Source organism: Cyprinus carpio, chromosome A4, assembly GCF_018340385.1.
Source record: "Cyprinus carpio isolate SPL01 chromosome A4, ASM1834038v1, whole genome shotgun sequence".
Lineage (NCBI taxonomy): Eukaryota > Metazoa > Chordata > Actinopteri > Cypriniformes > Cyprinidae > Cyprinus > Cyprinus carpio.
This window is the reverse complement of record NC_056575.1, coordinates 7,885,545-8,029,723: the sequence shown is the minus strand read 5'-3', so window position 1 is coordinate 8,029,723 and position 144,179 is coordinate 7,885,545. Positions and strand designations below refer to the sequence as shown.

Sequence of the window (144,179 nt, the reverse complement as noted above, 5' to 3'; positions counted from 1 at the left end):
TATCTGTCCTTCGACCACTAAACAATAAGTACACCAGATGCTTTTTTAGTTGCATAGAATAACATAGGCCTACACAGAACCTGCGGATTTTGGTAGTTTGGCACAGGTTAAAGGTTGACTCGACCCTTAACGCTGGATGTTTGAGTGAATATCAGTAAGTGCATGACCTGTAAAATGGCTGGGTTATTTTTTTTGTAAAGTTTGCATCCACACATCATAAGTTTAAAGGCATAAAAAACAACAAGGCATAAAAAACAATAAGAAACAACATCCATATAATACTAATGGCATTTGATTTAAGTGTCTGCATTGCGAAGTGACCACACTTTTCTGAATGTATGAGATTGTGCACTCAGCATTTAACTGTCCTTTTAGACATGTAAACCAAGAAGAAAATTACTGTTAGCCAAAATGATCTGTTAAATTAAAAATGAACACATTGTGATGTCATCACCCTGATCCTCATTGTTATCGCCTTTAAGCTGAACCTGCTTAGATCAAAGATCAGCCAATATTTTTTAAGCAAGGCCTTTTCATCGAAACCTGAGTGTTTAGGAATTTTTTCTTTTTTTTTTAATAAAACATAATATCAACGTTATATCAGCAATATGATGCGGACAGACACTACACTGACCCATTCAAACTCTAATCCTTGAGTATTTAAGAGAAACAGATGCGTATGAGTATATGTGGGGGATTGACAGTGTTTGCCTCTTTTAAATGGCAGGATGTTTTTGTTGTTTTGAGGAAAACTCAGGAAAAGCTACCAACCTACATTCGTAAAATGCTCGACACAAAGTGCAAATTATATAACAGTGCTGGATTCGACATTTTCAACTGATGCTGCTGCAAACTGGAGATTTCAACTGTCACATTCATCAAATGAGAAAGCAAACCATAACAATCAGCGAAAACTTTCTATTGGATTTCCCATTCATTTCTGTGTGAGTCATATAAGACCGGCAGTTTTCTTAAACGTTTAAATTCTTTGTAATTATCTGCTTCTTGATTCCTGGAGCTTTGAACCTGTATCTCTGACTTTGATGAATTCAGTTTCACACAGCGAAAGATGAAAGTAGTATTTCTGTGAGTGGAAATAACCATACTGACACAACGAGTCATCACAACACCCAATAAATCATATTTCATTCATTTAAATCTGTCTATAATACACCATAAAATACTCTTCTAATCCAATGATAATATGCTTTAAATATCAGGTCTTTCAACACATAATAACATCTGAGAGGGAATGTAAAATAACGATAAATATCTAAAACTGAATTTGTCTCTATCATACAAAAATAATGTATATGATATCCGTCTCTATCTGTAAATAATAGTTCTCGTATGAATAATGCACAAACGGGAAAAATTACTTGAATAAATAAATATACTTTCACTCTATCATCTAACTGTCGGTTGTGGCCCAATGTACACATATTATTATACATACATCTGTATAAATATGTGTGGATAAGTGTGAGTGACTGTGAAAGTGCATGTACACATATAGGTATATGAACACATTTTGTGAATCTCCAGATTTTTTGAGCCTATCCCAACGTAAAGATCTGTATCGTGTCACTAAGTGTCAGATCCTTTCTGTAAACACCATTATACACCTGTTTCTCCATGGCTTGGATTAACACAATCACACATGCCAGTGTAGTCGGGAAGCTCCCTGTGTCGGCCTCCAAATTCAGCTCAGTTTAGTCTCAAAGAATGCGGCAGAGATGTGCGACTCCACTGCCTGGTCTGTCCTTGTGTCTCATCCGACCGCTGTCTTTAAGAGTGGATCTGAGCTGTGCTGGCCAGCAGCTTGTGCCAGCTCACCACCCGTTTTCGTAGGTCTACCTTATCCAGCCACACGTAAGCTTCGCCAATTAGGGTCTTCTTTACGAACTTGCCTCCATTTGAAACAAGAAAGAGCTGCAAGGGTTGGAATAAATATGAATCACTACTTCAAGTCGGGTCAAATTTTAGCACCCAAATGCATCGGTTTCTGGCGTACCTGAATGGAATGACCTGTAGGGTTCATGCAGAAGCGAAAAGTTTCATTGAAAGACGGTTCACGATCATGACGACACACTCTGGTTTTCTTCTTGATGATTCTTTTCTGAGTGGCCACATTCACCACATAGAGCTTCACATACAGGTCTGTAAAACAACATCAACAATAAGTATTAAGCTTTCCTATCTCAAGTCCTGTTTAAACAGGAAATATGTCAAAGCATTTCTGTAAGAACATTTGGGAAGTTTATATCAATAAGACAATGTGTAAATCAACCATATATCAAATAGATGCATAGTATAATTAGAATGAGAGAACATGTTTGCAGTCGTGTGTCTTGTTACCAGGGAGGTGGTCTGGAGACTTGAATTTGTAGGTTATGTTTCTGCACTGTAGGATCTCAAGCACCAGGTGTTCTCCCTCTGTCTTCATCTCTTTCTTCAGGGCAATCTTTATCTCCCCCATCACTTGAGTCTTACCTAAACCGGCACAGACACAGACACATCGATATGGCAGTTCTTCTTCCTATCCGTTATCTCTGTATCTCTTCCTTCCACATTCCGTGTATCTCTGACCACGAGGAGCATACAGACAGTAATAAATAGCATCGCAGAGGAAATAGATGAATCCAGAGGGAGCTATTATTCCACTGTTTTTCATAGATAAAAGTGTGATAATATAATATCGTTCAAAAGTTTGGGGCCACCAAGACTTTGTTGTCAGAAGCACTTGATAGTTTTAATCAGCAAGGATGCATTAAATTGATCAAAACTGATTTCTGTTTAACAACAAATCCTTGAAAAAAGCATCATGATTTTGACTAAATATTAAGCAGCTGTTTTCAACATTGATAATCAGAAATACTTTTTGAGCACCAAATCAGCACAGTAGAGAGATTTCTGAAGGATAATATGACACTGCAGATTACACTTTAAAGTATATAAAGTATAAAACAGTTATTTTAAATTGAAATAACATTTCACAATATTTCTTACTGTATTTCGATCAAATAAATGCATCTTTGGAGAGTATAAAAGGCTTCTTTGAAAAATATTAAGAAATTTTACAAACCACATACTTTTGAACTGTAGATAAAAGTATGATCTAATGAAATTCATAAAATTTTAATTTTATATATATATATATATATATATATATATATATATATATATATATATATACACACACATTATTATAGTAGTAGTAGTAAAAACAGTAGTTGTAATAATTATATATATATATATATATATATATATATATATATATATATATATATATATATACTGTATGTGTGTGTGTGTATATATATATATATATATATATATATATATATATATATCTATATATATAAAATAGAAAAGAAATTAAACTTCTTAGCTGTCACATTGTACTCCCAAATAACCTGCTTTTGACAAACATGCACAAAAAAATCACGAAACCACACAACATCCCATGCAAACATTACCCTCCGTATCTCCATGAGCGGATTTAACAGCTTCTGTGCCGTTTGGAATCTTTCCCCTGAATAATAAACAACATCAGGTCAGAGAACCCGTGGAGTGCCAAGAAAATAGAGGAATTTGAATAAATACAACACAAAAAAAGCAGTCTAGATTCTACCAAATAAAACCATGAAACTGTAGATTATTTCAAACAAAATGTGACTAATTAGCAAATATTATGGGAGTCATATGGAAAGCACTCACAATCTGGGGACCTGGAAGATAGCACTATCTACTGCATTGGTCCCGCCCTCTTCATCCAATAGGCTAAAGGCACTGCCACTCAGACCACTGTCCAATGAGGCTGCAGTAACAGGAGCATCACCAGATCTATGGCTGCGGGACGCTGTTTTTTGAAGTGGACTATGTGAGTTGCATGAGTCACATACACTACTACTAGTTTGCAACTGGTAACTATCAATTATGGGGTAGATATTCACATATCCACTCCCAACAAACCCACACACACACACACATACACACAAATACTGTAGATACTGCTGGCAACATTTAAAGAAAGCATGACAGCACTCCATAAATGAAAGGAAATAGCACAGACAGAAATATGCTAAGCAGACTTTAGATGAAAGAAGCAAAAGCACAGACACAACAAATTAAACTGTTCATTAGTAATATGTGTATTTGAGTTTTGTACATTAAGTAATTTCATTATGCTAATTCTTTTAGAATTACGCTAAGTTTATGTTAATTGTGGTTAAGTACGATTAATCGTATTTTAATAGTTTTTTTTTATGTTGATGCAGTGTTTGCCTGAAAGTAATGTTGATGGTGTGACGTGGGATGCATGATTTTGGCACGTAATTCATGCACATAGTCTTTTTTCAAACAGATTCAGCAACAGTAATACTAAAAACAGGCGGTTTATGAGAATCTCTTGGGATGGTCAGGGAGTTGGCACTCCCTCCTAGTGTTTGTCATCATAGTTGAGCGCTACTGTTCTGTCCCCTGGTTTTAAGGAAGCCCGTTGCTGGACTGTTGAAGCAGACTGAGACTCGCTGCATGAATTTCCTGTGAAGTGGCAGAAAGCAGATTCCAGTCGAAAGTGAGCATCACTAGGTCCCAATCACTTGAAAAACTGAGGACTTCGAAGGTTGCATGGCATTTGCACGTATTTGCACGACAAGCATCACTGCTACTCTATTGTGAATCTGCAAATTTCAGGCCTGTTCATACCAACACGATTGCTGACACGAAAAATCAGCCTATATGTAATTTGAATGTTCAGACCAACCTGAAAAAAAAACTGCAAATGGCCTGAATGAAAATGCAATTTCACTCTCAGGCAGTAGGTGGCAGAAAAGCTTTTATATTAATATTCTAATGTTTGTTGCAGTATTTGATTAGAATAACTTATATTTGTCATAATTGCCTTTGGGTTCATTGTTTAAAATGTTGCAATAAAAACACACAAAATCTGCACAACTTTACATTCCTGACACTCGCTTATCATGGAGAAAAAATAAAATCAGCATTTAAATGTTTTCGAACAGCTGTTCTGATTTTTAATTGTTAATTTTGGCAAGTTCATCAAACACTAAATCATTAGTGTGATGGAAAAATGATTAGAATAACTCTCCGTTAAAAAAATAGTAAAATTGTCTGTTTTGGTCTGAACGGACACATTAACTGTCATTCATTCAAATTAAAATATTAATAATTGCACCAAACCTTTGTCTCGGTGAGAAAAAGCCTTTTACTTGATAGCAAAATTCATGCTAATGCTAAAAATCTCAATTACTGACCCTTTGTGTATTTAATGAAAATGTATTTCGTGCTGTTGAACTTCTACTTATGTAAATATGTAAAGAAATATTTAGTCCTGGGATGTTTAACAGCACCTAAACAAATCGTAATGATGCAGCACCCAGGTTCACGTTATCATAACTTCAAATTTACTTCCTTTATCATCTTCTGTAACAGTTTTGTGTAAAAGGATCCAGTTGCTCACTTTCATTTGGACCCTTCGGATAGCGTCCCCTTCCCGCAGTGCCCTTCGTGGGCACAAAGCACCCTTTGCAATTCAAACAGTGTCCTCAGCTAGTTCCGCTAGTTAAGATGTGCGTTAGTAACTCAACATCCTCTCGCTCTTTCTCTCTTGCTGTCATCGGCAATCATACGAGACGCAATCAACTCTCACCTCCATCCGGCTGTGGCCTCTCTTCAGACATGGCTTTCCTGAGAGTCAGGTGACGGCCGTCAGGGATCTCATTGGCCGGCGACTCGGATGGGGCTCTCTGAATGGTGAGCACACCAACTACGCTGTGCCTGTGGTGCTTTGGGTTGAGGCGGACATTTTGGGCTGGGGCCATATATCAGTCACGGGGTGGGGGCGAGAAGGAGGGGAGGTTTGGAGAGGGGAGAAGGGAGGCGAGATGGAGACTCAGAGTATGAACTTGTCACAAAATGGACACCACCAGCTTTTACTGTAGGTCATAGTCACATGCAGCCACAGTACGCTTACAGCGTCGACTGAGGTGCAGTGTAGGCCAGCGAGAGCCGCAGAGAGTGGGGGCAGGGTGGGATGTGCTTTAAGGAGCAGGCGGCCACATGCACGGCCATCTTGGTAAAGTGGGGAAGCTGCTGAAAAGCCGGCCGTCTGGGACAGAAAACAACTCAATGGGATAAATAAAAGAAAGGTTGTCAGGGCTGTGGTGAAGGGTTCAAGGGGGCAAAACATGTCGCTATGTATGTGTGTGCTGATCAGAGATGGTCATTTGCTGTCTAACTTTAATAAAATAGTAAATTGAGCAGGTTTTACCTAAAATAGCCTTAGTGGCATGGTTTCAACATGTCACTGTGGGGTAAAAGCACAAGTCTGCCAACTAGGTGCCTGACATTTGCAGTCAGATCTCCTCGCAGTGATTGACAGGTCTTAGTAATCTTAGTTAGCATCCAGTGGAAGGCAGCAAAGTGCCTGACTAGGTCAGAAACTGTATTTAGGCTGTACTGAGACTCACAATCCTAAAAGATTTCACCATTATTTTATGCATATGCTTATTGTGTGTTCCCTGGGAATCAAACACATTACCTTGGCTTATGCCATGCTAGCTGCGCTACAGGAACAGAAAATTTAAAAGATGTGATTTAAGGGTGCAGTGAAACTATATTTCATTAATTCAAAGTTTAGTTTTAAATTGTTATGATTATTAAAAGTGTTAAAAATTGTTGGAAAAAGAATAATACTCTTCCTGTATGTGTGCAAATGTGATGCATTCCCAACACACCGGTGAGAACACACAGGCGAAGTGGAAGTGAAGTGACAGACTGTGACCACAGTGGGACCAGAGGAAGTACAATGGGAGAAACCAGAAAACAACAACAGGGAAAGGGGGAAAAAACAAAAGAGGGCAGTGAAAAAGAACAGAAGGAGGAACAGATGAGTGCGAAGGCAGCCATGCTGTGGAGGTTTTATTTGCGTCGTTTACTTGGTTGGAGACGCGGCTGCTGGCCGGCAGCTTCCGCGATTGTCGCGGCATCGTCAAGGTGTGCCCGGGCAGTACCACTTTTGCCATGAGCACGTGGGCCTCCGTGGGGGCGAGCTTGGCCCTCGGAGAGAGACGGCTTCGATGTGCTGGGGCTACTGTGAGATTTTTCAATAGCAAGGACCTGCGTGTCTAAAACACCCAGAACCAAATTACCACAAGGGCATTTCGTTCCCTACTTTTGCCTATTTATTAATTTTAATTCTTCAAAAAATCATACTTATTTTTATTCTACAATTATTATGTTGTTAGGTTATTTGAAATTGAGTCTCCATTGAGTCTGACACAAATGAATGTGATACTTAAGGTCTAACTATTGTGCCCTAGTTAGCATCTAAGCAGGCTGCTTCCTGTCAGAGCGGCCCTGTCACACCCTGTGTGAGGTGGCTGGAGTGAAGCGCTGGTGAGCTCAGCGCTGCTGTGAACTGAACACACATATATGGAGAGCGGGAAGCCAAAGCTAGGAAGCTTGAGAAATACAGGATGGAGAGATCAAGTGAAAGCAAGAACAATAAAGAGAGAGGAAGAGAGGACAGAATGCTTAGGAATGACAGCAATAGAAGGATGGAAAAGAGGAAGACATCACGACTGGAAATGTGAAAGGAGAAGTGGCTGAAGTTCCATGCGACTTGTGGTCCTACCCTTGGCAGGGTCAGGGAAGATTCCGTGACTACGGCTCTTGATGACCGAGGATTTGGGCGAGTCCTCCTTGCTGTGGCCAGAGGTTTTTGGGGAATGCTGGCTCCCGTGTCCTCCGTGGGGTTTGGGTGAGTGCTGGCGGCCCTGTCCCGAGTGAGAACGCCGGTGATGCTCGCCCTCACTCTGCTCCTTTAGAGGCAGCCAGCGTGGGACGTTGTCCAGTTGGGCCGTGTTGGACAGGTCAATTAGTACCTGCAAAGCCCATCAATATTATTATTCACTGATAGCAGTGTGTGTTTTTTATCTAAATTCTTATATATATATATATATATATATAATATAGATATATATATATATATATATATATATACACACACACACACACACACACACACACATAATTCACACCTGAATCATTTTTTAAAGTTCAGATACTGAATATATATATATATATATAATATATATATATATATATATATATATATATATATATACAAACACACACTTCTGTATCGTTTAGCACACATTGGACCTGGTGTTTAATCTTTCAAAGTGTGTTTAAAGCTTATAGGTTATCACCTCTCCCAAGAAGTCATTGGCAGAGCTCTTGTCGTAGTCCCACACGCTGACCTCCAGTGTCTTCTTTCTTAGCTAAACACACACCACACAAACACAGAGTATTCAATGCCAAGATGATTTAATTAGTGACTCTATTACCATACATTATTTTAATGTTGTCATTCTAAGTAACTTGAACTGAACTATTCCTTGAGAAGCTATATTCCAAAACATACACTACCATTTAAAATGTCAAAAGAAACCTCAAAAAATACAAATAAATGAATAAAACAATACTTTTATTCAAAAGTGACAGTAAAGATTTATAATGTTACAAAAAACTATATTTCAAATCAATTCTGTATTTTTATACTTTCTATACATCGATCAAAGTAATAATTTATCATGGTTTCCACAAAAATATTAAGCAGCACAATTGTTTTCAACCTTGATAATAAAAATAAATATTTTCTTGAGCACCAAATCAGCCCATTAAAATGATTTCTGAAGGATTATGTGACACTGGAGTGATGATGCTGAAAATTCAGCTTTGAAACACATGAATAAATTACATTTTAAAATATCTTAAAATAGAAAACAGTTATTTTAAATTGTAATAATATTTCACAAAATTACTGTTTTGACTGTATTTTTAATCAAATAAATACAGCCATGGTGAGTATAATAGACTTTCTAAAACATTCTGAATCTCTGAACTTTGCTTCTGAAGTAAAATTATTTTATTATTAGAACATTTTTATGCTTTTACTGGAAAGCAAGTAAAAAATACTGATTAAGAAAATATCTATTTTCTGTTAAACCAGCAAACATCTCCAACACGATATGCAACATTAAGCATTAAATCCAGATGGTTTTCAATACAAGCCTCACCTACCTGCATTTTGTCTTTCTCTTTCAATTACAAACCACTCGCCTTGCTTCAATAGTCCAGTAAAAACATATCAATCACATCTGTCTGCAGCTGCCCCAGAGAGCTCAACAGACTTAGGAAGCTCTTTGGTCTTAATTAGACTAAAGCACTTCTGGGAGACAACAGACTTTTCCCTCTTTGCACCAAAAGCCTGAGATTCTCTCTGAAGAGCTTTCAGATAATTGAAATCTCAAAACTGACATGAGATGTTCAAACTAAAAAAAAAGCATATTCCATCAAAGTGAAGTCAGATTTCTCTTTTGGTTTTCTAGATATCTGCAACCTAGACGTGTGCAAATGATTGCGAGGTTGTAGTTTACCTGTTCCAGGTGGATATTTTTGTAGATGACAGTTTGGTTCCACTCTGGGTTCAGGCTCTTCTGAACATGTTTGGACCTTCTTTTGTTTTCAGCACTGCAATAGATAACAAACCACAAGAGGTCACCTAGAGTTGCCAGCAGAAAATCAGTTTGGCATGAACCTAACCATGAAACACCTCACACTGGTGGCAAATGGTTTGCACAATGAAGGACGTCTAGTATAGGCCCACTTGTGTTGCTGCAGCGACCATATACTACTTTGAGAAAATGATCAAATGTGTAACGATGATATAAGGAGCAAAACACTATATCATTGAGCCATTCATGTCCAAGCTTGGCCAAGTCTTGTATAATGTGCTGGTACCGTAGGAAAGAATCACATACCTGGCATTCTGCACAACCATGACCTGACTGTGAAGATCCAGCATGCAGCAAAAACAGACAACAATCAGTGATGAGTGGGAGAATGCAAAGATGTGTGTGTGTGTGTGTGTGTGTGTGTGTGCCTGTGTGTGTGTGTGTGTTTGTAGTAGCCCATGCATTCATGCCCATATGTGACCCTGGACCACAAACCATTCTTAAGTCGCTGGGGTATATTTGTAGCAATAGCCAAAAAAAACCAATGTTTGGGTTTATTTTGTTGATTTTTATTTTTTTTCAAAATTATTAGGACATTAAGTAAAGATCATGTTCCATGAAGATATTTTGTAAATGTCCTACTGTAAATATATCAAAACTTAGTTTTTGATTAGTAATATGCATTGCTTCATATTTCATTCATGATTCGTAATTCATAAGAACTTCATTTGGACAACTTTAAAGGCTTTTTTCTTACAGTTGTATCTCAGCCAAATATTGTCCTATACTAACAAAACAAACATCAATGGAAAGATTATTTATTCAGCTTTTATGATGTATAATGCTTAATTTTGAAAAATGTACCCTTATGGCTTGTCCAGGGTCACATATGGAGTTGAGAAATGGAGAGCTTCTGTTTCTGTAGGTTCAATCCACAAGTACTGCATGATCAGATGAGAGCCAGAAATGATCCCAAGCACACATACACAAACATACACACCAACCTACAAATATCAGTCAGCACTATCATTTTACACACAAACTGAACTGGCATTGGTTTTCCTCTTTTGCTGACTCACTCACTGCACAAAATGTATGGAGACGCACACACACACACACACACACACACACACACACACACACACACACACACGATCATATACAGCCAAAAACTAAGTCTTACACAATATGCATAATCCTTTCCAGGTCTTTCCCACAGACCTGGTGCTAATTACAGCTGGATAAGTGATTTTCTGTTTCGTTAACTCAGAGAAAGTAGCAGCTAGGACTGAATAACAGCTGTGGGAGACTTAATTTCCAGTGCCAAGGGTGAAACAGGTGGATTTATATTTTTAAAGTCAAGAATCCAGATTTTAAATTATACTGGCATCTTATTTTCACACTCTCTGTAGTCTTACATAGCTGTTTTATTAGGTAGCTTGAAAAGGAAGAGGCTGAACATGTAAAGTGACCAGCTACAGTTGGTTGTTCACACTGAGGCTGAAACCTTGAGACACAATTCAGTTCCAATCACTTGAGTTTTACTCAATGTACTTACCCTCTACCTGGCAGCAAGTAAACTTTAACGAACGGATCCGAATAGCCGTTATTGTCCCGGGGTGCCAGATTTCGTGCTTGAAGAACATGGACGATGAGATTTCCCAGCTGTTTGTCGTAATTTATTTGAAGCTGAAAATCGAAGAAAGAAAGTAAGAAATGTTTTTTCCACTTTCCACTACTAAAAAGATAAATTAATAGGACATAAATACATTCTGTTCATTAATAAGTAGGGTTCTGACCAATTAATTCACTTTACACAATAGGGAATGCACTCATAATGAGCAATTTCTAGCTGAAGAAATATTTTAGAGCTGAGCATAACTAGAAGAGTTATATCAACTACAGAAATTTCCACTTATGCAGGTCTGTAAAACACAATTTTTAATTTCCCTGACATTTCCAGGTTTTCCATGGCCTGAATAAGCTACTCTTATAGCTGCGTTAATGAGAGCCAAAATCTACCTGGATCTCTCCTGACACTGGGTAGGACTGAGTTTTTGCAGCCTCAGAGGTCTAAGAAACAAAACATCAGCAGTAAGAAAAGACACAGTTACGCATTTACCTCATTGTACACAAAAAGGCATCAAATAATTGCGTGTGCATGGCATATGCATACCTTGCTGTGACGTTTCTTGCTGACAGAGGGTGAACCAGGCTGGCCAGGGCTAGGAACTGCACTGGAGCCAGTGGACGCTGAGGCTTTATCCAGTGCTGATGCAGAGGAGGACGGCATCTGCTGCTGGGACACTTTCTGTAGCTCGGCAGCCAGCTGCTTAGGGTCCACACCTGGTGACCGCGGAGGTCTTTCTCCTGTATATTTATAAATGCAAGTCAGAAGTTAGTGATAAAGTGCCATTGAGGTTAATTAGGACATTATCATTTGATTGCCTTCTCCACTGACTGGAGGTTCTCACCTTTGGTCTGGTCTTGAAGGTCTAGGTGGGAGCTTTCAGAATCAGACAGCATATTTAGGTCACTGGAAATGACAAAAAGAAAAATCATGGTCAAAAGACAGAAAGTTAGGTGAATGGACCCTATTTGCTCTCTTAAATGTACACTCCTGGTTTTAATGTACTTTTTTGTAAAAATGTTACTTTTTTTGGCACTCAAATGGCTTTACTTTTTGGTTGAAGTCACAAATCCTTTTTTACTTTTTCAGACACTTTGCCTCTAACCATTTTTTAAATAAAAATACATAAGGCCAATTTTTCATGATTTATTCCCGCCCTACATTTCTTCTTATTAAATATCATGTTTTATTAAGAAATACATCAGAATGCAGAATAAAAAATGGGTTAGGAACAGTGTTTCAGTTTTACTTCTATGACAATAACTAAGCACTAATTTTTCCAAACAAGTACTAATCATTTCTTAAGCTGTACAACTTTCTTATCAGATAGAAAGTAAAAGTAAAAATGACTTAAAGCACATTTAAATGATAAGTTGCTATGCAAATCTGGCACTCACAGTCTGACACATATCTCCGCCTCTCCAACCTGGTGACCAACCAGACCCTGCACCTCCTCGTACGTCTTACTAGTCAAGGAAATGCTGTTCCACTCCAGAACTTGCATTCCTATGCAAACACACACACACATAAAATCAGCCACTGGATACATTTTAGTCTTCACAATCTGGAAGATCAAACACGCTGTGAAAAGCACTGCAACATTATACATGATGTCTTTCAATTAAACGATGCATGCTGTAGAAACCCTGTGAGAAAGTAGAGGGAAACACGTGCAGTAGAGTTCTCTCCAAGTCACAGCAAACTGAAACCATTTTGTTGGTGCACTTACACAGATGAAAACGTGTCTTCAGGTAGGCCAGGTAGGCCCGCTTTCGATGTTTCGAAGCTCCCACATTACAGTGGATGCTTGGGGTCCCTGGAGGTGAATGTGTACGCATGTCATGTACTGTAACTGTACACACTCACAGATTCTAATAGTTCAATGTGAGAGACTGAACAGCCGGCTCACATTACTCCACTGTTTAACACAAGCCTGTTCTTTTGAGCTTGAGAATATACATGAGTCACATGGCTGTTGTAACCATGCCGACTGCATGCATAATCACACTTACAGCAAGCAGAAACATTTGACATTTTACCCTTAAGAAGCCTCAGCTGCTGCTGGGACAATATGTGGGAGAGAGACGATACGATGTGAGATGAGACAAGAAGAGAGAAGAGGATACTAGAAGAGATTAACTAAGATGAGATGAGACAAGAGTAGATATGAAAAGAGAGCAGATCAAAAGAAAAGAGAGGGGGCAAGAGATGAGATGAGACAAAAGTAGATATGAGAAAAGATCAAAATAGAAGAGAAGGAACGAGATGTGATGAGAAAAGATGATGAGAAAGGTTGAGAGACAAGACAAGAAAAGGGTAATGAAGAGACCAGATAAGATTAAATGAAAGTAGATACAAGAAAAGAGTCAAGACAAGATGAGAGAGACAGGGCGAGAAGAGACAAGACAAGAGGAGAAAGACAAGGCAATAAGAAACGAGACAAGATGAGAAAAGATGGGAAAATGAGAAGCAAACTGACAAGAAGAGTAGACATGAGAATAAGATTAGATGAGAAGTCCCAACATGAGAAGAGTTGAAATAGTTGACACGAGAAGAGACGGAAAGAGTAGGCAAAAGCAGATGTGAAGAGAAAAGATGAGACTATATAAGATGAAATGAGACAAGATGAGAATAGAAGAGACCAGACAGTAAGTTACAAGATGAGACGAGACAGGATAAACAAGATGAATGAGACAAAAGAAGAGAAGATATGAGAAGAGAAGAGACAAGATGAGATTAGAAGAGACAAGACAAGACGAGAAGAGATGAGATGAGAAGAGGATACAGCTGAGGAATCAGATGTCTAAATACAAAGTGATATTTGATAAAGAGTGTGAGAGGAGTAGGAGGAGGAGCAAGACAGACGTGCAGCGTCAGTCCCAGTTAAAGCCAAGAATCTTCTCTCACAATGCCCAGCTGTTGTATATAGCCTCATAAATAAGTCTGTGCACAGACAGATCCACTCCCTCCAGCTTCACTTTTCCTCTCGCCACCTATGCCGGCCCCTCATTAATTATAACCGGGAGAAAGCAGCACAAAAGTTGGAGCCCAAGGAGACCTAATTTACTACACTTTGTGCTCACCCTCACCCCTGGAGAAAGAGAGAGTGTTAACGTCTCTGTCACAACTAGGATCAATAGAGCTTGTAAAATTCAGCTCCATCATAATGGCTGAAATAGTCCATCAAGACAGTCCAAAGCAGTCCTGAAATTCAGATTTCACTCTGGGTTTTATTCCAAAAGTCTGTTAAGATTCTTCCAAGTCAATGAGAGACTCTAGCCGTCAGCCACCATTGGATGAATCTGTCACAATGAGGTCAATGTTAATTTTGTAAAGCGCACATTTACATAACAGCATTGCAACACAGTGTTATAAAGCAGTAAAACCTCAAACTCTTTTCAGCTGAACTCACCAGAAACATTTCAGTCAAAGTTTTGATATAAATTTAACACTCAACTGTCATTTGATCTGCGCAACACCTACACCTGTGCAACACCTAACGCAGAGGAAACACAGTCATCAACCTGAAACTTCAACTTCATTTTCTGCTTCTCTATCTTTATCTCTCACATCAAGAATGAGTCACTCCTGGAGCCTGGAGGTGAAGAATCACGCGGATTAGCATCATTTGTTTTTCCTGTCTCCTGCTCTGAAATATCACATCAATTTGTGCCCCTTAACGTCAACAGATGTGCTTCTCTCCCTGCTCTAAGAGACAGTGAACATCGAAACACCTCTTCAGCTTAAACAAAACAGTGAACTCACTCAGTGACTGGTTTAAAAGTGTAACCACCCTTCATTGAGGTGCCTACCTTCCACAATCTTTCCCGTCTGTTCCGCAGCTCCTCCAGGTAATACTTTGGCAACATATGCACCAATGTCCCCGTTGCTGCCCGGAACATCTTTTCCTCCAACCACACGGATGCCCAGTCCGTTTCCTGTGAGAAAAAGAGTATTGCTTACACATAAGGTGGTCTAAAACCTGCACCAGACAGTAACATGTAGCTTGAATGCATCCGTGGTTATGGATTTTGATAGTTATTTATATGGTTGTGGGTTCGAGTCTCGGCCCGGCAATCCCACGACTTAGGTGCCCTTGCGCAAGGCACCGAACCCCCAACTACTCCCCGGGCGCCGCAGCATAAATGGCTGCCCACTGCTCCGGGTGTGTGTTCACTGCTGTGTGTGTGCATTTTTGGATGGTATTAAATGCAGAAGCCATGAATTCTGAGTATGGGTCACCATACTTGGCTGTATGTCACGTCACTTAACAAGCCTAGAAGACTGCCTTTTTTTTTATCAGTGAATTTCTCAATTTTACTCTTATTGGTTTTGCATATTGGTTTCAAGTACCCACCATATTCTGAAAACTATTTAATTTTGCACTCTTATAAAGAAGATTTAAAAGGGTATTTTCTCAGAGAATGCCAAGACAATCATTTTTTACATAGCCCAAAGACCTTTCAGTGAAAAAGTCTTAGTAAAAGAACATTTGTACATATATGAAGAAACCAATTTTCCACTGAAGCTAACATTTTTTGCACTGAATGTTAAAGAATCGTTATGGATATTTTGATATCAATACAGATACATAACTGAACTGTTGCTAGACCTTGGATATTTTTTTGTATTAATTTTGTTGTTATTTTTTTTTTTGTTTTTTTGTTTGGGTTTTGCTGACAAAACTGAACTGTTGCTAGACCTTGGATATTATGCTCACTTTTTTGTAGTCAAGATTGTTAAGGTGACACAGAAGCTGATAAATTGTACAATTTAAGAAAATTTTTAAATGTTGATAGAATTTTTAAATGTTGATAGAATAATGAAATTAAGATAGATTTTTTACTGATTTGTTGATTGATCTTGTGTATTTTTGTTTTTTTTAAAAGGGCAAAATGTGAATAATTTTTAAGGGATAGTTCACTTAAAAATGAAAAATAAGAATCATTTTTTAAGTAAACCTTTCCTTTGAATAGCTTTTCCAGACCTACACTCCCAATTTTTAATTTAATTAAGGTTCATGGTACACAGACCCTTCCGTTACCTTAAATAAAGTCCAACAAATCCACCAGTCACAGCACAGGACATTCACTATAGCCTTATTCAGTTAAGGCACTGGTTTATTAATCAGTTTCTAATTATGAGGATAATCCAATTTGTGAATTACACACCATTTTGAGCTTTGATGACTGATGAAACTGGAGGAATGCCAATCTGCCACATTGCTGAGTAATGTCTGTCCCGTTCTAATGCTTAAAGGAACACTGACACAGGAGATCGAGGGGAATCAACCACACCTACAGTACGTGACATACCAAAACATGAGGAGGGGCTAGACAGCTGATGTGCTTTGGCCCAGCGGTTTCATGTCTGTTGACATTTTGTGTGCAATGATGTGGCAAATGGAGGGCCACAAGGGGATGCTAAAGGGAAACTGGAGAAGAGCTAATGTGTTGTTTAGTAGTAGGTATAAAATAAAACTGTGCCAATGCAATCTCAGCATGGTGAAACTAATGTTTGCATAGACAGCCTCGGGCATCTCTCTATGATGGCCTGGTAAGCGAACAGATCCTCTTTTATCAGGGGCAGCTATCCTAAACGTCTGTCTACATTGTTGGAGCATGTCAGGAAGCCATGCAGCACAGCACCGAGTATTAGACAGGTTTCACTTACCTGATACACTACGATCTTTGGGATCCCTCTGTAGTTTTATTCTGGCATGTGGAAACGGGTAGTGTGCTGACTTTCCCTAAAGGGACAACGAATTAGCAGAATCAGACTTCATTTTCTTAACACTCTAACACAAAATATGTTTCTGAAAAACTGATATGAATTCTTACAGTGAATCTAAATTCTAGAAATGTCTCATTTTTTTTTAGGTTTCTTGCAGTGCTCCTCCCTAATTGTGATGAAATGCTAATGCAAAAACCATCTGTATCACCTGTCTTCTATCCCCTTGTCCGTTCTCTGTGCGTCCATCTCGTGGTTTATCAAACCAGTCAGTTTCCTCCCGTCGCAGATGGTATGCTCAGAAAAACAGATGGAACTTAAAACATTAAAGTCTTGCTTGCCGGTCTGTTAAAACAAACATCTAAAGACCCCCTGGTAATATCAGGTACTAGAGACAGCAAAGTTACATATGCAGTCTCAAATTCAAACAATATAGAGCCATCTGGGACAGAAAAGGAAATGGTTATATAAAGTAGAGCAGTTATTTTTGCATGCAAACCTAAAACTAAAACAAACCCTGAGGATACAAGTCGTAAGATTGGATTTCGTTTTTCTATATATAATTCTCCATAAGAATTCTTTAGAAGACGATTTGGGGCAAGTCTGTTTGCTACTGTACCTTCCCCTAAAATTCACAGGTTTTCATAAAACAGGGGCTAATGACAGACAGAGGTATAGGAAATATTTTGGCATATTATCTTGTATTGGTGTTAGCATGGGTCTTTCAGCTACAATGTGCAAAAGGAGAGATTTATATGGTTTTATATTCAAAGGCAATGTTAGATGTTAAGATTTTGTCATGGACAAGTGAATAATTGACCGCAGGTCATCAACATTTAACAGAAGACAATTTTAGTGTTTACAGATGTAAAAGGATATGATAGATGTAGATCCTGTTACATGCTCAAACACTCACTAACATGGAGCACTATTATTGTGTATAGCTTTATAAGCGTGACCAATTTTTATCAGGAAGTCATTACTTTAAATAGATTTGATATGCAAAACTATTACTAGTATTATATGAATGATTTTTTTTAGCCAAACTGGTGAAATTTGCAGTAGCTTAAACTGCAAAAATGAACGTTATTTTTAGAGAGAAAGGAGTGTGAAATTACAATTTAATCACAGATGCAATAGCACAGCATTACATTAGTGTGCAAATTCATCATACTTCCTGCAATATGTTATGGAGATGAATTTGGGTCATACTTCCTGCAATATGTTATGGAGATGAATTTGGGTGATTGGCAGGTGGGTGGTCATGGTAGCAGGGGTGTTGGGGAGACGGGAGACGTGCAGGAGTCTAAGGTGGTTATACTCTACCGTTTGTGACATTCTCATGTGAATTTCCTGGATCGTCTCTGCTCAAACCCACCAGGGATTCACTTAGTGCTGTAACCAAGGCAAATGCATTTACTTCCAGATGGCACATATGATGAACACATCATATGCTGTTAAATGTATGGGTCAGTTACTTTTCAGATAAATGAAAAAAATTGGTATTTTGGGTTTGAGCTTAGCATTCTAAGTTGTGTGATTCTTTAACTCTATACTGTGTAACAATTACAATATTCATGTTTTTGTATTTTACAATGAAGTTAATGTAATTTCATGCATTTCATAGATAATGAAGGAAAGAGGCATGCAATGCATATCAACTAGTGTTCTGATCTCATCAATCTTAAGACTATAGTTTAAATGGCTTAATTAAAGGTAGAAATCAAAAGACAAACACACAGCTGAGAAAAAGCATAGTCCTTTCTATTTGAAGGCATTTATTAGTTCCCAAGTGAAAAAAAGCAGATAAACATGCAAGAAAGTGAAAGAGTTTATTTAAAACCAAACAGGAAGAAACATGCACATCACTTGTCCTATTTATAAAAGGAACATCAAACATGCAAACACAAACTGGCATGGTAATATTTACTCTGGTACATGCTAGCAACATGCATGAAGAGTATCATCTATCACTGAAAGAAGTTTGCATGGGCTGTATGAAAGGAAACTAAAACTTCTTTTAACAAAATGTTAAAATTAATACCCAACCTTTATATTGAACAAAATATCTCATTAATACAGTTTGTTGTGGTTAAGGTTTTACATATAATTCAACATATCTATAAAGCAATACAAAATAACTAAATGAAGATATAATCTGTGTAGTTATACTATGAATTTTGTTATAAGGCACTTTATAGATAAATAAATAACTAAAAGATTACACATGTGCAGCTCTATTGTTTACAAGAAGCTTAACTAAAAATGGGTTATAAGGGTATTCTTATGTTAATGACAGGAGATATGTATAGTATGTCCTTTGATTTTTAGTGTAAGTTTTTTTCAGCACAAGTAAATATTAACTAAAAATACAAAGACTGAAAGCATGCACTACTACAAGAGTTTACACAGAAACAAAAAATTCTGTCTATGAAGAAATCACATGCAAAAATGTTTAAATCCAACTGTAACTATACCACAGAAATGTTACTATAGAAAGACAACTGGGACAGTGTGATTCTTTCATTATTTAAGCATAGGACAAGAAAGCTCAAACAAGACAGAAAAGCAGTTATCAGCAGAGAACTGATGCCTTCATATAGACAGGAATGAACACTTAAAAGTTGAGACATAGACAAATAAAAATCTGGAACAGTGTATGAAGAGCCACTCCATGAGGACAGTCTGGACAAACAAATTACCTTCACTATCAGACATGGTGCCCTGCAGATCATCCATTAGCACATAGCCATGCCCTCTTGAAGGATCTTCTCTGAGATGTTGCTGTTGAGGGTCTTGGAGGGACAGACATGACCCAAACTGATCACGGGAGTCAGCAGATATGGGTGGGAGCGGACCTGCCGATGCCCGTGCCATACCCATTGGCTCACCCACTGGACTCAGTGGGCTCTCTTCCTCTGAATTCTGTGCTACAATAGGAATACGTCCCCGCCCACCTTGTACAATGGGCAGGCTTGTAGGTTTTGACCTGCCTGATGGAGCTTGGAAAGCTGTGGTGTCTGAGGAGGGGTCACCTTCTGCTTTGAGCCTTAGGGATGAACTTGAGGTATCCCTTTTAATGGACAGGTCAAGGCCATACACAGAGGTGGGTCTAGAAGAAGGCCGTGACCTACTTCCACTAGGGTAAGCAGAGTCTTCTGCCAAAGAGGACCTCATGCCTGGGCCCAGATTTAAGCTTTGGCCCAGATTGAGTGAACCTGCCAGATTGGCCCCAAGAGTGGAGCCCAGGTATTTCTGCTGTTCGGCAATGTTCTTGCGTAACCCAAAGGTAATTTCATCCTGTAGAAGTCTGCTTGATCTGGGAGAAGCACTACTGGACCCCAAGTAACTACTATAGTCTGTTTCTAGAGCCCTGCTATCCTGGATGGAGGAGTACTTGCCAATGTTGCTGGTGTTTTTGTGTTTCTGGTAGAGCATAGATGTTGGAAGTTGCTTGGCAGCCTGTTTCTCTAAGGTCAGTCTACTGATGCTGTACTTTTCAGTTTTGGGGAAGGCCCTGTAGCCTCCACTAGACACTCCAGTGCTGAGGGTATAGTGATGTGAGAGTCCAGCAAGTTGCTCTAAGCTTTCAGTGCCCCCTGTGCTTCTCCGGAACTCCTGTTTCAGTTGTTGTTTTAAAAGCTTTAGTTCAAATGGCTCTTCCATTGAGTCCTCTTCATCTTGAGCCTTACCATAGGAGTGAAGTCTGGAGGAGCTGCCCAGGTAGTCTGTACCAACATCTGCTGCAGTGCGTCTCAGAAGACGCTCTGCTTTGGCTAACTCCCTCTCAGCAATGCCATAGCTGGCAGATGAAAGGCTACCAGTGCTTTTTGCCAGTTCTTCTGCATCTTCTAAAATCATATAGCTCCTTGGTGTTTGATGTTGCTCTAAATCCGCATAGAAGGAGTCAGCAGATACATTTGACATAGGACTGACTGCCATGCTTCCAGCACGCTCTTCTAGGCTATGCAAGTCAAGGTGGTTACCATATTTTCCTCCCAAGTAAGATGACGTGTCATAGTCGGTGGCAATTTTGGTAGAATCTAACTCAGAGAGGAGAGCAGCTTGTTGTCTGGCTTTCTGCTGAAGCAAGAGCATTTGGTGGTAGCTCTGTTGTTGTGAGGCAGTCAGAGAAGGAACAGAAGAGTAGATGGACTGGGATTGGTATGGCGACTGAGGCTGGTACAGTGACTGCTGGTACTGTGGGTATTGGTAGTGGGAATGGGAATATTTTCCATACTGGTCATGCTTGGTCTGTGGAGGAACAAATTCATCAAGTTCTGACTGTGGTGCAGTACGTGGTCTCTCAAGCCCATGTCCACTGACCTCCTCTCCAACTCTTGTTTCACGAATGTTACTCACCTCACTGTCAGACATGTAGTCACGGTCCTCTGCAACACTCTGCAGATAGGCCCTTTCCCTCTTCTCCCTTTCTTTGAGCAATGCCTCCTTTCTTCTGTTAATGCCCATCTCCAGGTAACGCAGCTTGGCATCAATCTCCTTTTCTTCCTCATCCAGTTCAGCTTGTTTTTTACGCAATTTTGAGGACTCCCTCTCAACCAGGTCTAGTTCACGGTCAATGTCCTGCAGGATTTTTGCCCGTGCCATGTTAGTACTCCGGCAGAGACGGCGACGAGCTGAGCCAGTGCTGTAGGCTGTTTGACCAGCATTAACAGCTTCTTCCTCTGAAGGTGGGTTAGGAAGGGTTCTCTTAACTTTCTTTTGGGTGCCAGATGGAGTTCCACTTGGAGATCCCTTTCCCTTTGAATGACAAATAAAAAGAGCAATATGAGTGTTAATGAGAAAACAGTTTTTAAGTAAAAACTTATATTCAAGCTTAAATATTCATAGGAACAACCACAGTGCACAGTGTTTCATAGAAGAACTCTATTAGATTAGAACTCTAACTAGATTCGACTAAGTCTGTAAGGTTTTTTAAATTAAATGTTCATTAGTCATTCAAAGATTTGTTTAATTTATATAAATGCGTTTTTGCTGAATGCTGACTCTAAACAAGAAAGTATTATAATGTTTGCCTTTCTATTACTAATAATATAAAAGGAATTGTTATAATACTTTTTGTATACATTTTAATTCCTTTGTTTAACAGTTCTGATTATTAGACAGTCTTCAGTCTGTATTGGACAGAACTGTTAAACGACGACAGCAAAGAAGAGGGAGTAAGTGAGCACTGTGTGCTTAGGCACTGCCATTCTCAATGCCGTCAAATTAAAGTTCCGCCTCAAATGCATCGGCCAAATAGAAAAACTTATTGGCCGATGCCGAAATTTGAAAAAATGCCAAATATCGGCTGATATATCGGCCTTGGCGATATATCGGTCGATCACTAGCCAGGACAATTTTTAATATAACTCAGATTGGATTCATCTGAAAGAAGAAAGTCACATTCGGTCGATCACTAGCCAGGACAATTACAAAAGAGAAAAAGCAATTATGAAAAAAAAACAATTACACAAAATTTTATAAGCTGAGACTTTTGAATCTTCTTACAAAAAATTATGAAAAAACCCACTTATTTTACAAGCTTAAAATAAAAAAAAAACATGTATACTCACAGAGTAACCCTCAGAATACTGGAAATTTGCTGCTGCCCTTTCTTCTGCAGTTGGGCTCATGGGTTTGGGGTCAGACATTGACCTTTGAATGACCTTGGGAGCCCTAGGACTTGGTGGACCTTTGGATAAATCTGTGGCAGAGTGTATTCTCTGTGGGCTTGTGTCTCCAAGGGATTTCTCATAGGACAAACACTCAAGGGATTTGCTAGGGGATACACAAGGGGAAATTGGAGAGTACAGTACTTTTGGGGATTTGGGAGGACCTGGGACAGCCTGAAGTGTAGAGGCATCTGCTTTGAGGTGAGTAGACTGACCTATATCAAGTGGAGTGGGACGTCTCTTTGGAGAGGACGTTCTATCAGAGTCAGGATAATCTACTCTAGTATCTACCTGCACAGAGTGCCCCCTAAGTGTCCCTGAGGAGTCTGTTTGTACAGAGATTTCAGTTAGGGCCTGAACTGAAACAGCTCCTCTTTCACCCATGCCATTTTTACCACCACGTGGTCTACTGCGCCTGCCTCGAGCAGGAACTTCCCATTCATCTTGGTCTTCGTCATCTGTCTGTACACAGCTATCAACAATTTTCTTTGTACTTTTCTTTTTCCTTCCTACAGTGTAGGCCTTTTCAGTATTATCCTCCTCATCAGTCTGGCAGCCACTGTCCATTTTTCGTTCTCCCGCCACAACAAGAGCCTCTGGCAGGACTTCACCTGGATACATCTGCCTGAACTTCTGCTCCTCCAGCTGCTGTCTGAGCTGTTCTTGGAGTCTCTGGATCTGCTCTAACTGCTCCTGTTGCTGAGCATAAGTTTCCTTTTGCATCAAAAGGTGGGCCTGTCTCTCATCTTCTTGCTGGCATAGTATTTGCTGTTTCATGGCCTGAAGTTCTTCCAGCTCCTTCTGCACATAATGCTGTTCTTGTTCACGGAACCGCTGTATCTCCTGTCTCTCCCACTCAAGTTCTTCAGCCAAGCGTTGCTGCTTCATCTTCTCTAGCTCAAGAAGTTCACGCTCAATCTGGTACTGTCCATCTCCTGGAACCAAGGGTGAAGATAGAGCTTCTAAAGAGGCTGCAATTGCTTCAAGTGAAGCATTTGTGTAGGTATCCATTGCTGCCACTGTGGTGACTGTAGCAACTACATCTGAGAGAGCTGTGGAAAGGCCAGTCTTTGAAATAACAGTCTCCAGATTTAATGGTAAGTCCCTTTGTTCTTCTGCATTGGTTACAGAAATTGCTGAAAGAAAGCTGTGCGATCTAGTGAGAGGTTGATTCTGTAGAGTTGACAGTGATGGCATAGTATCACTTGTGTGCATGCCTGATATAGTATTGTAGGATGTGCTGAAGATAGAGCCAGGCTGGGTGGTTATGGCATACGTAGAAGGAACTGGTGCTGCTACAGAAGAATAAACAATACCATTGGAAGATCTTAGGACACTAGAAACACCATAATGGGTTCCAACTGCTGAAGTAATCCTGCCTTGAGTGTACTGTGGAACTGTCATTCCAGTGCACACTCCTGTAGACTTGTTTGAATAGTCTACAGCTTCACCTGTTAAAAGTTCATTTTGTTAGAGTTCAGCACATACAAAGAGCGCAATTGTAACAGCATTGAGATAACCATGCACCATGCAACGGATGAAAAATTAAAACAGCAAAAAGTATACTGAATAGCATGCAGCGACATGCAAAAAACAAAAAAACAAACAAACAAAAAATCACAATAAAATAAAAATAAAAAATTGAGAGCATGCAAAATGACCCCCCCCCCCCCCCAAAAAAAAGGAATACATACAGGCATCCAAAAAAATCAGCTGGGAATAAGGAGAGGTAACTCAAAATGATATTGAGAAGAAAGATCTTCAATCTCATACTGACCTGCCACCAAAATTTTTCCAGATGTCAGGTCTACAGCACCTTCAGTGGCCTCCTTATAATCATAACTATGCTTACTTTTATATAGGAAGAGACCAGCCTCTGCCAAGTTTGTGTCCGACATTGAGGGTTTAATGCCACCAAGACCTCTCATACCATAAGGAGTACGATCGTATTGATAATGGTCATCTCTGTAGCCAAAGCGATCCTCTGGTAATGGAGCTGAGGGCTGCTGAGTTGTACAGCTGCTTGCAAAAGGAAGCTTGTAGACTACATCACAGCAGACTGCTCTTCTTCCGGCAGTAAGATCTACTGGTTTTCCATCATCCTCTGTAATTACAGCAGTAACCACCTGTGGAGTGGACCCATTCATTGCAACCACAGTCTGTGCAGGTTTTACTGTGGTGAGGTCAACTGCACCGGATAAGCCCGTTTCTAGACGAGGGGGTATAGTTGCACCAATGCCACTGCTTGCAATCATAGGAGCCATTGTTACAGGAACAGTTTTACCCATTGTTGTAGAGAGATTTATGGGTTTCTCTGGTTGAGAATGCATAGGCCTGTAAATAATTTGAGACACAGGCTCAAAGGATTTAGCTGTTGTAAGTTGTAGAGGCATTGATGTAGACAGAGATGCATCACTTCCATAAGCTACAGTGGCTGTGCATGTGAGGATGGTGATGTTGCCAGTAACCACTGATACTGAGGAAGTATCAGTGCTTAGGTTTACTACAGATGACTGCACAGAACTTTGCTGATGTCCACCACTATCAATAGCAAGGGACTGTCGTCTTGACTCAGAGGAAGACAGATCCACACTTTTCATAGATGTCTCTGCATCTATCTTTGGAGTTCGGAGATCCACCACCTCACCAGGATGGTAGGCATGACCGTTCTGCACTCTCTCAACAGAGATGCCATTGGCTCTTGGAATGGGTTGTGGAGGAGGTGTTCTTTCATGCACAACAGACACTGTGGTTCTTTGGACTTCAGTGGTAACTACCTGAACACCAACATTTGGAATAATTGACTGAGGCGGAGTTGAGGCTGAAATAGCCTCATAGACATGACTCATGCTAGAAACTACCTTCTCTGGACCACATATTTCTTGACTTTCAATAGATTCAGTAATTTGCGTGAATGGCAACGGTACTCTAGTTGTTTGTGAATGTGGAGGTGGTTGAGGTGGTGAAGGAGGCTGTTTCTGAAGTGATTCTTGGCTAGGACTTATTAAGGCTTGGGTTGTAATACCTTCTGTAGGTGAACCGGGCTGAGATGGCAAAGTTATAACAACATATGTGTCACGTAAAACCTTGCCAAACCTGGGTGATGTAGGGGACTTGAGAGGAGATGTGGTCTTACTTTCGGCAGAAGGACTTAGATTAAGGACATTATCTGCACTACTCAGTAAAGAAGGTCTTGCAGGTGTGTGGGCAGAAAAGGGTGGCTGAGCACCGGCTGTGGGTTTGGGAGCAATGGGTGGTTTAACAGTCTCCCCAGGTTTGTGACTGAATGTTAGGCCTGCAGGGATAGAGGATGGCTTAGGTGGTACAGGAGGAGGAACATGGGGCTTATAGCCTGGAGTGAGAGGCTGTCTTACTGGTACACTGTCCCCTGTGGTTGACATGCCAACTGGAGTAGTTCTTGGGGGCACCTGTGGTGGAGTCTTTTTGGGATACATAGAGGGTTTGGGTAGTGTTGGAGGGGGTAAGGGTGGAGGAACTGGAATGTCTTTTTCCAGAGATGCAGCTCTGCGTAGTACTACTGGTTTGGGAGGGACTGGTGGAGCAGTTGATACAACACTTGGTATAGTGGATACTATATATTGCGGTACTGTGGGCAAAGGGGATACATTTACAACTACTGTGGCTGACGGCCTTGAAATTACACTAGGAACTGGTGCTGTAAAGGAGTCAATTTGACTAGAGGCTAATGACTTGGACAAGTCAACAACACCTGTCTGCTCAATTCCTACATCTTTCTCTGTGGCATCCTGTGAATAACTTGATATTGCAGACAATGTTACTTCTTTTTGCAGTGACAAATCACCTATGACTGGCTCGAAGACTGATGTTGTCTGGAAAATCTCATTCACAAGTGGTTCTGGTTCAGTCTTTGTAACTGAAACTGTAGCTTTCTCAGAGTCCTGTGGTTGATCAGCAATGCTCTCTTCACCAGATTCCTCTTCACCCGATGAGCAATGTGTCACTCTCAGATCAGGTATAGGCAGTATTCTTCGTAGGGGAGCTGGCTCGTTTTTTTCAACCTGGGCAATTGTTGGCCCTTGTGCTATGCCACTTAGATCAGGGCCTGCTTGAGTTGGACTGGTTCCTGGAGTTAGTACTGCTCTTTGCTTCTTCATAAGTTCTTCATAGGCTGTTTCTGCATCTAATAATGGTTTTCCATTCTTTCTGGACTGACCTGTGATGCTTGATGACATAGTGCTTTGCTCTTTGCTTAAGTCAGTATCAGGCAACACAGTTTCTGCTTTAGAAACATCTTCTGCTGGCTTACTGTGTGTTATCTCTTGATCCTTAAGCATCATCTCTTTCTTTCTTTGCATTATGTCCTCATAAACCTCATCAGGTGATCTCAGGGTTTTTTTGGGTTTCTCTGACACAATAAGTTTATCTGGTTCCTGCTCATGGGATGCATCATCAACAAGAGACTCATATGCATAATTTTCTATCAGCATGCCCCCATAAAGTGATTCTTTACCAGGGGGATGTTCCTTTCCATCATTTGTTGGAGATTTGACCTTGAGCATAATCTCTTCATATGCCTCATCTGCACTTCTTAACGCATTTTTTCTCTTTTCTTTGGACTGACTATCAGCGTGTTGCTCATCCGTTGGAGAGTACAATGAGACTGATGTTGGTAACTGATACACTTTTTGGACAGCAAAAATCTTCTCTGGTAGAATCTCAAAGCTCTCTGGTTCTGACTCCATGCTTGGGGAGAGGTCTGAGCAGGAAGACCTGCGGAATTCTTCCATCTCTGCTTCCTGTCGTAGCTCTTCCGTGGGAGATGCATCCTCAATTGGTGAGAGGTTGCTTGGCGGAGTTTTGGGCCTTTCTCTCCTTCTCTGTGCCCGTATCTCTTCTTTGTCTTTCTTTGACTTTTTTCCTGTGCCCTTCTGCTTCTCCTGTTCTTTCAGAAGCTCCTCCTCTTCTCGCAGCTCCTCTTCCTCTGATGAATCCTCAATCGTAGGAAGCATCTGACCTGGCTGCCGGTGCTTTGCTTTCCTCTGCTGCTTGCCCTCGCCACTAGACCGAACATGACTTGGGCTGCTGCTGTCACTGTCTTCATCAAGAGAAGACAAAGATGTTGGAGATGTTCCTGGGGTAAAACTGGATGCATGTAAACTGGAAGAGCCTTCACCTCTTGACCTGTCATCAGGAGAGTCTGTAAGGCTCTCTAGCTCACCGTCATCTGATGTCTGACGTACATTTGCTGTACTGTTGAGTTCAATTGTTTTGAAATGTCGTATGCCAGTTCCACTGTCTACTGAAGGCTGTTCTCCTTTAGCTAGTTCTTCAATTTTAGTTACAGAGATAATACTCTTCCGCTCAGGCTCATCCTCTGGACTGATACTACTCTTTTTGAGAAGGTGTCTCCCTTTGTACGACTCACTTTTGTTCTTTTCGTCTTTCTTTGCATTTTGTTTCATTTGCGTTTTCTCTTGATCTTTAATTTTCCGTCTGGCAAGGTTTTCTTCATCAGATGGTGATGCGTCTTCTTCATCTGCACTCATCTCTATGATCTGCTTCCGGATGAAATCCTCCTCATCCATAGGACTCACCTTATCTCCAACAGTCTTTTTCCTTTGCAGTTTAGGTGAAGGTTCTCCCTCACTACTATCCTCAAAAGAATCTCCTTTGATATCAGTTGGAACCAGAAGTTTTTTCCGCTCTTTTTTTGGTGCATCAATTTTTTGCTCTTGAATTTCTAAATGTTGGTCATCTTCTGAGCTGGGTTCTGGAGACATTGGCAACACCTCCAGTCGACGCTTGACCTTTGGAGTTTCAGTTTGTGATTCCTCTTTAGATGTTGTCTGAGCCTCTAGTATTGGAAGGACGGTGCTTTCCAACTTGGCCAAGTCTGTAGGACTCGTGGGACTGCTTTCTTTATCTTTCTCACTAGGTTCCCTCAGTAGCTCACTCTCTTTCACTGGGACAACAGCCACTTCTTTGTTCTACAAAACAGAAAAAAAAAAAATTTCAACCATAATAAAAACATGCATTATATTTAAAAAGAGAAATGAGAACTACATAAGATAAATGTTGGGATACTGTAGGTGTTGTCTAGACAGTTAACCTAGATTTTCTACAATTTATCTATACCTCTACCTAAGATCAACTGCTGGATACTGTAAATGTCTACACAATGAACCCAGTTTATCTACAAGATATCTATACCTCTACAGCTACATGTACAGTTACCTCTTCAGATTCATCAATTTTATTAGGCTTTATCAATGGCTGTAGCACATCATCCCATTTTTCTTGTGGTTCAGAGGTCAACTTCCCCTCCTCTGATTTGTTTCTTTCCTGTTGGCTAAATGTAAATGGTGGGGAGACTAGTTCTACATCATGGTCTAGGCTATGGGGCACACATTTTGCTGTAGATTCAAGTTTAGTTTTTTTGGTGAATTCCAGGTCAGTTAAAACCAGTGCTTTTTCCATCAGCTCCTCACTGGCTAATTTATCTTTCTCACTAGATATAGTAGATGTTACAGCAGGGGTTTGGACTTGTGTAGACTGCTGCTCTTCAGGTTTAATCTGAATTATTGTTTTTTTGTCTTCATTCTTACTAACCATTGGGGATGATTGAACTTCTATTTCCTGGTCAGTAAGACCGTTTGGCATGGCAGATTGCTCTAGATCCTTTTCTGTCACAGAGCCTGGAATCTGCCTAATATCCGTATGTTCTGGCAATATTTCTTCTACCAACCCATTCACAGCAGGAGTCTGGGATTGTTGTGTAGAGTGCATCTCTTCAGGCTTAATCTCAATTATTGTTTTTATGTCTTCATTCTGGCTAACCAGAGGGGATGAGGGGACTCCTATTTTCTGGTCAGTAAAACCACTTGCCATGACAGAGTGCTCTAGAGCTTTTTCTGTCAGAGTGTTTGGAATTTGCCTAATTTTCTCTTCTACTGGAAATAATTGTTCTACCAACACTGAAACATTATGCTTATTAAAAGATGATAGTCCATCTCTAATGAATTTATATTCGTTATCATTCTCTGTAATGACAGCATCTGACTCTGTGTTTTGCTCACAAACTTTCATTGTTACTGACAATTTTTTTTCTGGTTTGGGAGCAGCTTCTTGAAGGGCTGGAGGGTATGTTTTTATCTGGACTAATCTCTTGTTCAAAGAAAGTGCTTTCAGAACTAAATTCTAATTTTATGTTAGACACAGTCTTGAGAGTGACTTTCTGCTCTGTGTTCTCAAAGATTTCTAAATCTCCACCTGTTTGATATGGCATACATTTTTCCAGCTCTGTTTTATCTGTGTTCATCTGTTCCTTTTCCAGTGGCTTGTCCTCTTTTTTAACACAGAGTTCTTTAGTGCAGTGCTTCTTTGGGTTATATTTCCTAACATTTTCAGCTCTATTTGCCAATATTTTTTCTGTGAAGTTGAGTTCAATAACTGGAGATGGTGAGGGCTCATCTAATTGTGTCTGTGATGTGTCCTCTACCTCTATCTTATCTGTAAGACTTTTTTCAGAATTTTCATCGTTATTATCTACAGAAATATCATTTGCCATAAGACTAGAATCTTTGCTAGTGACTTCTGACTTTTCAAATGGGTCTTTCATCTCTGGCATTTGTACAATAAGCTCTTTTTTTGTCACATACATTTAAATTAATGGTTAACTGTGTTGTTTCTGTAACCTGCTCTTCTTTAAATTCGTTATCTAAAAAGGCCTCCACTATGACCCCATTTTTAAGATGATCTGCTTTATTTTCTGGCTCTGCAGATTCTTCCTGATCAGTAATATTATAGGATGGCCGATCATCACTGGACTCAATCCTTGGTGCCCAAATTTGCACAGAAGCTTCAGGTTTCCTCTCTGGCACATTCCCTATGCTACTTTTATCAGGATCAGTAGTTGCTGTCTCGATTGAGCGTTCATTTATAGGCATGTTATCTACCGTATCTACATTTGAGGGTTGTGCGAGCTCTTCAGATTGTTTCTCTGTGGTCTGACTATGTGGTTTTGTTGTTTGTGCTATTTATTTTGTTTGTTTCTTGATTTTGATCTTTGTTGCGGGATGTTATGTATCGTTTGTTTGTTTGTGTGTTTTGTTTTCTGTTATGGTTTTTTTTTTGTTGTCCAGAAGGGTCTGAATAATATTATCAATTATAGGTGCTTCCTGGCTGCTTTCAGGCTCCATTTCAAAAGTATTATCATACTCTGTCTTTTGGACCTGGTGCTGTTCTGGCTCACTTTTCTCTGTATTCTGTACCTCTGTAGGGTCCTCAGTTTGTTCTACAGTTTCGGCATGTTCTACACCTGCCCATTTAACATTTGGCATCTCTTCTAAAACATGAGGTAAAGGAGGTGCATTTTCCTTAACTATAATTATTAAGCCCTCTGTGTTTTCATTCAGGGTGCCAGTTGCTTGTTCTTTGATCTCTTCTGGTACTACCTGTGTATTCTTCGGTACTGGCTCTGCTGTAACACCTTGTTCTGCATCTGTATTTCTGACATCTTTAGCATCAACTTTGGGTGAGACTGGCTCAGACTTGTCAGCTGGGGCCTGAGATATGCTGGGCATCCGTGTTAGCCCTTTGGCAGGGGTAGCAGTGGCAGTAGGTGCAGGAGAGGAAGGGGTGGAGGATGCAGCACGGGCTGGGGAGGATGGAGGGGTGGGTTCGTGTTTGGCTGGTAACTTGGATGGAGAAGGTGGAGGTAGCATATCCCCAAGTTGCCCAGACAGAGCCCTTTGGGTCTGGCAGTTTAGGCACAGCCATTCTTTCTGTAAAAAATTAATAATAGCATTTAGAGCCAAATAAAAATTACTAGCAAACACAATGGAAAATGCAATAAAGGAAATGTGGTCTATAGTTGTTCACAGAAACTAGCATCTTTTCAGCATAATTTACTTGAGAGACCACATGGGAAAAAAAATCCATCCCCCACTTAAGCTGTGATTGAGATTTGAACACAGCTCAGTTAAAACTAACAACTGTTTATAATGGCTGTTTCCCTGATATTCCAGCCCACAGGAACTTATTTAGACAGATTTCAAAGATTTATTTTCTAAAGAAAAACACTGAAGCTGCTGAAAGCTACAAAAAGAGTAACACCTGAAATGTACTGAACCATGTGGCATCAAGCAGATCACTCCATGACACTGAATGCACCACAAATGTTGGTATCATAGATGGTGTTTTTAATTTTTATGTGGGGTATATATGTGGCAATATTCTTATGATGAGTAATTGTGCCACTGTGTGTTGTGAATTTTAAGCGATCTATGTTAGACTTCAGTGCTGAGACATGCTTTGCTACATTTTGGTTCTCTAATGGCTTGGCTGCAGGAATTAGCCTAAATCTAGAGGAGGTCAAAGATCCCTTTTACCATGCGAGGACAGAGACAAATGGATATTTCAAACCACACACTAGTTGTACGGCAAGACCCAATACTGTATGTGTGCATGGAGTTCAAGGACAAAGACACAATCCCAAAAAACACTATAAGATGGAAGAGTGATGTGATTGTAAACATATGAAAGGTACTTGTATTTCAATATGCTCAAAGGTACATCAGAAGGGAAGGAAATAAGCAATCTATCTAAGAAAACAATGAACAACAATTACAAGCCTAGGAAACTAGGAAAATAAAAATGTAAAGACTTTCAAACAGTCAGGTATAAGTAATGTTAGCTGGATCACATTATTGCCAGTCATTATAATGATGAGCAAAAACAGATGTCTGCTCTCACTTCTACTGCAGCTTGAACCTGAAACATGGACTTGAAAATGAAAGTTGCGCTCAACTACTTTTCATGTAAATCATCAGCAACAAAGCAATCTGCCCATGTGCCAAATTACAAATTACAAAATTAGATAGAGGCAATGTAGACTTGGAACTTGATGAAAACCAATCTATTTGACTTACAGGTCACAGACTTCAATTACAATATGAAGCATAAATTGAGTCATTCAACACATGAATAATTCAACATTTATTTATTCAACACAACACATTTATTCAACAAATTGTGTACATGATCTGGCTAGGAAACTCATGTATTTCAAAATTCACTTATTAGCCTCACAAACAGAGGCACTAGGCACTAAATCCAGCAGCCTCAGAGGTGAAGAGACTGTAAATGATACAATATAACAAGAGTTCAGGCAGTCACATGATTTGTGGCTTGGACTGAAAACATTGCTTGTCTTCTGTACAGTGCTGAGGGTACTTCATGGAGAGGTTTGAGAACCCCTGCTTTAGAGTGTCTTAGGCTGCTAATAAGGGATTGTATCTGAGATTTATTACAGTTTAGGGAAATTTGCCATGTAGGGTGTACAGTAGAGAAAAAAATAGTATAGAAAAAAATGCATGTTTACGCAATGATGCATTTAAATTTTTGTAGCTTTTTCAGTGAAAGTATATCCCATGAAGTTTGAATTTAAAAAAGATCACAGCATAGAGTAATGTGATAATACAATAGAGAATTTGTGAAAATGAAAATTCCAAAAAGCACAGCAAGAAAAAACATCCCAACCATCCTTAAGAAATCCAACTCTCATTTTTATTGTGATACCATTTCAAGAGGGATTTTATCTGCTTGATTACATAAGGTGTAACAAAAAGTTTTTCTTACGTACATTTATGCTCTTCCTTCTATGGCACAATAAACCTGACCTTAATTTTCCTTCCTTCTCTGTCAATCAGAAAAACTGTGCTTTAAAATCCTTATCCAATGAGCACAGATGGGTGTGCTTACTCTCAAAGCCAGAATGTGTTAATAAAGGTGTGAAACGGAAAATCTCAAAGACTGTGACAGTCTTACTTTACCAATGAAATGCATTCGCTTACAAAACCTACCCTGTCAGTTGAAGTTTCCAGCAAAATTATTTCTTTACGGTTATTTCTTTACAAATGTAAAATAATCATAAAAAATTTATTCCATCAGATGTTTTCCATATCTTTGTCATTTTAATTTTTGATGTCAAAATTACCACAGGTTTACTGTAGTGACACAATTACTGCAATTTGGTGAAATCAGTGGTTACCAAAGTAAATGTTTAAAATGCTAGTAATGTAGCAAAATGCTAAACATCAGTACACAAAACATAGATACTCCAGTTATACTGTGAATTTATCTAGACTTAGATACACAGAATAAGCCTTTTTATTTAATTTAAAGATTCAAATGTGGCCAAATTTAGTATTCATGTCCAATAGTTTTCCTACTTCTGTCATAAACACACAATAAGCAAACAAACAGAAAGTCATATTTTCTCAATAATCTTTCCACACACTTCCTCCTCCAAATTCTAATATAATTCACCGCCTCCTCTCTCACTCTCAATGCCCTTTCTGTCTCTCCTCCTCTCACATCCGCCACCCCTCTTCCTCTCCTTATTAGCTAGCTAAAATACGTCTGTGTGAGGTTCAAACTTCCTGTAAGACTCTGTGTTGGCACCACACTGATTTGCTGGTACTGCCTGCACAGTTAATATGTGCCAGTTTTCATTACAATAAGTGTCTGATGCTAACAACACACAAAACCAATAACAAAAGGAAAACAAAAAAACTCCAGATAACTCAATCTATCTATGGTCCACAAGGTGATTTTTAGATCTGTTAGTTTTTAAGTAAAAGTTAAAACATATTAAAATTTTGAGTCAGCATAACACGCGTATTTCTCAGTGGCGAATCTGCTGTCATTGTACACTGAGTGCTTGGTTTAATGGACAGGGGGCCTAGTGGCTGTCTTTCAGTCATACTCACACAAAACACCTTCACATCTAAAAATATGACTGCTTTCAAAACATCAGGGAGAGGATGGCACGTGGTGGACACTACAAGAATGTGTCTAGCCTAAAAGAGAGGCTTTCGAGCTCAAAGGAAAGTGCACACAGTCACATACACAGCATTAAAAGATTGCTGCCACAAAGAGGAACATCTCCCATAATGTCCTGTAGTCCTTCTTGGCTCTGCCTCTACCACTCTTTTGCCACTCTGGCTGTTTTTGCCTCAATGTACTGGAGAGTACAGAAGCACAGCTTTGACTGCGAGCCAGACAGACATTTAGAATAAAATACAGACAGACGGGACTGTGGAAGCATACATTTTAAGTCACACTGTATGATTAAACCAAGAATAAACAATGAATATTTATAACTCAAGATAAAACAAATATTTGGTGCCTCAGCGTGACAGGCCATTACTTGGACATTCACATGGACACATCGTCCTGTAGATTAAGAGACCAAGCTGTGTTTTTCAGAAATGCATGCTAGAAATCAGAAGATTGCTAAAGATAAACAAAGCAAACATCATAATCAAACAGACAGGCGGACAGATCTCCATGGTGATGGAAGGCACACAGACACACACGTCTGTACACATTATATAAAGTGATCAAATAGACAGATTGGGAGACAGCACTTGTAGCTATGGGAACAGCACAAGCAGACAGTTATTCAAGTTGAAGTATTAGGAAGAATTAGGAAGGAGTTTAACTTCTCATTTCTAGGCAAAAATGTAAACAGACTTGCAAAATTTGGGAGGAACTTGTTTATCCAGCTGATCCTGTCAATACATGTTGCATAATATCCTTTTTTAACTTTTCAAATGTGTAGATATAAAGATAGATCTAGATTTTTTTATTGGTTTACCCTTGTTCCAGAATTTTTAAAACTATCATAATACAATCAAAGAGTCAAAAAACAAACCATTTTGGTGACATCTTTTTACACAAACATTGTTCCCCAGTTTTGTGCCATTTTCACCACAACCAGCAATTACGTAAATAATAAAGTATAAAAATATTAAATATTTTGTGAAAATACTGTTAAAAATAAAACTGTATTTATTTAAAAATACTGCTTTATAATTAGCCTTAGCAAGACAGAGGAGTATTCTTTTTTTATTCCGGAAATTTTAATAATGTACTTTTAACCATAGAATGCTATTCAACACAATCCGTAAATGGAAATGAAGTGAAAATGTTAATGGCATTTTTTAATTTTAGAAAAATGAAATATGTTTTAGAGGCAGGACAAGCTATCACATTTTGATGAAGAGAATGAAAGAAATATTTTTTCTTTGGAATAATGTGCAATGATGAATCATGCACATTGAGACTAGGAATACGTATTTAGAAAGTAAGTTATGATTTCATGTTAACTTTAAGAATTATATAAACAAGTAAACTGGTGAAATGCATATTGACAATAATATTCTCTGTTAAAATGTACTCTTTTGTCAAGCCTGAGTCAAATCAGGTCAAAGACAGAATGCTTTACAGCTATAGAGAGACAGAACAATAGCATGAAGCAGGGAGGTGGTGGATTATGTAAAACTGTGGAGTTCTGCTCTGAGGGGGGCCATACAGTGCTGTATCTGACCCCAGGCTGGAAATACTGAGGAAGGGGAGTCTGCTAAATCTATTAGGCTGGTGGAGTGGGAGGTGGATGGGTCACAGTGGGTGTGAATGTGTGGGCAGAACCTTGGAGAACTGAGACATGGCAGAAGACAAACAACATGCAATTGATTTCATGTTACACTGGGCTGTCTGTGACTATGCATGGAATGAATGGGTCATCTTTGAGGTGGGGGCGCACTGTGGGGAGGGATGACACATAAAGTGGCTGGCAAGTGACTCAAAGCCTAAGGCAGATGGCCAACCAAAAAAAAAAAAAAAAAAAACAAGAGTGTGAAATCTGATCTCTGGTCCAGTTTTCTGTCAACACTGTGGCACATGGAAAAAGTGTCACACCTGATTTGCCCAACATTGCCTCTCATTAGCCATAAAAGGACATGTTACATTGCTTGTTAGCTAACAGGACATGCACAACTATGCACAGAATTCCCAATTACAAGTTTGGGCCACTAAAAACATTTAAAATACTTACAATAAAGAATCGGAATACTTAAAGTCTGTTGATGCACCTTAAAAATGCCAAAAATAAGAATGAAGAAAAAATATAGACAAAATATAGGAGTTTCTAATTCAAGTCATATAAATCCACGGAGGTGGATGGAGTGAGGCAGAGATCAGTGCCACAAGGAATTCCAGTCACTTGAATAAGTGAAAAAAAAACAAAACAAACGATCGAGAAGGTGTGTTGCCATTAAACATCAACTAAGGGATTTTCTATAATGACTTTCAGGAGGATAATATTTGATATTTGAAGTGTGTATTGTGTATTATTTGTTAGCCAAAGTGTGTCTTATACATTTTGAGAGCCAGGCGGACTCAAACAGATTACTATACAATACTCTCACATGCGCACGCAGCCCCACATTGTCACAGCGGCTCACAAGAAGTCAAACAAATCTTAAATAGGAAGAGGGAGAGAGAGATAGAGACTAAATCTAATCTCAATTGAGGATGTTCTTCAAATGGAAGCACTTCAGCACTGATCCTGATAACACAAGCGAAACGGCCCTGAGCCTTTTAAGAATGAACAATCTGATGACTAAACAACACACTGCAAAGACATGTAGTCTCATGCATTAAGTCTACTATAATAAGGTCTGGATACAGTTAAAAATGATCAGGACCACTCTGAATTCAGTCACTGGTCTAGTGAAAAGAAATGGGGATCAGTGTTGTCAGCCATCTTGGTAGGGTACTCCTGACAGTATAATAAGTGAAGTCAATGGCTGTACTCTGTGAGTTGAAAGCCAGAAGTGCTCAGGCTAATCTGCTTGGAAAACCTGAAATAGACTCACGGGATTACATAGAGTTATGAGCAACCAGGTGTAAAAAACAAACCATCAAACACAGGGGGTGATATACAATGTGAGAGCCATCAAAGGTTAACTCTCACATGCACACTCACCCCACATTGTCACAGTAGCACAAGAATAATCTCAATTGAGGATGTTCTTCAAATGGAAGCACTTCAGCACTGATCCTGATAACACAATTTTGTACGGCCCTGAGCCTTTTTGATCAGAACAATCTGATGACTAAACAACACACTGCAAAGACATGTAGTCTCATGCATTAACGTCTACTATAATAAGGTCTGTCTACAGTTAAAAATGACAGGACTGTCTCTGCTTTCAGTTCTGGTCTTAGTGAAATGGGGATCAGTGTTGTCAGCCATCTTGGTAGGGTACTCCTGACAGTATAATAAGTGAAGTCAATGGCTGTACTCTGTGAGTTGAAACCAGACGCACATGCTCAGGCTAATCTGCTTGGAAAACCTGAAATAGACTCACGGGATTACATAGAGAATGAGCAACCAGGTGTAAAAACCAACCATCAAACACAGGGGGTGATTTAAATGTGAGAGCCATCAAAGGTTGTGGCGTGCAGGTCAAAGCATATCAGCTTAACATAACCTGTTCATACGGACAGAAGAACACGTGAGGTTCCCTTGAGGAATGTTATAATTTGTTTAAAGATGTGCTTGGCATAACAATTCATGATGTATTTTATTACAAAAAACCATCACCACCAGATTTTTTATTTGTATAAATTTTTGATTTGTTTTATTACAATAAATCTGGTTACCAGAGTAAGTGGCTTCTTTCCATATAAAAAACATTGCTAGTTTGAATGTCAGAGAACAATCCTTGAAAGAATACATTTAAATGACCATAGTCAAGTTAATGTAGGTGTGCAATACACTTACCAAAAAAAACAAAAAACAAACAAACAAAAAAAACACACATTATGAGATTTGATATGACTTCAGGGAGACAACTGTGTCCCAGCGGAGACAATTATTTGCTCTGAGTCACACAGGCAGTTACCCTCACTGAACAGACTGATGTTGACACACCAGTCTGCATGCAAGTGTAACTCTACACAACCAAATCACAAAGAGCAAAGGCATTTTTGTACCAATACAAAATAAAAAATAAAATAAATAAATAATATTTAAAAACCTGATATTTTGATTTCATAGAGGTGAAACTCTTTTTTACCAAAATAAATGTTCTTCCTGGGGAGTAGTGGGATTTACCTTTGTACTATAATTCTCTGCCATTTGTTTTTTTTTTTTTTTTTTTTGTTTTTTTTTTGGTATTTTATGGTTCTTTACAAGTGCTTCAGGTGTTTCTCCAGGTATTTACATGTGTAAATATATAGGGCTTGTGTTTATTGTTGTATCATGGTTTGCACTTTTGATTGTGGTGTCCAGCTGTTTCTCTCTCTTATTTTTTTTATTTTTATTTTTTTTATTTTTTTATTTATTTATTTTTAATTTATTTATTTATTTTTATTTATTAACATTGCCAATGTCTAACTGTGGCATAATTTTATTATCTTAATTTATTTCATTATTGTATCATTATTATCATTATTTTCATCATCTTTTGAACTATTACTACTAATGAATATCATGTAAGGCAGATTGTTCTGGGTTGGTTGGGGAGGGATTGAAAATGTAAAAAAAATACAATCTGTATAAGCAATAGCATTTGTCCTTGAAATAAAAAAAAAATATATATAAAAAAACCTGATATTTTCCAGGCATTCTATGACTAACTGAACCCCGTAATTAGCTACAGTAATTATCTACTACATAATAATTTAATTATAGAATATAGTAACTAATTATAGAACCTATTAATCAACAAAAGTCCTCGAGGTCTAGATCCTTCGTCTAGGCAACTCATATTAATATGAAACATAAAATTACAGAAAAACTTATGCATAATATTAAAACACATTAAAGTTGTCAAATTATAGACATAGTCCACCTGAAAAATTAAAATTCATTCAACATGAGGGTGAATAAATGATGACAGAATTTTCATTTTTAGATTAACTACCCTTTTAAATATTCCTTTTCTTATTAAAAAAAAAAACATTAAAAACATACCTTCCTACCTTCTCTGTTCACTAAAAAGCACATGATAATTTCCAACAGGAAGAGAGTTGGTGAGTCATCTGAGATGGGATCAGACCATGACTCTCTCTGTCTTTAGTGCACACACATTCTCTCAAATAGGCTCAAAGTGCATTGTATTACACAGTGAAGTGTCAAGCTTTTTAAGTAAACAGGGACAGGAATGATGAGTCTTATGTATAATGCAAAAGAAAAATCAAAACTTCAGAGAGCAATAGCAAAAGGCTATTCTCCAGAGAAACGCTTGAGCTGTAGATCATCCAAACCCATTTTAAATCACACCTCTGATCACTAGAGGTTATCTAACAATGGGTTAACTGTTAGTTTTGATGCAGTCTATATGCTAGTTTACTTGTAAGCTGACAAAAAAGTAGCACATATACACAAAGAGTTTCTCTTCCTTGAAAATGGACCAAAAATAAAACAAACAAACAAACAGATGACTCATCTTGTTCATAGGAGCATATACAAATTCTTGTCCAAATAAAATGCCCTCTAGAATAAGAATGGCCCATCCTCCTAAATTATAAATACCACCTGCCTATGACAAGCAAACATAAGTAGCATAAATAGTCTTTTAGTGTTGCTGGCCATGATGAAAAACTAAAAGCTACAGGCAGCTAAAAACAGAACAAGCCCTTTGAGGTGTTCCGGACCAATTTCCTGTTTCAATAGGAAATACACCAATAAACTTAGGACTTTTTTTTTCTTTTTCAAAAAACACTTTAACAAGGAGCTGCAGCAAAACTCTTACCTCTGAGAGATGTGGAGTGGGGTTGAATCCACACAGGTTGCACACAGTCTTCTGGCACTCAGTACAGGTGCTATAGTTGGGTGACTCTCCTGAACCCAAGTTCAGCTTCACTTTACAGAGTGGACAGCAGGACTGGGCCTCAGAGCCTGAAACTTGAGGCCCCTCTATTTCTGTCGATTTAGGAGGGGGCATGTCCGCTGATGATTTTCCTTCAGCAGCTGTAGGTTTGGGTGATGCTGTGTCTTTGGAATAACCAGGTGGTGTATCGGGAGGTGACTCTGAGCCTGAGTCAGGGAGGGATCCAGGAAAGGAGTCTGCTTCAGACCCAACAGGGGAATCAGGGGGCGATCCTGGAGGAGATTCTGCGGGAGACTTTGATTCCTCCCCAGAAATGAGATTGGTGGCAGAGCTCAGGATGGAAGAGCCAAAACCAAACATCTTTCCAGACACACTCTCGGCAGCCTGAGAACTTGCTGCTGTAGGTTTAGCCGACTCTGTGAGCCCACCGAAGCCACTGAAGAGTTTTCCTGTGACTGATTCACTGGCCTGAGCAGCAGAGCTGGCCTGAGGTTTGGACGACCCACCAAAACCACTAAAGAGTTTCCCTGTGACTGACTCGGTAGCCTGGGCACCTGCAGAGGGTTTTGACACCTCTGTCAATCCACCCAGACCAAATCCCCCAAAAAAGCCCCCTCCATCCTGTTTCGGAGTAGTTTTTGCAGGAGAAGGCTGAGGACTACCTTTTGGGCTCTGTGATGGTTTTTGAAGAGGTGGAGGCTGCCCACGCTTGACCCCTAGTTGCGCAGGCTGAGGTCCCTGTTGTGGTCCAGATTTTGGTGTAGTTGGAGGAGTACTTCCTTTCCCCGTATCAGCAATACTCTGTTGTTTGGTCAGCATTGGGGGCTTCTTCCCTGTCTCACCCTTAGAGGGAGACCCAGACGGTGGCTCTTTCCTTTGTGGGGAAGGAGGTGCAGAACCCTGCTTGGGGGGCTGTTTCATCATTGAAGGCCCAGGAGGCTCCATGCCCCCCACTGCCCGCTGCATCTGACAGTTCAGACACAACCATTCCTTAACCTGTAGAAACATGCAGAGTAAGACAAGGCACATGAGTACAGATGCAGCAAATACAATTTCTGTCAGAATATTGATTAGCATTTGCATTACCTCAAGCTCATTATACAGAAAATAGCAATCAAAATATTTTCATTTATAGCCAGCCACTCGACAGAAACACACCATATGCAACATATTAATTTGTGGAGAACTTGCTGTTATCTTTTATTATACATAATCCTTTATTCTCATTGGATTGATTAGTAAGCTCTGAAAGCCATGACTTTATGATTTAATTACATGAAATACATTTCATTTACTTTCATTGTTGGTTTGGTCGAGTCATTTATTGTAATGCACACTTTAATCCTTTAAAAAAGATTAATAACACTGTATAATTGTTACTGTGTGAGTAATATTGTTACTCCCTCTAACATAGACCGGGAATAATGCTAACTGTCTGTATAATCACTGCCTATGTAACTCATGAATGTAGTTTCTAAACACAGTGAAAAAAAAACTTCCTCCACGTCCTGTCTGGGTGATGTAAGTGACCTTGATAATCTTCCACCACCTGTGCCAATATTTTTCTTCCAAACTCAGGGACAAGAGGAATTAGTGCAAGCTGCATTTTAAGCAGAACCAAATTAGGGTTATTAAAACAAAACCCTGTACAGCTTTAATTACCAAATATGAACTGATTTTGCTAATGTCTTCAAAGAAAGACTAAAATAAATAGAGCCATATAAACTGTGTATGAAAAAACGACAACATATGCCACTCTTATCTATATCTGGATAAAACGTGAGACCAGTGTGAGATCTATATGACTGATGTAGTGAAGGTAGCAGATATGTCTCTTACCGCTGAGTCTGGTGGACTGAAGCCGCACAGGCTGCACACCTGCTGTTTGCACTGAGTGCAGGTGTTGTAGTTAGGTGGCTGGTCTTTGTCCTTCACATTCAGCTCTGTAGAATTACAAAGAGGACACAATGCTTTCCTTTGAGCAGGCCCTGCTTTACCAGGCCCTTCTAACTGAGCCCCCGGCCCAGGTTTACCCTGCTGTTGAGGTCCACTGGGTTTTCCTGCAACCCCTGGACCAGGTTTCCCAGGCCGTTGTTGCTGGGGGCCTGGTCCTCCAGGTTTGGGTCCTTGCTGTTGAGGTCCCGGTCCTCCAGGTTTAGGTCCCTGCTGTTGTGGTCCTGGTCCACTAGGCTTGGGCCCCTGTTGTTGGGGACATGGACCTCCAGGCTTACCTTCAGGCCCCTGTCCTTTAGGTGGACCTTGTTGAGGTGGCTTACCCCCTTGCTGCGGAGGACCCTTCCCTGCTCCACTCTGTGGTCCAGGAGGCTTTCCTTTTTGCTTTGCAGACTCTTCTACCTCATCATCACCAAACAAACTAAACTTTGGGATGCTGGCAGAGGAGACAGCAGAAGAAACTGCACTCAGGGGGTTGGCCCCACTCAAGAAGCCAGATGAGAACATGCCGGTTCGTGGTTGTTCTGGATCTTTGGGCTCCTTTTGGAAACGTGACTCAAGAAGGCTTAGGGAGGAGGGGCTCCGTCCAGGTTTTGGCTTGGGAGGTGGCCCCTCTCCAAATGCATCTACAGTCCGACTTTTACTGAGACCCGCTGGGACTCTGGTACCACCAGCTTGAGCCTCTGGTGGCCTGTGGAGTGAACAGACATAAGATGAACTTCTCATTCATTAGCCTCAAGTCAACACAGATTTTGAAAAATTGTTGAATTAAAAAAAAAATAAATAAATAAATAAATAAATAACAGATGAACTGATATGCACTTTATTTAATTAATTGCTATTCTGGAACCCCTTCAAAACACTTGAAAGGGCATTTCAAATTATTCAGACAATCAATCAAAAGCAAAATTCATGCAGCAGAGAAATGTAAATCTAAAATGGACTCCGTGGTCACAACATTAGCTAAACAAGAATGAGACATATCCACAATGCATATGCATTTTACTACTGTTGTCAGTAAATAATATTTAACTAGTTTATTCATTTTAAGAGACTGAGGCAACAAATCACAGAATAAGCCAAAACAAAGTTTTTTTTGTTGTTGTTGTTGTTGTTTTTCATGTGGCAGAAAATTAATACAACTACTAACTAAGGATGTGTCACAATTTCAGGCCACAAAAAAGGCCAACATCTTAAATTATACACCAATAGTTACCTTACATATAATATATAATAACCTTCATATTGTGGTCAAAATTTTAACAAACATATCTGAGTTTTCCAGTTAGTTCCCATGCCGAGAAGGCTGCTCTCTTTTTTATTAGTGCTTTAATGAATAGGGTTTTCCTGTGTTTGGGCTATGAGACTAATTAGCACATTTCATAAAAAATAAAAATAATAAAAAATAAATAAATTAGAAAAAAAAATTGTTTTTGGCCCATTGTCACCATAATTTAATTTCAGTGCATCACTACTGTTAGCTCAATGGCTGCTCAGCACAGCATCCTTAACTGTTGGTGGTTTTCATGGGCGTTATTTTACATATATTAAAGTGTTCTGTCATTCAGCCACCCATAAAAGATCATCACGCCACGTCCAAGATTCGTATTGTTTCTGATGGAGTGGCGCTCTTCACTTCGGCATCACTGAGAGCGTTTCAGCACCACGGACAGCGAACAACATACAATAATCCTTTAAACTGTGACACGGTCCTTGTTTTCAGGTGTAATACTACACGCTGGCTCCCCAAAAATAATTAAAGCGATCAATGAGCATGATGGCATTGGTGCTTGCGGTGCTATATTTAGTCATATTAATATTTATACCCCCTCCCCCCATTTGCGCTTGGGTAAAAATAACACATTTACGGTTAAGCAACTTTGAAGACACAATTCAGTTAGCTTACGAATGAGATCATGTCAAAGGGAATGTCGATCGCGTCCTTTCAAGTGATCGAATTTTCATAGACTTGTGTTATTCTCAGGCAGTGTTTTCCAAAGCAGTTCATGACATCACCTACACAGCCCATAGAAGGAAGATGGAGTGTGCATGGAGAACGCAAATGCTATCTGGATACACAGAGGAAGGTTATTTGTTAGTATGGATTCATATTTTTCAAGGAAATGCTTATATTTAATTCAATCTATAACCCTGGTGTTTTGCATGGACTGAATAAGGCGTTTATAGAAAGCTATTCATTGAAACGCTATGCACATCCACTGTGCACATACAGTGACCCACCATATTAACGATAATGACACTAATTAAACAAATGCGTTTCGTGCAAATCAGCGGTAATTTTACCTATATGTATAGATATAAAACAGAAGTGCACTAAGGAGGTTCTGATTTGCAATCACATGCATTGCTGAAAATTGGGCTGGATTAAATATCTCGCTAAAAAACGGCCGTAAACATGCAGCAAGAGCGTAAATGGGTGTGATCATGTTTTGCATCGTTGCTGCTGTCGTGATGTGCCAACCTGCAGTGCCCCGATGATCAAAACACAAGCACATCGCATCCAACACGAGTGTTTCAGCACTGGAGGGATGGACATCATCATCAGGGCATACATTTATAGACACTTGAACTTGCCTGGACTGCGCTTTGGCCATAGCGGCCACAAGCTGTTTTCTTTCCACCTCAGACAGATTACTGAGGTCTGCCTCCACCCCTGCGGGCATCTGGATGAAGCCACCCTTTCCGTCAGGTGCGAGTCCCGCTGGTAAACCAGCGAGGTCCCCTTCGCCGCCTTCCAGGCTCGCTTCGTTCCCCATGATCGACCCCCTTTGCTTTTAATCCTCCTCCCTCCAGCTAATTACGTGGCGATACGGCTCTTAATGTCCGGAATAAGGCGACAGGGTCGGTATCCGCGGTTGTTTTGAATCCATGGCGTTTTATTTCTCCATTTCAGTCGAGGGTCTCTGTGGCGATAACGCGCATCCCGAGAGCAGAGCCTCTCCGCGCGGGTGTAGATCTGGAGTTGTGCGCCTCCCTCCTCCTTCCATCAAACGCGCATGTCCCGCCCCTCACAGGTGATCATAAGACGTTGACGTTGGGAAAAAAAACGAAATTAAAGGGACAAAACGCCTTAGAATTAACAAATCTTCTTATAATTACTGTTTATCTTGCTTTGAAGCCGAGCCAATAATTCCTTAATTAGCGAACTGATTTGTGGAGAGCATCTGGTTTTGTAGTATCAAGACGTGAAACACTTTGCATTACAGAAAGTATGTTACACATACGCCTGTAAATATATTTATTTGGGTAGTCGACAGATTACATATCTATTAATTAATTGAAAAAAATATATGTTTTCTTTTACAGTGGCTCCAAACTAAAATGTTTAAGCAGTTTCATGAGTTGTTTCGAAGAGAAAAAATCTACAAGAAATTAAAACTACAGCCTTTGCAGCTGAACACAGTGTAACCAATCAGATCAGAACACCAGGAGGTAACATTTTATGGTCTAAAATTGATTAGTCCTTACTTTAGGCTACACTCAGTTCCACATAATAAGCACTGTTTTTGATTTTGTAGCATTATTATAAGTGTTCCCTCAGCTCTTAGTACTTGAATTTATTCTTAGCTCTCTTCTCTGTTACTTTGGTGACATTTGCATGTTTTTCAAGCTGCTTTGAGGAAGATATAATGGTTAAAGTGTAAAATAAAACTGAAATAGGTACTGTACCTTTCATTAGTTGTCTGTTTTGGTGCATAAGAGTGAATTACCTGATATAAGATGCAGTCATCCAACCACTGCATAGATCACACATTCACAAACACATCCATTCACAGACTCAGTCATCCTGCTCACAAACCTCCTGCTAAATAGGAATCATGAGCCACTGCATCAATATATCCGTAATTCATCAATATGTCCTTGGGACTCAGTCATCCTGCTCACAAACCTCCTGCTAAATAGGAATCATGAGCCACTGCATAATGACTTCAGTGAGTCAGAGGGAGAATTTGCAGGGACACACTGCCTGCTTTACAGGATGTATGTCCTGACAGAGCCATTTGTCCTCAAAATCAAACATCAGAGGACATAAACCTGTTGGTTTCACAGAGAAACAACATTGCAGACAGTAGGTCTGAAGGCTGTATGATTTTCATTTTGCACCAGCAACAGCATGTTTTATGAATTGAAACCCAGAATGCCCCAGACATGCAACTTAATATAACCATGTCTGAGTAGCCTTGAGGAGTGACGGAAGAAAATCCTGTCTCCATTAGCGACCTTTATTGATTCCCACTATTTCTGCAGAGATGAAGCTGACTGCAGGATCACTCTCACCAGACTAACCGGATGAACACATCACTGAACCAGCCCTGAACAAAACGTGTGATAAAATGTTAGGGTGTTATCTAGGGATGCATACATTTCCTTAATATATCCGTAATTCATCAATATGTCCTTGGTTATTACTCACAGCTGCCAAATTAATGCTAGAATATTTTCTGAAACTAAAACCAGAGGTGCTTTTTCTAAAAAAAATAATAATAATAATAAAATAAATAATTTTAAAGACAAAATGCATCTGACAAATTGAGCCGTGGTGATTTTCTGATCCTGTTGCCCCCTCTTCTCCCAATCATTTTAAGTGCTTTATATAGTGTTTCATCAATGAAAATGGATGGAAAGTGAAGTGGGAAAGGAAATGAACTGGATAATTTAATTATTGTATTTCTGTTGTATTTAAAAGTCACGGTGTGGTGTAGAACAGCAGGGATGGAACCAAACACCGGGGAGGGTATGATGTAGAGGGACTGAGCATCTGATTTATCTTCAGCTATGGTCTTAACAATACAACAGCTCCATGCCAGAAACCGATTAGGCAAAAAAATTAACACTTAGCTTTGTAAAAATCTGATTTATAATTTGTGCATTCACAAGATTACACCAAGCAACGTGCTTAATCATTGACTGTACCCAGTGTTATTTTAGTGTGTGTGTGTATATATATATATATATATATATATATATATATATATATATATATATATACTGTTATTATATATATAAATATATTATATATATACTGTTTCATATAAATGTATATAAATGTATTTTTATATTTTCAGTTTTCATTTTATTTTGTTGTGCTTTTCTCTTTTTTTATTTTATTATTATTATTATTATTATTTAACAAATATCTGTCCTCTGTGTATTCAGATATCCTTTGCATTCTCCATGCACACTCTATATATTTTTTTTTTTCAGTTTTAGTAATTCATCTTAATTAGTTGCAGTGGAGATTGTTTTTATTTTTTTTTGTTTAATTTTAAAAAAAAAAAAAAAAAAAAAAGTTAATGAAAATTGTTTCAGTTTAGTTTAGTTACCGAAAACAACACTGATAGTCCATCACTAACAATGTTAATAAAGCAACCATTTTGCACACACTCCAAAATATGGCCTTTTCATTCAAGGCTCAGACACCAGTCATGCTACCACATGCATTTCATTCCTATAAGAATATCAGATTCCTCTAATGCTGTTTCCGGCTTCCTATAAACTTATACGTGTTATCCTCTCCACCCTGTTCAACATCAGAGTGACTGCTGTGTGATGTGACAGTGGAGGCTTATTCAGCCCAGTCCACAGCTCCAGGGGGAATTTGTCCTCTGTGCAACCAGCTGTTGTCCCTGGGCTATGTTGAGAAGATGGACTCTTATCAAGATCCACAGAACATCTAACGATCTCCGCACATCAATTAACGAGATCAAAGGGCATTGGCAGTCAGTTAAGCTCTCTATCATGACTATCTGCTGTTGGCACCACAATGAGGATAAATACAATGACAGGAGAGTCAAAGACTACTATTATTGTTGATAGGGGGTTGTTCTGCCCTTATTCCCTCTTTTTCTCTCCCTCTCGTCTACAGGGATGAACTACGGCCCAGAACAGATAGCCTTTCCCACACAGGGCTGACCAGTGGAGCGAAGACTAATGACCTTAACGCTCTGAAGCGGAAGTACAGTACACACACATATACAATGTCACACACATACACCACTTTTTCCAGGATTATTTAATTAATATAAAGTTCAAAGGAACATTAGAAATGCCTTTACTGTCTCTTTTTATCAATATAATGCTCCCTTGCTGAATAAATGTATAAATTTCCTTAAAAAAAAAGTACCCAAACTTTTGAGCGGTAGTATTTATCCTGTATATTCTCTAGCCACATATGCTCACTTGACTTCCTGTAGCAGCCTGTCTCTCTAATGAATACACACTCCTTTACACACATTGTAGGCATTAATAATGCTATAAAATGTGTCAGTGAGTAAGTGAGTGAGTGTGTGTGTGTGTGTGTGTGTGTGTGTGTGTGTGTGTGTGTGTGTGTGTGTGTGTTTGTGTGTGAGAGAGAGACATGAATTGTATGTATGCCGGTGTGTATGGGTGACTTACAACGCATGGAGAAGTGTAACTGAAGCCTGAAACCTAATCACACACGCAGTGCCTTGCTCATTAAAGTTGAATATGGACTTCAAAACAGAAAATATGGCTGGCATGACCCTTCAGATGAATGTAAGGGAGATAAAACATTGTTAATAAAAGTAACACACATGTTCTGAGCTTCATATGAACCATGACTAGTTTACAAAACAAGGCAGTTTGGTAGTTTTAATATAGACCTGGAGAATAATTTCTACTTTTAAACATAATACAATTTCTGTCCAGACGATGTGACGGAGTGTATATAGAGACTGTGCAAGTGTATACAGTCACTAACACAAACAAAAACAACTATCACTCATGTGGCAAGAGTTATAATAAGTGCTGCTGAGTTGCAAGAGGAAGTGAGAAAAGAGTGACAAAGAGATTCAAAATTGGATCCAGAATACAGCAAATGGTCACATACCTGCACTACAAGCTGACAGTCTGCTGTTGGCTGTAGTACTCTGAGTGGACAGCTCCTTGTGCACTTTGCTCCCTGGGGACGATGTTTCATTTTTTGTTTTTTGGTATTTTTGTTATCCTGATCTTTATTTGATTGTTTGATTTTGTGTTTTTCCTCCCTTAACACCCCATTTTCCCTTCCGATGAACACTAATAACTGCCTGGCTAAAAATACACTCTTAAAGGGAAGGTGTCTCTCACCTCTCTGGCTGCATCCTGCATCTGCTTCGCAGAAAGCACACCCCCTTTAATTCACACACACACACACACACACACACACACACACACACACACACACACACACACACACACACACACACACACACACACACACACACACACACACACACACACACACACACACACACACACACACACACACACACACACCTCTAATCAGCTTTCTTATGAGCCATCAGCCAATCACAGGGTCTGGGATAAGACACACTCACAGAATAATACAAGCACTTACAAGCATGTGTATGTACTAAGGTCAAAGCCACACTGAAAATATGGGAATCTAAATATAACTGAAAGATGTAAACTAAGTTTATTAGAGTGAAGAAACGTTAAGTAAAATGACTAAAGAAAAATTTAATGCAGCAATATGTACATATATTGTGTATATGTACAAAGTATTGTATATATGCATATGTATTGTATATATGTACAATATTGGTCATTAGACTCAAATTGGTATGCTTATAATATAATTTGTAATTACTTTAAAATTATATTAAAACATACAGTATGAAAAAAAATGTTTTCACTTATGTTCTCAGACATATTTAAAGGGGTCATATGACATTGCTAAAAAGAAAAATATTTGGTGTATTTGGTGTAATGCAAAGATTTTTACAAAGCTAATCATTCTGAAAAGCGAGGTGTGCTCTGATTGGCCAGCTGTTCAGTAAATGAAATGTGCAATGTTTTTATTTAAATATTTTACATGATTCCCAATTATTTATATTCACGATTTCTAATATTTGTACAGGCTTTACATTTTTATTTCAATGTAGTAATTAGCAATTCATTTATTTCATATTTGAACAGATTTGTTACGTGACAGCATTAATTAAAGTTTTTTAAGGGTCAAGATCATGTTATCTGCATCTCCCGGCTCCATCAAGCCACTCCCACTCATGCACGACTCTACATTATCTATATAGCATGTGTGTGTAAGACTGTAATACGATTATTAAGTAATTCTTTTATGACCAAGAAATCTTTCAGTGAGTAAAACTGGCTGTGTCTATAGTATTAAATACTACAGAACATTATTATATTATCTTTAAATACATTTTTTAATTATTCTTTTAAATTATTGTCAAAGGGTCAGTAGGATACTCTTGTAATGAAGTAACGGTGGCTGGGACAGATTTTAAGTATCAATTCTGCTTAAAAAGATGCAATCTAATCCTGTTTACAGGAAATAAGCCTGCTTCCGAGCAGGTTTAAACTCACAGACCTGTTGCTATGACAGTAACTGCTGGATGAGCTTCTAAAAACCAAACAATCCAAGATCATGCCAAATCGTCAACATTCCAGTTCAGCTAACTGAGTTACCAGCGTATGAAGAACGAGCCCCAATGTCTGCATTTGTGATCGGAGAAATGACAAGCAACAATACTCTACACTTTCTTTGCGTGAACATTTGGACGGCGCTATGCAAATCTTTCCACATTGTAAGGTAGACACGTGGGGGCGTGTTAGAAGGGGCCGTTTTAGGAGGGCGTGGTTGACTCTAAACTTTTATAAAGAATATCTCTTTGGATTTGAGACTTTAGTCTTTGCAACTTTATAGATCTTCTTTATGCACCAAGAGCTTGTAACACTCCAAAGAGAAAAGAAAACTTTAAATCGCATCATATGACCCCTTTAACAAAAAATAAGTTAGATAAGTAAATTAGCCAATTACGTTTAAATGAAGGATTGCAGAAATGAGTACACCCAAGTTTTAATTCAGAAAATGTATAATATTCTAGTACTTCGTATGTCCTCCAGAACTTAAAGTATACTCCTCTGACCCTTCTTGGCACTGAGTGTACAAGTTCATGACGAATTTTCACTTCTGTCTTGTTTAACTCCTTGATGACCTCCTTAAATGCTCTGATCTTTAATGGGGAGTTTTGCTCAGCTCGTCTCTGCAGAATCCCCCACAGCTGCTCAAGAGCATCAAGATTGAGTCAAAAACATGTCCACTGAAGGATTTTCACCATGGGAGAATGAATCTTCTGTTTCAAGTTTTTGTATTCCATCACACAGTAGTGTGTGAATTCATGCCAGCATTGATAAAGCACAACTCCCTCACACCTTCAGCACTCATTCATCCCTATAAAAGCTTTACTACCACTGAACGTCACTGTGGGTATCAAATCACTTCTCACTGTACTCCTCCTCCAGCAACACCAGAACATTTTTGATGCTTTTGAATCTGAAATTATTGACTTGGTCTTTGAAGACCAGAGTATGGATTCCCAGAAGTCTCTATTTTGTAATTATGGGCCTTGGAATATGGAAGAGTTTATTTTGCTTTGGCTACATTCGGTAATTCTAGTGGTGACAACAAGCATGCATGTCACTTCTGTAGGCTGCGTCATACTCTGTGAGATAAAGTGTAACTCTTTTCGTAGCTTTTGCCGGCTCTGAGACACTCTTTTTCTAGCAAAACTTCACTCATCACTAAATGAAAACTTAAAGTGAAGACCTGATTATTTCAGGAGCCTTATCACAAGTCCATTGTTTTTAGCTTTTGCCGGCTCTGAGACACTCTTTTTCTACTTAGAACAATAATTTGGTATTCCTCTTGTACCGTTGTCCTCTCTTATGCTAAGAAATAAGTCACCTGGCAGTTCTCTCCCAAGTGGTTCCACTGCTGCCAGCATTAAGTCTGAATATGATTCAGGGGGCTATATATAACACTTTTAATTGTCAGGAAATTACTTGTCTTTAAAAGTTTTGGTTCAATATACTTAACTGTTGATTAAAAATAGCCTTAAAACCTATACACTTTTTTTATTTTATTTTTTATTTTTATTTAGTAACTTTCAGGAGGGTGTAATCATTTTTGCAACACAACATTTTATCACATTGATAAGAAAATCTTATTTTGCTGAATAATTTAGGTAATTCTTCTTTGGTAATTGATCAAGCAGTCTTGTTGGAACATTATATCTCCAACGATTGTCTTCTAAGTAAAGAGTAATTGCTGAATTTGTTAAGTTTTAGAGGGGGTATACTCATTTATGCTGTGCACTGAATATATATATATATATATATATATATATATATATATATATATATATATATATATATATATATATATATATATATATATAATGATAGCATATTGTAGAGCCATTAAGATATGCCATAACTTTCATTAACATTCACCTCATTAATTTCCTTCAATTTATGCACATTTTTTTAATATGTACATGTCCAGAGTAGCTATGACTGAATGATATTCACCCAATTACTTCAACACTATTTATACAGTGAATATTGCTATAAACGTCTTACCTCCCAACAAAGAGACAGGCATCAGTTGCAGTAGCTTTGCTGTAAAGAAACATCTGAACAACACCTGTAAATGCAATATTATTAAACATCTGTCTGACATTGGTAAAAGACATTATCAATGACAGTTTAACCTCTGTAGGCTTAAGGTTAAATTTAACAACACAGCTTTGTCAAACCATTACATAATAAGGTTCAGAGTATCTTTTGCTCCTTGTGTGTGAGCGGGGAGAGACACTGGTGTGGTGGGCGTTTTGTTCAGTCCAGAGTCAGATTAAGGTCAAAGTCAATTGTTTGTGAATGACGCAATGTCGCTTTCTCTTTTAATGGGTCTTCCGGTTGTTTCTGAGATGCTGATGCTTATCTCTGCTAGTGATATTCTGCTCACTTTCCTTAGAAGTTTTTACCTGTTTCAAAGAAGATAAATGTCTTATAAAGAAGTAATTCATCATAAAATAAAAATTGTCATTATTTACTCACCTTTATGTCATTCCAACCCTGTATGACTTACTTTCTTCTGTGAAACACAAAAGGAGACGTTCTGAAGAACATTGCAAGGAAATTTTTAATATGAACATGCACCAACAACATTTTTAGTGAATAATAACTGTAATTTTGGTCTGTTTCATGCATCTTGAAATATAGATCACAAGTCAAACAGGCTAATTTTCAGGTGCAGTTTACCCCTTTGCAGTATGACAGTCCCCGGTTACCGTATGCTTTCACTGTATGGAAGAGCAGAATTAATATTCCTTAAAATTTTGCTTTTTATTAACACAGAATAAAGAAAGTCATACAGGATCTCCAACATGAGGCTGAGTAAATGAAGCTTAATTTTCTTCGAGACTCGGATTACTTAAAAAATGAAAACCCAACTGCAACCAAAGGATTGTAACAAATGCGATTAAGAAAATTATGAAGTGAAAATTATTCAAGCTGTTTAGAAAATGTAGAAAGGCATAATTTTCTAATAAATGCAAATTGTAGGTGAGATTGCCTCTATCATGCTCCGAGGGTTATGCCTTGACACTCTAAACGAGAGTGATAGAGAAGGATTTAAGGAGGAAGGAAAGGATGGAAAGAGCGAGTGAAGGAAGGAAGGAGGGGGAGGGAATAAGGGAAATTCATTAAGTGTGGTGAAGTGTACCATTTTCATCAAGGGCAGAGCTCATTTTAACTCCATAATGAGCCGGAGATTAGGGGCTAAGGGGGGTTGTGCCGGGTGACTGACTGCTGACTTCATCACTTGTGCCGTGATGCTAAATATAAATGCACAGTTTTGAACCAAGGCAGTTGGGAGTCTTTGCTGTAGTAAAATTAAAGATATACCATCTTGTCAGAAACTCTTTATGGCTGTCGTTCTGACAATTATTTGGCCACTAGAGTACATTGTTTCCATAGTTACCTTGCACTCCTGTTCACCTGAGGGATTGTAATCAAGGATCTATTCTGACCAATGTTATTTTATTTTATTTCTATACTATTATTGTTTGCATTAATATTTTGAATTAGTTTGTATAGTTTCAGTTTAATTTCAGTGTACGTTTTAGTAATTTTGTTATGTGATTTTGATATTTTATTACTGTTTCTTTTTTTTATTTAGCTTCAATTTATTGGTAATACTTTACTGCATGCATTATAATGCATTACATTCATAATTATAGGCATTATATCTTTTCATGAACAATTGTAACCAAATGCATAAATGCATTGTAATTTTAATGCAATTAAAATGCATTGTACTATTGGCAGATTCCTTTTTACATCTGAAATTGGTTACTGCGTATTAATACATTACACTTTTTAAAGGTGTAATAAAGAATAGATAAGTATTATAATGCTTTTTTGTGGTTTATATTATTGATTTTTTCTTAAAAAAATTAATAGATACATATTGTAATGCATTTGTTTGTATTATATATATATATATATATATATATATATATATATATATATGATATTATATATATATATATATATTACAGGTGTTTTACATTTTGAATTTTGCACTTCATTGCATTGTGTTTTACGGTTGACAGAAATGTCTGTAAAATTAATGGATAATATTCTGGCAGAAAATTATCAGTATATTTTCCTCTTTTTTAAGTGTAATACATTATACATAAAGGCTTTAAAAAGTGTGTTACTGATTTATTTTCACTTTAATTTTAATTAAAAAAACAAAACAAAATTAGTACTTAAACTTAGTTTCCAAGGCAACATTTCTAATTTCCATTTTAGTTTTTCATCAGATGTTTATATTTTATTTCCATTAATCATCAAAATTAAATTTCCAGCAATAAATCCATTACAAACTGTGCAATAGTAATTCCATTTACAGAGAGCAAGAGCCTTGGCTCTGATCTGAATCTCTTTCTACCCAGAATCCTCAGGGCCATAGTGTGTGTTTGTGACTCAGACAACATGAGGAGACCTCTGGTTCATGAGTAGGCAAGCACTTACGCACACATGCCTTGTGCATAAATGTGTACTTAGTTATGATACACAAACACACACTGATCTCCAGGATACAGAATGACACCCTTGCTTTCTGAGGACACTTTTGATGTGGGGGAGATGATGGACGTCTCGAGTCGAGGGCAGCTTCATTTCTGTTGCTCTCCCGTGAGTCACAAACACTTACATGCACACACTCATTTCAGGTCAAACCCTGGGCACAGAATAAATGAACAGTGTTTAGAGTTTTGATTGAGTTTGGACCATTAAAGAAATACTCCTCTCTTAATCATAGAGATTTTGATGTACATACGGTATCTTACAGTGCACATTTTAATCAAATCCATCTGGCAGTGACAGTGGAAAAAGGAGATTGCACGCCATCTAGTGGTAATAAGCTCGCACTGCGACCTTAAATAGTTGTATTATACGGATGAGAAGGAAGCTAAAAAAAGCGATACATTTTGTAATGAAACAATCATGTATGCAACAAAATACCGATTTACGGATGATTACTATCTGCTTTAAATAATTCCAGCACGTATATTATGTATAAATATTTACTAATTCTGTAAATGCAGCCATGAATGTCAGTTCCTTACCAATATTCTTGAGCTTATTGGTAATATTGACACAATCACCGTATGACTCCGCTTTGAACATTTAGAGTATTTTATGTATGAATATTTTTCAATGTCTTATTTTTTTTTTTAAATAAACCTCGTTGACAAAATCACAACAGTCGGTTTCTAACTGTTCTCCAGTTTCTTCTGCTCCGCCTACTTCTCCTAATATGGCATCGAGAAGGCTGAACTTCCGACTGCATGCAAACAAACGCCATTACTGTAAAATATAACATATTATACTGGGGTTATTTCGGTCACAAAACGTTTGACTTGGATGACAGAAATGAATCTTTCTGAATCTTTGAATCAGTTCAATCAGTTTCTTCATAAATTGTTAATTAAAGAGACTCGAAACCCAAGCTACTGCAGTACTACACAATACTTTTGGAAAATATAAAAATATTGCACAATAATCCCCTATTTTTATGTAGTATTTATAAATGTTGAATAATTTTCCCCTATTTTTATGTAGTATTTATAAAAACGGATTTTTAAAAGAACCTTCCCTGAACTCTAGTTTATCAAGGCAAAAAAAAAAAAATAACAATACCCTAGATCTTTCTTGAGATGTGTAGATGAAATTAAAAGCACTTGGAATTTGCTGCAACAATATCAGATTTTTATCACAAAACACACCAGACGCAAGCCTCCAAGCTTCAAGTATCTTTTGAAAACTTCCCAAATGCCCCAAAATTGGCTACTTGAGTAATTACTGCGATTATTTAATAAATGAGACCGTAAACTACAAGATGTTATATCTTCACCTTTCACCGAACACAATATGAGTCAACAACATTCACGGATAGACTACATGTGTCCTCCACATGCTGCTAAAAACAAATCAAAGAAATATACAAATAATCCACCCACGACCACCCTGAAATTATAGACGAAATATTTATTTAGACAACCAAATGCATGCCAGAAACACCAATTTTACATAACTGACAGCTCCCTTCTCCTCCCTTGCTGCACCAGCCAGCTCCAAATCAGCTCCATCTGGGGCAGGGAGTGAACTGGAGTGCCAACTGGTGGATATACCTCTGTATTGCATTGAAATGATATTTGTGGGGGGAAACCTGTATGTGTGAAAAGACTATAGACCTATAATACATAAAAATGGACAGGGTGTGTCTAGATGCAAATGGCAAAAATATTCACATCTCATACATCTTGCATGGCACAGAAATGACCTTTCGCACGACACACAGACAATAAAAAATAAAAATGCGCAAAGGCAGAATTCACATGCAGTGTGTTCTCCACGGCATCTAATCTGACCTAACCCACACATTATTTTAGGGAGATTCACAGCTAATCATTGGAGATGATTTAATATTTTTTTGTTAGTTTTGTACAATGAAGTTATAACAAGACCTAAAAGAAGACAAGCTTAAGAGACAGAACAAGAAAGAACTAAATTAAGAAAGCATGTAAAACTGAATTAAAAGGATACAGATCTGCAAACAGCCTCATCTGCAAACGCTCAACAAGAATCTGAGCCTAGAAACAAATAATTGGTCCATCTATGTGAACTGTAGCCCATTGTCCACATTTACAACTGAATAGAAAAAAAAATTATATCAAAAATAAATGCAACCCTTTGAACAATAAACAATAACCAGCAATAAATAATCAAGTGGTGTTCCGCTGTATATATTTATATATATATATATATATATATATATATATATATATATATATATATATATATATATATATATATATATATATATATATATATATACGATATATCTCTCTACACAGCATTCAGCCTAACATAGACTGATTTAGCAAATTAATGACGAAAATGTATGAAATATGAGTAATAATAATTTAGAAATACACTACAGACATTATGGAAATATCTAAAAACATCTTTCAAAAGATGTTCTTTGATTTTTACACAACCGACATTTAGAACGATCATCTAGACGGCTGTAATCCGCAGACAGTTCGACAACTGGCTTGGAAGAGCTTGTTCATTCAACTCATGCACGTTGTATTTGAAAACTAAATTTTGGCAGAAATGGTCACCACAGCTGCTGACTTTTTTTTAGTCAGTCAGGCCCACTTGATTATCGGAAACATATTTAACACAAACATCAAAACGCTTCTGAGGATCAGAGGTTAGACAAGCTGTTACCTAGGCATGCCTTATTTTCACCTTTGACCAATTGTGTCCATAATTACTTAGTGTTGTTCTATGTACAGTACAATGCTTGCTCATATATTACAGTCTTTACAAATCTAAGCAACTGGCTTCCAGTTTTCCAGGTGCCTACTTCACTCCACCATGTCTTTTTTCATATTTCATAATCATTTTCCTTTTCCGTTGGCACTATCCCATCGTATTGCAAAGGTTTTTTGGCAAACGACTGTTTTGCGTCCTTTGATGAAAACATCACGTGTATGATGTCGGATCTGCAACACTAGTAGTGTAAAAGGTCTATCACATCACAACAACAAAATCAGTGTGCTTTCCCTGGTGAACAAGTAACGTGAGCAGGATTTCTAGTTGAGTTCACCGTTTTTGAGTTTTGTGCTATCGATTATGGCCGCACTGCACGTTTGTCTGTTGTATGAGTGACTGATGCAGATGTTTACAAGTGTCTATTGAGTGTTTGTGAGTATATATCACACGCTGCGTGGTGGTCTCTGCTGTTCGTGGGTCCTGCGGTTGCGCCCCCTTTTGTTCTCCTGAAGCTGTTTCCACTTGGCTGTGTTAGGAGGTCCTCTTTGTGAGGTCTGGGTGCCTCTTTTTCCCTGGTTCGGCTGTGCTCTTTGGCTCTCGGGAGGACTTTGGACCTTCTGAGTGCTCTGAGTGTCTGGTTTGATGCTTTGGCTCTCTGTGTTCACGGTACTTCCCGGGATTTGACTTCTTTGTAAACCTGTGGACTTGGGGAGAATCTGAACAGTTGGGTTGATCGGCACTTTGGGTGTGTTTTGCATTCTCTGCGTCAGGTTTTGCAAAGTCTGAGCCGTCGTTTGAGGGGTCTTATCTGTTTTTGTACCCACGCCAGCTGCAGGGTTGACTCTGGGGGTTTTCTTTCCCTTCGGTTTCTTCTCTCGCTTCCAAACGCGCTCACAGAACTCGTCCACGCTGTTGAGATCTGGGTGCTCCAGCAGGCTCATGAAATCCCGATACCAGAGTTTGTGTTTGGGGGATGGGTCCTTATCATTGGCGCTCGCCCGGAGAAGCAGCTCGCCCACGCGCTGAGCTGGGATGACCTGGAGGTGAATACGCCGCAGTGGTTGAATGAAGCCGTGCTCGACGGCATGACAGTGGTACACTCCTGAATCGGCCTGGGTTAGACTTCTGATCAGCAAACCCTGGCCCGTAAGACTCAGCCTTTCATCAATCACAATCTGACATGGAGAAAAACAGATTGAGTTTATCAACACTTTTTCATAGAATATAAATAGTCCCAGACCAGAACCTTAAATGCTGAGGTTACATCTGGGGTGCAAAGACACAGTTGGGGGATTCTCTTACACAGCAGGAAGGCTGAAATCTGATCATTATTACATTAACAAAATGACCGTCTGGGGTGAGGTGTTACTTTAGCACTATTTTTTGCCTGATAATATCTGAAAGAGAAACACAGCTGGTGTATGTGTGATGGTGGGTGGTGTGGGGGTCATTATGTCATATCCTGTTCAATAAAATACCTTAATTTACTAGTAATAATAACATTCTTTCTCCTTCGTAAAACATTTTACTTAATGCTATTTACATATAATAAAGATGCTTGAAAGTCTGTTATTTTTAATTACTATTAAAATATATAACTATTTAACTATAAACATTATAATATCTCAGTGTATCAGTGTATCTATAAAAATGAAAATATTTTTATGATTTTAAAATATTTTAAATCCCTTTTGTGTATACACAATTTTTATTTTTATTTTTTTATAAACCTTGATACATTTTCTTTAGGATTTTAAAGAAAACATTTATTTGAAAATGATTTTTTGAATGTAAAAATCTTTAACTTTTGATCAATTTAAAGCATCCTTGTTGAATAAAAGTATTAATTTCTCTCTCTCAAAAAAAAAAGTTCATTAGTCGTTTTTTTTTCCTGAATAGTGCTTTCAAAACACTACTCTATTATTATTATTATTATTATTATTTTTAAACATCACGGCCAATCCGACACTGCAACACTGGTATAACCAATAGTGCGAGTTTGGGACGATGCTATCTGTTTGGCCAACCAATGGAAGACTGATGTGATTAAATGTGTTTGGCAAAGCTAATGACACAGAAATGGCATCTTTAAAATGAAAATTAACAAGGTTCTATCTGCATTCAGAAAAAAATGACTGCTCATTGGATAGATTAGACAGAATAGCAGTAACCTTTAAATGATTTCAACAGTGTTAGACTGTTAAACTTGTTAAGACTGCCAACTGATCTAATGCATGAAGAATCTGGAAACTGAGCACAGCAAGAGAACTGAGAAAACCGATTCAAATATATTAAGTCATTTATATTCTTTGCGATGGATTTTGATCACCATGATCATGTCATTTAGGTGCATGTCTTGCTGACCTATGTTATTTGTTGAGTTTGTCTGCGTGTACCTCATGTTTACGCTCATCATTGGGTCTCTGTAGCTGCCAGTATATTAGAGCTCTCTGAGACTTTGGGCTGCATTCCAGAAACATGCTGCTGTTCTCTACACCATACACACTTCTTTCCTCCACACTGCTGTATCCTTCCAGATCATCTAACACACACACAAGGAGGTAATGTTCAGTAATTTCCAGAGTACTGAAATAGAACGGTGTATCAGTGGCGCCTACACAGATGAAAGATTATAATGCATCAATCCTTCTCAAATGTTCAGGCACGCTGATTTCATTTCATGTATTTGACTTGGAAAAATTGTACATATCCTCATATTATTTTAGGCAACTAATTCATTTTGTCTGATCAGAAATAAAGGTATGTGAATATCCTTACCATTGTGGTGCAGATCAGAGCACTGAGAAAGAGGATCACCATTTCTGATGTCCTGACGTCTTGTTCTCCTGTTAAATGATAAAAGATTGGATTAGACGTATGATGTAGATCTCTGACCCTAGAGTTTGGTATTTGCGACACTACTATCCTCAGACCACTAGAGGGCACTTTTGTTTCAATCAAACAACTACATTGTACCGTATTGTCATACAGACTTAAGGATGATGTGAGATTTATATGGTAAAATACTTTAGCTTTATAAAACAATAATTAAACCATTAGTGTGGTACTTTAAACATTGCCCAACACAGCAACACTGACTCATCCAATGGGGAGGCACTATCTGTTTGTCGCCATAAAGGCAGAAAGGGAAACAATTCCATATGGTTCTGCTAAACTGCACGTCACACTTTTAGGTGCAAGATGGAAGGAATGTGCTTAATGTGTTGGTGCCCCAGTTTTAATTCAGAAACATGATTCATGTAGAGATCTTTCATGATGTTCATTATTGAGTTCCAAACCTCAGAACCTACATATTTGTAATCACAGCTCTGCACATCATTCTCAGCTACAAGAGTCATTCAGTCTCCATCAGAGTGTTTACAACTGTTTTGTGCCAGTTTAAGAGAGCAGCTTCACCTCTTAAATGCTAACATGGGCCAAGGACTGAGCCAAGGCCAGCACTCTTATCCTTTCACAACTGTATTGAAAGACTGAGAAGATTTCCTGTGCCTGACTGAAAACATTCAGGATCTGGTGTGAAGAATGGTTGTAGCTGAGGTTTAGCTGCAGTATATCTTGGGGAACGATAAGTGAAATATGAAAACTTTCTGAGATTCTCGCATTTGAAACAGCCTCTTTGTCATTTTTCAAGATCTGTCATTTTTTTATTTTCCCTGTTCTGTTCTTGTATTTCAGTGCATAGCTCTCTGTGTCTTCTCATTTCTGTAACATGTTTTGCTAAGGCGTGCACACACACACACATTCCTTGACTCTGGCTTTCTTGGCACGTGCGGGAGGTGCGGTAAGGACGTCTGTTTTGCATTTCAGGCACACTGAAAATATTTGGAGTGGCGTGGACCATCCTAGTGCTGTGGACCATAAGGGTGTGTCGAGACTAAAGCCATGGCCCTCTTCTTCCTCTGTGAAGGTGTAGCTGGTGAAGCATGCACATGAGTGTGTGTGTGCATGTTTACATATATTAACAGTGGGTAAGTGGCTTATTGTGAGCATGTGTTTATAGTGTGTTTAAAAGCAGCCTGTATACTTGGATCCAGGTGTTTGTGCTTGTCAATGCATGTGTGTTGAGATGCAGAATTCTTAGTGCACTAAACACCTAAACAGTGAATATGGTGCCATAATTTGTGTTAAAATGACTTACAGGGATAGTTCACCCAAAAAAAAAATGTTTTGTCATTTACTCACCTAAACATTTTGAGACAAGTCTCAGGGTTTTTGTCCATACTATGAAAGTCAATGGGGTCCAAAACAACCCCACTGGACAAAATATTATTAAAAATATTTTATTTTGTGTTCCACAGAAGAAAGAAAACCCTACAGGTTTGGAATGACATGAAGGTGAATAATGCCCTTTTTAGAACATGTAATTTAATCCAGATTCTTAAATAAAATGTTACCAAAATGTAAAAGAATAAAAATGCCCTCATCATGCTTACCTCTTAGCAGTCGGAAAATATCGAGAGCACTCTGTCCCGTCCCAGGCACAATATGGATCTCTTGCCAGGCAGCACTCGGCACAGGCCTTCCCATAGACCTCACAGCGGTGCAGGGGCATCTGGGAAATCCCTAAATCTGACCCGAGGTACAGCTGTTGCTGTTGACAGATGAACATATAAGTCTATTAGGACAAGGTTTACTCTCTGCTAATGGCTGGTGAAGAGTAATATCAAGCAGTCGTACTTGTTTAGTGGAGAGCTCCATGGCAGTAATAGGTGTTGGCTCCTAGAAGGGAAAACAGAACAAGTTTAATCTCATTTTAAGATCCGAGGATATTTTTTTTTGGATGACATGCTGTGGCTGTGCAGACAGATTTATGGGGGAGCAATTAAATGTACTAAGGTGAAAATTATAGTTGGAGGATTTCGATTCCAATAGCAAGCAGAAACGCACAGCTCTCTGGGTAATGAACAGTTGGCGCTCATACCCTGAACACCGTCATCTCTTCCAGCACCACTTCCTCCAGATCATGCCAGCTTTCCCTGGGAATGGTCACCACCTTCAGCACAGTTCCTAAATCTGATTTAGGATTAGAATTTTTAAAATATTAATTATTTGTACAATATTTCTTATTAATTGTAACTTTAAAACTAACAGTTATTTTTTTCTCTTGTGATCCAAAAATAAATAAATAAAAATAAAATATATGAGTTCAAAGGACATGAAGGTGAATAAAAAAAAATACATTTTTAATTTTGTGTGAAAATCTTAAAAATAAAAGTTCTAAAAAGAGGTTTTTGAATCATTGTTGGTTTCCCAAAAGAATCTTTCTATGAACAGTTCTTTTTTTTTTCTAAGTGTGAAGGACATTTTAATAAACTAAAAAAAAAAAAAAAAAAAACACTTTTGTTTAATGGAAAGATTACACGGATGGTAAAGGTTCTTCGTGGAACCACAAATGAGAATAAAAAAGAGTGTGGGGAAACTCCCAAGGGGGCCTCAAGATGACTTAAAATAAGACAAAAACAACCATTAAATAAGATATTCAAGATAATCAAAGAAAATCCAGATATTCCTTATTTTACTGACCCACCAACAACTGTTTTTCATTAAAGAACCAGAATTTCCAAAGTTTTAGGAAAACCTGGATATATGTGGACATTTTAAAAGTGTGATTTCCAGAACTGGAAAACTCAAGTAAAAAAATCCATATCCACAAGCAACTGGAAAAGTCATAGGGTTTGTTTTGTTTATTCAGCAGTTATATTTCTGTTCTGACGTGTTGGTTGGTTTTACTAACCTGTGCCGATGAACATGACATCGTACTGGCCGTCCTCAGCTTCCACACGATCCACCACCAGCTGAGTGAACTGGTACTCCACGTTCGTGCGCACCACAATGGGCTTCCCACCCATCGGTTGCACGGGGTTATACATGGCTGGATGCAGGCGTGCAAATGTGATTACATCATCAGGAAGGTCTTTGGTGGAATCAAAGCCTCCAAACGTCTTGCTGGGACACTATGGTAGGTAAAGGAGGGGAGATTAAGGGTTAAACATTTTCATTGATGCACAGGTTCAAGTTTCAGTGTTGCATTCTGAATAATATAGTGTGGTTTTAGTTATTTTAGTATGCATTCAAAGTAATGTAGTAATGTCTTTTTGCAAGGATAGGATTTTTGCAAATTCTGTTAAATGTGCAGGCAAACAGTTAGGCCAATAAAGAACAGTTTATTACTTTTTGGAAGAATAATGCAATAAATGCAATGATTTATTCGAATAAAAGTGCAAAGATATGAAGCTGTAGTTTCTCAGTTTTGTGTTAATGCCAAATATATTGGCCAGCACTCACTGTGCCAGGACGGGGGTATGGCACTCTGCCCTGGAAGGGAACCCACTGGTAGTTTGGCCCGTCCCTGTGGGCATATGGACCTAGAAATACCCTTCGGATGTCTGCCATACTATACATGCATATAGCTGATCCACGGAAGATATTACTGAGGAAAGGAGAGGGGAGAATGGAGAACACAATCATTGACAGAACAAAAAATATTTTGACATTTTGTGTACATTTCCAGAAGTGTATATATCAAAAGTAAATGATCAATTTCAATGCATTTAAATGATTTTAATCTAACAAGAAAAAATTGGGCAGGATTTTTTGGACCAGGAAATGACAAACTAGATTGAAAAGTCTTTATATGACAAGTGGTTGGAAGTGAAATGTTTTTACATTTTGATGAAAGATCATAAAGACTAATTTAAAATATGCACAAATGTATCACACACAATAAGACCAGAAATTAGTGTTAAGAAGGTTAATTTTGATTTCATGTTTACTTTATTGTGTTAGCAGATGTATAAAATTAGCATTTGTATTGCAGTGTACATGTGTGTATACAAGCACTTATTCCCCTAAACAGCCATGAGACCAAACAGACTGTGGTGATCACCCCTAGGCATTTGTAAAATGTTAATTAGCGAGGAAATCAATTAACCACAGGGCACATGAATAAACTAATCCCCCTTCAATCAGTCAGGGTCCCAGACATAAAAATGCACACACACATACATGTGCTTACACACTCTAACACACATACCCAGATAAAGCGAGAGATAAAATACTGATCCATCACCCCAGTGTTCAGGCCTCATTAAGTGGCAATATTAAAAGCAAGTCCCTACAATGCACTTCTATTCATCTCAGAAACAGAGCACTTAGAAAACCAATTAAAGCAGTCTAATTCTTTAAAGCCCATAATTGAATTTTCGAGTGTTGTGTTCTCTGCATACATTAGGAAATCAGTGAGATGGGAACACATGAACAGGATCTGCAAGGTTTGGACGACCACCGCCTTGGCCTCTCTCGCTTTTTGACAGTGATTAATCGTGATATGTTTCTCCTCTTCCTCATCTCATGTTTACATGCACACACGCCTCCATACACACACACACACACACACACACAGTGTGCTCATCCATCATCTTAAAAGTCTTTTCTTCTTTTGAACACTGTTTATCTGCTTTTGTTACTGCCTTCACCCCTCCCCAATCCTCTGCTCCTCGCCAGCAGGCCCAGAGAAGAGGATGTACGGCTGGGGACTGAGATTCAGGTTACCACCTTAATCATATTTCCTCTGAGCTGTGGTGAGCTAAAGCTGAATGGGGAAACAGGTAAGAGAGGGCAGAGACCAGAATAAGGAGGAAATTCCCATCTAGAGTGCAGCGATGTGAAGCGTCTGTCTGAGTCTAACCAGATTACTGCACTGCAAAGCTTCTAAAGGGCCAAACATATTACACATCACAAAATCACTGCCATCGCATAAAAGAGAAGAGAAAGAAGGAAGAAATGATAGGAAAATTATGAAACAAGGAAGCACAGAAGGAAGGGATAAAGAAAAAAGGAAAGGAACAGAAATTAAGGAAGGAAGGAAGGAAGGAAGGTAGGAAGGTAGGGAAAAGGCAGAAAAAAAAACTGAATTCAGGTAAGAAGAAGGGAAGGGAAGGAAAGGAAAGGGACGGGAAGGGAAAGGACGGGACGGGACAGGACAGGACAGGACGGGACGGGACGGGATGGGATGGGACAGAAAGGAAAGGAACATAGAAATTATGGAAGGAAGGAATGAAGATAGGAAGGAAGGAAGGGAAAAGGCAGAAAAGGAAGGAAAAACAAAAAATATAGGTAGGAAGAAGGAAAGTAAAGGAAAGGAAAAGGGAAAAAAGAAAGGGAAAAGTCCTAACTTCTTATAATACGTTTAATATGGTTAACTGTATTTATTTGAAGTATATGTGTATTACCTGGATGTAGTAAAAACAGCATAGATCACTGGGTTCTTTGGGTCTTTAGCACTCATTAGAAACACATCCTCTGGAAGTTAAATAAAGAAACATTTGGAGTTATTAAAAGTGGATAAACACACCTTAAACTCTATTGACAGCATCTGCAATGTTGCAATGGAAGTTTATGGACCAGTTGTCTAGTGTGCCCCATAAATTTCCATGTTTTTTACAGCTTGAGGGATGAGTAGAAATTATTTCCAGTGGATGCTGTCAACTTAACTATTTCATGCATTTTCCCACAAAATTCCTTTGTATGCATTTCTGACTTTATATGAAAAATAATTATGTTCAGACTAAACGTTCATAGACATTACTTACGCAGTTCATCAAAATGTGTGTCTATGCCACTGAGGCCCGGAACTGAGCAAGTCAGCTTGGCTTTCAAGAAAGTTGTCCATTTGTTTATGAGACTCCTATGTCCACCCATGTCATTCTGGAGAAAATTCAAACAGATTGGCCACATGCTCATTAAAAAACACATAAAGCTCTGAATACAGACTTTATTTAATGTTATACTGTGTGTCCAAATGCACAAATGCAAAATGTGCATGATTTTTGTTTCTGTATGTGATGATACCTTACACAGTTGTCCTATCCTGGAGATAGTAGCTTTGCCTGTATGTTCACCATCCATGGCGTTTTCTTTGAAAAACAGGAAAATCTTGTCATCTTCAGGATTATCGCTCTCCGGGATCAGGTGTATTCCTAGAAACCTGGGGTCTGGAATACACACAATGCATCAGAACTTTAGTTTCCACTGGACTGTAAGAAGATACAGAAGAAACTGAGTTGTTTAAGTGAGCATTTTGGGAAGTTCTAACCCACAGAAATGATTGCGCACTTCATTGAATCCCGTTTAGCTATTCCAAAATGAGCCAAGACCTCAATACAGTTACGGGGGGATCACTCTTACCCAGCCATGACCGTTCTCTCTCTCAGAAATGAAATGTAATATGTCCCCCACCCACGTGGGCGGCACACGCATAAAGCGACATGCAGTGCTACATTACAGCGCAACAGACCCAACAGGATGTGAAGCTTAAAAAGCGGAACGAACATTTGCCAAAGAGCGACTCCGTTCATGCACTGTGAGTGTGTATGTGCCCGTAGAGACGCCAATGAAACCCTGTCATTCAATACACTGACTGTTTCCCAAAGACATTAAATTTGTTCTAGCCTCCCAAACTTTCTAATGTTTGCTCTGTAAAGGCTGATCCTCTTTGAAGTGCAAGAAGAATAACCGTCAACAGTCTGAGGATAGCGAGAGGCCCGTGTTTCTATTGATAAGGTTTGATAGAATATCCATCTGACTAATCCTCCAAACGACACTGGGTCTTTTGTGCAAGAGAGACAGCTTTCAGAGCGGGCGAAATGGAACTAACGTCCAATGTATCCGTGGTAACAGACGGTGAGGATTAAGGTGAGATGAGTGTTTTCAAAAGCACCTTTCCTCACAAATATAGGAGGGTATTGATGGCGTGGCCGCTGACCCTGTATGAGGACTGAAACGAGAGCCACTCGCAGGAACAGCTGAGAAAGGATTAACTTCATGGGAAAATACTGACTGACCCTCCTATCTTGATATTGACCTTTGTGTTCCATAAGTCTGCAAAAATGCAGGCGGGATGTTAGAGGAAACACTCAACACCTTGGCCAAGCTAATCTCTCCTGCAGAGATTCACAAAGAGGCTCTTTCTTGCTCTCACGGATACGGGCACATACACACTCACGTAAAGGGAAGTAAAGTTCTGCACACAAAAGAAAACCCATAAATTTACATTTATTTCACACATTTGCTCTTGGCAGACACATGCTAAGCAAAGTAACATATATTGTGTGATGATTTCAGCAGGCAGCTAAGGATAGTAATTGAGTGCTAGGATGAAAATCACAATGGGTCTATAAAAACAAATGGACAAACACACATATGCAAGTACATGTATACACTGTCTTTCTAAACTCCTCAAAAATACAAACTGAGATAATATTTCAGCAATGAGTGGGCTGTTGGGCTGATGACTAATAACTCATATAGAAGTATGGAGTAGAAGCAGAATGAACTGTTGTGCATCTCCAAGCAACACACAATAGCGGAATTTCACTGAATTAATCAGCATTTTTGAACAAACCAGTTGAATTAATGATTCAATCGCTTTTCATAAAGGCAGTCACTTCATTTGTTCCTGAATAAATGTTTCGAAACAAATTGGTTGAATAAATGACTCAGTGACTCATAAAGACAGTCACTTAATTAATTTCTGAACTGATCCAAATTTTTTAACAGATCCGTTTGATTGAATGATTTAATCACTTGCTCACAAAGACAGTCATTTGATTCGTTCCTAAATAAATCAGAGTTTTTTAAATAAAATGAGATTCAGTGACTCACTCATTGAGCAAATCAGGTGAATGAATGATTCAGTAACTCACTCAGAGAGTCACTTAATTCATATCATGGTGGGTATTCATATTTCAATGTAAACGTTTTGCCAAAATACAGAAAATATAGTTTACATATTCAATAACCAGCCCTAAGTTATTCAGAATACAGCATTTTTACCATTCAGCCATCTAGAATCATGCTGCTCAGTTCTGATTGGATGATGTGACCCAAGTGTTCGGAAAATGGCAAAGTCTCGTCCCATGAAGTCTGCTGATGTTCCAGAATACAGTTCTCCATCTGACAAATAAAAAAAGAGCATGAAATCTCCAATCAGACCACTGTTAATACTTATTTATTATTTATTATTTATTTATTTATATTAATACTTAAATCTTTAAAACCAAAACAACACCATCTCTGACTAACTCACCAATCAGGAGGGATGAGGACTGCATCTTTGGATCATAGGGACTTTTCCCACGTCCATTCTCAAAGTAGTTGGCATCCAGTCTGAAGATGTTGTCCTGAGGAAAGGGATAATGAATTAACCAACCACAGCAAGTCATGAATAGTAAACGGATGAGGTAATGGAGAGGTGAATGTCAAAAAGTGCCATTAGGATCTAGTTCAAGGGTCTCTCAATATTCAACGAGTAGCCAAAAAGATGCTGTTTTTGAAGAAAAACATTCATAAAAAACCTACTTTAGATTTGGATCTTTAAACTCACAGCAAAACAACAGCACTCAAGTTATCTTCTATTATGTTCAGTGCGCTCAAGCCATGATTAATTTGTGTGGATCAAATCATGAAATTCACTGACATTTTTTCACCATGTAAAGGCCATCTCATTTCCCACAGTCGAGGCACTTCTAAATAACACACTCGCTGCTTTGTGACGCTCTCATTTTCTACTTCACTGGGCCGAAATTGTTAACAGGGTAGACGTTAGCAGCACACAGCCACCATTAATTTCATTTTCATTCCTTTAAACGTTTTTGTGAATGTGCCTTCAAGATATGTATGCGCATGAGTGCCTGAGTATGTTTTAGTGCCATTGCTTTCCTGAGATAGGAAAGAACTCGACTAAGAGAATTAATTTTATGAATTATTGATATTGAGATTGTGTGTGTGTGTGTTGTGTTTACCTCTGCTCGCTTGCCTATCTCCAGGTAAGAACAGATAGGATGGAAAGCTCCGGTGCCACATATGTAAATATGCGTCTGGTTATAGGGCTGCAGCACACGCACAAAGTTTGAGCAATCTTTCTGAAAAAGACATAACATAAAAAAAAATTCTGTTAACCCACCAGATAATATAAAACATGCCTAATAAAAAGATACTGTATAATATACAACATTAGATGAAAATTAATGAAAAAATATTATTATATTTTTAATTAATAAAAAAAAAATTAATAATAATAATAATTTATTAAAATAAAAAAATATATATAATAAAAAGCCTATATTTAGTGACCAGAACTTGGATATCGCACATTAAGCAACCTACTTTTGCATAACCAAGAACCACACAAATTTCCTTGTAAAAATGTGAAAATAGTTTGTAAATATCATAATTTCTCACTTTCAGACTCTCTGGTACTACACATACATTTTGAAAACACATCTAAATTGACACAAGATCTGCAATAAAGAAGTAAATGAGACATTTAAATTCTATGTAAGCCTAATATTTAAGCTTCTAGTATCATTAAAATACCTTTGAGTTCCTGCCGGCTGAGTGATGACGATCCCACCTGTTTTATCCATCTCAATATCCTATCAGCCAACTCTTATTAGCTCTAAAAGTGTGTGTGTGTGTGTGTGTCTGGTTTTGATGAAAGGTAAATGTATAGCACATGTCTTAAGGCCATCTGAATGAGTTGGTGAGAGCCGATGAGTGAATTGTTTTATGTGAATGAATGCTTTTTAACTCCCTTTCTTTTGCAAGATATGCGAGGACCGGGTTCAGCAATAATAAACCGACACATTATCAACACACTGCATGAAGAAACACACACCTATGTGCACGCACACACCTTTCCACAGCTATTCAGAAAATAAAGCAGGTCCATCTGTGTAAACAATGATGATCTTGGCGCGATGTGTGCCGTCTGAATGAGAGTTGTCAGTTAAGAGCACAGGAAAGGGTGTTGCCATCTCCGTGTGTGTTTTCACCACAAAAAGACACATACACACTCTTATTCAGCACACACATGTATGTGTGTATGAAGAAAGCTAAATATAGGAATAGATAATGCAGGCCCGTTTGCCTTGATTACATCCAGTTCAGTTTAGTTTGTACAAGCTATTCAAAGCAGATAATAAATGCTTGCATAGGGCTAAGATTTTCTGGCAACATGTTTGGCTTTCTTATAAATCCAGTGACCTCAGTCACCTGCAACAGCCAATCAGATCACTTCCTCACACATATGTGTGACCCATCTTGTTCACAAAGGCACTTTAGTGTGCCGATGTAATGGCTTTTCCAAGCTAAAGGAAATGTCTGTATTCCTAGCATAATCATTCCATGTGCTCTATAAAATTCATCACTTCCTGCACCAGGCAAAATGTTTTACATTTCCCATGGCCGTTTACTGTCTTTAAGGTCCTTGCCTGCTCCGATAGAGCCAAGTGTGGTGTTCACGTGTGAGAGAGGTGGCTAAACTGGCACTCTTTGGAGTTTACTATGTATACAAACCTCAAGTTGTAATAACTGGGTGGTGTGCTGTAATTACAGTGTAACTACTGTGTAATTAGACACATATAACCCTTCTGTTTCATCTTCAAAGTCCACAAAGAAGCGGCCAAAGCTGCAAAGCAGAAAAGTGAGTGTACCTTCATAAGTGTGAGAGATATATGATACCCTTTCAGAAAAGATAAGCAAAGAGTGTTGGGGATTACGATTTAGACACATCTGTAATTATGTACAACACTAACAACACAGTAGTGACTAATTTCATTCACACGAGTGGAGTCATGAAAAGATAATAACAGTATAGAGCTTGACAATATCAAAACTAATGCACAGTTTTTAAAAAGTGCAGCTACTGTGGATTTGCCCGCATCAATCTGCCAGTTTAAACTTTACACGATTAGTTAACACAACCTCAGTTAATATATATAGAACTTTATTGTAACATCAATGCAAGCTATTTTATTTTCTTTATAACAGAACAGATAATTAAAAAAATATCCATGTTGTTTCGTGTCATTAGATGATGAAAAAGCTTCATTATAGTGATTTGTGTTCCCGTGGGTCCTTTTTGCCTTTTAATTAATTTTTTTTCGCAGCCAGTGTCATTGGCTGAAGTGTGTTGCATAAAAAAAGATACATTCAGTAATATACTATTAATACTGTATATATAACTGAACAACAACTTTAGATGTCTATTAATAGTGTATATATTAATTAAAAAAATATTTATTTTAAAAACATTATGTATATGTTGAAGTGGATGTGATTTTTTGTTAGATGTTTGAATGAAACAACACAACCTCACTAATTCCTTGTAAATTATGTATTTAAACAAAGTATTGAGACTTGAATGAACACAGACATGAAGTGTGCTGCTGAGATATTTAACCCTCATCTCATGAATCACCAAGAGTTTCGAATGAACAGCGAGGCAGTTGTACCAGCTGTCGTTCTGGGCTTGTTTCTGCCTCGGCTGGCCAAGGCAAATGTGAGAATGAAGAGATTTATGATTGCAGAGAGGGAAATGCGCTGGTAATACCCTAATCACACATTCAAGCTCACTCGCTTGCAGTTTCAACAACTGAACAAACATTTTCACAGCACGCAAAGACCATTATTCTGAACTGGTGAATTTGTGTGTATGTAACGCCAAATAAACCCTTCACAGCGAGTGCCAAAAGCTATGGTTCTTTCAGGATGCATGTGGTGATTCCAGAACCTCATTGCAATATCAGGTGACTTTATTTAAGGGTGTACGTCTCAGAAGTAGGTCTGGTGAGTTATCGGTAATAACCCTGCTCCCCTTCTGCCCCCCAATCTCAGCGGGAACCCAGCCGTGAAATTACCATCAGATACAACACACACACACACACACGTACAGAGGGAGCGAGAGCCGGGTTGATAAATAAACCATTTCTGTTTTAGTGAAGGGCCAAGGGTTGCTGCTGGATCTAAACACAGAATATAAACTCTCAAGAGGAACAGAAGAGTGTGTGCACCAGCAAAACTCCAACCGTGCAACCGTGATCAATCAACCCAAAATGCACATGCAACACCCGGCCTGAGTTATGCAGGTCACACATACACATATAGTAAATGTTGTTTAATGAGCACTTTTCTTATCATGAATCATTTTTCATGTTCATGGTGCTTTAGAAAACCATCAAGAACCATGCTGATGGTGCTTTAGAGATTAAAAATTTCTTGATAAAGGTGTTCAGATTAGTTCATTGGTTCTAGATATACTGGAGAAAAAAAAAACTAGTGTATAAACAATTTTTACTTAGAAAAAGCTAGTGAAATGGCAAGTAACTAATTTAATTAAACATTAAATTTTGAAGTAGAAAAAATATATAATATTAAATATATATGTATAAAAAAATATAGTATCTTTTTTTTGTGAAACATTCTTCAATAATATTTGAAAAAAATAATTATTTACAGTGGGCCTAGATGAAATCTGCAAACTTTTCAGCCATTTTGTCTGCTGCTTTTGGTAAATTCAGGGGAATTTTTTTTCCATCAACAAAACTGAATGAATATTTATACAAAATCATTCAACTGTTGGTAGTCAGCAAGGTCTCTCACCAAGGCTACATATAATTAAATAAAAAATACATTAAATCCAGTAATATTATAAAATATTATCAGAATTAAATAAAACTATTCTCTATTTTAATACATTTTAAAATGTCATTTATTTCTGTCTTGGTAAAGCTACATTTTCACATGAAACTTGAGAAATCATTCTAATATGCAGATTTGGTGCTCAAGTAACATTTATTATTATTATAATTATTAATATCATTAATGTTAAAAACAGGTGTGTTGGTTAATATTTGTGTGGAAAAAATAATTTTCAAGATTCTTTTATGAACAGAAAGTTCTAAAGAAACTGAAATAGAAGATTTAGAATTGAAGACTGAAACTGATTTTTTTTTCAACAGTGAAAAAGTCTTTACTGTCACTTCTGATAAATTTTATGTGTCCTTGCTGAATAATAGTATCAATTTCTTTCAAAAGAAAGACCTCGAACCTTTGAATGGCAGTGTAGATTTGAATATTTCTGAAGTGTCACATACCCTAAATATAACCAAAAGATCACTGTAGTTTGAAGTAGTTTTGATTTAAAAGGAAGTTTACTTGTCACCCCACACTTACCCCAAGGTCTTTTCCAGCCCACTTGCATTCATCGCGTTTGGAAGGTGTGGCGGGCCAGGCGATCTATAAAACAAGGAAAGAGAGAAGGTGTGAGAATGTGTGCGGAGCGAACACAATGAACTGCAAATGACTGACTAAGGCTCTCGGCATGAAACCTGGCTGTAAAATAATCAACGACTGCTGCCTGCCGTCCTTCTGCCACCTCCATCTGTGACGACGATGAAGACAGAGGATAAAAACTACCATTCGTCTTATCCCAGGAGCATGAGAGACAATCGCACACACACACACACACACACACACACACACACACACACACACACACACACACACACACACACACGTAGGCCTACAAAACCGTTTTTATCCTGTTATCTTCATTTAAGATCTGCTAAGATATTCTGTCTGCAAAAGTAATTTGGTTAATTGCGATAATTTTCCAAGTTCTTATCTTTAAACAACGGTATTGCTGAAGTATGTATGTTTGTGTGAGTTTTCAATAAAAGCCTGTTTTAACCCTTACGAGGATCAAATATAAAGAGAATGGTCTGCAGCCTCCAGGACAAAGAAAGCATAAAAGCACGAGAAAGAAAGAGGAAACCAAAGTAATGGAATCCAGAGAGTGATTGAGAGAGATAGAACGAGAAGCATTACACTGCAGATATGATCAGGGAATGAAAAACAGAGGGAGGCAGGCCGAGATCAAATGGGCAGATGGAGAGAAGGAGAAAGTGAACGCAGATCTGGTTGTGCAGCTAATGAGAGCGAGATGGACGTCTCTGATGACCCTGGGTTTCTCTGAGACACTTCATAAAATGCCTCACCGAACTTTCTTGCTAAATGCAGACAGAGAGAAACAGCATGAACTACAGTTCACAACATATTTTACTGCTAAAATGTGACATATTTCCAAGTTAAGCAGAATAATTAACGTGAAAAATGTAGGACGCAGTTTGACTTGATCATGAGTTTCCATATCAAGCTGAGTGCAAGTTTGCTGAAAAAATGTCCAAATTTAGCTCATGATGAAAACCCCGTGTGGCCTAAGTGACATCAGCGGTAAAGGATAGCTGTTCGAAGATTTTGATTAAATTTGAATATGAAGAATTTTATCAAATAACATGAAACAATGAATAAGACCTTGAATATATATTCATTTATAGTGATGTTAAGGCAAGCTGGTGTTGTGTGTCACCTGTTTGACGTCTCTGTTGATGTTGACCAGGTCAAAAGAGAAGACGTGATCCTCCGCACCAACCAGCAATCTCCCTCTCTCTTCATCCATCAGGAACGTGTCGTAACCTGAACTGTTTGCCAATCCAGTGAAAGTCACTAGATTACTGGATTCCAGCATTTCTGAAAGACAGAACAAGAGAACGAAGGCAAACATAAGTCTAGAATGAAAAATACAAAGTTCAAAAAGAAGGTCCCACAATATATTGTTATTATATATTAAATAATGTTATTTATTTATTTAAAATTATATATTTAAAATTACATATTTTTTTAAATTATATATTTTTAAGTAACTGTTGAAATAATTTACAAATATTTTTGTTTGAGGTTAACAGAAAGCTTAACAAGAAGGTCCCATTACTAATTGCTGATTATTTTTATTATAAAATTCAATATTTTTAAACAACTACTTAAACAATTTTGAATAATATTTATAATATTTTTTAATTGTAAATTTAATAAAAACATATTTATTTTATATATAAATACAAATAAATATACAAATATCTTAAAATATTTTAAAATATTTGTTTTCAGACACCTTAAGGCTATTTGAAGTTATCTGTGGCACTTTCTGCATTTTTGAGAAACAACACTAATCATGTGTTTAGTTACAATTTCTTTAAAACTACCTTGATGTTTAGTGGACCACAACTGTATCTTTTCAACCATGAAAATTGCTGAGGAAAACACTGCATGATCGAATCACAAGGACCAAATCAAGTGTATGACCAGCTGACCCATGTAATCATTTATATGAGCTTAATAATCGAAAATGTTTGTGTGCGCACACGCTGGGTTTGAGGTAATTTCAGAACAGCTCTTAAACATGTTGGTATATACAGCTTATTTAATAAGTTCTTATTAAACTTTGGCACTTACATCTCATAGTCTATATAAAGCTGGAGGGCCTGTTTTAGCGTTTATGTGTATAAAAATGATGCAACATCATCATACAAGAATCTGATCTACTAATGTAGCTTGCTGAGTACATCTTTCGACACCAGCACTAAAAGCCTCCTTTAAATTAGGGTGCATTAATCTTATTTGCACAATTATTCTGAGTAAATCACTCGCAATGCACCCACGAAGCGACCACACACAGTTTTTTTCAGATTGCACAAGCAAATTAGTACCGCTTTATTTGCAATCTTAATAACTCAGGTCAGAAGAATAGCTAATCAAGTAAAAACTGCTGTTGTTATGGCAGATACAGCCAGAGAAATCTGCGCAACAGCACTGGACCAGACATTGTGAAAATATAATGACCTGAGACACAAAACCTGCCAAATTTGTCACTCTCCCAGTGAGCAAGGAAACAAGGTTGGATAATAGTAAGCAAAGGCTGAAGGGAAAGAAAAATGAAAAAAAAACAAAACAAGTGAAGAGGAGATGAAGTGAGAATGATAAGGAAGAGGTAAAAGAGAGAAATGACTTTGGAAAAGAGCTCGCAGAAGCCACAGGCCAGAACATCTGCTCATGGGAGAGGGTGAGGTCAACATCTCTGCAACGTTTCTGCAACACGCACACGAATCATAATCAACAGTGACACGCAAAGACTGCAGCTCCTCTCCAGAGCCCAGATCAATCCGCTCCTAAAGTAGCCATCTGCGTTTCGCCCTGCTAAGATTCTGGACATCTGTGTGGTTGTGGGAGAGGGAGAGAGCGAGCAGGGGGAAGCATTAAGGAGAAACAGACCATCCTTCCTTTGCCTATGTCAATAACGCTGCATATCAAATGTAGAACAGCGTTCCCGCAGGACCGAATGCAGAACGGGCACGGTTCAGTCTGTCCGTTCCTGCTGATTTAATTCTCTGCTTCCAACACGAGAGTTTCATTAAGCAATCACAAGCAATATACAGTAAACAGATGCCAGGCCTTTCTGACAGACTCCGGCTGAGTCAGAATATTGAGTAAGTTCTCTTTAATATAAGGGAAAACGTACAGAGGGGTCTTCTGTCACCCTGAATTGGTTTATTTAAACAATATCACACGGGAAAAAGATCTGTATCAGCAGTTCTTTATATTGGTTAACTTACACTACTGTTTGAAAGTTGTTGTTTTATTTTATTTTTTTAAAGAAATTAATACTTAAAGTGATTACAAGTGACAATAAAGACTTGTCATATTTTCAAAAAAATTTCCAAAATTAACATTAAATTTTCTTCTTTTGAAATTTCTATTCAAAGAAACCTGAAAAAAAAAACTTTTAAAAAAAAAATAATTCCTGAAACAAATCAGCATATTCAGAACATTCAGCTTTTTTCATCACAAGTAATAAATTAAATTTTAAAACATATTAAAATAGAAAAACTCTATTTTAAATTGTAATAATTTTTCACAATATTACTCTTTTTACAGTATTTTTATCAAATAAATTCAGCCTTGGAGAGCATAAGAGACTTCTTTTGAAAACATTAAATATTTTACAAACCCCAAACTTCTGAAAGCAAACAAATAACCAAATATAGATGAAAACAGAGGTTGCAGAGTGATACAAGAGATATGGAACTAAGAAATGTATTCTCTGGGTCAACAATCTATAATAAAGGTTGCTAAACTTTATATTTGACAGCAGAATGTCACAACTGACAAATCAGAATCAAGTATCCCAGAATGACGAGCGAACTTTTGTAAGATACAAAGCACTGCATCTTCAGAAAACTATCTATGTACACGTGCTTTAAAGAACCCAGAACCCATTCAACTGATATGAAGAACCATATAATTGCCTTAAGAAACCATAAAGTAAATCATGGTTCTTTTCTTCAACAGAAGAACCACCATTAAAGAATGTAAATTAAAGTAGTTTGAAATCATAAGTCATTCATTTTGCAATTCTGCCTGGTGCTGCGATCTGTCTAACACATTTAATCAGAATTATTAAGAATTATTAATAGTCAAAAGTAGCTTATATTCAGGATATAAAAGAAAGCCACACTGATTCCCTCTTGCCAGACTCCAAGGGAGGCCTGAGAGAACATAAGAGGACATCCTTAAGAGGACATCAAGTCTCTTCATCTCATCTTTCTTTTTTTCCCTCTCCCATGACTCATTATTCTCACTCATAGTCTTTGCATAGCTCCATGTGCCAAATATTCTTATTCTTAGCCTCCTTTTTCTCTGTCAGTGTCTGTAATACTGCCGTTACGTGAACTTCCCCAAAGCTTCACTCCTGCCATTCTGGCTCAAGATCTGACGGCCGTGTCTGGCAGTTTCACTATTCCCCTGCTCAAAGTGAATGACTGGTACTTGAACTCTGAAGACCAGATTTTTTTATTTTTTTTCTTAAAATGCTGCCTTGGCAAGACCATCACAAAAGGTAGCCGTCGTATGGTCCGTGATCACACATACACACACACTTTATCCGGGGGATATATCAACCTCGATAGGAGCTTAGAGTAAATGGAGTGTGAGATTTTAAAAAAGGAAGCTTAACAAATGTCTCTCGCTCTCTCTGTCCCATAGACTAAAAAGTGTGCTGTCAACTCTTCATATATCATAGAATATATCATCATATATCATCATCATACACTTGCTTTATAAACATTTTCATTCATACACCTTTGTTTCCAATAAATTTAAGATGGTACATGAAAACTAAATAACAATACTAAGCAAAATTTTTACAGTTGGAAATTCTAAACTTAGAACTGAAATTCTAAATTAAAAAACTTGCTGAAAACATGCTGAATTGCAACGTTTAGCAAAAAAGTTGCAACTCAAAGTTTAGCAAAACTTTGATAATACCTTTAGGGAACACTATTCATGACTAACTAGTTGCTTATTAGCATGCATATTACTAGAATATTTGTTGTATATAAGTACTTATAAAGCACATATTAATGCCTTATCCTGCATGACCATATCCTAGATCACTTAATCCCTTAACAAATATACACTGTGTGTGTGTGTGTGTGTGTGTGTGTGTGAGTGTATGTTTGCGTGTGTGTGTGTGTGTGCATATGCTGCCAGTGATACAATTTTTTTTTTTTAAATGTAAAATATAAAATAAAAATATAAAAATCATATAAATGAATACACTTACAACTCTGGCAATATATATGTAGAAAAATTATAAATCATAAAAATGTACACATAAAAAACACTTGACCTCACTAAACAATTAGGTAACATATCCCTACAATATAATAAACCATAGAATTCACTTAAAGGCCAAAAATGTAAAATAGAAGTATATCTAATATAACCCACATGACAAGAAAGAACCAACCTGTACTGTTTTACGAGGTCAAAAGAAGTAGAAAATGAATCATGCAGCAAGTCTAAGGGACAAAAAACACTTTTGGACTTCAGTAAGGGTGTATAGTTATGTCTCTCTGCATCTGTGTATGTGTTTGAGAGATGGGAAAATGTGTGTGCATGCTGTTGCCACTGTGCTTTAGCTCTGCCTCGGGCTACCAGTCGCCCCAGGAGAGCGAGGAAAGTGCTGAAAGAAGGAATAAAAAGTGAAAGAGTGCTGCAGATGGTTTTGGGCGCTACCTGTTTATTTAAGCCAGAACAATGACGCGCTTCAAAACACACATCGTTGATCGTGACACGGTTTTGGCAAAAGTTCTCCTTCTCTCTGTTCTCTCAATGGGCTAAGTGTGTGGTTCGGTCTTGTCGGTTTTGTGCTTGAAAGAACTTAAATTTTAGAAACAGAGATTTGCCTAACATGCTGTTTTGCATAGTGCTTGAAGCTCTGGGATAAGAATAAGCCTGTAGTTTCCCTTTTTTTTTAACTTGCTCTCGCATGCAACCGACCGCAGGTTTTATTAAGTTTCCCTGGTAACCGTGTTGGATCTCGGCCTTTGAGAGCTCAATCTGTTGGATTGACAGCTAGTGAAGGGCTGTTGAGAGCGGGACGACACCTGTGGGCCAACATTTGATTCCACTGACACCAACAGGAAACATAATCACTGTGTCAAATCTCTTTATACACATTAGTTTTAATAATAGATGCTTCTTTATGAACTGATTTATGTCACGGCCAACTGACTCAAATTTCCATTCACAAAGCCAAATGGTGAGGAAAAGACTGATGTGTGTTTTTTTTTTTTTGGCAAGATGCATGTGGCAGTTCTAAAGATGAAGTTGTTTAGCTTAAAGGAATAATTTCACCAAAAATGAACATTGTGTCTTTATTTACTGTATATCATGTTCTTTCAAACCTGTATGAAATTTTTAAGAAATTCTTGGCGACTCTTTTCCATATAAATGAAGTCTGGGACTGTCAATCTCGACAATGACAAAAAAGCACCATAAAAATATCTTAGAAGTACACGGAAAAAGTACTCCTACACAAAATTCTGAAGGTTAATGAAGCAAACAAACGATAGTTTTGTATGAGTCACAGCCCAAAATGAAATTCTTTATTCACAAATAAATATTGACATGTTCATGAAAGTTCAAGAGAAAGTAGAGGTCTAATTCTTCTTCTGAGTCAAATTATTTCCAATTCACTCATTTTAGATTAATTTATCTGATTCACAAAAACAATGAATGAATCATTCATTAACTCTCATTCAGTCAAAGCATTTAACAGCTCACTGGAGGAGAAGATTATCAGTGAATGATGAATAACATTTTGGTTTGTTCATCAAAGTTTCTGCATGACTTTATATAGTTCATATACACTTGGAATAAAGTGTAAATGTCATATGGAAACTTTATAACACTTTTATGGTTCCTTTGTGCTATATGTGAAGCTTGAAAGCTTTAATTTATATTCATTTTAATTGCATGTAAAAAAAAAATTTGACCATTAAACTATTCAAATTATCTGCTTTTGTTTTCCACAAAAGCTGAGAAAATAATGACAGAATTGATATTTTTATGTGAGCTATCCCTTTAAAATTATCCCTTTGTAGATTTTTTTAATAGTAGTTTTAATTCATAAACAATCTCTTCCAAAATAAAAAAGGTTTAATTAAACTGAATGAGTTTTGCACTTAAACACAAGCATCTGTGCCAAAAATGTAAATGTCATATTGTCAGTGGTGTTACATTTATGTACTTTCTTCTGTTGCACTCTAAGTCTTTGAAAGTCTGTCTGTGCACGCAACTAAAAACCAGCATTCTCTCTGATCTCCTTTGTTGCCGAATGCAACACAATATTTATGCACGACCGCATGAGATTCCCGTGTTGCCCTGATCCACAGAGAGAGGGGAGAGTATGTGGAACCGTTTAATTACCCCTGAATCTGCTCGTGACATGATGGGTGAACCGCAGTGTCTCTTTAAATTTGGCTCCCAGCCACAGACCGTGCAGAGAAAGCATAGTCCACTCTCCACAGCTCCAGATGACACCCAAAACACAGCACATGTACAGAAAGTGAGACTGACAGCCAGAGATAATGTGACATTAAAACAAATAGCCAAGAGAGGAGGTTTACAAGAGTGAAAACGTGAGACAATGTGCTGAAAGATACATTAGTACAGAAATTTTATTCAGTTCTATTCCTCTTAAAAGTGGTGTGTCATTTTTTTTGTTCCATTGTTTTTTTGATGATAAAAACACTTTTCAACACTTCTTATGACTAAGTCGACTATATTGACTTTGACTGAAATATGGCCTTCAGCATGGCTCCAGACTGACTAAAAGAGTCCCAAATTCAACAAAAAATGTGAGAAAATACTTTTAAATGTAGTTGCCATTGGTGAAACTAAAGATTTGTTGTTTTTAATTAAAGTCATTTTTAAAAAATTCACAATACAGCTTTAAACTTCATCATATGTTTGTTTGAATCAGACTCTCAGTCAGTGAATCATTCAGAGACATTACTGAATTCATACTGACTTCCTCACTTAACTGCAAGTCATTTTTCGGTAATGTACATTTCGCAAGGGACCAGAAACCGTTTCTGTGATATAGTCTCCTAAACATTAGGTTTGTTTAGTATATATCTGCCAACATGTACATGACAACATGAAAAAATGTGTCACAAACTGGTACAAATTAATACTGCATTCAACTAGTAAAATCACACGTTAAAATAAATATTAAAGTAATAATAATAATTAAAAAAAAAGAAAATAAAATAAAAATTACACTAAAAGCTAAGGTTAAAGGGATAGTTCACCCAAAAATGAAAATTACCCCATAATTTACTCACACTTAAGCCGTCCTAGGTGTATATGACTTTCTTCTTTCAGACAAATAGAATGGGAGTTATATTTAAAAATGTCCTGGCTCTTCCAAGCTAAAGCTAGAGATTACCATTTATAAAGTTTTAAATGTCGATAAATTTCTTACAAAAGTGCATCGATTCGCTTTAGGAGGCCGGAACCTTTTGGAGCACTTTTTTTTATGATGGATTGGCGCAGTTTATTGGACTTCTATTGGACTAATGAATATCACCCATTCACTGCCATTATAAAGCTTGGAAGAGCCAGGACATTTTTAAATATAACTCAGATTGTATTCGTCTGAAAGGAGAAACTCATATACACCAAGGATTGCTTAAGGGTGAATAAATTATGGGGTCATTTTCATTTTTGGGTGAACTATCTCTTTAAAAGCTTATAAGTAGGGCTGCAACAAACGATTATTAGACCGATTAATCGAATTATTATAGTTTTCTTTGGTTGTTTAGTTGGTTGATATTTATTAATTTTTTTGATTTTTTAGTTTTTTGAAATTATAGAGTTATACATATTCTAACAAATAAATTAAGGTAATCACTTCAGCTTTTGAAAGTCATTTGTAATTACAATTAAACAATTAATTTATATAAATAGATATATTTGGCACACAAAATGAGATGGCAGAGAAACTCTTATTCATTTAATTAGCTATATGAGAAAGTAGCTGAATGACACATCATTCTGCCTAAAATCTCCCTTTTTAAGTCATATGGATAAGAAACAAAATAAAGGTTAAGTGATAAGACATTTTATTTTTGTATAAACTATTTTATTCACAACATAATCTCTCTTAAAATACCTTATAGGGTTGTGATAATCAAAACAGTCCTGAGCTAGATCAAGCTTTGATCTCTGCTAACCAAACTATAACTTTAACGAAATGTTTTTCCCCACTAATAAAAAGATTTTATCATTAAGTTGTAATTCTAACTGAAAGCGACACTGACTCTGGTTTTTCATGTTTAATACTGTAAAGCTGCTAGATTTAAGGCTATCTGTTGCATAACGTACTATATAACTGAACAAATAAATATGACGTGACTGGACTTTACTGGAGTAAGTAACTGAACTGCAGAGCTCGTGCAAACATCGCTGTAATCAGATGCATTTTAAACTGCTGCTTTCTCACCGCTGTCAGTTTTTGATGCGTTTATTTTGTTATTGAGAGGAAAGCGCGCAGTATATATTTACATATTCATCCAAACGCCACTCAGTAACTTCAGGTTTGGCTGCATTTGCTCTGAACTGAAGTGCTGTCTTCTTCTCTTGAATTGCATCAGGAGGGTTGAATTACAGTCTTGCACTACAGCGCCACTGGTCAACCGCATTATTGCGGGCACTTACATTAGGTCATATGAGATCAGACGACTACATGACAACAAAAATATTTGTTGACAATTTTTTATTGTCAATAATGTCAACTAATCGTTTCAGCCCTACTTATAAGTAAATACTGATTGATTCTGGAATCTGTCAACTAAAAAATTTTTTTTTTTTTTTTTTTTTAAGTTAATGGCTCCCTCATATTTTTTATTTATTTTTTTGCCTGGAGATCTGACAAGAAAACAAGCACACACATGCAAACTAATACATAACTCGTAATGAAATCTGACTCGTCTGGAAATGCTTGTTTAAGGACACCATTGAAGTTCAATAACAGATGCACCACTTTCCAACACACTGCACTCAATATCTAGTCAGTAATCTAATGCACAGCATATGACACACAGGTGTAAAAACACACTGAATCTAAATAACAGAACACTCTTCTGATTAATAACTAGGCCTATGTGTTATGAAGAGAAAGCTAAATGTGCAAATCCCTGAGCCAAGTGGTTTCTTAGGGTCATTAAAGGAGTCTAACTTCTAATAGGGCCAACAGCAGACTGAACACAACAGGATGTGATACGTAAAAAGGTCAATAAGGACAAACTACTTCCACAGCTACAGAGTTAATAATTCATGCAACAAAAAAAATCTTCAGGTGACCTTCAAGTTCCTTAGAGCACTCCAGAACGAAGAAAAGAGCAAAACCGAGTAAGAGAGTGAATAAGAGGAAGGACAAGAAATATAAAATAAAAACACTGAATCATAAATAAACACAGGAGCTCTTCTAGTAACAAGATACTTTTCCAAGAAGCAGTGGACAACAAAAATACTACAGCGATATTTTATGATCTCCGACTATTAAAATAATTTGTTTAACTGTAACAACTATCTGAAGTAGCTTGACAAATTATATTTTAAAAGTAGCTTCATCATGTGAAAATTACAGACAGAGAAAGAGATAGAGAGCAAGACTGAGACAAAGAAAGAGAGTCAGATCTACTTCTGGTGAAGAGGGTGAAAACAGACAGACAAGAGACGGATGCAGATGAGAGAAACCGTGAGAGAAAGAGAAACCAGCATCATTCCCAGACTCTCCATATAATCATTCCCATCCACCCCAAATCCTGGCCCGACGCCAGCTTGCACTTCACCCGGCAGCCAGCGAACAGCCCGCTATTATAGGATGCCTCCAGTCTGCGTCCAGTGTGGTCGGGTGCGGAGTGTCTATTTCGGAAGATTCAGGCTGAATTCAGACGACTCGCAGTCTCTCGTAGTCCCAGTGTCGCCCATCCCAATCAATCCCAGGAGGCCATGGGGCAGGGTAATGAAATGGGAAGCCTGGTAATTATGCTGTAGTGAGTAATTATCAGGTTGTTTCACAAGCACTTTAAAGTCCCCGATGCACCATTTTACCAGCGTGTGATGGCGGGATGGCCTTTTTTACAAAGGAACCCCCCCATCAGAGGTGTGTTTCCATACTTTTCCACCTGCAGGGGGCAGTGTCTTCATATGCACAGACCACCTCCACCCTAATCTGGCAACTAAGATGGTATTTATGTGGGGTTTTGGGCACACATGGACCCTGTAACCCGCTGCTAATCCTACAGTGTGAATTCACAACCTCGTAACCACAAGTTTGAGATTCGAAAGGCAATCTGACAAGCATGTGAAGGCCTATCCCACAACATACTGACAGATGAACGGGCTGCTGATAGCTCTGACAAGAGCAATTTTCACCGACGGTAGTTTAAAGCGTACGAGGGGAGTAAAGAGGAGACATAGCGCTGGTATAATTACAGGGAGGGGAAACAAAGAGGAAAATCTATCACTTCTCCATCGTTTAACAACTAAGATGGATCTCTTCGTCTGTGATCGTCCGAATGGCCTCCCCGGAGGCGGCACAACTGAATTGCAAACTCTGTGTGTAACTCATGATAAATCTGTGTGTGTGTGTGTGTGTATGTGAGAAAGAGATACCCGTCCCCCTTCTCGGCACTCACTGGAGTGTGCGTCTCTGGAGAGCATGTCTGCACGTTTATTTGGCTTAATTACTATGCTGCATTCACAGAGGGAGTGAGAATGAATGACACTTCACTTAACGACTATACTCTCCTGGCCAACTACTGTCTGCCCACCGCCTTCATTAAACCAGCCGCTCTCTTCCCCTCCCGCACCCTCTTTGCCACTCTTCCTCCATCCTTTCCTCTCTTACTCTCTCTTGTTTTAACACTCAGACACTGTGTGGGTGTGAACAGCAATCTGTCATACTGCAGAGCATCAAAAGAGCCATCAAGCACCTGTGAACTATGTCTCTCCATTACACATACACACACACATACACAGCTCTATCACCATGGCCAGGTGTCTAATTATCTAAGCCTGCCTCCATTCTCACACATCTTGCAGGCCAAAACCACATCAGACACATTTTCTGTCTCGGACACATATATAACGACTCACTTACAATTATCCAATAGGAAAACAAGTTATCGTACAGTACAAGTTAGTGTATGTGGGGCCTGATAAGGGGTATTACTGCACTGTAAAACAAATTCTGTAGTTTTTACAAAATCATTTTGGCAGCTGTGGTTGTCAGAATAATTTTGTAAAAATACAGAAAAACTATAAACACATTCACGGTCAAAAACTGTAAATTGTACAATATAAAACTGTAATTTACAAACAAGAAAATTTGAATGTAAACCAGTAAATTCAGCAACGCACACTACTATTAAGATCTGTTTTGTCCCTTTAACGTACTGACAATCACCATAATAATGGAGGTGGTTAAAGAGAAAGCCACATGAAAAATCAAAGCTCATCACAAGTAGCTTCGCCACAAGTTTAAGTATATACCAGTAATATATAGAAGGTGCACAGAGTCATTCACACAAACAAAAAACACCATCATGGTAACACACATGATACTTAAATAATGCAATAAACATTCATTAAACAACAGAAGATGTAACAAAGCCTAAATAAAAAATAAACCATCATGGTAACACACATGATACTTAAATAATGCAATAAACATTCATTTGTTATTCTACAGATTTTACTAAAAACTGTAAAACTGTAACAGCATTTTACTGTAAAATTACATTAAATATCTGGTTAGATCTTTTACAGTTTTTCCCCTGTATATACTATAGTACGGGGAACTTACTGTCAACCTATTAACAGTTTTTTGTTGTAGCGTTTTACAAGCGTTTTTAACAAAATTTTTTACTGATCTTTTAAATAATTTACAGTTAAAATTACACTTTCAAATTTCAAATTCTCTCAAAAAATGTATGTTTTCAAATCTTTTAATATTATCTATCGATATATATATATATATATATATATATATATATATATATATATATATATATGATTTAATATTAAAATATATAATTCACATGCATTATATATATATACATATATATATATACAAACACACATTATTAATAAATACATAATAAATGTATGACACATTATACACACGCATTATATAAATACATAAATAATAACATTTATAAATACATAGTACAATTGTCTTGTATTTCTGTTGGCTATTTGCTGTTTAGATGATACCTGGTAATCAAACTAAATCTTAACGCACCTGTATAAAATATTACAATACACTGTTTCTCAACAAGGCATAATATGATAAAGTAGCAAGCAATTTAATCTATCTTTTTGTTCATATCTAACGACGAGTGATATTTTGTCAAACATTTAGTTCCATATTTCTGTGGCATCATACTGTACAGCTGCCCTGCTCTAGAGATCCCATTGGTCCAAAACTCTGTTCCACACAAGAGTTACACATACACCAATTATCATTTGATTGGCGGTGGTTGTGTTACATCAAACAGCATTTTCGCAGTTGCTGGAAATGTCTGGTTTGATCACAGTTTAGGAAAATTCAGAACTTCAATTTGAAAAAAAAAATTAAAAAGTTCTTACCCAATGGGAAAATGTTGTATTGTACAGAATGTGATCCATTTTGACATCCCAAGTGGATTTTGTGCATAGCGGTGCAGCTTGTCTGTGTTTTTATCCGACTACAACTATCAATCAAAATAAATCCAAATCCATTACAACATACAAAAAAACTCTAACATGAATCAAAGAAAACACATCCATAAAGTGCACAGGTGGCATAAGTTTGGAAAGCATTTTGATGACGCGATGTGAGACTGTTTTCCTACAATGCTTCGGGCCATCCAAGCATAACAGTGTTAACTCAGAGAAGCATGTGATTGATCACAGGTGGACCTGCATCTTTTATATAATAAAGTCTCCAGCCTTTCCTCTAAAAGTTAAACAGCAGATGCTGATGCTCGGAGCAACAACTGGTTTCTTAAATCCTCTCTCTCTCACTCTCCATTCTCTGGCTCTCTCTGTCCTTACAACACATTCTCAGAAAAATAAATAATTTTTTTCACTCCTCCTTCATTCTCTTTCTCTATAAAAGAAATGAGAGGCCATTGAACGGACTCTGGTGGGGTAAACCCATGCCACACACAGACCTTACAATCACCACACCAGAAGCACAGATTCACTGACAGAACAGAAGGCTATATTTACCAAATGAGGGAGAGAGAGATCACCGCCACACATAGATGCGTACACTTTTGGTCATGTTCCTGAACAAAGAACCACAGCAAGCCCACTAAACTTACATTAAAAAGGGAAACAACCCAAAATATGCCAAAAATGATGCCGCTTATTTCTGTGAGAGATGAAAGCTCTGGGTTACAAAGAGGCTGCTATAGTCTGGATCTCTCTGCTGTCTCTTTTAAAATAGCACAGCCCAGAGAATAACATGTTTGCTGTTATCACCATTCACGCATAGCGACCAGCATCACCCAAGCCTTCAAATGCAATGTATGGAGTCTAATATCAAAGAATAATGCCTCAAAATATACAATGTGTGTGAGCATGAGTATGCATACTTGTTAGAATGTGTACACATGCCAATTAATTGTGACAAAGCTAGTAAACTCAGAGGTATTTCGGCTTCAGTACAAGTTAAGCTGAAGTGGCATTTGTGGCATATGTTTATTCACACTAAAAATGTCCTACTTATTCCTCCTTTTCTTCTAAAAAGGCAAAATTCTAGATTGCAATAAGGCACTTACAATGGAAGTAGATGGGAAACATCGGTAAACGTTAAAACACTCACTGTTTCAATAGTATAGCCACAAAACATAGAACATATGCATACGTTAACATGATTTCAGTGTGGAAAAACACTTTAGTTACATCTAATTTCAACAAATACAGTGTGAAAACATTGTAAAGATATAAGTACTTTAAAGACTTTAAAATTTATCTTTACAGCTCAAACAATACATGTTTTAACAGTATAATTAATGTTAGTGCTTTTATCAAATTAGAAGCTTCATGTTTCACTTTAAAAATGGGCCCCATTCACTTTGTTTGTGCTTCGCTGTAACCTTTATTTTTGTATCTCCTTTTTGTTTTGAGAAAATGACAGAGGAGTCAAAATTATATATGTGCTAATCAGCATGCTGTCAATTGAGCTTAACATGCATTGAACCAGGAATATTCCTGTAAAGGATTGCTGTAAAATCAATCTGAAGGCATGAGAAAATAGACTCCTGGCCGCAAATGCAGAGTCATTACCCACGATACCTCATTCAGAGTTCACAAGCTGTATGACAGGGTACCAGTGCAGAGTTTAGAGCTACAGGACAGTGCAACTGGAAAAATTATGTAGAAGAGCCAATACATGCACTTTTAACACATGGAAACAATCTGTTAGGGAAAAACGAGACTAAATCACATGCAAGAGAGTGAGAGAGACTGTCAAACTAGACAGAAATAAAAAACCGCAGGGTGACAGTGACGGAATCGAAATATATATATATATATATATAATGGCAAAAAGTAAAATTTAAGAATAAATAGGTGTACAACAGGTAATGAGAATTTTTTAAAAAAGGTAATAAAGCTCATAGTGATGGGTCTGGTAACAAAACTTACCCTTGTAGGAGAGCTTGAGTCTGGGCACGTTCTCTTTGGTGTGCTGGGGTGCAACTCTTCCAGGTAACGCCACACCACACAACAGCAGAAAAATCCCAACTAGGTAATCCATGGTGCTGGAGCGCTGGCCTCCAGCCCAGGGGGGTTTGTAGCCCAGAGTGCCAAGGGCAAAGTGCTTCCCTCTGGGATAGCCGAGATCTTCGGAGTCCCTCCTTACTTCAAAAGATCCAGCGCCTGGAGCTTCTCCCCAAGGAGGCAATCCAAAATCAAATCCCAAGTGAAGCAGGAGACAGGGGTTCACATGGCTCCATGTGTGGGGTATTTCACCGGTCGTGGGGGTAAAGGTGTACTCCTCAGGGATACGCTCTTGGAACCTGGTGGGGAGGACCGGTGAGTGGGATTGTGTGTTTGTAGGAGAGGTAGAGTTTCAGTAAGGGATCCGGCAGACCCTCTCTCTCCACTCCAGCTCCGTGCACACACTCTCTCTCACACACACTCTCACAGACTGCTTCTGCTTGTGTCCACGACTCAGCCTGAATGAGAGGGAGAGGGAGAGAGAGCAGTACACCATCCACCGGAGCGCAGGAGGGGAGGGGGAGCAGCTGAAGGGGGAGGACGAGGGAGCGGAGCTGAAAGGAGAGGTATGCGAAAGACTCTTCTGCAAAGGTTTGGTTGCTCTGTGTCCTTCTTTTCTGCATTGCTTATAGGCTGCACCTACAATGCATTGTCTTCTCACCTGCTCTCTCCTTTTTTGGCTTTCTGGCAGACCATCATATTTCCTCACATTCCAAGCCTCTAGAATATTTCTGTCTGTACGTATGTTAGCCTGGATTTAAGTGTTTGAGTCATAATAAAATAGTGATAATGAAAATACAAAAGGTTAAATTAATATAGCATGCAAGCATATTAAAATAAAAAATATAAAAAATACCTTATTTTTAAAAACTAATAATATAAAAAGGGTAATAACAAAAAATACAAGAAATTCTATCTATCTATCTATCTATCTATGATTTATGTTATAAAACAATATTAATAGAATGAATAAATACATTAATTAATTAATCAAAATTACATTAAATAAAGTATAGAACAAATCCTCTGCCCCTTTAAAATATTGCTCTTTTTGTCATTGTGAGAAATATTTCTCTTTAGTGTCCATAAACCAACTTCAGCATTCTATTAAAATGAGGCAAGCAATTGAGATTTACTAATAAAAACATACAGTAAATTAAGACGTAATACAAAGAGCTAGACTACAGCTAGACTATCCTGCATTCTTCTCACTCTCTGCTTGTTGTAACAAAGCCTCTGATAGACAGAGGTGTTAATGTGTGATTTTTCACCCCTGAGTGCTAAAGACAAAAGTGCCTCTCAAACACCAGCTGAGTGTGTGAAGGTATTTCACAACCTCGCAAATGCAAATGCAAATGCAAAAAAAAAAAAAAAAAAAAAATTCCCCAGAACTCTCAATGCCTTTGGCACGTCTATATGTAAGTGTTTCCTGCTTTCATGAGCAGGTCTCATCACCTTTACAACCAAACATGCTCTTTAGGTGTTTACACCACACAGAACTGCGGAGATGATGGACAGACACTACACTTCCATCTTTGGTATCAGGAGGTTAAAAACATCCACCTGCTGCCTGGTCTCTATTCCAGCAGATCCGCTGACATCCCGAGGTTTTCCTCTGGTCGTCGCTCTTCTGTACAGCAATGTGGAGGGGATTTGTCAGGGCACTTTGACTAATGATGTCTTAATGAATTGCAACTCTCCGTGCACTAAAACGAGATAGCTCATTGACAACTAGTTTCCAGAAGCCTGTCAGTAGCAAAGTGGTAAATATAGCCGCCGAAACATGAGATCCACAGAGGAGCGGCTCATCGAAACACAACAAATGGATCCTGTCAGTCTGAGAGGCTTTGATAAATACAGCATTCGTGTTAGGGATGTAAGCTTGCTAAGTGTTTGTGTAATCTTTAGTGCAAATGCAACGGGTCTTCAACACCCATTGGTGTGGAATGATTTGTGCAATCTACTGTACAAATAACAAATGTAAATTATTACCGGTCTGTCACTAACAACTAGGCCTATAGGCAAATCTTCACACTGCAGGCATGTATCTACATGCAGGAGCACACATGTGCATATATAAATCAATGACACGTAGGTGACTTCTTGCATCTACGCTTTTGTTCAAAGGAATGACTAAAGGTGATATAAGTGGTTGGTGACACAAAAACATATTAAAACCTAAAAAGGTTAGTGTACATATTACAAAAAAAAAACTTGAATAAAATAATAATTGTTTTATACATGTACACATTTATGTGTATATGTATATACCAGTTAAGATTTTTGTCATATGGTTTTTGTTAAACTTTTAATAGGATTTTTTCTTTTTTGTTAATAATTATGTAGCTTTTCAACAATTCATTTGTTTTAATTATGTGTAAATCTCTTTACGTGAATTAAACCTTCACTCTCTCATTCAACTAGCCTTTCCCTTCCTGTATTGTGTTCTTTAGAGGTCATTATCATGAGTATTACGATAACTGCTGGCCCAGGTTCAAGGTTTCACTCCACCAGAAGGAACTTCCTGTTTGAGAGGTCACACTTCCTGCCTGAGTAACAGACAGCAGTGACGTCTCTCCAAATCATGTACAGTAAGTCAGCAGATATCAGTAAACCACACGCACTTCCCCTCTGACTCCTGAAAGCGTTTTGGTTTAGGTGAGAGGAGAATGATGGGAGTGGAGGAGAGGAAGGATGGATGGAAAAAGAGAGAGGAGAGGAGAGGTATAATGTTTGCGTGGCGTAAGAAGTCAGTCTCCACTCTACCCACATTCTCCACTTGGCGTGATGACAGCTCAGACGCCTTGGTCTGCTCAATCAACACATGGCCCAGTGAAAGAGAGAAAGAAACAGAGAGAGAGAGAGAAGTAAAAAAACACACACACAAATCACATCTGCTCATGAACAAAGAGCCTGAAGATTGATAGACTGGAATTCTGCATATCAAACATCACAAGTAATGCTAGATAGATAGATAGATAGATAGATAGATAGATAGATAGATAGATAGATAGATAGATAGATAGATAGATAGATAGATAGATAGATAGATAGATAGACAGACAGACAGACAGACAGACAGACAGACAGACAGATTTTACCTCTATAAAATTGCATAATAAGGTTAAATGTAAATATAAATATTACAGCTTGGATCACTCAGCATTTAACAGGATAACAGAGAATTTGCATGGTAATGAAAGCACCAAAAACAAGCGCTGCTCTCTCAAGAGAGTATGCAAGTAACCCGAAGGCTTCATCACACTTCAGAAAGAGAGACAGCTCAGAACATAATCACTTTACCAGAGATTCCTACTGGAACAGCAAGCTCCTTGAAACACATGCTCCATTACTTGATGTAATAGAGAGAGGTGTTACACCAGCAGAGGAGACAGGAGGTGATGAGAGAGAGTGATTTTTTGATAATGTTGTGGGCCAAGGTAAAGATACCTGGCAATGCTTAAATTTTACGCTTCAAAATTCAATGCTCGAAACTTACATATAACAGAAAAAATTTAAAACTTTTTCTGCTTGTTTCATTCCATCACTGTGAACCTTAATGATGAAACGCACAGAAGCTGCACTGAATTTGTCCATTTTCCTCAGAACTTGAGAGTGTGTTTGACTCATTTAGTACCTCCTGTCCACTTCCATTTCGGAAAGGGGTGTTTCCTCTGTTTCATCAGAGGTGCAGAGGTCAGCCTTCATTTCACAAAAGAGGTCACAGTCCTTGTCATGTGGGCAACGGAAGTTTCATAATCCACCGTTCCACCCCCCACATGCCCCCACCTCAACATCCTCCCCCTCATGAATGCTTTTAATATGAAATCTTTTTGACCAATTTTGTAAACAGAATGCAAATAAGCAGTAATGAACCACATTATGATGTATGGGTGAGGGTGGCACCCTCATAAAAACATCAATGAAAGAGCGTCAGGGTTGAGAAACTAGGCAGAATTTTTTTTATCAGTAATTTCTTCCCATCTATCACCGTGGAGGAAGCATCCCGCAGCGGCTTCACCACAGATGCATCCGTTCCAGCGGTGCATCAGCGGGGTCTTCGGATTTCAGGAGTGATTTACAGAGCAGAACAGAGGAAGAAAGAAAAGAAGAAAAAAAACTTCCATCTGATTAATAAAGTCTGACAGAGTCTGGACTTGTCTTACAGGTGATGTAATGTGAGGCAGCAGGATGAGGTTGAGATATATCGCTGTGTAATTTGGCATGGGAGAATCTCAAGTTAAAATGAGTGCGACTGGAAAGGCTCTGCGCACCTGGATCTCTCGAATAGTTTTATTAGTGAATCAACAAGTTACAGTGCAGCTAGTATAGTCTAATTCTTGAATTTATGACCAGGTGCTTTTTAATGAATCAAAAATATACAGCACAACCAGTGTAGTCTGATTCTTTAACTAATTATTCATATGAACCAGTTCTTTTTAGTGAAATAAAACCATACAGTGCAACCACTGTAGTCTGATTCCCGAACAAATTACCCCTGTTCAATTTAGTGAATCAAAAACACACCACAGAACCAGTGAAGTCTGATTCCTGAATGAATGATTCTTTTGAACCAGTTCTTTTTAGTGAATCAAAAACAAACTGCAAAAAACAGTGAAGTCTGATTAGGTTTGTTTGAGATGAATCGGCACTACCCAGACCGATCAGCATATGACATCAAAGTACCACAAGTACAATTCAAAAGCATAAAGAGCCGTCTGTTCTCCAATCACTCTCACAGTACTTTGATGTCATAAGCTGATCGGTCTGCGCAGCGCCAATGCATCTCGAACAAGCCTATTCTCAAACAAATTACTCTTGTCAACTGGTTCTTTTTAGTGAATCAAAAAACAAAGCACAACCAATGTACTCCTATTCCTGAACAAATTATTCGTATGATCCAGTTCTTTTTAGTATACCAAAAACACGTATCTGAGTGAATGGTTATTTTACTGAATAGTTTAAAAAGATTAGTTAATACAGTAAGTCTGACAAATCCTTCACTGAACCAAATCCATCAGAGCAGTTACTGAATCAACATCTGATTCATTTAATGAACACACACTAATATAGTACTACCAAAACACATGAGAACTTTTTGGTACTTTTTCTCGTTAATGAAAAGATTAATTACTTGCTTTAACAGACTTCTGTACCTAAAAAGAAGACACATTAAACTGTTGCTGAAGTATTCAGGACAGAACAAACAACACTAGTTTCAGGACAGATACTGAATCGGCTTTCAATGAATGTGCAGGTCTCCGTTCTGGATCACAGGAGTTTATTATCCGATGGAGTGCTACTAAAAAGCGCTAGTGATGTGGAAAGGCCTAGTCAAGTTTGTGAGGAAGCTGAACTAATCCAGGAGGCAAAAGGTCTTTTTAAATCTCATGTATATGTAAATGTTGTGTGGCGTCAGTGAATGGCCCGGTCCACAGAGCTTAACTCCAGATCGGCTGAGACAACAAAAAAAGCACTCATTATTCCATCTGTGTAACCCAATCAGAAGGCTTAAGCTGGCAGAAAATCCTCCCCTGCAGCCCCCAGTCAAGGTGAATTGGGGTTAAGAAGGACAGAGAAAGAGCATTAGCTTCTTTGCATGGCTGCTGAAATTAAAATGTAACCAAATCAAATGGAGAGTTTCAGCTATAGGGGTCAATTACTGTATTGGGACCAATACACAAGGCTTGTTTAAAAAAGTTAAGTGGGCTTAACTAAGTCTACCATTATGCAAAAATTAGGAGTTCTTCAAAGAAAAGTAGGCGAAAACAAGGTCGCCATTTAGCTTACATGGGAAGTCCGGTCAATAACAAGAGTAAAAGTTTAAAAATCAACCAAAGACATACAAACTACAGCTGTGGATCTAAGTAAACTGCTCAGAAAGTTAGTGATGGACATCTTTGGCCAATGTGTTGTATTTCATTACTATGTTTAGTGCTTTGCACTATTCTTGAACATAGCATTTTTAAGATGTTTAAAGGAGGCCTTTTTTAGTACAGCAGGTTTTGGATGAATGAATGAGGAAAAAATTACTAAGTGCACCTTTAAGCCTCATCTCAAAAATATTGCTGATGTTGTCAGACCCTGTTGCTCATTATCCAATTTAGTTTGTGCCAAAGCTAAATCACATTATGGAATTCAAACCCAGCCCTATAAATCAATTTTTTTTAGACATGAATGGCACAGAGGGCTTACATAAATCTGACCTGTGCATCATGAATCTCTGCTCTTGCTGTCAGGAACAGAGCTCTTCAGCTTGGGAAAACTGTCATAGTGACATTGCAGTCCAGCCAGGAACTCTATTAAACATTTACACGCTTGTGAAACAAATAAAAACTAACCACCGGCACTCACGTTACTGCCAAGCTGAGGAGTCATATTTAATACGGAGCTGAAGTGCTGCCAAAAAATATCAGGGTAAAAGAGAGAGAGAACAGCAACTGTAATCCTCTTTCGAATGAAACCTGATGATCTGTGGTTAAATCCATTTCTATGGGGTGTTTTCGTGTAGTGCTTAATTCGATTTGCTTTATTATGCACCGTTTTGGTGCTTAAGCAAAAATATAATGAGTCAGTCTGTGACTTGGTAACCTTATCTGACTGTCTGTGATCTTGAAAATGCTTACATCACACATTAACAAAACAGTGCCACTGGGAAAAACAGGCCTTTGTCACAGAAGCATGAGGGTAGATGATTGCACAAATAACCGGATGCTCTTCAGTGTAGGTGCTTCTCTCAGCCACAGGATGCTTCCTGTGAAAGCAACGTTAATGCAATGTGGCGTTGTGATGAGTCACCGGGTGTTTGCCGCTAGAGACCCAGCTGTGGGCATGAGCGTCTGCATTCATAAAGTGAGAATTTTTTTTTTCAAGATAATGACGCACAATATGACTTTATGGACAGTTTCAATATTAGCAGCCTCTGTTGTCTCTCACCTGATGTTAGTTTTTAAGTCTACATACAGTCCCCACTGACTTTCATTGCATGGACAAAAACATTTAAAAACATTCTTCAAAATATCTTCTTTGGTGTTCCACAAAAGACATGAAGTAGAGCTGGGTTGACAACATTGGTTCGTTTGATTTTAATCCATTCAAATATCGAACCGATACAGATTCGTAAATTTCAAGAATCAATTATTTATTAATTTAAGTTGATATGAGAACAAAACTTATTAAGTATATCCAAATTAATCTATATTGAACTGAATCGAATCGCAAGCTCAAAATGTGAATCAAACTGTGAAATCTGTGTCAATTCCCAGCCTTACCATACAGGTTTGAAACGACATAAGGGTGAGTAAATCATAACAGAATTTTTTTGTGAGGTACCACATTAAAACATTCTTCCAGGATTGACAGTCCGTGATAGTTTTCACCTGTGTTAGAACAGACTAATGGACACATTTCCATGTTACCCAGAGGAAATCTTCATATATAATGCAGGACATACTTTTGGAAAGCACACATGCTTTTGTTAAATGCTGCCCGCAATTGGGTTACGTACACATTACTGAATGAGGCAAGTCAAGAGCTATTCAGGAAATAATGGAGGGAAAGACAAATTGTTCGGTTGCCATTTAGGATAATGAAGGGATGTTTCTGCATGCAAATGAGACACTGGCACGCGCTCATCCACACCGCCACTGTCCTGCTCTCATTCATCAAACCCCTGTGGCGAAACTATCAAGCTTAAAAAAAAAAAACAAGCTTCACTTATGGGGTGGTTTAACCTCATCGTACATTGAACACAACTAACAAGCTCTTCTTTGGGACTGCAAAAGATAAAAAATGTATTCCAGCAGCACATCTGATTTCAAACAACTTCATCTTTCAGAAAAATAAATAGTGGTTCTCCAGCCAGTAAATCTGTAACTTGTAAGATTTGATTTGAAATTAAAAAGAAACAGCATTGGGAGCATGTGGAAAACACACTTGAGTGTGTTCATGTCAGGGTTGGGCAAGCTAAAGTGAACTGAAGAGGAGTGTGAATTTAAACTGAACTGTCTAAACATTGGAATGACAGGAAGTTTTGCATGAGCAAACCATTCGTGCAAAAGAAAAAAAAAATCCATGTTGTTAAACTGTTTTTGTGTGTGTGTGTGTGTGTAACATGACAAACATCATTTGCACTTTGATGAAATTATGTGATCTGCTCACTAAACAACATTTTTATTTTTATTTATTACCAAAACTGAAACACTCCATAATCTTTTATTGTCAAATAATAAGCATGTTTAGGGCATTTTCCCACAGAAGAAAGGGTAAAGTGATTAGAACGAGGACAGCATTGATTTTCACATTTGGAATTCTTCAGTTAACCGAGATATGTAATTGAAATGAGATGTTTTCTATCCTTGGTATGTATTTTACTGGGTCTGCAGGCTTTATACATAAATAAGCCTTCTTTCAGTCCTCATTCCATTATGACATGCCATCCATCAGAGACTTCTAGTGTGCATTCTGTGGTTTCTTTAGGGAAACGCTAATGGCTATTCAACACTTGGCATTGGCACTTATGACAATAACTTTTGGCTCATGCAACAAAGGCTTGGCTGGGAACAAGCCAAGACATCTCATTGAGATATTAATGTACATGCTGATATGACAAGAACACTACTGTCATTATGATGGACAGTTAATAAAATGCACAAAAATAATAATCATAGCATCAAGACCAAAAATTCGTAATCTCATAAACGCTTCTGTATTGAAGACGGTTCACATTATTATCAGGTATGTGCTGTTTAACGGAACAGTTATCAGCTGGCCAAGGTTTTTCTGGATATATCCACAGTAGAAATTCCCTGGCAGAAGATCAGTCTCATTCATTCCTTTCCAGACAATATCATCCTCTCGCTCCCATCAGCAAGACACTTCAGAGAACTGACGTGCTGACTTTGAAAACAACCCCTTGTCCTACTGGTGGGAACAGAACTAAAGGATCAGCTCATGACCGTGAATTATGCACACTGCCTATGCTCATATTCACATGGGACATAAAGTTACTGATAACAGCTGTGTTTGAATACTACAGCTATTGGGCTGTGTGAGATGTTGAATGCAAACTACTTCAGTAGCAATAAAATCAATAGAACTGGTAAATTAGATATAATTTGATATATATATATATATATATATACAGTACAGTATATATATATATATATATATATATATATATATTATATATATATATATAATTTTATTTTATATAAAGTAATGGAAACATTGTTTATGATTTTAACTTTAGATAACAATAATAATCCTGGCTTTCAGCTACCATAACAAAAGATGATACTGCTGGATAAAACATGGCTTTTATCAAGGAGCGTCCCTTTGATGTGACTCCTGGGTAGATTGTAATGTTATACATGGGGGCTGATGGCAAAAAAAGCCACATCAATAACCTGCATGGTTAGAACTATGACTCGCAACATTCACCGTACCTGGAGGAATGCATACCTCAAGTCTCCTGTCCACTTAATCTAAATATCACAGCACCCTCTTTCAAAAGGCGCTCTGCATTCATCAAGTCATCTCTGTCACTAACAATGCCACATACGGGCTAACGTTTCATCCATTACCTGTCATTGTACTCAACAAGGTTCACAATGTGACAAAACACACCTTTTCTCTCAACAGAACTAGCAGAGATTGAGCAGCACCCTAGAGCAACGAAACCGAACAAGCTTCCATCTGTAAATACAAAAGCTCTGCAAGTGTCTTTATGAGTTTGCGCTCCCATCATGCTCTTCCTCTGATGTTTTTGTGTGGTTATCTGTTAGCCCAGTGGTGTTTTTGGTGAGATTAGCCCCTGACTCACTGTTGTTTCGGTAGCTTTTGAATGCACCCTGTACCCAGATCAAAGAATCCCTGTTAGCATTGTTAGTTTTGGCCGAGGAGACACTTTAGAGTTATGGGAACCTGGCATTTGAAGTCTGTCATCTGATTCCCAGCTATTGTGATTACCTCATCTAGAGCTTAAATTTATTGTAAAATTTTATGTATACCCTTTATAATGATATTAAATCACATGTTTGATGCCTCAGGGTACAAGACAACATTTTAAGCATATACTTCAATAGTTATTCACAAATAAATGTGAGTAACTGCATGACGCAACTATTTCCCCTCATACTTGTTTCGTTAAAAAAGCCTGATGTGTTTCTCAAGTTACAACTTGAATAGTCAGATTTGGAAAACACGCAGACAGACCTTTGCGTTTGTTGGCTTGAAGTGTAATCCCTTAAATAGGGTTTAGCCACCCAAAGAAAAAGTTTTTGTAAACGTTGCATGTGCTCAAAACAGGTTTTACCTTTTTGGCTAATTCCTTTATGATTATCACGGCTTTGCGACATACATGCAAGATTTACTCTAAAACAACATTTGTCAGGGAAATATGTAATACAGACTGCAGTGCAATGAGCAGACTTGCCCACCATCTATACATTTCCGTCAGCGTGCAATCACAAATAAAGCCAATCAACTTATTTAAAAATATATATATATATTTATAGCTCACGCAATGCTCTTCTAGAAAGCGCACCCACACCTGTCTGTCTAATTCACTGTTTAGGGAGACCACCCAAAGTCAATATCTCTTCCTGACAATCTGACATACATGAGATTATGGGATATGACTCATTTGAACGAGAATATTTACTGTCTCAACAAACTTGTGGTTAAAGAGATTGAGTTGATGCGTGAAGCAACACATTGCATTAATAACAATCAGAGAGTTTTTTGCATGCTTGATGAGTCACAGAAGCAAATAAACTTACACACGCAATAATCCGCCACATGTTGGGATGAGCCAGGTGGGTCTAGTTGGGAGGTTGCTCAGAGGGTGGGAGATTAACTCAAGCTGCGCAGGCAAAACACTCCAGGGCCCTCCAGAAAAGACCAGCTCTGGGCCCTCGACTCGTCAGCTAATCTAGTCCTAACTGGACCAATCCGTCTGGGTTTGCAGCACTGCGTTGCTCTAGTTCTGAAGTACTGAACCCACAAAAAGAGGCTTGGACGAGTCTGACATGTCAAGCTGAAGACTTAATTAACCATCTAAAGTCAACCTGACTAATCGGCAAGAAAAGATCTACTCAAGTGCTGCCACAAAAGAAGAGAACATCAATTACTATTTTTCTTGTTTTTATTATGAATGGTCTTTTTTTTTGCATGCTTTGGGGTCATTCCTGTTATGGAGCACCATATGAAATTGTAACTTTTTAAAAAGTGAATCTTGTAATAAAGTCATTCAAACAATTCTACAAAGGGAGTTTCAGAAATGTACTGTGGTGAAGGTCAGTTTGATTAACTATTATAATTAATAATTAACTAATTATAACTATAATTTACACAATGAAAAGAAACAGGATTAACAGAATACCTAAAAGAACAAATAGTAAAAACAAATTTTCGAAAAAAAGTGAATGAGACAACCCAACTCTTATCAAAATTATTATACAAACGCACACACAGATATGCACTGATAATTTTCTGCCAAGACTATTATTATCTTAATAATTTCTACAGATTTTAGAATACATTGGGAATATATTTTAATGTTTCAAATAGTTGAAATAGTGATTTTCAATATTTCAAAGAGTTATATTAAAAAAAACAACAACACCAACGAAACTAACAGGAAGACAATATGAAACTGAGACCATTAGGAAAAAGTTATAAATTTACAAACAACATTCCTAATTAAACATGCTCTGTTAAAAGAATTTTGAGTGGAGAAAGTAAAAAAAAAAGAACTACCAGGAATAATTCTTAATAAATTAACTTTCTTAATTGTTCTTAAAAGAATTACGTTTTTAAATTTTAAATGGGAACATCTGCTTAAACCAAAGTAAATATATATATATATATATATATATATATATATATATATATATATATATATATATATATATATATATATATATGACCCAGCTTTGCTTTTTTTACCAGTATATCTGCAAAAAAGTGTAAATAATAGTTAAAGCCAGCAAGCACACTCTTATCTGCCATTTCCAAATTCGCACAAAGACACGGCACTATCACACATCCCCCAACAGGAAGAACAAGAGACACTTCAGAGTTAAAGGAGATGGCGATCAACTACGCATAACTTGTTTGTTTGCACAAGGTGAGGCTATGTCAAAACTCAGTCAGCGCTGAAGAGTTGAGAGGCGCGGCACGGCGCTAGTTTGCTAACTTGTCTGAGTTAAAACAGAGGCTCACTTGACCTTCCTCTCTCCCTCCTCTCCATCACCGTTGAGTGTTTAAGCACACCATCTCCTTTCCGCCATAATGTGTTTAGAAATGTCACTCGCACCCCCTCCCTTTCAATCACTGTAATGTGTTTGACTGCGCTAACCCTCTTCCCTCTGGCCATATTGTGTGTAAAACTGTCATACACTCAGGCAACACTCTATCACGGTAATGTGTTTGATTATTCCAGTCCTGGCCTACTTTACAAAATGTGCCCGAGTGAACCAACAGCCCTTTTCCTGACAGTGTCAGTGCGCTAAACAGGGACGAACCGGCCATCCGGAGCACCGGGACCTGCTCATGTTCAAATGAAGCCTAAAGCGCACTGGATTGAGTATTTGAAATCAGTGTACTATGTAATCTGAGTCAGTGTAATGTGTAATCTGTGTCTGTGACCTCCAGCTGAATGACTGTCTGAGAGCTTCCAGGTGTATCATCAGATTTTCCACTTCTCTGCTCCCTTAAATCTCATTCTTTCTTTCCTGGCACCTTCCGCTTTTCAGGCTAAGCCACTTGATGCTTTTTCCCCCATCAACTCTCACTTTTTTCCTCGCTCAACCCACTTGAGTCTTTTTTTTTCTTCGCGTACAATACACATTGCATTGCCTCTTGAACTTTTTGTTATTCTGTCCCTTTTGCCCACATTCTTCCCCCCAAAATCTTCTAATTTTCCATCAACAAACTGTCTCTTTCCTGCTGACTCTCTCTCTGTGCGCTACTGTTCCAAGAGCCAGAGGTTGCCGAAGAAAAGCAGACTGCTCCGCGGCAGTAATAGCAGTGTTCCAGTGCGGTACAGCTAATGATGTGTAGCTGTTAACCTCCGAGGTGCGGACCCTGGCTGAGGAGAGATCACCCACGGAGAGGTAGCCCCAATTCTACAAATGCCCCTAATACACACCACATCTTAAAGCCTTTTTGTGCTCCTTACACTTTATCCAGCTTGTTAACATGCTTATTTGAATCTCAAACTGTTATCCGAGAAATTACACACTTAGTAGCATTTTATTTCCCAAATGATTTTTGCACAGCAGACTTTTAAAATTGAGTTTTTCAGGGGTTTTTGTTTTTTTTTAGGTTGGGCTTTACCTCATTTATGTACATAATAGATGGCTTTAAAGGAATAATTCAGCCAAAATGAAAATTCCGTCATCATTAACTAACCCTGATTTCTTTCCAAACCTGTTTGACTGCTGTGGAGTTAAAAGTGATATTTAAAGAATTACCAAGCAGCTCGTTTCCATACAATGAAAGTGAATGGTGACCAAAGCTGTCAAGCTAAATTTTCAGGGCAATATTTTAAAAATAATATTTTACATTTTCAGTTTTTATAGTTTCAGATTATTATTATTATTATTATTATTATTACTATTATTAATGCTTTTATGGTTTTTCACCTAATATGATCATTGGTCCCCATGCACTTTCATTGCATGAAAAGAGAGCAGCGTGAACATACTGTACTTTGAAACTTCTGTTGTGTTCCATGGAAGAAAGAGTCATATTGGTTCAGGATAACCAAATTGTGTTCTTTTAGTATTATTTTTATACTATTACAGATTTATTTTTGTATATGCATTTTTATTCTTTTTTTATTTCTATTTAGCTTTATTTTTTATTTCCATTTTAGTTTATACTTTAGAACTTCAACTTATGCTTATTTCAGTTCAGCCTGTTTTATTTCAGGCAACATTTCTAATTTCATTTAAGTTTTTCATTAGATATTTATATTTATTTTATTTCAATTAAAGATAATATAATTTTTATTCTTGGATGAACTTATCCTTTAAGTTCACAGTAATTTCGAGCAGCACGTCTAAATCCCTTGGCACCAATTTCCTTATTAACCAATAATGCTGCTCTGTTTAGAAGTCAGTAGAGAGTAATTTAATCAATTAACCTTTATCCATTGGAAATGACTTTAGGAATGTGGTCTGGCCTGATGTCCAGTGAAACCCAACTTAGTAAAAAAAACAAAAGCTCTTAGTACCAAACACATGAAGCCTGCAAGTGTGTACTTGAGTGTTTGAGTGGATGAAACCCGTGTGATGGGGTAAAACATAAAGAGCCTGACATTAATAAATCCTAAATCAGGCTGCGCTCACATAAACACTCTATTGTTCTTTGAAGTTTCTCTGTAGTCTTGCAGATGGCGAGTCATACATCACACTCAGACATACAGAGGGGTCCTGGGGGCCATGGCTCCAGCTTGTCCCTACACCCTCAACAACTCACCACCCCTTCAGCCTAATACAGCCTGTGTGTCCCCCAAAAATCATTTTTCCCAAGGGCTCAAACCCAAGGTTAACAATGGCCGGCTGTGTGAATGGAGTCTACTAGATGATCAATTGACCTTCCCATATATCACACAGCGGATAAAGCCAATGCCAAGCCACCAAAGAAAGACGGGCACCATTAGCATGATCATGTACTGACCCATGTAAAGGATATTCCATAGTTACAAATACAGTAATGCCCAATGCCACCAAAAAATATTTCTATTTTGGTTCAGTGATGAGATGCAAATTTTTTTGTCCTGTAGATTTATTCTAAAATAAAGTAAAAATGCAAATCATGCATACAAAAACTTGAACACATCTCTTCTATGCCATTATTTAATTTAATTTAAAAGTTTTTTTTTTTTTTGACTGGACTTTGACTAGATTTATTTTATTTATTTTGATTTTTTTATGTCAAGCTGACACAAATGTCCTTATACATAATAAGGAAAAATCCTAATTACAGGAATGAAAATCCTGAAAAGAAAACTGTAATTTTTTTTTATTGTTTTTATATAAAAATATAATGTTTAAAATGGCTAACATAAAACTGTTTCACTGCTAATTAATATTTAAATTCAAATATAAATTCAAAATTGAATTCATGCAGCAGAAAAAAAAAATAGTAATTTATATCACAGAGAGAACGCTTACAGACCCTCGTGACAAAGTCAGTAAGTCTACAATTTTTAATTTTTTTTTACAAAGCTAATTCAGGTTGTAAAATATCACGTGGTGCAATTCCTCAAAAACATTGGTTAATTATATTTAGTAATTAGAGACTGTAATTATATATATATATATATATATATATATATATATATATATATATATGGATACTTATAAATATAAAATATCCTTAAAATATACTGATGTAAGGAAAATTGTGTTAGCACTGTTAACACCATTGTCACACCATGACATTTTTAGAGTTATTAAATTAAAACCTTTCTTAAAAAATGGTATAAAAGTATTTTAAAAGAAACCAACATTTTTTTATTACCTTGGCAAAAGTGTTTTTATTTATTTATTTATTTATTTTGATTAATTGTAGACATTTTATTTGTCATTGACCCATCTATGTACTCACACAGAGTCTGTTTAATACCAATACATGAATAAGTTTTATTTATTTATATAAAAATAGTCTTTCTTTTTCTAGAGTTTGCTGTACACCAACCCATGTTTAAGTGGTCTTGGTGTGTAAGCTCCTAGCAGCCAATTATTCCCCATTTTAGCCAAAAAAGAGCAGCCATATTGAAAGTACATTTTCCCTCAAGCCCTTCAGCAGTGTTTGAACAGGGGTCACCAGTTTAACACAAAGTCTCTTAATGGACGCGGGCAAGAGAGTGAGGGTCAAAGTGTCATGTTTGCTGTGCCTGGAGCATATCACAACACACAGGGCCAATGGCAGCCGAAGACTGAGTTGAAAGAGCCAACATTTGGACAAGCCGAAACTTATCTACATATAAGAGGGACAGATTGTGATGGAGGAGGGGCACAAAACTAAAGACAAAAAAGAATACAGGCACGTTTCTGAAAGCGAGCCAGGAAGAGAGGGAAGGATGAAGACAAACAGGAGCTTCATGTGGACAGGGTGCTGCTTATCAGGGCGTGTGATGGAGAAGATAATAGAGTGATGACAGTCGTGACTGGTATCCAGTTCAATCAATCACAGCATGCTGTCAGTCATAGCACTGATGCTTTATTGACAGAGTCAGGCTGCCCGATAACATTAATCCCCCATTCACATGACAGACTAACCTACAACACAAACTAATGTGTTGTTGACAACAGATGCCTTTGAATCAGATCAATAACAGCACGGGTTTGCTGAGAACTGTCAGGGTCACAGCTTAAATTCAAGGGCCCAATGAGTAGACGATACAAAAAAGTAGCTTTGATTTAAATAATATGCAGTATTTTACAATTTTACATGGCATTGCAGGCCTATAACAACTTTGTTTTTGTGCTGACTGTGAAGAACTGCAAGAAAACTGTCCATTTAATCTTGGTCCCTCTGTGCATTCGACCTTTGCAGGACTGAACTTTAACGCTTCACAGGTTCCATTAAAATCCAGGATCACGCGTCGATAAGAACCAGCCCGACACTGACCTAAACCCTGAAGCCTGTATTGGCTGACATGTCAATGTCATTGATGAGCCATTCGTTACGGTTCAAAATGATACGAGACAAAACTGCATGTGCAGCTCATTACCCATAATGCAGCAGTGGCCAACACTATATATCCAATTTCCCCAATAGCTTTTATCCCTCCATCATTCTCTTAGCATTTAATTAGTCTTTCTCAATGTCTGCAATTCTGACTGAACCAAATACAAATATATATTATATTGTACACATATACACACACAACTATATATCTATATATACACACTATATATACATATTATTATATTAGATATTACAATATTACATTAATATATTAATATATATATATACATAATATATTAAATATAATAGATTTAAAACCAAGATTTATTTAATATATGTTTTATTTATAAATTCAATATATCTTCTTTTTTTAAATTGATGTATTTATTTAGTCTTTTATATAAATACTATTTAAATAGCACATTAAATATAACAATTCTTACATTTAAGATGTATTAAACTTGTGTCAATAATTAAATAATTTATAATTTTATTAATAAGTAATTCATTTAACATATTTGTAAATATATACAAATATTTACATTACATTTACATTACAACTGAATATTACTAATTATTATTTTATGATACTAAACTAGTACATTAAATAAATATTAGAATTATATCATATGAAATACTAATATACTATGAAGTACTAATATATATTTTTAAATATATATTAAATATTTGTTTATTTATGACAATATATAAATCTAAATGTAAAAAAAAGTTACAATAACATTTGCTTATGAATTCTAATTGTTAAACTTGCTTATACTGTACTTTATCCAGATAAAATATAAATCTAAATTAAAAAAAAAAATTCAATAAACGAGGACTGCTCCATGAAATTTGGAGGTTTTGTTCTAGCCAGCCACAGCTGCGATGAGTGACAGGATGAGTGTCTGTCTTATTTTAATTTTTGCAACATCATGCTGATAAGTCCACATCTCTTTCTTTTCAGTGCTGCATCTATATTGTTTCCGCAATCTATTTTGGCCACAAGTCTTAACACTCCTCTGGCACAGTTACACACACACACCGTTCCCTGGACCGGGTTCGCGGGAGAAGCTGAAAACAGACAGGACCAATTTTCTGCTAATTGGAGCTCAGGAAATTGCTCCTCATTTTAATTTACTGCCACACAGCCAGATAGACATATGATCCACCGCCATCCTCCGCTGGTTCTCACCGCAGGTGTGTGTGTGAGAGAAAGAACCAGACGGACATGGAAAGATACATCCATCGCCCCTGCTCTTACAGTTTGCAGGTGCAGAGGTCACACCTCTGGACATTAATTTGACTTAAATACAACATGAACTCTCTCAGAGGTCAGACACATCGGGAGAAACACACAAGCCCTTTGACTTCCACTGCGGTCTGACTTTAAAGCTGCCACGGTAATTCAATTGATTTCATATTTTTTTTGAAAGCCCACGAGGGATGCGGTCAGTTGATTTATGATGACTGTCATAATATTTCTATAGCCGCAAGACACTTTTTGAGCCTGAAAACAGACGTGCGAAATATTCAGATCAGTGTTATTAAAGTATAGCTTATATACTATTATAGCATTTAGTAATATTTTAAATGAGCTTTTATTTTTATAGTTACAGTTTTTATTTTATGTTTAGTAATTGTGTTGTTGTTGTCTCAATTAATAAATAAAAAGCAATGATATAAAAAAATAAGTTACTAAAACTAAAAATGAAATAAAATAAACATGTCAAATGTTAAAAAAATAATAAATCATAACGAATGAAGTGAGCCATTAGTAATTTTTAATTCTTTTTATTTTTCACTTTATTTCATTTAGTTGCCAAGGCACGTTTTTCAAGTTTGTTTTACACCTAATATTCATATTTTTATTTAATTTTAGCTTTATTTCAATTATCAAAAATTATTTTTAATAGTTTTAGTTTTAGTTAATAACACCACTGATTCAGATGAGATCTATAAAGACCTCATCATAATTCATAACAGGAGATTGTCAGATAACCCATGTCAGAGGCTGTCAGACGCTGACCTGAGCAAACGAGATAAAATCTGTATAAACAATAAAACAATAACATTTATAAGGAGATTACATTATCACCCATGACCCAGACACTCTTTAGGGAAATGTACCACTTCCTGATTGCATCTCCCATATAATAGATAGGAAATTTATGACTTTAGTACTATATCGCTTTAAAATATGGCTATTGACTCTTGTTTCTGCTTTGTCTACCTCCTCTACACCCCACCAGCTCCCAAAAACTATTTCCTGTAACATTCTCCCATCTGCGTTCGCTCTGCGTGTCTAGATCGCTCTCCCTGAACTCATTCTCTCTCTGGATGTTTCTCCGTTGGCTCTTATTTGTTGTTTCAGAGCAGCAGGGTAAGATCCCGCTTCAGAGACGTCAAGAATGTTTATTTGGGATATGTGAGGCTCGCCACATCTTTGACAGTTTATGTGCTTATGGAGACAATAACATCGCTTTTTGATGGATTCAGCGGTTCGGTGCAGTTCCATTTTAATGGCAGTGAATGGAACTTTTGAATGAGTGTGAGCGCTTGGACCGAATCCAAGCCTTGGATGACAAGAATCCAGCATATTGAGTTTATTTACTGTGGGACTGGAGAAAAAACAAGACCACGACTCCTAATGAAAGGGAAAATAACTCTGAGAATGCAGATTTTGGAGTCAAAAAGTGGCGCATACATACTCACAAACATGCTTTTGGCGAGTATATCTGACCTTGCTTGACATTTACCATTGGTCATTTGTATCCAAGAGGCTCGTGCTGACCCTGATCGATACAGAGATACATGTTTTAACACAGAACTGCTTACTAATCAATAGCACGACATTGCCAAACAGAGACATCTATCAGATGTGTATCACTCAATAAGACAGGAGCACAATCAATGGATGCCTTGTGAAAAGCTCATCCATCCCACACTGACATGTTTTCCAACGACTGACACTGTCATTTATCTGTGTGTGAAAGCACGGGTGAGATTGGACATCGTGTTGCACATACAGGCTGTTTTAATGAGACGGTGACCTTTTCTTCATGGAGCTGCGAGCCCGTGTTCTCTAAACTTGAATAAATCCTCTCTTCCTGTCAAACCAGTCGGCAGCTCTAACACCATTTCAATCTATCGATCTCTGCCGCATACACATGCACAAACATGCTTTAAGAGCACACGCATTAATATTTATACACAGACGGCATTTTACAACACTCATTTGTGCTTTTGTGAATGACTTTTCGAGGGTCTGTTAGGGACGAAATGTCACTATATTGAAACTCAATGCGTGATTTTAGAGGCTGTGATTTTAGCACTCAAAGTACCTCTAGAGCCAGTCCCACCAGCTCATTAAGAAATGTCATCTTGTGTCGACAACAACGCTTGACTGGCTCTCAACAATTATGTGGCTTTTTCAATCCCTTCTCTGTCTTCCTCTTCATTCATCTTGATCCTTTCTCCACTTCCATTTTGATCAGTTCAGACTTTTGAACACCTCTACAAGGTTTGGGGGCCTTCTGTTTGAGAGTCTTCCTCCATGAATAATTCACCCTACACCCTCTGCCTTTCTGTCTCCCTATCATATGTTACAGTGAGTCTATTAAAACAGGAGCCTCTGACAGTAAAAGTGAGTGGCCCGTTGTGACTGATACAACCATCCATCATAAGATTTGGTATGTGTCTCCTGAGGGTCTTTCTCCACTTCTGGCCGTCACCTTAATGAACTGCTGCCATCACTCACTCACACACCTGCAGTCAGGCCAGCATGTGTGGGCTTAGACTCAGTAAAACTGTATTATGTCCTGGCTGTGGTTTCCAAATAATACAGAGAAGGGGGAAGCAATGGGAAAAACAACAACTGTTTATCTGTATTTCACATGTATGTTACGACATACTGTAAGCAACGTCCACCTGCAGTATGCTGTCATACCGGGTGGGCAGTGTGAGGAAAATTACAAATGGCATGAGTAATTTTAAATCACAATATAGTATAATTGGAATTTAACCCCAAACCCCAAAATATTTTATAATTATTTCTTTTTTAATCATTAATTAATTAACTTTTATTTTTAACTTTTAATTATTTAAAATTAATGTTTTTTTTTATATATACTATTGTTCATTGTTATTTCAAGTGTGTCCATAGTATACTAATATTAATTTATAACTTGAAAATGCATCAGTATATGCAGAAATTAACAGTAACCTAATTAAGATTTATACTTAATAAATTATTTTATTCAAATATAATCGTTCATTGCTCGTTCATAATACATAATGTATTGAATAATATTGGTGCACCTTTTTGTAAAGTGTTACCAAAGTGAAAAAAAATCAAAAGAGTAATGTGTTAAAAATCACTGCATTTGCAAACTTGCAAAATAGCCTTGCACATCTGTGATATTGTGCAACACTTCTCAGACAACCTACAGTTACACTGTCCTTACATCAGGCGTGGCATTGTGTGAAGCATTAAAACTAAATCAACAAAGCTGTCTACAAAGAAAAAAAGTTGCACTGCACCATTAAAATTATCCAGGGCTAAATATTTAATCATACAGACAGACTCTGCAGCTCAGAATGCACGATATGAGGCAGAGGAAACCACACACACAAACATACACACTCTCATAAAAAAAGGTACAAAAGCTGTCACTGGGGCGGTGCTTTTTCAAAAGGCACACCTTTGTACCTAAACGGTTCATATTGGTACCTTAAAGGTACATATTAGTACCTAAAAGGTACAAAAGTGTACTTTTTGTTATGGTATTTACCTTTTGTGTGCCAATATTGACTCTAAATTTTAGATTTTCAGAGACACTGCTAATGCTTCAAACAGACTGATGCAGCAATGCAGTGGCTGATTATAGAATGCTGCAGCAAAACACAGAGAAACACACAACAAAGCAGCAGTGCAGCAGCAGCAATGCAGCAAGAGCAATTAATGCCACAGCTACAGAAAGGCAACTGATAGCTCTGTTATTAGGGTCAGAGAGTTCATCGCTGACAGTTCCACTTCCCCTCTGCATTTAAAACTAGGAATGTATGAGACACCTACAGATGCTACATGGGTGGTGGTAAAAATGAGGTGCTGCACAATTTAATGTCAGTAAATTTTAACAATTAAATATCAAAATGTCTGGCATTTTTAAATGACTGTGGTAAATATGGAGACTGTGCAGTGGGGGGTGATCGATGTGGGTTTGGGTTTGTGAAAGTTATGTATGTGCTTTACTTAAATAAACCACTCTCTCAAAGCTGACTCCATTAGGAGGGTGAAAGACAGAGCCCAGAGGCAAACAGGAATATACAGAGACACAGATTTTCCACAAAAACCACGTTTAAACTATAGGCCCTCACTTTTGTCTTTAATTTTCATTGCAGATAAAAAGCACACAAAAATAATGCAAACTTTGTCTATTTAAGTCACTCCAGTGCTCCAGTGTTGTTCCGGTGTATACAGTTTTTCAAATTAATCAAGCCAAATGCATCATCTATCACTTTTTTTTAGTAATGCTAGTAAAACCTTCCCAAACATAAGTAATTTATTCACTGAATTTAAATTATGTGCTGAAAATCTTGAAATCCATGTTAGTTTCATGAGAGAAGCACAGTAACAATGTACAGTGTGATTCATTAACAGATCATTGTTTTGAGTCAGATCTTTTAAATGAATCAGTTGATCCAGTTCACAAAACAGTGAATGATTCATCCATGAATCAGACTCATTTGGTTCTTGAGTCAAACTCACTGACTCAGTGATGCAGTCACATTGGTTAGACATCAGTAAAAATGACTGTAATATGACTGTTTTTCACACAAATGTATCTTATGATTATTGACTTTATTATTATTTTTTTATTTTTTGTCTTTACAATGAAAGTCAAAGGGAATGTTTTATTCCCAACTTTTTTTGAAATATCTTCTTTTTTGGGTGAACGATCCCTTCAAGTTCCCCATTCATTGTCACTGCATGACAAGTACAATTATTAAAAATGTCTCCTCTTGTCTTCCATTGAAGAAAGTCATATAAGTTTGGAATGACATCTAAGTGATTAAATAATGTCAGAATTTTAATTTTGTCAACTAATCTTTCAACTCTTCAAGTCACCCTTTACATCTTACAGGTGACATTTACAGGTGACCCTTCAAGCGGGCAAAGCCATCACCCCTTAAATAGCCCTGGGGATCCTCACGGTTGGGCGACCTCTGACCCCTGACCTCAGAAGCTGCTGAGTTATTACTCAATGCCTCGTGCAATTCTGGAATGTTCCAAGCCGATGACAAGAAATCTGGAGGGTATGCAACCACCTCGATTCAATTATTGATCTCTGAGCGTGAGAGTGGCAAAATAAGTGTGTGATCAGGAACGAGTGGGCTTGACAAGAGAAAAAACAATGAAAAAGAATAATTTTCCATACCTTACAGATATTGAGAAATGGGGTCAGAGCCCTTTGGCCTTGTGGGTTGAAATAGCACCCGGAGCTTATTGACTGTAAACACAGAGAGATGAGTGAGCTACTTGTGGAAAGCACTTCCATCTTCATGCAAAATCCAGCAGTTTTTTTTTTTACCCTCAATGCATGTCTGAACGATTGAAAAACACTTCATCTCACTTACTGTCAGAATGAAACAGAATATTGTGTGCTGTGAGGCATTTATTAGCTTTTAAAGGATAAAATGTCAACCAATCACATGCATTCCTGGTCCCTAACGGATCCAACAGGGTGCTCTGATGCGTATGGTTTGCGAAAAGAAATCATCTATCACTTCTTTCGCTACTAATGCAACTTTAAGACATAAAAATTCAATTAGATTGACGATCATGGACAACAAGCTTGCAAATTTTAAAAGCATATTAACTTGGCATTCCTCAACTCAGTGTCACACAGAGGCCCAGAAAGGACATTTCGCTCATAAACACCAATCAAACAATGTCAAACTTAATTTGAATTATTGTTTGGCCAGATGAGTGGATATTTCTGGAAGCACATTATGTTAAAGCAAACATTTAATCAATGATAGTACAGTAGAACGGGTTGACGTTTTTATAAAAGGCCATTGTGAGCTGCTGAGGTGGTTAAAAATAATAAAAGGTTTAGAAATTTGAACCAGATGTGTGTCTGGAGAGAGAAAGAGCATTAAATTGGCTGGACAGAGACTGGATGGTGATTTTTAAGGGGTGTGTGGTTTTTGAAACAAGTTTTGTCGGTGCAATTAAGAAATGAATAAAGAGAGGGCAACATGAGATGCATAAACACAGTTTGAGGATTTGCTGGTCATTTTGTGTCCTTTTATAAGATGGAAGAGAAAATTAGTTGGAAAGAAAGAAATTAGAAGGGAGAAAGAAATAGCAAGAAGAGTGGGAAAAGGTGAGAATCAAAAAGAAAAGGAATCGAAACAAAGCTGCATAGGAAAGATGTAAGATCTCATAATATCTAAATTTAATATCTCAATAGTAGACAGCAATGAGATCCAATAAATATCAAGAGGAGGTGTCTGCAGAAGTCTTCTCCTGTTCTTTTTCTGAAAATAATAATCTCACTCTGTTCAGAGAGGTAAAATAAAATGAAAAAAGTACAGAGCTATAAATTGAATATAGATAGTATGGCTCAGATGCTATGGTCTTGTAAGAATTTTATTTTTTATAATAAAAAAATTACAGATTTTTATATTGATTTTTGATTGTTTGTATTAATAATAATAATAATAATAATTTCTGAATATTAGTTATCAGGCATTTAATTAAAAATAAATTGTATCATTAAAAAAATTGTACAAATTTCTGACTTTGGCATTTCAGTCAGTTATTCAACATCCTATTATTACTAACCCATTCTTCCAAGACAGAAATATTTGAGATAATATATTTTCATTTTATAGCCCTCTATTTTTGAATTTGCTTAAGGAGAAGCTTTAGGAGAAACATATGAGAATCAGCTGACTCTCAACTAAAAGAAAAATAACTCTTTTCAATCTCTTGAGATATGAAAGAGCAACCACTGAGCAATAAAAAAGCAGAGAGAGAAAGCAATAAAGAGAAAGACTGAAGCTGGGTGATGGAAACACGAGTATTTATAACCAAGAGGCCGTGACACAGCAGAATGCTGGGCCATGTTTGGTGTGGCCCGTCACATCGTGACATCCCAAATTCACATCACACTAATGAGGTAAGGTCTCGACTTCAGCTCTTATAACTCATCCAGAACACTGACCTTATAACCCAGACGCTTCGCCACATACTCTCAGCTTCAAAACTTCCACTCGACACACTTGGCTAAGAGATGTATACGGTAGCCGTAACACATTAGAGCCGACGAAACCATTTCCACTTCACTAGGACAACAATCAGATGAGTTCTGACAGACGTCTCCAGCAAAAATTAATGGCTTCAAATGGCCTCTCACAGGAAGCCGAACCACTTTTACATGCTAAATGCTGATATTTAATGAATTTTGATTCCTTTTTTGGCTTGTGGTTTTCATTTAGAAACCTTAAAAAGAAAAGAAACCCATTCCTACAGATTTGCAAACCTAACATATTCCAGGTGTGTGTGTGTCTGTGTGAATGCAAGCAGTGGTAATGTGAAAATTCAAAGCAAAGCTCTGAGCTGTAAACAGGAGGTGCAAATTCATGTAGGGTTTATAACACCTGCAAATGGCCCCTATAAAAAACATATGTCACACCCTCTCCGCCTATCAGTTTTTATCGACAGCCGTCAGATGTACTGATTGTTCTGACATATGTTTCATAAACCCAGAGAAACTATAAATCAATGGACGACCATTACAGAGCTGTACTAATATATGAACAAGGACAAAAGACCAATGGCTCAGGATCCCCACTGAAATGCTTCAGAACAAAACTGCCGAACAAAATGTTCGATACTGCACCAAAAAGTCAGATAATGCACAGAGAGGCAATAACAAACTCTACAGCACTAAACACAAAGACACACAAGCACAACATTGACTGTAATGAAATATCGGCCACTTTAAATTAATGGCCATCTCTAGATTGGTTGCTGTAATTTATTGACAGCTGTTAGGTGATTGTGGCCCACCAGAGTGTAGAACGGTGAGCAGTCTGGGAAAACGACCGCCATTAAATACTGTTCGGATCAAGCCATTCAGCGTGAGATTGCTTTGTGACATATTACCCATCGCCAATACTTCACATACAGTAGCCAAGCACACAGTATGCAGCTAGAAACTGATTCTCTGTGTCTCCTCGCATCATTTACAGTGACAAGCCCTTCTCAGATTTGTTGTCATGTTTGATCAAGATGTTGAATTTGATTAAAGTTGTTAAAGTGATGTCTTTTTCAAAGTATTAAATCAAGACTGAACTGGCATGATTTAAATCGCTTTGCATTTCATTTAAAATAATGAGAGCTATGCTTCAAATTTTGTTTTCTATTACAACAGAGTTATGGCTCTTTAACTTTGTATAAGCTGCCAAACAGAAGTTTAAAAAATAGAAATAAAAAATGAAGATTTACACTTGAGTGATTTCTTTATTACTCTTCCTATATAATGAAACAATTTCAATAAATCGTAATTTTAATTTCCTCTCAGCAGGAAGCTGCGTCAATGGCTGATGCCAGGGAGAAGGTGAGAGGAAATGAAACACAAATGCCCTTCACAAGCGAACTTAACATGTCTGTGACTACAGGAGCTGGCAGAGACCCCTTCCAGTGCTTAATGTGTTCCCTGCAATGGAACAACAGAACGGTCTGGACGACCTTCAGTACAAGCACACACCCAGTGAGACGCACAAGATCTGGGACTACTGTGGAGAGCAGCCAGAAACTCCCTAAAATGCAGGAAAAAAAAAGAGGCAGGTTTTACGAATATAAAATAAGCAATACAGAGCTCAAAATATATCTAAATTATATTTGAGCAGTCAAAAGTAACATTCATGCAATGTTCCTGCAATGTAATTTAACCAAGTTTATAAAAAATAAAAAAATAAACAGAAATTGTTAGTGAGTTGGTTGTCTGTTCATCCATCCATCCATCCATCATCCATCCATCCATCCATCCATCCATCTATCTATCTATCTATCTACTGTATGTATCCATTCATTTCATCCAATTATCCATCCATTCATCTATCCACCCACTCATTTATCCACTTATGTATCTATCATTTATCCATTATCTCTCTATTTATATATGTATCTATCTATCTATTCATTCATCCATCCATCCGTGTATCTATATCCATCAATCTAGCCATCCATCCATGTACCGGTATCTATGTACCTATCCATCTACCACACATCTACCCTTCCATCCATCCATGTATCTGTCCATCCACTCATCTATCCATTTATGTTATCTATCATTTATCCATTATCTATGTATCTAACATTCATCCATGCATCCATATGTGTGTCTATATCATCCATTCATGTGTGTCCATATCATCTGTGTCATCTATCTATCCATTCATCCATATACCGGTATCTATGTTTCTGGTATCTATCTATATATATATCTATCCATCTATCTACTGTATTTATCCATGGATCCACCCATACAACTATCCATTTATCGATCATTTATATATCCAGCCATCCATCTATCTGTATCTATCCATCCATCCATTTTTCAAAACTAATTTCATGTTAATTCTACATCCTTACATTCAATTCTGTATCGTTTTTGCTTCCTCAGTTCAAATTCAAAAACAGATCTGGAATATAAAAGGCATCCTCAGTTTAATTCACTACAACAGCTTCCACTCTTCACCAGATATTACAACATGGCTGTTGGGATTTGCTCCCATTCAGACACAAGCTTCAGTAAGGTCAGGCCCTGATGTTGGGTGATAGGGTCCAGCCCGCAATCTGCATTCAAATTTATCCCAAAGGTGTTCAGGTCTGGGCTTTGTGCGGACCAGATAAATTCTTTCCCACCAGCCGCTGTAAATTATTTCTTCATATGCATTGCTTTGTGCACAGGGCCATTGTGATTCTAGGCCCCATTCTTCTAAAAATGTTTGTCTAAGGAGATTACATGGCTGTGTGGTTGATTTTATGCACCTGCTAGTGATGTAGCTGAGATTGTTTTAAAAAATCCATTAATGAGAAGGTCACATACCTTTGGCAATATAATTTATAACTAATTTATTTCTTTTAAAATAAATATACTTACCAACTTTCTCAGATTCAAGATTCTCAAAAAAATGGTCATAAGCTAACAATAATACATAACTTTTTACATTAACTGTTCCAGCAGAGATGTCTGTGACAAATATTCTATTGCTATTTATCAAATGCAAGCCAACATTTTAGCACTAGGTTTCCAAAAACCTTTGACCTAGAGAACTTCCAAGATGTTTTAAGAGTAGATATTTCTGGATGGGTTTCATTTCTGCTCTTTAAAACTGAATAAGAATAATGGCACTTAACAATACACACTTCCTGCCATGGGTCACACAACTGAGAGCAAAAAACAAAGTGGCTAATAATGTTTCTGGGAACAAACCAATGCATTATTGTAGCCTTTCCAGTAAAGCAACATCATGATGATTTCCAGTGTCTTAAATAGGGAAAAAATATTTATAAAAATAAAAATATATTAACACAAAAATAAAAAAAAAATAATAATAATTGCATTTTTAAAAATCTAGTTCATTCTCTGCTCACTACTAGTTTTCAGTTCTTCCAACCCACACAGGTTTTTCCTTTTCTTCACCCTTTAAACTAATTTATTTGCCAGTTGTCTTTTCTACTAGTATTTTATACGCCTCTGCCACTGTTTTTTTTTTTTTTTTAAACAGCTCCTCTAAAGGTCAAAGTACTCAAAACTTCAGCTTGATATCTAAGATAGCAGTAAGTTTTTCCCCTCCTTTCTTCATCTAACTACCGTTTTCCTGGTTGCCAGCACCTTGGCATAATCTTCTGTGACAGATCTGGCCCTCCTCTAGCATTCCCGTCGCCATGGAGAGAGTCAAACACAGAGGCGTTTTTATTCAGCTCGAAAGAAATGCTCCTGACATGATAAATACAGCTCTGTCATGTCTCGTGAACTCATCTGCACACGTTTAAAAGCATGAAACAAGACACCCGACTCTAAAGGTGGGAATCCTGCTCAACTGATGCATCTACACAACACAAAGGCGAACCTTTGGCCCACCTTTAAAGATCCAGAACATTTAGAGGGATTGTCTACAAGATCTTCCATGATGAATGCTCAAATAGAGGTGTGTTGGTTTGTCTTTAATCAAAAACCGGTTCCTTAGTTACCTAGATCCTAGTCTCAGCCTCAGACGGCGCACCTACGAACCGCCCACAGCCCGCTTACTGACCCATGATGCATAACGCATACAAAAATGACCAGTTTCAATATGACTGCTGACCTTACGCAACTTTTACACATTTTTCAATCTGTCTGACTGGAAATAGTTTCTAGGATTAAATAGTCATTGGATTTTCCAGGTTAGTGCAATTAAATCTGTAGAATTATGACCTGTCAGTATGTCTGTAAAATAATAGTTAATTACTTCTGGAAAGAGCAAAATTATGATCTGATTCTTAGCAATCTGGACCTATGAACATTTTTTCCCCTAAAATGAATGAAATATTTACCTTTTTTCATATTTAATTAATTTTTATTCATTATATATTTAATTATATACTTAATTTAAATTGTATTGATTTTATAAAAATGTATATTTACATATTTTATTTTTTTTTCATTTTATAATTTATTTTGAAATTAATTTAAAAAAAAATTTGCTTTACATTTTATACCTTCACAATATTAAATAAATGTTTACATTTCTAATATTTCATTTCAAATGTATGAAAAATTATTTGATTTATTTCATTTTTTCTTATGCCAGTGTGATATAATATCTTGAATAAAGCTGCACCTGAAGGCACATAAAAACAAAACAAAATGTGGTTGGTAATGTTATGTCAGTCATGCAGTCAGTCTCTTCATTCAGTCTAAGTGGCCAAAATAATAGCGTACATTTAAAAGTTTTCCTACATGAGACTACCTAGATCCAAACCAGTGAAAAAAACAAGTGATAAATAATTAATAAAAGACTTCATCTCATAAAAATGAAGAATACATCTAAAACGAATTCACTCCTGCAAGCTATGCAAAGCCTTAACAAAAATCAATAGAGTAATTTTCTACTTAGATAACCCAATTCCTCAAGAGTGATTTTTTAATTTCCTCCAAGAACATCTTCGATTATTCAATTAAAGAGTCATTTCGATGGCCGAACATCAATGAGGTGACAGTTTTCAAATCTGTTTCTCTTGTTCTCGCCTGATACCGATCTGTCAGTAGCTCATGCATGCCGCATACAGGTTTTATTAGATATCGGCTCAAGCTTTGCCAAATGTTAGGCAGAAACAATTATGCACAGCAGTAGTGACAGCAGATAAGACAAGTGCAAACACATGCATCAATTTATATGCCTGAACCTGGGGGATTTGAGGTTGGCTTACAACCACGCTGTAAATGTATATCCTACACGTATGTGGTCTGAATGATGGGTTGTGTGTTTTGTTTTGGTTTGTTTTTTGTTTTATTTATGAAAGAGGAAAAGGCGATGCGGAAACAGCCGGCGGGTGATTCTGAGGCAATGGTGTGGTAAACGAGTGGGCGCTAGGGTGAAAAACAGCAGACGTGTCATTTTATCTGAGGGGTTCAGGCTGAAGCGTAATCTTGGTGGCACAGGAGATCGGCCTGAATGTGAACAATTAAGACGATGAGACAAAATAATTCATCAAGCGTCCTAAACCCCCCACCCCCTTCTTGTTCCAAAAGGAAAAGACAGAATAAATTAATTTCCTTTATTTCCTCAAGTCGTTAGTTCCAGCAGTCATTGTGGATCACAATGGAAGCCACACAGACTGGCAGATAATGAGTATTCATTAGGACGTACAGATGGACGGGCACAAACATTCATTCACACACAAACAGACAGACAGACAGTCTGCACACACACACACACATAGGGAATGGTCTGCGTGCTCGAGCCTGGGATATTGCGGATTTTACTCTCGCTGAATGAGGTAAGTGTGAAGTGATGTTGTCCAACAGCTGGACAGTACTTCTCTCCCTTGGAGTTTGGATCATCTTTCTATTCCCGCTCCGCTACAATCCCTTTCTTTTTTTTGTGCCTTGACCAAGCGGCCCTCGCTAACTGTTACCAGGCCCATTGAGAGATCAAACAGACCCTCGCAGCACATCTGGATCAGATAAGAGATTTATAGAGCCAGTGTCTAGGTACCAGTCTCCCATGACTGACCCTTACCAGACAGTGATGAGGACTGACCTGATTTGGTAAGATTAAGTTACGGTAAGCACAGGTACATAACAGAACATGGGCACATTAAAAACAATTATATATATATATATATATAAAATCTCATATATTGAATAACCTTCATCTTCTATGAAACTTGTGAATAATAACAACAACAAACAATAATAATAATAATCACATAATAAATATTATTATTATTATATTATTAACTACTACTGATTTTGTGTATGTTCTTAATGCAAGGACTGTTCACCATTAAATATAATGTATTTATAAAATCGGAGTGCTTGAGATGGCACTTTTTTTGTACTTTTTTAAGTGTGAATAAAAACAACAATAATAATCATTATTGTTATTATTATTATTATTATTACTACTACTATTTTGTGTATGTTCTTAATGCAAAGTTTTGAGAATATTTTATGTGTGTGTGTATGTGTGTGTGTAAAAAAAAATAATAAAAAATATCTTACACTTTACTAAATGAAATCAAACTGTAATTAGGTTAATTTACTTCAGTTAGGTGCTTTTATTTTAACCCGGATTTTATCTTCTTGATCAGGCCAGTAGTTTAGATTTGTACTTGCTCTGTAAACATACACACATAAAATTCAAAATATAAATTTAATTCAGTTTCATATTTCTAAATTTAAAATGTATAACTGTTAGTTTTTAATATACATAATTTAAGTTTATTAATACATTTCATACACATACTATTCAAAAGATTGGGGTCAGTAAGAAATTAATGAAATAAATGTATGCTTTATACCTCAAGGATGCCTTAAATTGATTGTAAGTGACAGCAAAGGCATTTCAAATGTTAACAAATATTTTTTACTTCAAACAAATGCAGTTCTTTTGATCTTTCTATTCATCAAAAAGAAACCGGCACAACCATTTTTTACATCAATAATAATAAATGTTTCCTGAGCACCAAATCCGCATATTCAAATTATTTCTGAAAGATCAGGTGTCACTGAAGCTGGAGTAATGGCTGCTGAAAATTCAGCTTTGTCATCTCAGGAAAAAATTATATTTTAACACATATATATTAAATATATATATATTTTTTAACACACACACACACACACACACACATGTGTATATATATTTTAATATTAATTATAATGTATGATTTGATGTATTTTTTGTTTTTTTGTTTGCTGTATTTTTTATATTGTTGTAATATATATATATAATATATATTATAATACATATATCGATTTTATATTAGAGATTAATTATACACACACAGATATATATATACACATCTATACACCACACACACACATGAAACACCATAATATATATATATATATATATATATATATATATACACACATACCCATATAAATATATATATTTGTCAGCATAAAAGACTTCCTTCAAAAACATAAAAAAAACTTACTGACTCCAATCATATGAATGTAGGAGTATATTTTTTTACATCTGTCCTAATAATTTTTTTCCCCTAATAGTTTACTCTTTCATCCAGCATGCTATCCAAGTTGCTGAGCCCTGACCATATCAGTCCCACCAACTGCTGGTCTAACTGATCAAAAGTCCAGAACAGTTTGGACCAGCAAAAGACTATTAGGTTCCACATTCACTGCATTTTCCAACAGGGCAAGATCCCGATTTCCATCCTCACAGCTGCCTTGACTGGACTAATCTCTGGCAAGACACACAAGCGTACTCAGAACAAGGGCACAAACATAAGCGTGCCTGCAAAGTCACAGAAATGACTGAGGCATCTCAGGAGTCAACGGAAACACCTTCCCTATGTGTGGTGTATGAGTGGTTAACAGCATGTTCAGGGCATTATTCCCAGCCAGTGGAAACACTCAGGCTGATATTACATCCCTGCTGTAATAATAAACCTGTTTCATCTAGGGCGAGATGGATCGAGAGTTCCAAACGCACAGAGTCCTGAAATTACATCCTAGATGCTGAGGGCATCTCTCCAGAAATGAAATGAAATCCTATAGCTAAAGCCAGGGCAGCACGGGGATCTAGATTAAACATACACTAGTATTAAAGTCAGCTTTAAATAAAGAGAATTCACACATGGTCACAGACTCTCTCCCTGACCTCCCATTGATCACTCTAAGAGCAACAGACACTCTTGTGTAACTCTTGAAGTAATGAAAAAATGAAAATGTTGTGACTGTAAAAATTGAGGCTGGAGTAGAACAATAGCCCCTTTGTGCCACAGGAAATAAATGCTTTTAATGACTTGTTAGGAAACTCCAAGGAAGCTGCCTGGATGTGTTTGTGCACAAGAAGAATACGCTAAATCACAGTAACCCCGTGTTGCATAAAACACTGTCGAACAGCTGTAGATAAACTGAAATGACTACAGGATGAAGCAATGGAGCATCTGAGTCACTGCCAGCGTTTTCATCTGTTTCTCCTAATTCCTAATTAATGTATTCCCAGAGGAACCGCACGGTCCGAACCCCCACGTGCCATTAAACCTGACATAGCTGATAACACAGAGGGGTGGTCAGAACAGCACCGGCGTGACCTTTCACCTTTGAAAGAGCAATGGGAATAACAGGGAAACCACATGATACTCAAATGTTTGTAAGCAGAATCTGACAAGCAATTCCAAGAGATACAAACTATCTGCTAATGAAAACATCTGCTGTGATTCTCCTAATGGCTTTTATATTGGTGGAAAATTTGCCATCATTCGTTTATCTAGAAAACACAAATTGTTACTTGTTTTTAGCATAAATCTTACTAAATTTAGGGAGGTTTATGCTTAAAACAAGAAAAATGGTTCACCAATGGGGTAAGAAAAATAAACGGGATTCTAGATATACTCTCTGAAAGCAATTCTAATTTTCCAACATGTTTTGGTTAACAAGCAAATTTATAATGCTTTATGGATGTTTAGATATTATTACTGTAAACAAGATAAAAATACTGATTATTTTTTATTTTTTTTGCAGTGCTCCAAAATGATGACATATGTGAATTAACAACCACCAAACAAAACATATAACTTAATCTATGATCTTCAACCTGCATTGTTTGTCACAAATGTAGAAAATAAATAGTAAAATTAATAATAATAATAATAATAATAATAATAATAATAATAATAATAATAATAATAATAATAATAATAATAATAATTAATAGTAAGAATATAATTTTAATTTAAAATGTTTAAAAATAGTGTAAATTACGTATTAGTGCGGCATTGACCTTCATTGTGACATAGTGAAAGAATGCGAATGCTTTTAGGGTGTGACCCTTATCCGATTTAGAAAACTGCTGAAACTACCAAACCGTAGGATGGGATGGAGCAAATAATAATCATATTGTACGAGCAAAACATCTGGGTCTCGTAATGTGAAATTCATTATTAACAACAGTAACCTGCATTTTTGCCTGCACTGTCATTCGCCCCAAGACTTAAAAGACATGACAATTGACTCCACTGTGGGTAATATAAAATATCCAGTTGTGTTGTCCCACCTGAGTTAAAATATTTTCAACGGTACGACTCGCCTTAATAAAATTTCGAGGTCGCTTACATCAGCAAATATTTATATCAATTGACAATAAATGTAATTAGAAATCGTTCATTGCTGCTTTTTTTCCTGCTTACCACCCCATATCCGAAATGAGAAAAAATTATTTTTTGACCATGCAGAGCCAAAAAGACTTTGTAATATAAAAGTTTTTAAATAATTAAGAATGTCAAAAGCTGTCGCTCAGAAATATTTATAAAATGTTATTTATATCAATTGACAAAATGTAATTAATTCAACCCCAAAAGAATAATTATTTTTTTGAAAGAGTAAAATTTTAAGTAATCATAAAAATTGCAATCTCATTGTCAAAGTGACATAATATTTGTAATAATAAATTAATAATAAAACAATAATAATAAATAATAAATAATAAAATGTTTTTTCACTTAAAATGGTAAGAAAAATTTATGGCCAGTGATAGAGCAAAACTTATTTTTTATGTTTTTTTTTTTATGATTTGTTAAAGTGATAAAACATTTAAACCAGTGTAAGTAATTTAATATATTTTTTAATAGATATATGGCCAGTAACTGTTCTCAGGTTATTAAAAAGGTAATTTAACTAATTCAACCTCTAAAAGAACAGACATTTACTTTACTTGAACAAATGTATTTTAACAAATGTTGGCACTTAACATTACTGAGACACATTTTAAGATTAGAAAGACAGATTAGGCTGTTATCAGTGTGGGTGAACAAATCACAAATCGCTATTCCTCTTGTGGGGAGTTTATTGGGTTTTCCTCTCTTGCTCTTTCTGCCTTTTATCAGTCAACAAAGAAAGTCAGTTCATAAAATAACCACTATCTCCCAGCACCATCTGTGATCTGAATATTCTTCACCTTTTCCTGTCCTCCCTGTGCTCATTTCTTTCTCTCGCACACAGACGGCACAGAGCCATGCAGGCACTCCTCAGCTGGTTTTCATTTCTCAACAGCCAGGTCAGGGTTTAACAGACTCACAGTCTATCACACACACAGCAGAGCCTGATACCTGAGCGCCGACCCCCTGGAGCTTCACCATACAGCCCTCAGCATGCTCAGATACCCTCACATGTCAACAGCACCTTGAGAGAAGAAGTGTGAGGATCATGAAGCAAACACCTTGTGCTGCAGGAGCTCCGCTTGAGGCAGCAGGAGACGGATATGAATGCATTCCTGTCTGAATTAACTGATTTTCACCTTCAAGTCAATCACAGCTTCATTTAGGGTCCTTCCTTGCTTCTGAAAGGGTCACATGGGGCCATATTGAGGGTGTAGAATTGCCTGTAGAATCCTAAATTAGGATTTGGTGCATAAATGGCTCTAATCCCAGGTAAATCTCAGGGGATTGGCCTTGTCTTCTGAGTAAGGGGTGAAAAGATTAACCTGAATCGCTCAAGCCAGAATAATACCAGCCCAACACGCAAATGCACCATAAACAAACCCTTCAGACTGCAGATCTTCTCTGTATGGCCGCACATTCCTACATTGCTGATACAAGCCACCCTGACCTTTAAAACTGTTGTGGTTCATATGTGAACCGGTCTTATTTTCTAGAGTTTGGCCTGTGTGCAAGACTAGGAGAAGATTAGCCATGATGTATTAGAGAACACATGGTGGAGTTACTCATGTATGTCATTCAATGCTTGCAATTGCTCATGATAACAAAAAATAACTAAAGGAAAATTATAAAAATGAGAATATATAAATACATATAAAATCTATTTAAAACGATTTTTAATAAAAAAAAAAACTATACTTTATAGAAAAAAAATGTAGCAGCATTAAAAGTTAAAGTTGAAAATAAAATTAATCTAAATAAATAAATACATTTGGGACTTTAGTTAAGATCCTATTCATGTTGACTTCCCATGTCGATGGCCAAAATCCATTTTTTCTACCAAAACTCAAACCATAAAAACAATAAAATATGATATAAAATATATACAATTATACAAAATAATTATATTAAAATGATATGATGTAAAAATAAATATAATAATAATTAAATTAAATTATAAAAAATATAATAATAATTAATATATATATATATATATATATTATATATATATATACTATATATATATATATATATATATATATATATATATATATATATATATATATAAAAAAGCCTATATGTATGTATATATATATATATCTTTATAAAAAATAATTATGTATTATTTATTACATTGTAGCAAAATCAGTAAGTATGAAAAAGTCTTTAAAACAAAAATAAATAATGAACAGTACTTTATTTACTTTGACTGCCATGCTAATAGACAAACAAAATCACACATTACATGCTCTCAGATCGCTTAAATAATTATCAGTATGAAATGAAAAGTTACTAGTAGTCTAAACTAAGCATTGCATTCTCATACACCTCAATGAAGTTCTTTAAGTTTCTGAAAAATGATGCTGTAAATTTAGACCAGAATACCATAAGTGCACCCGCTAGAGACTGAGGAACTGTAACCTCTGACTACACATATAACCGTCCATTCACTCCCGCAGAGGTTGATTTGTGCCTGTATTGAATTCTATACAGGTATTTAAAATGATTAAACACCCAAAAAAGAATGTTTACATTTGTAGCGATACACATTTCTTTCCCGCTTATTCCCAGAGGTCTGCCATCCAGGTTTATGTATGTCAGCAAAAATGTAAAACTGCACCAGAAACTACACACTTTTAACACTCTGCGGGACTTTTGGTGAATGGCGCTGTTCATATTTTTATGATCTACACAAGTTTCATTTCCAACAATTGATTATGCCTGCGCAGTCACAGTCCAGTGGTTTCAGGCTTACTTTTTACTCATTAACGATGCCAAGAGTTCCACTGCCAAGCAGCGCCCAGTTTGGCGCATGCCAAGCTTCTCACCTTCCTCTCATTCGCCGCCACACATTCAGTCCCTTTCTCCTCACCTCGCCATTCCAGTCTCTCTGGCTCACTTTACTACTCTTGTTAACTGCTGGACCGTGTTCAGAAAGCTGCCCCAAACTTAATGAGATGTGACTAGCTATACGGCGTGGCTTGAAAATGAAACGTGGTGCTGCCGGCCTCAGCAATCTCAAACCAGAGCACACATCGCTATAAATATGTCACTTTCAAGAGCACTGGAGAAATCTGATGGTAAGCAGCACAAAGGGTCGTTCGGACCAAAAACCCCATGGTGGACTGAAATAAGCAAACTTTCCCTTTTTGAAAATGCAGACTTTTTTTGAGCTTTCCTGGCAGGATTAGTAGGTTCCCCCCCAGTGACTGAGCCCAATGGCATCCAGATGCGGCGCTGCACTTGCTCAAGTTGTAGAGAAAATGGATTGGCATGTGGCACGCTCTGGAAGGCTCTGAGTAAACATGACCCCATGGTGACCCCCACTGCTCATGGCCCCTGCAGGTCTCAAACAGGTCCATTAAGCCTGTTCAGATACCCTGGGGTTGACCTGCTCCATTTCAAACTCAATCACCATCCCCAACAGCCCAATCATACCGCACCGGCTGACGCTGCATTCAGGGAACTGCAAAACACCCAAAAGCCTTCACAATCGCATTATAACGAGACACGAAAAGAGGTCTAGAAGGGTTCGCTGAACTGAAATGGAGAAAAAATTACATATTTTCCCTTATTTACACATAGAAGCATCCACAAAACCAGTTTGTTTAGCTACCACATATCTATATAGCTGACAATCACCATTTGTTTTCCTTAAACGCAGTTCCTTCACACTCTGTCAGATCCTGGCAGTCACGCTCAGTTAGCAAAAACACACGGCCTTGGGAAAATATTAAATTTCTTGTACACTTGTGGTTTGCACTGTCATTTAGAAAGAAAACTGATATACGCACCGTAAACATACTGAGCCTCTATTGTGCAGCTCGCCTTTTTTCGTACCAAAAACACAGTGTCATTGTCTCGATAGAACATTGCGTTGAATACAGCTTTAACGTCAAATGATTAATTAGAAGCGGGACGGCCAAAAGAAAAGACTCATTTGTTATCCATTGTCAGGTCAATGATCCGAATCCACTGTAAGCCTTTGATTCTGGATTCAAAGGAAAACAAGACAAATGCATAAATCAACACTGTCATCAAAGCCAAAAGGTTAAGAACGTGTGAATATAGGCTGGTTATATCAGCCTTCTTTCCCAGCTCATAATCTTATAACTTCAAACATTGTCCAATAAAACTGGCACCAAGTTTCTTTCTTTCTTAGCGCTGTAGCTCTGCGTGCAACATTGGGGTTTTTCGTTTCTAAACAGCATTAGGGATTCAATGCCAACTGCTGAAGTGTAATTACCTCACACCGCAATTATCTTTTCAAACCTCAGATTCTTCTCAAGAGCATATTTATTCCAGCTGTGTAAGACCTCTTAGCTTATTCACTTACCTGTATGAATTACTTGTCTCGGTTCAATCACATTTGCTGGGTGGCCAACAGCAGTTCTTTTGCATCACAAGCCAAATTTGCAACATTTCTGTTGTCAAAGAAAACAGGAAATGTGATGTTAGCCCATATTTAAAAAATGACAAGTAACATAAGGCTCATAATAAACATCTTAAGCTACATTAAAGATGAATCACAACCATGATTTGCAAACATGTTCCTGTTTTTCAAGGCATGCCATTACTGCAAGCATAATTACTACCATAAAGCTGATGTCTTTTAGTTTTCCTATACTTGATTACCTGAGAGAGGTTTTTAATTAACACGTGATAGCATGCCAAACTAAAAATGACAAATTGAATGAGCGACTCTGAATTACTTTCCATTGTGTACATTCATTTACATATTTTAGACCACAGAATGTTGACTAGTCTCTTAGCCCAGCAGTTAGTAATGCAAACAATAGCTAACGAACCGAGAAAGCTTTCGTCTCATTCACTTTTCAACTTAACTGACTTAGCAGAAGTGAATGAGTGACTCTGAATGGCTTTCCATGTTTATTTACATATTTTATACTACAAAATGTTGACCACACTTGTAAAGTATATTTAATTGCATTGAATGTACACATGTAGTGTAGGCATACTTCAAATCTTAAAAGTACAGCACTTGCAGATATAATATTAATGAAATAAAAGGCTACTTTTGTGAGAACAGTTAAAACACACTTAAGAACTTAAAAACTGCACTTTTTAATGCCAAATTAAAAGTTTAACTTTAAAGCACATTTTAGTTGGTCATGTTTTAAAGGAGTACACTTATTTTGCTGTGAAATGTGTAATTACAAATATATTTAAATACATGACATACAAGTTTCAATAGAAATCACATTAAAATATATTTCAGTTTACCATAAATGCTTGTCATTTGGCAGTACAAAGACAAATAGAAGTAATTATGAAATTACATATAAAGATATTCTTAAGTGCTACTTGAAGCTAACCATAACACATTTTCATTAAATTCTAAATAACATGCAATTAAGTCCACAATACATTTAGTTCGCACTTAAGTGTTTTTTTTTTTAAGTGTGTTATTTCCCAAAATAAGTACTTGTTTTAAAGGTATGCTAAAGAATTCTTCTTTTTCACAAGGGTACAGTCTTTTAGCCTAGCATTTAGCAAAGCAAACAATAGCTAACAAACCAAGAAATCTTTTGTCTCATCTCACTCAACCCATACTGACTTAGCCGAAGCAACAATCTCATAATGGGAACTTCAGTGGAAGTGTTTACCTTTCCCATGGTTCAACACTAGCCACGATTGCTTAACCATGCGGCGGGGAAATCAACAGAGGGACATCTTCTCTCCCTACATACCAGGTTTCACTAGCGTGGAAGTTATTCTGAGGCCGCCCGCAAGATTGTTTGGGTGTTCGTCAAGAACTCCAAATTAAAAACCACACACATTTCGGAGCACTTAACCCGAAAACATTCTTCTCAATCAAGTTGAAGACTTGAAGGGAATGGACATGTCGTTCTCGGGGGTACTGAAAGAGCCCAAGGGACCACAAAGGTGACCCAATTTTCAAAACACTGTGGGGTTCGATGATGTATTGTTTGGAGCACCTCCCAAAAGGGAGGTGCTCTCTTAAAAGAGTGCCGCTGTCCCACGGGTCGCCAAAAGTCCTGTCCGAGGCTTGCTGCTGTAACTACATGACTGCATAATTACGCTAGCGTGTGATAAAAAGAAAATGGCCCTATTTTAAGATCCCCCTCATCCAGGCAAGCCACCAAAGTCTTAGCAGTTACCCTTAAATAGTTCAATAATATCTGTGAAACCATAAATAGATCATCTCAGCTCTCATAAACATGTAAAAGAGTTATTTTAAATCACCACACTAGGCTTTAATATGAGTTTTGTTGGTTTTTGGTAGAGACTAGGAGTCTTGGAACAAACAGTGTTGGAGTATCAGACATGGCTCAAGCCAAGAGATAATTTCTTGGAGGCTTTAATCATCTGGCTCCTGCTTTGCACTGGGGGGCCGACAATTAAAAGTTTAGAGGGATAATATAAATATGTGTTGCTCTCAGCGTTGTTTACTTCTCTTTTCGCACCAAATGAATGGCTTTATATTGGCGTTATAAATTATGCAAGCTTTAGCTTCATAATAAGTAATCCTATATGATTTTTTTGTGATAGGCTTGGACAAATAATGACAGGATAAACAAATGTAGTGCAGATGGCAGAACTAATTCTGTTTATCCCTATTGTGTCACACTTATTCAATAAAAAGCTTGATCGTCCAAACATTATTTAATGCATTGTTTCGCCAACACTTCAAGCCCAACTGTGACAGGCCTTAGATCTTGTATATTGTGTATTTATGGTTGTCTCACACATAAAAATATGTAGCTTTAAATTAAGATCACAGCCACAAGAATGCCAGCTGAAAAGCTGTTTAATTTATCATTTTTTTACAGGCATTTTAGGGTTTATGGCAGCCACACTGCATTAACATGGCAACAAAGTTATAAAACTGGATTTAACTTTACCCACTTAATATTAGTAAGTGAATTTTTCACACTAAAATCAAGTTAACACGTATCTTGTTTAGGTCTTATGGCTATACTATTCAGTTTTATTATAGGTATCTCAATATGGATTATAATGTTTGGGAATTTTGGGGGGGAAATCAATGAAAAAAGGCCTCTATACACTTGCCTATTCACATTTAACTTCATTTAGAAGAATGCATAAGAATATAGAGCAAATCTGACATTGCCTATTATCTACTGAGTACGAATAATTCATGTTATACTATACTGACTGCAAACAATAATTTGTTACGAAACCGTTTCAAATATTCATGTCTAAATATTACCAATCAATTTATTTAGGACTGCAGGACTCCTGGAATGAGAGGTCGCATATGAGAGCTATTACCCAGCGTGCGTTGCTATCTCCCCCATATGGAAGAAACACAACTCCACTGAAGCCCAGCTGACTGTTTATTGTTACAGGCTTAGGCCTAATCAATGTTTTAGAAACTGGACCCAAGCTAAGCTCTGATGGACAGACAATGACAACCACCTGAAAGCAAAGAGAGTGAAGGGAAGGATAGCCAGCAAATCAGACCACAGTGTTTTGATGGGGAGGATCCTTGTTATTGCATCCCACAGAGAACAAAGGCATTTTAAAGAGGAAGTTCTTTGACTCTGTGGCCTTGTATTCAACCTACCAGCCTGACGTTAGTTTAGGGACATTGATTTAGTCTGCCTCCATTCTGTAGTTCTGTTTCTCCATAAGGGCCAAAGTATGACTCTGATGTGTTGGCTGACTTTTCTCAGACTCACATGAATGGTTCAGATTTAAAGATCTGGCAGATGTTCTGACTAAGTTCTTGTCGTCACTCTCAGCTCGTCCCACTCAAATTGTTTTCTGTGGCCCGTGCATGAAACAACCAATAAAATACACAGCAGATGGATGGTAGTCCAGGAAAACACTTACACCATTAAACTGACTGGCAATCTGAGATGTCATGCTGATATGCGGGGAACAGCGTTGTCATGAAATATTCTTTCATCATGATGACAGATTTGAAATTGAGTTTTCTAGCTCCTGTATGTCTGTAAAAAGCATGCTGAATGCTTACAATTCCCCATCATTAATGGATAAATTATAAATTAGCACAGTGCTGTTGTATGCAATCAAAAGATATCAAGCCATCATGACATGTTACAAGAATAATGTACAAATGATAATGAAGTACTAGAAAATCATTACTGCCGCCTAAAAAGCCATACCTAGAAGCACTCGTGATGTTGATAGTGTGTGTGTGTGTGGGGGGGGGGGGTCCTTCCAAATTCAAATTACAATTGGGATGGTGATATTGATTGACAGTGGCATGCCCACCTGTTTGGGAAGACTCAGCAGGTGTTCAAATCTCCATGACAACCGTACCATCAATTTACTTTTACTGTCAGTCTTCCAGAAAAATACAGAACCAGTGAATTCCTGGCCTGCTCAGCTCACAAACACAAAAAATAAATAAAAAATAAATAAATAAGTGGTTAATCGATTAGATATTCATGTGTGTATATATATATATATATGTGTGTGTGTGTGTGTGTGTGTGTGTGTGTGTGTGTTAATCACAATAAATATATAATTAAAAGCTTTTTTATTATTTTATTAATTTATTACATCATTTGGTGTGCTTGATTTGATTTGTGTCCTCATGCTGAAATCTTCACATAACAATTTATGCATTTAAATTTTTGTAAATCACCTTGGTGAGAACCTAACTTACTACCTCATTTGTAGGTGGTGAAGTCAGGTAGCTCTGGACTGGTCCAGAAACCCCACAAGATGTGAACCATGAACAAAACATCATGTGCCTTTGGGCAAAACACTTAACCTTAGGCTGCTCCAGAGGGATTATTAGAACTTCGTTGACTTAAAAGTGCTAGTATGCCAAGAAAATGAAATATAGTGTGCGCCAGTATATTTAAAATGTAATGAAATAAAAGAAGAGTCTTTAGAGGGCCTGGAAACAAAGGGGACGCACCACTGAACGGTCACAAATGGTTGAGCCATCACAGACCAGGACATCAAATGGTCTTTCAGCAGCACTTTTATGCGGGTCATCCATCTAACTAATCCCAGACACATCAACACAGGACTTAAAAGAACCAAGATCCATTCGATACACACACGCAAGCAGAAAGTAGTAGCCCCCTCTAGAAAGCAAGACCTGGATGGTCCTAATTTGTCATCTGGTCAATGCGTTAGGACTTTCTTCCACCAAATCCAGCCATTACTCCTTTAATAGCTGCAGAGAACGCAGAGGTAAGCTTGAGCAATCTGTCTTGAGTTTGACACACACTTTCAAACTTCACACTTTTAACAGGGGCAATTCAACACCTTTCAGCTCAATGAGCTGCACAAAGGAGCCAATTAGATCCTGGGCTTCAGTGACCAGGGATCCCACACTCAACTCTGTTATGCTGACTGCTCAACTAAGGGGATAAAGCTTTTTTTTTTTTAGCTCAAGCAGTTTAATAAAAAAAAAGCTGGTCATTAGCAGTCTCACTGATATCAATCAGAGCGCATGATCTTCATTAACAATGTAAGCTAATTCAACGACAGTTTAGATCATATCAGGACGGCAAAAATGACAATCTAATTAAAGCAAGTTAAAATGGGAAGACTGCGACCTCAGCCCCACTAAGCATCAGCGGGTTTTGTAAATCTTCTGATGAAGCATGTTTATAAAGTTGTTTATATGTTGGCTTTAATTGGACAGGGTGATGAGATATATCGGCCTCATTCGTCTCTTAGATGCATCCTTGGGATAGATTCAAGAGAACAAAATCCGCCCTGCTCTGTTAGCCAGGAGATCACGAGGCTGTAGCACTGGATCCAAGGCAACCAAACAGCCCTTAGATTACAGACACGACTGATGTAAGTTATACAGCGAGAGGAATATCAAGTAGAGTGTCTATATTTAGTATGTTAGTTGTCAGTTTGCAATTAACAGTATGGGTAGGGAATGAAAAACTGGTTCTTATTCAAAACTACTTCCATTTCCAAGAGCCAAATTATTAAAAAATGCTACAAACTCTTTATCACAAAAAATGTGCAACAAGTGTAGTCTGATTCGTATAAATCACACCGAATCACATATACAGCAAAATCAGTGCAGTCCGACTTCCAAACAAATGACTCTAATGAGTCACTTCTTTTTGAATCAAAAACACACAGTGTGACCATTGACTGATTCTGGTTTAAATTAATTACTTGTAATCCTTACAAGTACATTCCAAAAATGTTACCGCTAGAGAACTGGAACCACTAATAAACAGGCATTGTTAAGAGTAGAAAAGGAGGAAAAGCATAATTCTGTCAGCAGTATGCTAGAATGTATGTTTGAATTAGGCAACTGAATCTCTCCTTTAACAAGCTACAATGTAAGACTATGTTCTGAAAATAGAGATCCTAGCCTGCTCTTTGGACTGTACTTAGCTTGTCCTTCACTCATATGACCGTCATTTGTCGCCTGCCATTCGAACACAATAAAAGTTAAATGAGGCCGTTGGGGCAGGAGTCAAGTTTTTGGCATTGCGTTCACAGTGTTGAATCATGGCTTTGAATAAAACTGAGCCCTGACATGACCGCAAGAGGGCACGGCGCTTGGGGTTTATTGTAACGACTCCATTCTCTGGCAAAATCAGGCATCACGTCACAAAGAATAACATCACTACCTTAATAGCACTTAAAATGACTGATCTACATCTCAGTAAGTGTTTTATCAGCCTGTCTCAATGAAAGCAGGTTTAAGAGAAGTGGAGAAAGAGAGCATCTTGGGGGTGGGGTTGGATCTAGGTGCAGAACGACAGGCCGAATTACAGCCTGTCACAAGAAAAACATGACTGTCTGAAATTTGACAGGTATTAATGAATGCTAATGAGAGGGAGAAGGCACAAGGAGAGTTAAAGAAAAGATGGAGCACAGGATGAAGCCATGCAAGCGTTTGATGGTGTTTAAAATGAAGGACACGCATACCTCCAGACCAGTTTCCCAGGGAATTACCAGAAAACGGATCTAAATATGGAGCCCGGGACTTGAGGTCAGAGTTCACAGGGTCAGAGGGGCTACTGTCAGTCCACACGCTGACCTCACTCTCTACTAACGTCTTAATCAGATGTCTGGTTACATTATACCCTTTACAAGAGCAGAGAGAGGACCCGCTGTCTACACACACATAATAACTGCACAAACAGAGCTTTATAAGAACACAGCCAATCCTGACAGATGCGGTGCCATTTAGGGACCTTTAGTATCCTCCTCTCATCTCAGCACTCTTGAAAATCATAACTTTATCAATATATATACTTTTTTAAATATTATACAATTATTCTATTTATAAATTATTGAATCCTAAAAATCAAGCCTTCCAAAAGGAATTAATAATATTATTTCAAGAATTCCAAAAGGTCCTTAAAAATCATAGTTTTATCAGTATCAATAATTTTTTTTTTTTTTTTACATAAAAATATTATAAAATAAATTATTTTATTCATAAATTATTGAATCCTAAAAATCAATTACAAAACCTCCAAAAGGAAATAATCATATTATTTCAAGAATTCCAAAAGGTTTATTTCAAAGTTTAAATAGATTTTGAGCCAATCCCAGAGCTTAACATTTTTGGTACAGTGTTGTTTTAGTTTTGTTTTGTATTGATTTAAATTAAATCCAATAAGAGAAGAGAATTTTTTTTTGGTAAAATGAAATTGAAATGAAATGGAAAAAAATTTTTTTTAAAACACCAATCCTATAATGTTGTGGTGCCTAAGTTTACGTGTAGCAGTTAAAATAACTGATTTTAGTTTTTAGTGTTTTATTTTTTTTTCTATTTAAATAAAAATGTAATTTAAGAAAAACTGTATTCTAATATTGGTCATTTATCAGTTATCAGCAATAACATGAAAACATATCAGTTTATCTATATCAGCAGATTTTAATGATTGGTGAATTAATTATTAAAAAAAAAAAAAAAAGTCTATAAAGCTAAATTCGAACTTGTGACCTCACACACTTAAGGCAAGAAATATTTTCTCAGACTCACATCATCTCACGCTCAGGTTGAACTGAGACCCCCTAAGAGTGAAATCATAGACCGTCCCCTGCTGAGGTGTCATACAGAGACCTTATACAGTGTCACAGCCCTAATGATTTTATATAGCCGGGTGCCGATGTGAGAGTAATGATTTATTAATAGAGTGAGATTTAAGATTAGCTGTCTGATTACTCTAGCAGAGGCTCAGTTTATGTGGGCTGAGATTTTCTCAACTATTTCCGGGTGAAGCGTGGAGACGGGCCATAAATGGGGGTCTCCTTTCAAGCTTGCTCGGATTTTTTCCCTGTTCATGTGACTCGACCCTTGGCCTTTGTCTCGCTGATGTGCACATCACCATGACGGCACTCGAGGTCGTGACCGAGCACCAACCTGAGCACTGACACATACACCTGTACAGAGAAGTTCATCTGTCTTTTTCACATGCTCTTACTTTCTGTTTTCCCACTTACTTGAAAAAATGTGTATTTTCAGTGAGGAATGAAGGTTTGAGATTACTAGTGAAAATACTTCTATTTTACTTTTTGTTTTTAATTAATAAAAAAATATTCTTAAAAATCTATTTAAAAAAATCCATCAATTATAATAATCATTTTATATAAATTTCAATATTTAAAAATGTTCTATTATTTTTAAATTATTATTATTATTATTATTATTATTATTATTATTATTATTATTATTATTATTATGTGATTTATGGTTTTCTTTTTGAATGAATAAATTGGTAATTTCTTTTCTTTATGTACCAAATTAAAATGGATAAATTATTAATCCAACTGAAATGTAAATATTATATTTTAAATATATTTATTCAAATATTAAGGTATTTTTTTTATTTATTTGGCGCATATTATATATATATATATATATATATATATATTTATATATATATATATATATATATATATATATATATATATACTGTAAAACATGAAGTTTTAAGTTTTAGTTTTATTTTAATGTAAATTATTAATTTGCTTAAAAATTAAATAAAATAAATGTTAAAAAAATAATAAAATAACACTTTAATGTCTGTGAACCTGTCCCCCTTTTGTTGTGGTTCTTAACATACCTTCCCGGTGCTTCACCTAGCAGTTGTGTGAGTCTGTCCTGTTATTTCACTTTCTCCATCTATCTTTTCCCTCTGCACTACCTCAAAGTGAGGTCCCTTTATTACAGGAATCAAGCACTGCATTAGAGCAATCTGTAATTAAACATGTCCAGTGGCGGTCATTACCAAATACCAGCTCTAATTGACCCTTATCTGGGGTAATTACTGCCTAGTAGGAGAAAATGACTCCATATCATGTGGAGAGAAGCTGATGTGGCACTGGTGTGTGTGTATGTGTGTGTGAAGAGGTGGGTAATTGTGTTAAATTTATGTTGAGATGGAATGAGAGCTGTAAGAGTCAGGGAGGTGAGAACGGATTGTAATACAGAGGTGACGGCTAAGCAGGTGAATTAATGCTGAAAATACACACACTTACTGGCATGCATGTTATGGCCGGAATACACTACACGATTTACTGCCTGAAAATCAGAGCAAGTCTGCAGATTTGAGTTGACAGATTACATTGAAAATTACAGTGTATGATGGCCACAGACTCCAATTTTTTAGCATCAGACTATGATTTCATCCAAAGTCAGAGGATATCAAACACAATTAATATTTTGAGATGATTTTAGAACACACTGTCATATGTCTCCCTGCTCCTCCTAGCAAGGCATGTGTTTTTTGGCAATATTTATTATTTTCTTTTCTTTTTGCATTTTTAGTTTTTTTACTTAGTTTAATATAATTATTTATTCAAATACTACCAATAATAAAATAATAAAATCTATTTAATAAACTACTACCAATAATAAGAATATTATTCATTTAATAATATTTATTGTATTTTTAAATTTTTTTAATAATATTATAGTATTTTTATGTATATTTTTTATTTGTAATAATAATAATATTTTAATTATTTTTCTAAATAATTTTTTTTAGCCTTTTTTGCTTTTTCTTTCTATGTAGGAGGGTGGGTGAGATAAAGATAAAAAATAAAATAAAATAATAAGATTGTGCTGTGAAACAATTTTTTTGATGACCTCAGTCTGAAGTGAGCTTTATTGTCACTGTGGACGCTCTAGTAGCTCTGCAGGGTTTTGTGTGGGGCGTTGGCAGGCTGTTTCAGGTCTACAGAGACACTCTTCTCTCCCTGCAACAAGAAATGTTTTATCCATACATGAGTGCGTACTCTCTCTGTCTCAGCAATTTTGAGTCCTCTGCAACTCTCAGCACATACCTCAACCTCTGAGGATATGAGTGTGTACCAAGGATCAGGGGTGTCACTACTGGATCGATGGCTCACTATGTCTGACAAGACTGTGTCGATTCAGCACACTCTGTGAACAAAGACCAAACAGCACACACACACACAAACACACACACACACACACACAGGATCAGGGGTGCACACACACACACACACACACACACACACACACACACACACACCTCAAAATTCTTGAAATCCATCACAAGGTCATTACATTCAGTCAGGTTCCCAAGGGACATGTGTTGAGTGCACCATCTTGCTCTAACAGTGCTGTCTAAATCTGAAGACAAGCACTGAGGTTATTGTACAGGAGAGAGACGTACAAAGCAAATCTCAGCGTGCCTACATTATATACATTTCCAGTTTTCCTTATTTGCCACTTAAAAATTAGAAATCAAATTGATTTCAATTTGAAATTGATTTGAAAAATAACTAAAACTAATATAAATAAAACTAAATGCAAAATATAGATATTATAATGACTAATGATAAATATTAGATAATTAAAACTTACTACTAAAAAGATGTTTATAATTAGAAAATGTATTATTTTATTATTAGTTTATTAAAAAATTATAGAATTAAATTATACAACTGTTTAGATTACTTCATGTTTTATAGTACATAGTTAAATATCCCAAGTAAATGAATTTATTATTAAATAAAAAAATTATATTATTAAATATTATTGAATTTTTTAGTATTATTTTTTTTTTGTATTTATTTATTTAGCCTAGTTAATGTTTTATAGCATATAGTTAAATATTAAAAGTAAATTAATAATTGAATTTAAAAAAATAAATTTTTGACAAATGGATAATGTATTATTCAATTATTAACATGTAAATGTATAAATGTTTATTTATTTGTCAGTTGTTTATTTATTTTACAGTTGCACTCTTAGTCCTCTATGGTCATTGAAATGTAACTTGATCTTTCTTCATGATGCCTTGATTAGCTTATAATTTTTGGTTGTGTCTGGTGTGTTTTATATTTTTTATTTATTTATATTTTTTATTACAGTTAGTAATTTGCCAAGAGTCTGCTAAATGAACAAATGTAGTATAAACATTATTTGATATGCCAAATACTAAAACGGCAACACTCACATCAAATCTGTCAAAAACAGCTCAGATAATGGATTTCCATTGCAGCACAATGATTAAATATCAGTCTATGGAGCACATATCTTGTCTGTGCACTACTACGATTAAGAAAAAGAGCAGAGCACAGAAGGTACACAGATAACGTATACAGTTGCATCTTTGAAAGTGTGTGTGTGTGTGTTTGTGTGCGTCTGTGTGTGTTAATGATTAAACAGTTTTTGCTCTCTGTTCATCTCTGATTGATAACTTTTATCCCTGTCTCCCCATGGGCACATTAAGAACCTCTTGTCTGTGTTCCTGTCACAGCTCGTGCTTTGAAAGTGCACATCACATTTCCTCCCCGGCAATGTCAGGATGGCATTAAATTAAATGATCACCTGTCCCCAGTGAGTGCAAATTAATCCGGAGACCCGATCCGCTCCGTAGTGGTAAAAATTGCCGCACCTCAGCAGAAAACCTGGCATTTCTCAAATCAGTATCAGCTTTCAGTTTCAGCATCACTTTTGGCTTCCAGACATAATGTCAATCTGTGATCCATAAATCCTTTTCGTTGAAGATTTTTCATAATATTCATGCCATACAACTGTATGTAATACACACTAAGAGAGGAAGTGGAGATGACGAGATGTTCCTTAGCCTCTTAAAAGATTTCTTACCACTGTCTTTCCACTAATCATTTGTCCATGACTTCAAAAATCAAGGATTTATTAAAAATACAGATAGATCATGGGGAAAAGGAAAGAAAGAATTCATAATTGCAATGATTCTAAATGGTACATCAATAAAATTATTATGCCTCTAAGGGATTTTTTACACTAGATCTTATGGCACAGACTTGATTCAGTTCATGTGAAAACCAAAAAATAATTGGTTCATGTGAAAACCAAAAAATAATGTTTGAAAGATGGCTCTACTAAACATAATAATACATGAATTGTCCATTTGTGAGGACATTAGGATTGGAGTCTAGTGAATTGAAGCCCTTTGCTCATAAAAAATAGATCTTTAAAAACTGCTGAGCCAAAACCGAATCTCATCTTTGAACCATTAAAAATATCTAACATTTGATACCACGGATGGCTGACAGAGGTTCAGTCTTCTGTCTAAACTCCATGAAGAATCAGTCATAGTCTCTAATTAAATTATAGCATGTAAAAATGGATCTCTTGATAGTGCCAAAAACAAAAACTTCACTATAGTTACTAGAAAAACTTTTTACCCAATCATCACTGCATAGTGCATATGGCCAACTCTACCTCAAAAAAAAATAAAAAATACATAGAAAAAACCCTATAAACTAATTGTAGATTGATCACATTGATATTCAAAACAGTGCTCTGTTTGTTTGAGCATCCTGACCAGTCCAACATAGCAACATTGGCTCAACCAATGGCAGCACTATCAGTTTGATCGACCAATGACAAATGGGGGAAGTTTTAGGAAACCTGTTTAGAACAGTTACTGTTTTTGCTATAGTGGTTTTGGAATAAAGCAATAAAGCTAACACTAAAAGAAACAGTTTGGTAAAACTTCACCAAAAGGTATGCAATAAAATTGTGCAACCACAACTTATAATTTCGGGTCTCCATTTAGACACGAACACGTGGTCGCATAAACAGCTGCATCATTAATGACGATGAACAGCATCTCTCAGCTCTGTCTAGAGACATTGATCATGAACATTAAGCACGGAGGTCTGCGGTCTGGGAGAAAGCGGTTCACATGCTTAAATCTGTGACTAATCCATTCTAATTTGGCTTTATCTCCTGATAACTTCTAATACTGGGTGCTCTTTAGAAACAGCTGGCCCTTAACACTGTGTGCCAACATCCTTCTTCCAGAAAATGAGTCTTACAATTGAACATTGTCTTTATTAAAAGGATAGTTCACCCAAAAAATTCAAACTCTGTCATCATTTACTCTATAGGATATTGAGAAATGTCTCAGTGTTTCTTTGTCCGTTCAATAAAGGTCAATGGGGTCCAGTGTTCTTCAAAATAATCTTTTTGTATTCATCAAAATAAAAAAAGTCATACAGGTTTGGAACATGAGTACATGAGGGTGAGTAAATGCTGAATTTACATTTTTGAATAAACTATCCCTTTAAGTGAAAAAGACAAAAACAATTGCTTCTTTCCAACAATACACGAGATAGCAGTTAAGTGTCTGGATCTGAAAGATAAATTACTCAATTAAGTTGTGTTAACAGCTGGTTGGTCCTCAAGTTCCACATCAATGGTATTGATCAGACCAAATGGAAGAAAATAAAAGTGAAGTGAATTCCAACGCAACGTTGAGCACTTTCATTTTCCTCTTCAAATACGGATGGCCTGTGTTGTTTCTCATAAATGTCATCTCAACCATTCTAGTCATTAATCTCCATGAGGCCTCACTCAGTGACTTCATTTAGAGGGGTTTGCTGGCTTATGCCCCCACCGGACCAGGGTTGGCAGGGTATGAGGTAGTGTGTTTGCACCCGTTTTCATTTGACCAGACCACAGCAGCAGCAGCAGGGGTACGAGTGGGAAAACAGGAAAGGGTTTTATGATCGGATCCATAGCTGCCACTGGAATCAAAGACACACAGACAGAGGAAACATGGGCACATGGACACAAAGAGCAGACGAGCATTGCTAGCTGAGAAAGCCCAATCAAGCAAATCCAGTCTCAGAGAGAGCGCGTTCTCGCATGGTAGCACACCAGTGTGATATAAATGGCAACCTACTGGGCCATTTGTGCTCCTACATTTGATATCTAATAAACAAGAACAAATGAGACTGTCCTTCACACTCGAGGAACGAAATCTGACATCAGCGCACAAACAGCCCATTGACAACTGGGCTTGGATGCAGGACTGAAGAATGCTTGGAACTGTATGAAAAGGTTGATCTGTGTCCTAACGGGTTCTCGTTGTGTTTTCCATAACTTGAAGCTGGCAAACTATGCAAGAATTGCATAGTTCATTCCTTGAGTTTGAGTGACAAGGTTGACGACCAATGACATTTCTTGTGTCAATGTGATTGGCTGAAAGCACCATAGGAATGAGTGTGACGCTTGACTGAGAAACCATCAAATGCCAAAGTAATTCCTATTGCGGCTAAGTTTAAGCTGAACTGGTTTACAGGTCTATATTTTGAGCACACAGCTGAAGGAACAAAAGGCAACTGTGCTTCTCAATGGTTTGTGATGGCATGAAAAAGAAACTGAAATTATGTCAAGCCTAAAATGTATGCTTGGACACAGTAAAACCTTAAAGAGGGTTCTCTAAATATGACCCCCACCCATCCCACCTTTGTAATCAAGTTATGTGCACAGTTCTATTCATAATATGACAATTCTCTAGATCTGTAGATCTAGCACATCAATAGAGCTCTTAAAATCCCCATCACTTTTAAGGAAGGCAAATACAATGGGCAAATCATTCAGCAGCACTGTGTCCATAGCAACGGCAGAATCATCTAGCCTTCTAAACAAAACATTGACCCCATATTTTCATTTTTCTGTCACCAGAGGCAGTGAATGCGGGAAAAAACAGTAAGAAGGCGAATCTTACAAAAACCTGTCAAAAACATGTCTGTGTCATATTTTAGCCCAAATGGAGAAGGAGGAAGAAAATTAAGCGTATTCTCAAGGCCGTTAAGATTATTAAAGCATTATTTTTATGAGAATTAGGCACAATTTCTTAAAATGAATGAATAAAACAACTGTCAGGGGTCAGTATGATTTTTAAATGCTTTTGGAAGTATTATGAAGAATTATGCTCTGCGAGGCTGTTTATTTGATCAAATATTGTGAAATATTATCAATTTAAAATAACCATTTTTTATTTTTATATTTTTTTAAATGTTTTTCTGTGATGGCAAAGCTGAATTTTCAGCAGCCATTACTTCAGTCTTCAGTGTCACATAAACCTTCTTTTTTTTTTTTTATTTTTTTTGCTGGTAAAGAAACATTTCTTTTATCAATGTTGTAAACAGATCTGTTACTTAATATTTTTGTGGAAACCATAATGCATTTCAGGGCGTATTTGAAATGCTTTTTTGGCAATATTTTACATGTTTAAGTGTCAATTGTAATCAATTTAATGTATCTTTGCTGAATAAAAGCATTGATTTATTTCTAAATCACTGCACTGAACCCAATATAATATATAGAGAAATATATTGTGTATAAATGTTATTATATAATTTAATTTAATTATATATATATTTATATATTTATAAGTATATAAAATATTTAAATTAATAATTTTAACATAAATTCAAATCTTAATGAAATATTTTCAAATAGATATATATTTTTTTCTTTTAGATATTCAATTCTGATATAAACTTTTAATTTAATTAAAAAAAAAATCTAATAAGGATGATTTAAAGAAATGCCCAAAAACCAATGACCATGAACTATACAGGATGTGCTGGCCTAAT

General features: G+C 37.2%; 2 protein-coding genes and 1 long non-coding RNA gene across 14 annotated transcripts in view; all 3 read right to left on the bottom strand.

The window, feature by feature from the left end:
• The window catches only part of pcloa (piccolo presynaptic cytomatrix protein a), a 46,319-nt gene extending 1,102 nt beyond the window's left edge, over window positions 1–45,217 (bottom strand). The window contains exons 1-28 of one of the 10 annotated variants that reach the window (XM_042748600.1): window positions 44,798–45,217; window positions 42,089–42,893; window positions 40,172–41,245; window positions 31,016–31,345; window positions 24,358–28,549; window positions 22,482–24,031; window positions 21,268–21,666; window positions 19,608–21,159; window positions 18,232–18,300; window positions 17,117–17,202; window positions 16,849–16,924; window positions 14,988–15,113; window positions 12,573–12,681; window positions 12,020–12,081; window positions 11,722–11,915; window positions 11,568–11,618; window positions 11,104–11,234; window positions 9,852–9,878; window positions 9,468–9,561; window positions 8,238–8,309; window positions 7,661–7,910; window positions 6,963–7,151; window positions 5,675–5,836; window positions 3,721–3,862; window positions 3,480–3,535; window positions 2,359–2,493; window positions 2,015–2,160; window positions 1–1,932 (exon numbers count right to left, since the gene is read on the bottom strand). The exon at window positions 1–1,932 is cut by the window's left edge and continues 1,102 nt beyond it. In XM_042748600.1, the coding sequence (XP_042604534.1) occupies window positions 1,789–1,932; window positions 2,015–2,160; window positions 2,359–2,493; window positions 3,480–3,535; window positions 3,721–3,862; window positions 5,675–5,836; window positions 6,963–7,151; window positions 7,661–7,910; window positions 8,238–8,309; window positions 9,468–9,561; window positions 9,852–9,878; window positions 11,104–11,234; window positions 11,568–11,618; window positions 11,722–11,915; window positions 12,020–12,081; window positions 12,573–12,681; window positions 14,988–15,113; window positions 16,849–16,924; window positions 17,117–17,202; window positions 18,232–18,300; window positions 19,608–21,159; window positions 21,268–21,666; window positions 22,482–24,031; window positions 24,358–28,549; window positions 31,016–31,345; window positions 40,172–41,245; window positions 42,089–42,893; window positions 44,798–44,979 (12,405 nt within the window). In that variant the 5' untranslated portion in view covers window positions 44,980–45,217 and the 3' untranslated portion in view covers window positions 1–1,788. Of the gene's footprint in view, window positions 1,933–2,014; window positions 2,161–2,358; window positions 2,494–3,479; window positions 3,536–3,720; window positions 3,863–5,674; window positions 5,837–6,962; window positions 7,152–7,660; window positions 7,911–8,237; window positions 8,310–9,467; window positions 9,562–9,851; window positions 9,879–11,103; window positions 11,235–11,567; window positions 11,619–11,721; window positions 11,916–12,019; window positions 12,082–12,572; window positions 12,682–14,987; window positions 15,114–16,848; window positions 16,925–17,116; window positions 17,203–18,231; window positions 18,301–19,607; window positions 21,667–22,481; window positions 24,032–24,357; window positions 28,550–31,015; window positions 31,346–40,171; window positions 41,246–42,088; window positions 42,894–44,797 lie in introns of all 10 variants that reach the window. The other 9 variants (XM_042748574.1, XM_042748606.1, XM_042748619.1 and 6 more) reach the window with 9 other exon arrangements.
• A 12,263-nt stretch (window positions 45,218–57,480) lies between these two features.
• On the bottom strand, window positions 57,481–128,697 carry LOC109089152 (semaphorin-3aa). Of its 3 annotated transcripts, none has more exons than XM_042748924.1 (17): window positions 128,680–128,697; window positions 75,138–75,298; window positions 73,943–74,005; window positions 69,730–69,849; window positions 69,015–69,108; window positions 68,762–68,881; window positions 66,779–66,921; window positions 66,520–66,634; window positions 66,160–66,229; window positions 64,214–64,358; window positions 63,663–63,882; window positions 62,850–62,941; window positions 62,606–62,647; window positions 62,362–62,519; window positions 60,686–60,753; window positions 60,304–60,449; window positions 57,481–59,082 (listed from the first exon to the last, which is right to left on the bottom strand). In XM_042748924.1, the coding sequence occupies exons 2-17, from the start codon at window positions 75,294–75,296 to the stop codon at window positions 58,351–58,353; spliced, it is 2,487 nt and encodes an 828-aa protein (XP_042604858.1). In that variant the 5' UTR covers window positions 75,297–75,298; window positions 128,680–128,697; the 3' UTR covers window positions 57,481–58,350. The 3 variants fall into 3 exon arrangements, with proteins under 3 accessions (XP_042604858.1, XP_042604854.1, XP_042604849.1); XM_042748920.1 differs by lacking the exon at window positions 128,680–128,697 and adding an exon at window positions 89,657–90,222; XM_042748915.1 differs by lacking the exon at window positions 128,680–128,697 and adding an exon at window positions 81,377–82,170.
• Window positions 128,698–138,401: 9,704 nt separating this feature from the next.
• Window positions 138,402–144,179, bottom strand: part of LOC122141599 — a 10,001-nt gene continuing 4,223 nt past the window's right edge. Inside the window, exons 2-3 of the long non-coding RNA XR_006157971.1 lie at window positions 138,615–138,714; window positions 138,402–138,527 (exon numbers count right to left, since the gene is read on the bottom strand). This is a non-coding gene — a long non-coding RNA (uncharacterized LOC122141599). The remainder of the gene's footprint in view (window positions 138,528–138,614; window positions 138,715–144,179) is intronic.

Coding starts and splice junctions, on each gene's coding strand:
- LOC109089152 (XM_042748915.1), bottom strand. CDS start 81,506: ATGTGCTGTGTTTTGGGTGTCATCTGGAGCTGTGGAGAGTGGACTATG. Junction 62,648..62,849: donor AAGAGATGACGGTGTTCAGG/GTATGAGCGCCA, acceptor TTTCCCTTCTAG/GAGCCAACACCTATTACTGC. Junction 60,754..62,361: donor TATTTTCCGACTGCTAAGAG/GTAAGCATGATG, acceptor ATCATTTAACAG/GAGAACAAGACGTCAGGACA.